The sequence below is a fragment of the Pristiophorus japonicus genome, chromosome 9 (genome assembly GCF_044704955.1).
Source record: "Pristiophorus japonicus isolate sPriJap1 chromosome 9, sPriJap1.hap1, whole genome shotgun sequence".
Taxonomy (NCBI): domain Eukaryota; kingdom Metazoa; phylum Chordata; class Chondrichthyes; family Pristiophoridae; genus Pristiophorus; species Pristiophorus japonicus.
In genome coordinates this window covers 8595451-8739629 of record NC_091985.1, presented here as the reverse complement: position 1 = coordinate 8739629, position 144179 = coordinate 8595451, and the positions used below count along the sequence as shown (strand labels likewise).

Here is a 144179-nt window from a genome sequence, read left to right as displayed (position 1 = left end):
ACTCCAGGGACTTGAGCACATAAACCTAGGCTGACACTCCCAGTGCAGTGCTGAGGGAGTGCTGATCTGTCAGAGGTGCCGTCTTGCGGATGAAACGTTAAACCGAGGTGCCGTACGCCCTCTCAGGTGGATGCAAAATATCCCACGGCCAGGGCCTCTATTTCAAAGAAGGGCAGGGGAGTTCTCCCTTGTGTCCTGGCCAATATTTATCCTTCAAACAACATCACCGTAACAGGTTATCCGGTCATTATCACGTTGCTGTTTGTGGGAGCTTGCTGTGCGCAAATTGGCTGCCGCGTTTCCCACATTACAACAGTGCCCGCACTCCAAAAAGCACTTCATTGGCTGCAAAGCACTTTGAGACTGTTATGTAATGATGTGTGTATCGTCCCAGTACCTTAAATGTAATGTAAGTACTACGCCACACCACAGAGGGCGCTGCGGTGGGAAACCCTGGTAGCACCTGTAACAAGGACTATATAAGGCTGACCGCCACACCTGGAAGGCACTCTGGAGCTGAACAATAAAGGACGAAAGTCACAGCAGTTAGACTTACACCAGACCGTGTGGAGTCAGTGATTTGTGTGCTACATACACCACATTGGCGACGAGGAAGCGGACGAACTCCACGTAACCATGGCTACGCTGGGCTCGCTAAAGGATTTTACCGTGGGCAATGATTGGGAGGCCTTTACGGAAAGGCTCGAGTACTACTTCACAGCAAACGACCTGACGGAGGACACATACGCAATGAGAGAGACGCGTAAGGCGATATTGCTCTCCAGTTGTGGTGATGAGGTTTACTGTCTCGTCAGGGATTTGCTGGCACCTGGGAGCGCCAGGGACAAGTCATACGAGGAGCTGACTGAACTCATTCGTGACCAGTTGAAACCAAAGGAGAGCATCCTCACGGCCAGATACAAATTTTACCATCACTGCAGACCCGAGGGCCAGGATGTCACCAAATATGCTGCGGACCTCAGGCGTCGTGTGATTTTGGGGCACACCTTGACGAGGCTTTGCGGGACGTTTTCATCATGGGGATTGGCCACGAGGGCCTCCTTCACAAGCTGCTGGCCACGGAACCCACAGTCACTCTGACAAAGGCCATCACCATCAGCCGGGCATATATGACCTCGACTTGCAGCACCAAGCAAATAATACACACAGTCTCGAACCCGGCAGGCACTGTCCACAGGATAGCGCCCACCACGGACAAAACTGCAGAACGTGGCTCTGCCCGGGGCAGAGAGCACGGACCTCGGGATCCTGGAGCTCAGAGTCCGCTGAGGGGGGTCAATCAAGTAGCACCATGCTGGCGTTGTGGAGGAAGCCATGGGGCTCACCGGTGCAGGTTTGCGGAGTACACGTGCAATACCTGCCACCTGAAAGGCCACCTTCAGCGTATGTGTAAAAGAAATCGGACTCACCATGTGGCTGAGGAGATGGGAGATGTTCAGCGAGGAGCAGGTAGAAGAAGATGAGGTGCTTGGACTGTATACGTGCACCGACGATTCACCCCCAGTGATAAGGGAAGTAAAGATCAATGGAGTCCCAGTGAGTATGGAGGTGGACACGGGCTCGGGTCCGTCGTTGATGAGTCAGAGAACTTTTGATAAACTGTGGATTAACCCAGCTGCACGACCCAAGCTGGTCCCGGTCACGGCGAAGCTGCGTACCTACACCAGGGAACTGATACCTGTTCTCGGCAGAGCGATGGTGCAGGTATCCCACGGGGACGAGACGCACAGTTTACCTCTGTGGGTCGTTACAGGCGATGGGCCGACACTCCTCGGCCGGAGGTGGATGGGGAAGGTCCGTGGGAGCTGGGAAGACTTCACCACTCCACAGGCTGCTGCTCCCCGGGGTGCTGCCGTGCCCCGGGTCCCCAGAGAGCAGCGCCGACCGAGCTGGAGCTGCAGCCTCAATCCACCCACAGACAAGTCCCAGGCCCGGACCTCACACAGAGATCCTGCAGGCCCAACCCCCACAGGCAAGTCCCAGGCCCGGATCTCACACAGAGACCCTGCAGCCTCAATCCACCCACAGACAAGTCCCGGGCCCGGACCTCACACACAGATCCTGCAGCCTCAATCCACCCACAGGCAAGTCCCAGGCCCGGATCTCACACAGAGACCCTGCAGGCCTTAATCCCCACAGGCAAGTCCCAGGCCCGGATCTCACACAGAGACCCTGCAGCCTCAATCCCCCCACAGGCAAGTCCCAGGCCCGGATCTCACACACAGATCCTGCAGGCCCAGCCCCCACAGGCAAGTCCCAGGCCCGGATCTCACACAGAGACCCTGCAGCCTCAATCCCCCCACAGGCAAGTCCCAGGCCCGGACCTCACGCAGAGACCCTGCAGCCCCAGCCCCAACAGGCAAGTCCCAGGCCCGGGCCTCACACAGAGGCCCTGCAGCCCCAGCCCCCACAGGCAAGTCCCAGGCCCGGATCTCACACAGAGACCCTGCAGCCTTAATCCCCACAGGCAAGTCCCAGGCCTGGGCCTCACACAGAGACCCTGCAGCCTTAATCCCCACAGGCAAGTCCCAGGCCCGGATCTCACACAGAGACCCTGCAGCCTTAATCCCCACAGGCAAGTCCTAGGCCCGGATCTCACACAGAGACCCTGCAGCCTCAATCCACCCACAGGCAAGCCCCAGGCCCGGATCTCACACAGAGACCCTGCAGCCTCAATCCACCCACAGGCAAGTCCCAGGCCCGGATCTCACACAGAGACCCTGCAGCCTTAATTCCCACAGGCAAGTCCCAGGCCCGGATCTCACACAGAGACCCTGCAGCCTCAGCCCTCACAGGATGTCCCAGGCCCGGGCCTCACACACAGACCCTGCAGGCCCAGCCCCCACAGGCAAGTCCCAGGCCCGGATCTCACACAGAGATCCTGCAGCCCCAGCCCCCACAGGCAAGTCCCAGGCCCGGACCTCACACAGAGACCCTGCAGCCTCAGCCCTCACAGGCAAGTCCCAGGCCCGGATCTCACACAGAGACCCTGCAGGCCCAGCCCCCACAGGCAAGCCCCAGGCCTGGATCTCACACAGAGACCCTGCAGGCCCAGCCCCCACAGGCAAGTCCCAGGCCCGGATCTCACACAGAGACCCTGCAGCCCCAGCCCCCACAGGCAAGTCCCAGGCCTGGGCCTCACACAGAGACCCTGCAGCCTCAGCCCCCACAGGCAAGTCCCAGGCCTGGGCCTCACACACAGACCCTGCAGGCCCAGCCCCCACAGGCAAGCCCCAGGCCTGGATCTCACACAGAGACCCTGCAGGCCCAGCCCCCACAGGCAAGTCCCAGGCCCGGATCTCACACAGAGACCCTGCAGCCCCAGCCCCCACAGACAAGCCCCAGGCCCGGACCTCACACAGAGACCCTGCAGCCCCAGCCCCCACAGGCAAGCCCCAGGCCCGGATCTCACACAGAGACCCTGCAGCCCCAGCCCCCACAGACAAGCCCCAGGCCCGGATCTCACACAGAGACCCTGCAGGCCCAGCCCCCACAGGCAAGCCCCAGGCCCGGATCTCACACAGAGACCCTGCAGGCCCAGCCCCCACAGGCAAGTCCCAGGCCTGGGCCTCACACACAAACCCTGCAGGCCCAGCCCCCACAGGCAAGTCCCAGGCCCGGATCTCACACAGAGACCCTGCAGGCCCAGCCCCCACAGGCAAGTCCCAGGCCTGGGCCTCACACACAGACCCTGCAGCCCCAGCCCCCACAGACAAGCAGCCCTGCACAGAGGGGCCTAGTGGGGGGGGGGGGGGGGGTGAGCCGGCGGGGCGTTGCTGGCGGGGTGCTGAGGGATCCAGGGGCCGGCGGTTCGGAAGGGCCCCGCAGAGGAAGAGGCCGTTGGGCGGGCCCCGCCGAGGAGCTGGTAGCGTCGGGCGGCCATGGCAGCCGCGGTGAAGGCCGCTACGGAGGCCGCGGGGGACGCGGCAAGTGTGGTCGCTGGAGAGGCCACGACGGCCGCTGGAGAGGCGGCAAGTCAGGTGGCAGCGGAGGGGAGCGGAGGCTGCGACGGCGGAGGGCATCCGGAGCGGCGGAGAAGAAGATGGCGGCGGCATCGTGTCGGAGCTGCAGAGCATCAAAGATGGCGGCGCCCAAGGAGAAGCCTCGTGGAATCCTCCTGCATCAAAGATGGCGCCTTAAAGAGGAAATGCACCCGGGAGTCTTAAAAGGGCCTTACAAAGTGGTGGTCCCCACAAAGGACTTCTGTTTGGTAGAGTGAGTCTAAAATGAGCTATGTTAATGTGAGATAGTGAATTTATAATAAGAATTACCTTTTTTATGCTGAATGGCCACTGTATTTGTGTAAAATAATGGATGAAGTACAATTAATGATCACGGCTAACAAGGAAATCAAGGTTCCGCTACCAGTCAATAACCAGTTAATGTACCAGATAATATGTACCATACTAACGCACTGTCTATGCCCACCTGCCTTCTGTTGGACAAGTGTGATGTTATGTAATGATGTGTGTATCGTTGTCCTGCGTCCAGGTGGGGGGTGGGGGGGGGGAAGGTGATGTTATGTAATGATGTGTGTATCGTCCCAGTACCTTAAATGTAATGTAAGTACGATGCCACACCACAGAGGGAGCTGCGGTGGGAAACCCTGGTAGCACCTGTAACAAGGACTATATAAGGCTGACCACCACACCTGGGAGGCGCTACATACACCACAGAGATGACCTGAGGTTGTGAAGTAAGGCGGGTTATAATTGCAAGTCTTTCTTTCTTCCATCCCATTGGTCTTGCCTGGAGTTGGCTCCGGGTCCCAGAGGTGAAAACGCAGGGTCGAGATTACCCTGCGCCCTGACTGGGATTGGGCACCATGCAGAGGCCCGGTACCCCCTGGGTCCGGTGCAGGCGTCCCGCACCCACCGCTGAATTGGGCATACCGCCCCTCGAAGGAAGTGGAGCGTAATCTCCTTTCGGATCGGGACTCGCGGCGCTAATGGGACACCGATCGCTCCGCTGACATGTTTCAACGCCCCCTCCCCTTCGCTTAAAGGGGAGGGCCTCTGCGCACTCCTCGCGGCCTCTGATGGCTTCCGCTGGACCGCTAGGGCAGCGTGGTACCGGGCCAGCACGATGGCCGCCCAGCCCACGCTCGGGAGCCACACCGGAACCGACCAGAGTGTCTGCGCTAGTGAGACAATGGCGGCACAGGGAGCTGGGCGGCCTCCCCCTTTAACTTCCACCTTGCCAGCGGATGTCTGTTGGCCCGCCTCACTGGGCAGGGGCTGCAATTTCCTCGGCGAGGCGGTAAAGTGAGGGGTCGCCGCGCGCTCCGATGCGGTCACCGCCAGTTATGCGGCAACCCGGAGCGTTACCCCGGGGGGGAGGGGGGGCGGTGCTGCCACGGCAGCCCCTCCGCAAACTTCCGGGCAATTTCCCAGGAGCTGTCACCCCCCCACAACCCCACCCCCCCCTCCCCACCCCGTGTGAAATTCGTCTTGCACCCCGTTAGCGCCCCCCAGTGGTGCTAATGGGCCTCTGTAAAAGGGGCGACTTGGCCAGCCAGCGTGTCACCCAGTGTGCCTTCCAGGTCCCAAAAGGATTTATTCCATTTCATGTTTTGTTACCCTTTTTCTGACCTTTTTCTGATCAAGGCTCGATTCCCGCTGGCCTCCCAATCCAGGGACAACATCCACTACCCTGGCCTGCGCCCAGCACCCACTGGTTCAGGCACCCACTGGGTGCCACACCCACACCCCCCAGCGCCCATTCTTCTCCGCACCCAGGGCCAATATCCCTCGGCCTCTGCCAAAGGTTTCCGCAGGCAAGTAAATCGCGCGGCTCGACTGCACTGTCAACAGAACTAAAACTGAACTCTGACCCTTTCCTGTTTGTTGAGGAATGTTTTTTCTCTGCAGTGGAGCAGGAAGAAAGCTGCAGCTGGGAGCTTGCAAAGCAACGCCAGCCCTTCGGAGCATCACTTTGGCTCCACCTACAGGTACCTGCTGGCACTCGCAGTATACAACAACAACTTGCATTTATAGCGCACCTTTAACAGAGTACAACGTCCCCAGGGGCTTCAGAGGAGCATTACAATACAAACTTTGACACCGAGCCAGATAAGGAGATATTAGGACAGGTGACCAAAAGCTTGGTCATAGAGGTGGGTCTTAAAGGAGGACAGAGAGGTGGAGAGGTTTGGGGGTGGGGGGGGGGGGGGAATTGCAGAGCCAAGGGCCCAGGCAGCTAAAGGCACGGCCGCCGATGGTGGAGCGAGGATGTTCACTGCCAACAGTCAGAATGTGGTACCTGACCCAGACAGGTTGAACTCCCGCAGTATAGCTTCAGGAAAAATAGAGAGATGCACAGAAATGCTCAACCTTTGTAGATCACTGGTTCGGCCCTAGCTGGAGTATTGTGACCAATTCTGGGCACCGCACTTTAGGAAGGATGTCAAGGCCTTGGAGAGGGTGCAGGGGAGCCTCACCCTTGCCTATCTCCTCCAGCCAGACAATAATCCCCCTTCACTATCCTTTTAACTCCCTGCTTTGTCCGCCATTAGCAGACATGCCTTCAACTGACTCGATCCTAACTCTCTGAAGTCAAGGAATCAGAGGGTCATACAATGGTTACAGCACAGAAGGAGGCCATTTGGCCCGTCGAGCCCGTGCCGGCTCTCTGCAGGAGCACCTCAGCCAGTCCCGCTCCTAAAGCTCCGCACCACGCTCTCCTCCTTAAAGCCCAATCAAAGCTCGTCACCCTTCCTAACTACCCTCCTTTGGCTCGCAATCTTGTGTTTTTTTTAAAGCGATACATAAAAGCACGTTTCTGTTGTCATCTGTGGGCCAATGTGGCAGATCAGGAGGGACAAGATGTACCTTCCTTTACAATCTAACAAAATAGTGCAACAATGCCTGTCCCCAAGTGCTCGTTCATAAAGGAAGAGTTTAGACGCAGTAGACTGAAATCTGTCCCTCACCCCCAGCGAAATGTTTCAATTACAGAGGGAACGTTTAGAAACAGTAGGTACATATTGTTCTTCAGATACAAACTCTCTGACCGTATCTTTTCCAAGAGGCATTACATGACGGAGGATTACATTGAATGTACAGCACAGAAACAGGCCAGTTGGTCCCATATAGGTCAACGCCAGTGTTTATGCTCCACACGGGCCTCCTCCCAGCCTACTCCATCGCACCCGATCACCATATCCCTCTATTCCTTTCTCCCTCATGTGTTTATCTAACTCCCCCTTCAATGCATCCATACTATTCGCCTCAACCATCCCTGTGGTAGCAAGCTCCGCATTCTCACCACTCTCTGGGTAAAAACATTTCTCCTGAATTCCCTGTTGATTTATTAGTGACTATCTTGTACTGATGGTCTCTAGTTTTGGTCTCCTCCACAAATGGAAACATCCTCTCTGCGTCTACCCTTTATAATTCCCCACGAGGCAAAACATCTCAGTTCTGGTATCATTCTGGTAAATCTTTTTTTTGCACCTTCTCCAATGCATCCCGAGTCGCCGCCTGCCCTCTCTGGTAAAGATCCCGTGGCACTATTGGGAAAGTAGTGTTTGTGGGACAATGGAGCGGGTCAGTCGGAACCAGATATACCTTCCTTTGCAATCGAGCGCAACAAAGTCATTTTCAAAGTCTGTCCCTGAGTTATTCCCGGTGTCCTGGGGCCAATATTTATCCCGCAACCAACACCATTAAAAACAGATTACCTCAGGATGTCCCAAATAGTTTACAGCCAATGAAGTACTTTTTGAAGTGTAGTCACTGTTGTAATGTGGGAAACGCGGAAACCAATTTGCGCACAGCAAGCTCCCACAAACAGCAACGTGATAATGACCAGATAATCTGTTTTAGTGATGATGATTGAGGGATAAATATTGGCCAGGACTCCGGGATTAGGTCTCCTGCTCTTCTTCAAAACAGTGCCACGGGATCTTTTACGTCCACCTGAGAGAGCAGACAGGGCCTCGGTTTAACGTCTCATCTGAAAGACGGCACCTCTGACAGTGCAGCACTCTCTCAGCACGGCACTGGAATGTCAGCCTGGGCTATGAGCTTCAGGAACCCACAATCCTTGGGTTGAGGGTGCTACCCACTGAGCCACTGACGCCTTTTAAAGCACTTTTCAGGAGGTGAAGGTTACAGCTGAGCCCTTCAGCATCTCCCAGGCTCTTTTCAAAAGCTGCAGCATCGCTGGTTCCCGCGAGTAGAGCGGCGATTATAATAGAAGCGTTTAAAAGTTATGAAAGGGTGGGACAGGTTTGATGGAAGCAGACTGTTTCCAGTAGTTGAGGGAGGCAGATCGAGGGCCCATCGACATGAGATTAAAGGTAAGTGATTTAGGACAGAGGGCAGGAGCAGCCGTTTCACAGAGTATTGTGAGGTGGTGGGATTCACTTGTAGGGTTAGAGCTTGAGGCAGAAACAATGTCAACCTTCAGGATCAGAGATGGGAGTGGGGGATGAAGCAAAAGGGGTTGGAGGGATGTGGGAACAGGGCGGGTAAATGTGATGAGGATTATTTGCTCCCGTGGACGGTAAATGCTGACACGGACTGGGTGAGCCGGATGGCCTGTTTTCATGATGTAATTCCGATGAATTCCTATGTACAGACGGAGAGTGACACCTATTGAGGTGTTTAAGATGATTAAAGGAGTTGATGGGGTAGATAGAGAGAAACTGTTTCCTCTGGTGGGGGGAGCCCAGAATAAGGGGCATCACCTTAAAATTAGAGCCAGGCCATTCAGGGGTGATGTCAGGAAGTACTGCTTCACACAAAGGGCAGTGGGAATCTGGAACTCTCTCTCTCCTATCACAGTAGCATAGAGGTTATGTTACTGGTACTAATAATCCAGATGTCATGTATGTAACCACAATGTAACACCACTGTATTAGAAACATAGATAGAAACATAGAAAATAGGTGCAGGAGTAGGCCATTCAGCCCCCTTGAGCCTGTACCGCCATTCAATGAGTTCATGGCTGAACATGCAACTTCAGTACCCCATTCCTGCTTTCTCACCATACCCCTTGATCCCCCTAGTAGTAAGGACTTCATCGAACTCCTTTTTGAATATATTTAGTGAATTGGCCTCAACAACTTTCTGTGGTAGAGAATTCCACAGGTTCACCACTCTCTGGGTGAAGAAATTCCTCCTCATCTCGGTCCTAAATGGCTTACCCCTTATCCTTAGACTGTGACCCCTGGTTCTGGACTTCCCCAACATTGGGAACATTCAGAGAGTGACACCTATTGAGGTGTTTAAGATGATTAAAGGAGTTGATGGAGTAGATAGAGAGAAACTGTTTCCTCTGGTGGGGGGAGCCCAGAACAAGGGGCCTCACCTTAAAATTAGAGCCAGGCCATTCAGGGGTGATGTCAGGAAGTACTGCTTCACACAAAGGGCAGTGGGAATCTGGAACTCTCTCCCCCAAAAGCCTGTTGAGGCTAGGGGGGGGCGGGGTCAACAAACCGAGGTTAGTTTTAACTTCATTGGCCCCTCCAATCGAACACATTTTGCTCGGAGTGAAGAGGGAAGGTTACTGCCTTCTTCCAAGGCAATAATGCAGGCCAGGAGCAAAGAGGCAAAGCCCAGGGTCACTGGGTTCCCGTTTTCATGGGGAAAGCAGGCTTCATTCCGGAATACAGTCAGCCGTGGCTCAGTGGGCAGCACTCTAGCTTCTGAATCAGACGGTTGTGGGTTCAAGTCCCACTCCAGAGATTGGAGCACATAATCCAGGCTGACATTCTCAGAGCAGTGCTGAGGGAGTGCTGCAGTGTCGGTGTTTTCGATGCGGCATTAAACCGAGGCACCGTCTGCTCTCTAAAAGATTCCTTGGCACTATTTTGAAGAAAAGCACGGGAGTTCTCCCTGGTGTCCTGGGCCATTGTTTATTTCTCAATTAAACATCGCTAAAACAGAATATCTGTTGATTTATCTCATTGCTGTTTGTGGGAGCTTGCTGTGCGCAAATTTCCTACATTACAACACTGACTACACTCCAAAAGTACATCATTGGCTGGAAAGCACTTTGTGATATCCTGAGGTTATGAAACGCACAATAGAAATGTAGAATAAGCGGCCACCCATTTAAAACTGAGATGAGGAGGAATTTCTTCTCTCAGAGGGTTGTAAATTTGTGGAATTCGCTGCCTCAGAGAGCTGTGGAAGCTGGGACATTGAATAAATTTATGACAGAGATAGACAGTTTCTTAGCCTATAAGGGAATAAGGGGTTATGGGGAGCGGGCGGGGAAGTGGACTTAAGTCCATGATCGGATCAGCCATGATCGTATTAAATGGCGGAGCATGCTCGAGAGGCCGCATCGCCTTCTCCTGCTCCTATTTCTTATGTTCTTATGTCAGTTTTTTCTTAGCTTAGAAAGTAGAATAAGTTCGACACCTGTCACATCATCTCAAAGCCCGCAATGTATAATTGCAGAGTAATCTTGCTGACAGGTTATAATTTAGCCTGCCGTTCACAGTGATGTCAGCAGCTGTAACATTCACTTACACACTACACCCGTCACATGTTAATTCCTTGACTGAAACTACAAAATCACCATTCATAATTCAACATTTTCAGGAAGATATTTAGAACACTTCGGGGGGAGAAATTGGGCGACTTTGCGCCTCCCGTTAGTGTCCCTGGGGGGCGGGGGGGAGGGCGCTATCGGGGCACAGGTGTGTTTGCGGCCGGGCGCGGCGCTGTTAGCGACTCCCGCCATATTGGGCGGCTGTTCGGTGGCCACGCTGCAGCGCTGCGCCTCGATCTTCCTGCTCCCCGTAGGTCGTGGCGTCATGGCCGTGCGCATCACCCCGTTAGCGTCCCGGACCCGAAGTTGGGTTTCACTCCCTGCAGCAGCGCCGGGCGCTGACAGCGACAGCTGCGGGGGGGGGGGGGCGCTTATCGGGCGGCCGGCCGCAACCGGGGCGAAAATTAAAGGGGAGGTGGCCGAGTGCTAAACAAAACCTCACCTTTTCCGTTGAGGCTCCGGATGTGGTTTCTTCGCGGGGTTGGGGGGCCACGATCGCTGAGCCCGGCGCCCGGTTTGAGTGTCGGGCTAATCGCGCGGCACCCCCAACGCCCCCCCCCCCCTCCCCCCCACCCCGCTGGCTCAGGTAGGTGGCTTCTTCTCTGCCAGAGTGTGCAGCTTGTGCCCTTCCCTTTAATCGATGGAAGGGCCCCTCGGACGCGGCCAAATGCGTCGCACTGCTGTGGGGTGCGCCCTGTTATGGCGCCCCACTTCCCCCCGGGGCGGTAACCCGAATTTATCGAGCGGGACGGGACGTCCACGCCTGCCGCGATGTTTCGCTCCTCCCGGATGTTACCGCCCCCAAACAAGGCGCTAACGAATTTCTAGGCCTTCGGATTTCTATATCCCACCCAAAAAAAAAAACCAGAACTAAACCTTGTTGGGCATAGCTGGTTAAAGTAACAGATGATTCCTTCCTAAATGTGACTATGTCTCAATTCGAAGGACATTATACCAGCACCCCAGATGATGTAGTGGGAATGGGCATGGAGCCTCATGGAGCAGAGGTTCCCGGGGTCAATCCATGATCTAATAAAATAAGAACATAAGAATTAGGAGCAGGAGTTGGCCATACGGCCCCCCCCCCGAGCCTGATCCACCATTCAATGCGATCATGGCTGATCATCGGCCTCAAATCCACTTTCCCGCCCGATCCCCATATTCCTTGATTCCCCTAGAGTCCAAAAATCTATCGCCCTCAGCCTTGAATATACTCAACGACTCAGCATCCACAGCCTTCTGGGGCAGAGAACTCCAAAGATTTACAACTCGCCGATGCTTCCTACATTACAACAGTGACTGCACTTCACAAAGTACTTCATTGGCCGTTAAGCGCTTTGGGACGTCCGTTGGTCATGAAAGCTTCGATATAAATGCTTTCTTTCTGAAGATTAATCTTTAATCTCTGGAGCCTCCGGGAGTATCTGGCAAGGTTTGCGTCTCTTAACTGTGAAGCCTTCCACAGTCAAACTGTGAACTGTGAAGCCTTATGATGATAGATTGAGTGGACTGGGTCTTTACTCGTTGGAGTTCAGAAGGATGAGGGGTGATCTTATAGAAACATTTAAAATCATGAAAGGGATAGACAAGATAGAGGCAGAGAGGTTGTTTCCACTGGTCGGGGAGACTAGAACTAGGGGGCACAGCCTCAAAATACGGGGGAGCCAATTTAAAACCGAGTTGAGAAGGAATTTCTTCTCCCAGAAGGTTGTGAATCTGTGGAATTCTCTGCCCAAGGAAGCAGTTGAGGCTAGCTCATTGAATGTATTCAAGTCACAGATAGATAGATTTTTAACCAATAAGGAAATTAAGGGTTACGGGGAGAGGGCGGGTAAGTGGAGCTGAGTCCACGGCCAGATCAGCCATGATCTTATTGAATGGCGGAGCAGGCTCGAGGGGCTAGATGGCCTACTCCTGTTCCTAATTCTTATGTTCTTATGTTCAAACAGCCGGCTGATGTAACCAGTTAAGGTACGTGGCCCGTGCCACTCAGTAGCTTATTCTCCACAGCCCACTGACTCCCACTTTTCATGAAACTGTGCAAAGAGGACAACGGTATAGAAAGAAAGAAAGCCTTGCATTTATATAGCGCCTTTCGGGACCTCAGAATGTCCCAAAGCGCTTTACGGCCAATGGCGTTTTTTTGAACTCTAGTCACTCTCATAACACCGGGAAAGGCGGCAGATAATTTGCGCACTGCAAGGTCCCACAAACAGCAATGAGACAAATGACCAGCTCATCTGTTCTTTTAATGATATTGGTTGAAGGATAAACAATTGGCCAGGACATCGGGGCAAACTCCCCCCGAGCTCTTTTTCAAAACAGTGCTGTGGGATATTTCACTCCCACGTGCGAGGGCAGACGGGGCCTTGGTTTAATGTCGCAGCCGAAATGTGAGCTGTGACGCACAGTAGCTGCAGTAGATGTGGTGTCTTTAAACACAAGGCCTTCAAACACTTGAGCAAAACAGAGAGCGGTTGCCATGTAGATCTGCATTCTAGGCTTTGTTAATCGATCGCCTCGAACATCAAAAGCCACTGAGAGCTAAGCAGCATCTTACGAAACAGCGTCTCAGGCAAAGAAATAAGGAACTCTTGTGTAGAGAGAGACACACATGCGCACACAAGTGATGCTGCATTTCTACAGGATGTTTTGCCCATATCGGGGCAGATTGTCCCGAGACGAGCGAGCTCAGCAGCAGCCAGTTCACATGGCAACCAAAATCACTGTGTTTCGATGGGGACAAATTGGTAGGAAGTGGGGTGGTGGGGGGAGCGGTGTGAGAAGGTGACGTGAAGCATAGTGAGAGAGAGGGAGGGAGAGGGCCTCTGCTGGACTCCTGTGGCCACGGGTCACCAAGGGCCAGGGGTTCCAATAGCGAGGGACACAAGTTGTGCGCATGTTAGGGAAAGCAAGCGGGTAATAGATGCTTAGAATAGGTTACCAATGGGAGCCCTCCCCACTCAAGTCTCTGGAGTGGGACTTGAACCCATAACCTTCTGCCCTTGGAGTCAGAGGGGTCGTGGGTTCAAGTCCCACTCCAGAAGTTTGAGTATATATTCCAGGCTGACACGCCAGCGCAGTGCTGAGAGAAAGAAAGAAAGACTTGCATTTCTATAGCGCCTTTCACGACCACCGGACGTCTCAAAGCGCTTTACAGCCAATGAAGTACTTCTGGAGTGTAGTCACTGTTGTAATGTGGCGGGAGTGCTGCACTGTCGGAGGTGCCGTCTTTCGGATGAGACGTTAAATCGAGGCCCTGTCTGTCCTTGGCACTATTGTAAGAAGAGCAGGGGAGTTCTCCCTGGTGTCTTGGCTACTATTTATCCCTCGACCAACATCACGCAAATAGATTATCCAGTAATTATTACATTGCTGTTTGTGGGAGCTTGCTGTGTGCAAATTGACGACCGGGTTTCCTGCATTACAACAGTGCCTGTACTTCCAAAGTACTTCATTGGCTGCAAAGTTCTTTTGGTCGTCCTGAGGTTGTAAAAGTTGCTGAAGCCAACAGCATTAAGATGTCAAAAACAAATGGAAGTTTATGCCCCACACCAACCTCTTCCCACCCTACCTCATCTCACCCGACCTACATATCCTTCTATTCCTTTCTCCCTCAAGAGCTGAACGAGCTTCCCCCTGGAGAGAAGGGATTAGGAGATATTGTGATAAGACAGTCGGATGGGGTTGATCGTGAGGTCATAAAAGACACAATATAAATGCAAGCTCTTTCTTAAAAGGGACTGGGTTAGGGCAGAAGCCTTTCCATGTTCCAACAAATGCTTGTGCCTCTTTCTCGGCTGTCTGACTTCCTGCTCAGCCCCTTCACTCCATGCTGCATTCTGATTCCTGCCTCGTGTTTATAACATTTCCTGTGGTGAGGAACTCCCGGAATTTCACATTTACACGCTGTGTATTCCTGCTGACTGTGTGCGTTTGGAAGAACAGTTTAATCGGGGTCACCGTGGGCCCCAATCTGCCTCGGTACCGAACCGTGGCGAATGGCACCTGGAGTTATTGCTCAATATCACGGCGAGGGATGGACTCACGTTGGTGAGGCCACACCTGGAGTGCTGCGTACAGTTTTGGTCTCCTTATTTAAGGAGGGATATACTTCCATTGGAGGCAGTTCAGAGAAGGTTCACTGGGTTGATTCTGGAGATGAGGGAGTGGACTTATGAGGAAAGGTTGAGTAGGTTGGGCCTTTACTCATTGGAGTTCAGAAGAATGAGAGGTGATCTTCTTGAAATGGATAAGATTCTGAGGGGGCTCGACAAGGTGGATGCAGAGAGGATGTTTCCCCTCATGAGGGAATCTAGAATTAAAGGCATAGTTCCAGAATAAGATGTTTCCCATTTAAAACAGAAATGAGGAGTAATTTTTTCTCTCAGAGGGTCGTAAATCTATGAAATTCTCTATCCCAGAGAGCAGTGGAGGCTGGGTCATTGAATATATTTAAGGTGGAGATAGACAGATTTTTGAGTGATAAGGGAATCAAGGGTGATGGGGAGCGGGCAGGGAAGTGGAGCTGAGTCCATGATCAGATCAGCCATGATCTTATTAAATGGCGGAGCAGGCTCGAGGGGCCGTATGGCCTACTCCTGCTCCGATGTCTTATGTTGTTATGTTCTTATCCCTTGGCCCCGAGCCAGTGGGAAGGCACCGAGTGCAGGCAGTTGTATCCCACCAATGGGAGCGCAGCACATGCAGGCGGTTGTATCCCACCAATGGGAGCGCAGCACATGCAGGCGGCTGTATCCCACCAATGGGAGCGCAGCACATGCAGGCGGCTGTATCCCACCAATAGGAGCGCAGCACATGCAGGCGGCTGTATCCCACCAATGGGAGCGCAGCACATGCAGGCGGTTGTATCCCACCAATGGGAGCGCAGCACATGCAGGCGGCTGTATCCCACCAATGGGAGCGCAGCACATGCAGGCGGCTGTATCCCACCAATAGGAGCGCAGCACATGCAGACGGCTGTATCCCACCAATGGGAGCGCAGCACATGCAGGCGGTTGTATCCCACCAATGGGAGCGCAGCACATGCAGGCGGCTGTATCCCACCAATAGGAGCGCAGCGCATGCAGGCGGCTGTATCCCACCAATGGGAGCGCAGCACATGCAGGCGGCTGTATCCCACCAATAGGAACGCAGCGCATGCAGGCGGCTGTATCCCACCAATGGGAACGCAGCACATGCAGGCGGCTGTGTCCCACCAATGGGAGCGCAGCACATGCAGGCGGCTGTATCCCACCAATGGGAGAGCAGCACATGCAGGTGGCTGTATCCCACCAATGGGAGCGCAGCACATGCAGGCGGTTGTATCCCACCAATGGGAGCGCAGCACATGCAGGCGGTTGTATTCCACCAATGGGAGCGCAGCACATGCAGGCGGCTGTATCCCACCAATGGGAGCGCAGCACATGCAGGCGGCTGTGTCCCACCAATGGGAGCGCAGCACATGCAGGCGGTTGTATCCCACCAATGGGAGCGCAGCACATGCAGGCGGCTGTATCCCACCAATGGGAGCGCAGCACATGCAGGCGGCTGTATCCCACCAATGGGAGCGCAGCACATGCAGGCGGCTGTATCCCACCAATGGGAGCGCAGCACATGCAGGCGATTGTATCCCACCAGTGGGAGCACAGCACATGCAGGCGGCTGTATCCCACCAATGGGAGCGCAGCACATGCAGACGGCTGTATCCCACCAATGGGAGCGCAGCACATGCAGGCGGCTGTGTCCCACCAATGGGAGCGCAGCACATGCAGGCGGCTGTATCCCACCAATGGGAGCGCAGCACATGCAGGCGGCTGTGTCCCACCAATGGGAGCGCAGCACATGCAGGCGGTTGTATCCCACCAATGGGAGCGCAGCACATGCAGGCGGCTGTATCCCACCAATGGGAGCGCAGCACATGCAGGCGGCTGTATCCCACCAATGGGAGCGCAGCACATGCAGGCGGCTGTATCCCACCAATGGGAGCGCAGCGATCGGGAGCCTGGGCAGCCCGGTGCCACCGTCAGAGGCCTGGTTTACAGGAAGCGCAGGCAGGATCCTGGGTTTAATGCTTCGGGCCTCAGAGAAGAGTGAATAAAAACATGAAAATACAAGTTACCGCAATTTTAACCACACGAAAATAGGGTGGCGGGGGTTAAAGCGACTTTCACTTCTCTAAGTGCAAAAAAGCAAGTTTGTTGACCCTTCCTCTGGAGCCGTTAACGTACTTATTTTCTGTACTGACCGAGGATATTCCGCTGAGTACACTTTCATTTCAGGAGTTTGGATGTCCCGGCCAGTCACAGAAACAGTATGGAGATTGTCCTGTGAAAAAACATTCATCGTGGGGCTGGACAAGGGTTAACAGGTGATTAAATAAGGTGTCAAATAGAAGAAATAAATCGGCCACCCCAGCATTATAAGGTGTACGGTATGTACAGTGCTCTGGTACACTCTGTTTATAACCTACTGGTGTACAGTGTGTATAATGAGGGCAATCTGCAGTATTTTTCTCTGTATTCTACTCTAATTAATATAAAGCTGGTGAGTGTTGTAAGATAACCTGCGGTTGTTAGATTCCGCACCACTGACTCAGTCTGTAATTATGTTAATTGAGCTCTTTCACGCTCTCTGACTCAGCAACACCTTCGAGTCTTGTCTCATCTCTACTGATGTTAGTTAACCCAGCTCCCTTAGACTGGGGCACATTAACCCTTCCCCAGCCAGCGTTGTGTTACTGACTGTAACCCAACAACAACTTCCATGTCAACTGGAGTATCAGCCGCGGCTCAGTGGGTAGCACCCGCCTCGGAGTCAGAAGGTTGTGGGTTCAAGTCCCACTCTAGGGACTTGAGCACAAAAATCCAGGCTGACACTCCCGTGCATTGCTGAGGGAGCGCTGCACTGTCAGAGGTGCGGTCTTTTGGATGAGACGTTAAACCGAGGCCCTGTCTGCTCTCTCAAGTGGATGTAAAAGATCCCATGGCACTATTTCGAAGAAGAGCAGGGGAGTTATCCCCAACGTCCTGGCCAATAGTTATCCCTCAATCAATATAACAAAAAAACAGATTATCTGGTCATTATCACATTGCTGTTTGTGGGAGCTTGCTGTGCGTAAATTGGCTGCCGCACTTCCCACATTACAACAGTGACTACACTCCAAAAGTACTTCATTAGCTGTAAAGAGCTTTCAGATGTCGTGAAAGGCGCTACATAAATGCAAGTCTTTCTTTCTTTCTGTATTTATATAGCGCCTTTAAGGAAGAATGCCCCAAGGTGCTTCACAGCAGCATTATAAAACAACATTTGACATCGAGCCACATGAGATATTAGGACAGGTGACCAAAAGTTTGGTCAAAGAGGTAGGTTTTAAGGAGTGTCTTAAAGGAAGAGAGAGAGGTAGAGAGCCGGAGAGGTTTAGGGAGGGAATTCTTGAGTTTAGAGCCTTGGCAGCTGAAGGTATGGCCACCGATGGTGGAGGGCTTAAAATCAGGGGAGCACGAGAGGCCAGAGTTGGGGGGGGCGCAGATATCTCGGAGTGGGTGTGGGTTGTAGGGCTGGAGGAGGTGAGAGAGATTGGGAGGGGAGAGGCCATGTGGGGGGGGGGGTCTGAAAACAAGGATGAGAATTTTAAAATTCGAGATGTTGTTGGACCGGGAGTCAATGTTGGTCAGCGAGCACAGGGATGATGGATGAACAGGACTTGGTGCGAGTTCGGACATGGGCAGCAGAGTTTTGGATGAGCTGAAGGTTGTAGAGGGTGGAAGATGGGAGGCCGGCCAGGGGTGCGTTGGAATAGTCAAGTCAAGAGGTAACAAAGGCCGGGATGAGGGTTTCAGCAGAAGATGAGCTGAGGCAGGGGTGGAGTCCAGGGATATTATGGAGATGGAAGCAGGAGGTCTTGATGATGGGGCAGATGCGTGATTGGAAGCTCATCTTGGGGTCACATACGGCACCAAGCTTGCGAATGGTCTGGCTCAGCCTGACAGTGGTCAGGGAGAGGGATGGACTCAGGGGCTCAGAGCGGGCAGGGAGCTTGAGGTGGAGATCAAAGACACTGGCTTCGGTCTTCCCAACATTTAGTTGGAGGAAAGTTTTGCTCATCCAGTAGTGGACGTCGGACAAGCAGAGTAGCAGATCATAGATAGTGGAGGGGCGGGTGAGGTAGAGCTGGGTGTCATCGGCTAGCCGGGTCAGCCGTGGCTCAGTGAGCAGCACTCTCGGCTCCGCGGCAGAAAGTTGTGGGTTCACATCCCACTCCAGCGACTTGAGCACAAAAATCTAGTCGGACATGCCAGTGCCGTGCTGAGGGAATGTCGGAGGTGTTTTGGATGAGGTGTTAAACTGAGAACCCTGCCTCCCCTCTCAGGTGGACATAAAAGATCCCATGGCACTATTTCGAAGAAGAGCAGGGGAGTCACCCCTGGTGTCCTGGCAAATATTTATCCCTCAATTGACATTTTACACAGCGAGTGGTAATGACCTGGAACTCACTGCCGACGAGAGCGGTGGAAGTGGAGACAATCAATGATTTCAAATGGAAATTGGATAGGCTCTTGAGGGAGATAAATTTACAGGGCGACGGGGATAGAGTGGGAACAATGGACTGAATGGATTGCTGTACAGAGAGGCAGCGTGCATTCAATGGGCCTAATGGTCTCCTTCTGTGCTGTAATGACTCCATGACTCTACGTAATCATTAAAAAACAGATGATCTGGACATTATCACAGTGCTGTTTGTGGGACATTGCTGTGCTCAAATTCCATCTTCACACTGAGCACACCCTCCATCGTGCTGTGTGACACTACCACTGTGTTAAATGGGATCGATTCAGAACAGATCCAGCAGCTCAAAAATGGGCATCCATGAGGCGCTGTGGGCCATCAGCAGCAGCAGAATTGTATTCCACCACAATCCGTAACCTCCTGGCCCGGCATATCCCTCACTCTACCATTACCATCAAGCCAGGGGACCAATCCTGGTTCAATGAGGTGTGTAGAAGAGCATGCCAGGAGCAGCACCAGGTGTACCTAAACATGAGGTGCCAACCTGGGGAAGCTGCAACACAGGACTACCTGCATGCTAAACAGTAAAGCAGCATGCTCTAGACAAGGCTACGCGATCCCATAACCAAGGGATCAGATCAAAGCTCTGCAGTCCTGCCAAATCCAGGCATAAATGGTGGTGGACAATTACACAACTAACGGGAGGAGGAGACTCCAAGAATATCCCCATCCTCAATGATGGTGGAACCCAGCATGCAAGTGAGAAAGACAACATATTTGCAACTATGACGATCCAGATCGGCCTCCTCCTATCACAGTCCCCACTATCACAGAAGCCAGTCTTCAGCAATTCAGTTCACTCCACGTGATACCAAGAATATCAAGAAGTGGCTGAGCGCACTGGATACGCAAAGGCTAGCTCAGATGAATATGTGGCTTGAGGAGTGGTGCAAAAGGGAGCGATTCAAATTCCTGGGGCATTGGAACCAGTTCTGGGGGAAGTGGGGCCAGTACAAACCGGACGGTCTACACCTTGGCAGGACCGGAACCAATGTCCTACGGGGAGTGTTTGCTAGTGCTGTTGGGGAGGAGTTAAACTAAAATGGCAGGGGGATGGGAACCTATGCAAGGAGGCAGAGGGAAACAAAAGGGAGACAGAGGCAAAAGTTAGAAAGGAGAATAGTAAAAGTGGAGGGCAGAGAAACCCAAGGCAAAAAACAAAAAGGGCCACTTTACAGCAAAATTCTAAAGAGGCAAGGTGTGTTAAAAAGAGAAGCCTGAAGGCTCTGTGCCTCAATGCGAAGAGTATTCGGAATAAGGTGGACGAATTAACTGCGCAGATAGCAGTTAATGGATATGATGCAATTGGCATCACAGAGACATGGCTCCAGGGTGACCAAGGCTGGGAACTCAACATCCAGGGGTATTCAGCATTTAGGAAGGATAGACAGAGAGGAAAAGGAGGCGGGGTGGCGTTGCTGGTTAAAGAGGAAATTAATGCACTAGTAATGAAGGACATTAGCTTGGATGATGTGGAATCGGTATGGGTGGAGCTGCGGAAAACCAAAGGGCAGAAAACGCTGGTGAGAGTTGTGTACAGGCCACCAAACAGTAGTAGTGAGGTTGGGGACAGCATCAAACAAGAAATAAGGGATGTGTGCAATAAAGGTACAGCAGTTATCATGGGCGACTTTAATTTACATATAGATTGGGCTAACCTAACTGGTAGCAATGCGGTGGAGGAGGATTTCCTGGAGTGTATTAGGGATGGTTTTCTTGACCAAGATGTGGAGGAACCGACTAGAGAGCTGGCCATCCTAGACTGGGTGATGTGTAATGAGAAAGGACTAATTAGGAATCTTGTTGTGCGAGACCCCTTGGGGAAGAGTGACCATAATATATTAGAATTCTTCATTAAGATTGAGAGTGACACAGTTAATTCAGAAATTAGGGTCCTAAACTTAAGGAAAGGTAACTTCGATGGCATGAGGCATGAATTGGCTAGAATAGACTGGCAAATGATACTTAAAGGGTTGACGGTGGATAGGCAATGGCAAACATTTATAGATCACATGGATGAACTTCAACAGTTGTACATCCCTGTCTGGAGTAAAAATAAAACAGGGAAGGTGGCTCAACCGTAGTTAACAAGGGAAATTAAGGATAGTGTTAGATCCAAGGAAGAGGCATATAAATTGGCCAGAAAAAGTAGCAAACCTGAGGACTGGGAGAAATATAGAATTCAACAGAGGAGGACAAAGGGTTTAATTAGGAGGGGGAAAATAGAGTGTGAGAGGAAACTTGCCAGGAACATAGACTGACTGCAAAAGCTTCTATAGATATGTGAAGAGAAAAAATTGGTGAAAACGAATGTAGGCCCCTTGCAGTCAGACTCAGGTGAATTAATAATGGGGAACAAAGAAATGGCAGACCAATTGAACAAATACTTTGGTTCTGTCTTCACGAAGGAAGACACAAATGTACTAGGGGACCGAGGGTCTAGTGAGAAGGAGGATCTGAAGGATATCCTTATTAGGCGAGAAATTGCGTTGGGGAAATTGATGGGATTGAAGGCCGATGAATCCCCAGAGCTTGATTGTCTGCATCCCAGAGTACTTAAGGAGGTGGCCCTACAAATAGTGGATGCATTGGTAATCATTTTCCAACAGTCTATCAACTCTGGATCAGTTCCTATGGATCGGAGGGTAGCTAATGTAACACCACTTTTTAAAAAAGGAGAGAAGAGAGAAAACAGGTGATTATAGACCGGTTAGCCTGACATCAGTAGTGAGGAAAATGTTGGAATCTATTATTAAGGATGAAATAGCAGCACATTTGGAAAGCAGTGACAGGATCGGTCCAAGTCAGCATGGATTTATGAAAGGGAAATCATGCTTGACCAATCTTCTGGAATTTTTTGAGTATGTAACTAGTAGACTGGACAAGGGAGAACCAGTGGATGTGATGTATTTGGACTTTCAAAAGGCCTTTGACAAGGTACCACATAAGAGATTGGTGTACAAGATCAAGGCACATGGTATTGGGGGTAATGTACTGGTGTGGATAGAGAATTGGTTGGCAGGCAGGAAGCAGAGAGTCGGGATAAATGGGTCCTTTTCGGAATGGGAGGCAGTAACTCGTGGAGTACCTCAGGGCTCAGTGCTGGGACCCCAGCTCTTCACAATATACATTAATGATTTGGATGAAGGAATTGAGGGTAATATCGCCAAGTTTGCAGATGACACTAAACTGGGTGGCGGTGTGAGCTGTGAGGAGGATGCTAAGCGGCTGCAGGGTGACTTGGACAGGTTAGTTGAGTGGGCAAATGCATGGCAGATCCAGTATAATGTGGATCAATGTGAGGGTAGCCACTTTGGTGGCAAAAACACGAAGGCAGAGTATTATCTGAATGGCGGCAGATTAGGAAAAGGGGAGGTGCAACGAGACCTGGGTGTCATGGTTCATCAGTCATTGAAAGTTGGCATGCAGGTACAGCAGGCGGTGAAGAAGGCAAATGGTATGTTGGCCTTCATAGCTAGGAGATTTGAGTATAGGAGTAGGGAGGTCTTACTGCAGTTGTACAGGGCCTTGGTGAGGCCTCACCTGTAATATTGTGTTCAGTTTTGGTCTCCTAATCTGAGGAAAGACGTTCTTGCTATTGAGGGAGTGCAGCGAAGGTTCACCAGGCTGATTCCAGGGATGGCTGGACTGACATATGAAGAGAGACTGGATCAACTGGGCCTTTATACACTGGAGTTGAGAAGGATGAGAGGGGATCTCATAGAAATGTATAAGATTCTGACGGAACGGGACAAGTTAGATGCGGGAAGAATGTTCCCGATGTTGGGGAAGTCAGAACCAGGGGACACAGTCTTAGGATAAGGGGTAGGCCATTTAGGACTGAGATGAGGAGGAACTTCTTCACTCAGAGAGTTGTTAACCTGTGGAATTCCCTGCTGCAGAGAGTTGTTGATGCCAGTTCATTGGATATATTCAAGAGGGAGTTAGATATGGCCCTTACGGCTAAAGGGATCAAGGGGTATGGAGAGAAAGCGGGAAAGGGGTACTGAGGGAATGATCAGCCATGATCTTATTGAATGGTGGTGCAGGCTCGAAGGGATGAATGGCCTACTCCTGCACCTATTTTCTATGTTTCTATGTTTCTATAGCTACAACACTGGCATCTATCCTACAATGTGGAAAACTGCCCAGGTATGTCCTGTCCTAAAAAAGCATGACAAATCCGATCCGGCCAATTCCCACCCCGTCAGATTACTCTTAATCATCAGCAAAGTGATGGAAGGTGTTGTTGACAGTGCTATCAAGCGGCACTTGCTCACCAATAACCTGCTCACCGATGCCCAGTTTGGGTTCTGGCCCCAGCTCCCGATCTCATTACAGCCTTGGTCCAAACACGGACAAAACAGGCTGAATTCCAGAGGTGAGCTGAGAGTGACTGCCCTTGACATCAAGGCAGCATTTGACTGAGTGCGGCATCAAGGAGCCCCAGCAAAACAGAAGTCAATGAGAATCAGAGGGAAAACTCTCGACTGGCTGGAGTCATACCGAGCACAAAGGAAGATGGGTGTGGTTGTTGGAGGTCAATTATCTCAGCCCTAGGACATCGCTGCAGGAGTTCCCCAGGGCAGTGTCCTCGGCCCAACCATCATCAGCTGCTTCATCAATGTCCTTCCCTCCATCATAAGGTCAGAAGTGGGGATGTTCGCTGATGACTGCATAGTGCCCATCTACAAGACAGGAGTGTGATGGAATACTCTCCACTTGCCTGGATGAGTGCAGCTCCAACAACACTCAAGAAGCTCGACACCATCCAGGACAAAGCAGCCCGCTTGATTGGCTCCCCATCCATCACGTTCAACATTCATTCCCTCCACAACCAGCACACCTTGGCTGCAGTGTGTACCATCTACAAGATGCACTGCTGCAACTTGCCAAGGCTTCTTCGGCATTATCTCCCAAACCCGCGACCTCTACCATCCAGAAGGACAAGGGCAGCAGGCGCATGGGAACACCATCACCTGCAAGTACCCCTCCAAGTCACACACCATCCTGACTTGGAAATATACCGCCGTTCCTTCATCATCACTGGGTCAAAATCCTGGAACTCCCTCCCTAACAGCCCTGTGGGAGTACCTTCACCACACGGACTGTAGCGGTTCAAGAAGGCGGCTCACCACCACCTTCTCACGGGCAATTAGGAATGGGCAATAAATGCTGGCCTTGCCAGCGACGCCCACATCCTGGGGCCAAGGATAGATCTGTTATGTATTTAACCCTTTATAACCTGCATGACACCTGACCACTAGAGGGCCCACCTGTTGGAGTCCCAAGGGATCCCAGCATCCCTTGGGAGCACAGTATATAAGCAGGCCACCCACAAGGTACCTACACTCTGGAGTTTTATTAAAGGAGTTAAGGTCACAATTGCTCATTGTACACAGCAATCGGTTTCCATCTTTATTGTGAGTGTACCAAGATCCTTGGGGGATACCCGATGTAACGATGCGGGGGCGGGAAGAGAAGCCTTTGCAGGTGATTCTCTGGCTATGACTGGGTAGATAAGGATGGAACCAGGCGAGTGCAGTCCCACCCAGCTGGACATTGGTGGAGAGGCTTTGGAGGAGGATACAGTGGTCAAAGGCTGCAGATAGGACAAAGGGATGGTCACAGTTAACATTGATGTTAATCCAGCTCCCTCATACTGTGGGGCTCAGTAAATTGCTTCCTACAAGACAACATGAATGACACCAGTAAATAGAATAATTGAATCGAAAAATCTTTTGTATGCCTTTTAAATATATCAGCACCTTGTGCTGTACACAGTCATAACACGTGAGATCCAGAAAAACATTTAACCGGTTACGTCACACAAATCCTGCTCCATGTATGGTTGGAGGCTGCTCCTTCCCCTACAACATCCGATCCGAGCAGATTATATATATTATCGCTCTTGAATCGACCAATAGCACCTGTAATGAAGCAATTCCAGGAAACCCCTCACAGTGAAATTACTGTCTCAAATTGCAAACGTGAACAAGCTCTGCTGTTTGATTAAATTGCCGTTGCTCAGCAGGTCACCCTGTTCCTACTTCACAACAGATTAATAAGGCTTGGGATTGCCTTCCGTGTGGGGGTGGATGGTTTCTGTGGGTGATTGTTAACTGCATTATTATCGTTCTTCTTGTCCGCGTCGGTGAACCGGTATGGCCAGGAGATGCAAAGATTCGAGAAATAGCCAGCTTCTGGAAGCCACAAGAACTTGGAGCTGATCCCCAAGGAGGAGATACTGGATCAACTGGGTCTTTATACACTGGAGGTTAGGATGAGAGGGGATCTCATAGAAACATACAAGATTCTGACGGGACGGGACAGGTTAGATGCGGGTAGATTGTTCCCGATGTTGGGGAAGTCCAGAACCAGGGGACACAGTCTTAGGATAAGGGGCAGGCCATTTAGGACTGAGATGAGGAGAAACTTCTTCACTCAGAGAGTTGTTGACCTGTGGAATTCCCTGCCGCAGAGAGTTGTTGATGCCAGTTCATTGGATATATTCAAGAGGGAGTTAGATATGGCCCTTACGGTTAAGGGGTACAAGGGGTATGGAGAGAAAGCAGGAAAGGAGTACAGAGGGAATGATCAGCCATGATCTTATCGAATGGTGGTGCAGGCTCGAAGGGCCGAATGGCCTACTCCTGCACCTATTTTCTATGTTTCTATGTTTCTATGAATCTTGCACATATCCACCAACCCAGGGCAGTTTTGACCGAAATCTCTGCCCTCCTCCAATTCTGGCCTCATGCGCATCCCTCGCTCCCTTCGCCCCACCGTTGGCGGGCGTGTCTTCCGTTGTTGAGACATTATGCTCTGGAATTGCCTTCCTAAACTTCTTGCTATCGCCTTCAAAAGGTTCCTGAAAACTTACCTCTTTGACCAAGCTTTTGGTCAGAATGTGTCCTTCTTTGGCTCAGTGTCAATTTTCTTTGTCTGATTACACTCCTGTGAAGTGCTTTGGGACATTTTACTACATTAAAGATGCTATGCAAATGCAAGTTGTTGTTGTCCAACAACAGGCATAGATACAAGATTTAATCCAAGAGATGTAGAACACAGGGCAGGAGCAATCTCTTCACACAGTGGGTTGTGAGGCTGTAGGAGTCACTCCTGGGGTTTGTGGTTGAGGCCCAAACAATGTCAACATTCAAGATTAGATCGGATAGATGGATGAAAAGAAAGACTTGCATTTATATAGCACCTTTCACGACCACCGGACATCCCAAAGCGCTTTGCAGCCAATGAAGTACTTTTTAAAATGTAGTCACTGTTGTAATGTGGGAAACGCAGCAGCCAATTTGCGCACAGCAAGCTCCCACAAACAGCAATGTGATAATGACCAGATAATCTGAATTGGTTGCGGGATAAATGTTGGAGAACTCCCCTGCTCTTATTCGAAAAATAGTGCCATGGGATCTTTTACATCCACCTGAGAGAGCAGACGGGGCCTCGGTTCAATGTCTCATCTGAAAGACGGCACCTCCGACAGTGCAGCACTCCCTCAGCACTGCACTGGAGGGTCAGCCTAGATTTCCTGTGCTCAGGTCTCTGGCGTGGGAACTGAACCCACAACCTTCTGACTCAGAAGCGAGAGTGCTACCCACTGAGCCACGGCTGACACTGATAAACATCTGAAAAGAAGGAATCCGCAGTTATATTGGGGAAGAGCAGGGAGAGTGGGGCTAATTGGTTCGCTCTTTCAAAGAACCGGTACAGGCACGATGGGCCGAATGGCCTCCTTCCATGCTTTAAGATTCTACGACATGTACGTTCAGAAACTTTGAGAGGCCAGTGGATATTTATGTATACAATGGCGTTTTATAAAAGTATACATTCCAACAATATATTTTCTGAAGTCGTTACACATTTCGGTTGGAGAAGCAGTTGGTTTAAATGAGCTGCGGTTTGTTACGAATAATTTTTTATTCTTGTTTCAGAAACAATGAGAAGGACAATCTCGCGCCTTCCTCCGCTTGGATTAAGGGTGTGTGTTTCTGTATGTGGGTGCGGGAGGGGGGAATGGGGAAACTAAACCAGCGTATGTTCCCCATCCTCTCCCACCTCCCAATGGGAACATAGCAACAGCGAGAGGCCATTCCACCATTCAATTAGATCATGGCTGACCTATACCAGGTACGGTAGCATCGTGGGTTTTGTTACTGGACTGGCAATCCAAAGGCCTGGATTAAAGATCAGTAGGTATGATCCACTGTTAATCCTCAGTTTAGTGTCTGATCCGAAAGGCGGCACCTCCGACAGTGCAGCACCCCCCTTCAGCACTGCACTGGAGTGTCAGCCTAGATTTATGTTATGTCCGCAATGCAGTTATGAATGACTCCACGAGGCAATGTGTTGTATTCAAACTGTAGTGACCTTGGTCCTTTATTCTAAACTTCAGAGTGAGGCACAAGCATGGTGGGCAGCCTTTTATACTGGACCCTGCCACCAGGGCAGAAAACCCCCGCTCTCCACCAGTTGCACCCTCTAGTGGTGCCAGCATGTATGTACACAGTGTAAACTTTATTGTCGTACAAGTCTCCATCTTATGCAACTACACAGTGATTACACAGCGAGTACATCCATAGTCAGCATATACAACAATTTATGTGCTCAAGTCCCTGGAGTGGGATTTGAACCCACAATCTTCGGACTCAGAGGCGAGAGTGCTGCCCACTGAGCCACGGCTGACACGCCTAGTTTATGGTCTCAAGTCTCTGGAGCGGGATTCAGTACTTCTATCCAATGTTTCCTTGAAGCTGCATGGCTGCACGGTGCTCTGCAGGTTCCACGGAACCAGCTCACCAGCTTTTGAATAGAAAAACCCTGCACGCGTGGAAACTTGAACGGGCCGCGCAGCCCGATAAAAGGCGCTCAAATATGAATTAAAAAGGGGGCACTGCTCTCCATCCTGAGTCACTCAGCAACAATCTTTCTCGGAATCAGAGGGGTTTGGGAGCACGATGTCTCATCAATTCTAGCCAACAAGGACCAGAGATACCAACATACAAAGCATGCTTTGCTATTAATCTGCCAATGCAGAGCTAAACAACTCTTGAGTGTTCTGGTGTCATCGCCTTAAACTTAATTGCGATGTAACAGGATTTATGATTTGAAAGTGAAAGAGGGCACAGAATGCAGGATGAAATTGTCCGTTTATGGTCACCTTGTGTATCCAGCTGTCTGCCAAGCAGTGGAAAATATCCAGACAAGATTTTGACAGAAAACATCTAACACTTTCTACTGGCTTTGCTGCATAAAAGGAGCATTTATCAAACAAAATGTGACACTCGGTCACATAAGCAGAAATTAGCGCAGGTGACCAAAAGCTTGGTCAAAGAGGTAGGTTTGAAGGAGCGTCTTGAAGGAGGAACGAAAGGTAGAGAGGCGGAGAGTTCCAGAGCTTGGGGCCCAGGCAACAGAAGGCACGGCCACCAATGGTGGAGCGATTATAATCAGGGATGCTCAGGAGGGCAGAATTAGAGGAGCGCAGACATCTCGGGGGGGTTGTGGGGCTGGAGGAGATTACAGAGATAGGGAGGGGCGAGGCCATGGGGGGATTTGTAAACAAAGAGGAGAATTTTAAAATTGAGGCATTACTTAACCGGGAGCCAGTGTCGGTCAGCGAGCACAGGAGTGATGGGTGGATGGGACTTGGTGCGAGATAGGAATTTAATTGCGCTGTAACAGGATTTATGATTTGAAAGTGGAAGAGCGCACAGAATGCAGAATGAAATTGTCCATTTATGGTCACCTTCCAAACCTTGTGTATCCAGCTGTCTGCCAAGCAGTGGAAAATATCCAGACAAGATTTTGATAGGAAACATCCTGGCTTTGTTGCATAAAAATCTTAATGAAATCAGGCCTCTTGACAATAGTCACCTGACCTACAAGTAGCAACAGTTTTGTTGCAGGGACCAATCAACACCAAGGCTACACCACGGCAGGGCGAGTTGGTATATGATGCACTGCCCTTCAATCAGGGGGACACATGCTTGTGTCTGATTATGGCCATCCCGTGAAGGGCCAGGGGAGAGAGATACAACAAGCAGATGCCAGGTACTGTTCCATGGTGCAGAAGGACAGCCACCTTCCCACCGGTCACATATTAAGTACTAAAAGCAATTCCGGGATCCCCGATGACTGAGCTGGCCAAGCCAGCAAGTGGCTGAGCCATACAGACTAGAGTAGTCCCAGGCTCAAATCCCGGCCTGTACTGAGTGAGCCGATATCAGCCGCAGTGCCACATCCGGTCTCCGTGCACCTAGGCTATGGAAAAGAAAGACTTGCATTTATATAGCACCTTTCACGACCACCGGACATTTCAAAGCGCTTGACAGCCAATGAAGTGGTTCAAGAAGGCAGCTCACCACCATCTCCTCAAGGGCAATTAGGGACGGGCAATAAATGCCGGCTTTGCCAGCGACGTCCAGATCCCAGGAACAAATTTTTAAAAGCGTATTTTTGAAGTGTAATCACTTTTGTGATGTGGAAAAGGCGGCAGCCAATTTGTGCACAGCAAGCTCCCACAAACAGCAATGTGATAATGACCCAGATAATCTGGTTTTTGATGTTGATTGAGGGATAAATATTGGCCCAGGACACCGGGGATAACTGTCTTGCTCTTCTTTGGAATAATGCCATGGGATCTTTTACATCCACCTAAGAGGGCCGAGAGTAGGGAGGGAATGAATAGTCAGGGTTCCTGTTCTTACCGCTGATCCGGGTGAGGACAAGGGTGGGCTCAGGGGCTATGTCCCTCTCACTCGAATCGCCTGCCAACACTGAGCTCGCTAATGGTCACTTCGGCAAGGTCACATAACTGGACAAAGAAAGACCAGGGTCCGTCCAGTTTGCCTTCTACCCATCATCACCATAGGCAGTCCCTCGGAATCGAGGAAGACTTGCTTCCACTCTAAAAGTGAGTTTTCAGGTGACTGAACAGTCCAATACGGGGATTACAGTCTCTGTCACAGGTGGGACAGACAGTGGTTGGAGGAAAGGGTGGGTGGGACTGGTTTGCCGCACACTCCTTCCGCTGCCTGCGCTTGCTTTCTGCATGCTCTCGGCGACGAGACTCGAGGTGCTCAGCACCCTCCCGGATGCTCTTCCTCCACTCGGGGCGGTCTTTGGCCAGGGACTCCCAGGTGTCGGTGGGGATGTTGGACTTTATCAGGGAGGCTTTGAGGGTGTCCTTGAAATGTTTCCTCTGCCTACCTGGGACTCGCTTGCCGTGTAGGAGTTCCGAGTAGAGCGCTTGCTTTGGGAGTCTCGTGTCAGGCATGCAGACAGTGTGGCCCGCCCAACGCAGCTGGTCAAGTGTGGTCAGAGTGTGCTCCCGGCAGGCACGTGACACAACAATGGAGTAGTTGACCAATCCCAGCGACCAATCTCGATCAATGAGTCTACAACAGACCCAGACATGAGGTGAGAAAAACCCCCAGTGGGGGAGAGCTTTAGGAACCACAGGTCCACAGTCACCTGTTCCTCCCGAGCTCGCTCCCCTCACCACACATCATGTCTCCAATTACTGGTGCAATGTATCCTAGAATATTACATTCTGAAAGAAATTGGTCTACTGTGACAGAGGGCCTTCTACATAAATACACTTATAATAAAAAAGGAAGAGAATTTGTATTTATATCGCACCATTCACAATCTCAGGACGTTACAAAGCACTTTACAGCTGATGAAATACTTTTAAAGTGTAGCCACTGTTGTAATACAGCAAATGTAGCAGCCAATTTATGCACAGCAAGCTCCCACAAACAGCAATGCGATAATTTGTTATCGATGTTGGTTGAGGGATGAATATTGGCCAGGACATCTGGGAAAATTCCCCTGCTCGTCAAAAGCTTGGTTAAAGAGGTAGATTTTAAGGAGTGGCTTGAAGCAGGAAAGAGAGGTGGGGAGGTGGAGAGGTTTAGGCAGGGAGTTCCAGAGCTTGGGGCCCAGGCAACAGAAGGCACAGCCACCAATGGTTGAGTGATTATAATCAGGGCTGCTCAAGAGGGCAGAATTAGAGGAGCACAGACATCTCGGGGGGGTTGTGGGGCCGGAGGAGATTACAGCGATCGGGAGGGGTGAGGCCATGGAGAGATTTGAAAACAAGAATGAGAATTTTTAAATCAAGGCGTTGCTTAACCGGGAGCCAATAGAGGTCAGCGAGCACAGGGGTGATAGGTGGATGGGACTTGGTGCGAGTTAGGACATAGGCAGCCAAGTTTTGCATGATATCAAGTTTACGTAGGGTAGAACGTGGGAGGCCAGCCAGGAGTGCAATGGAGTAGATAAGTCCAGAGGTAAAAAAATGCATTGATCATAGAATCATAGAAATTTACAGCAGGGAAGGAGCCCATTTCGGCCCATGGTGTCCGCACCGACCAACAAGAGGCTATCCAGCCTAATCCCACTTTCCAGCTCTCGGTCCGTAACCCTGCATGTCACGGCACTTCAAGTGCACATCCAAGTACTTTTTAAATATGGTCAGAGTTTCTGCGTCTACCAGCCTTTCAGGCAGTGAGTTCCAGACCCTCACAACCTTCTGGGTGAAGAAAGTTCCCCTCAAATCCCCTCTAAATCTTCTACCAATTACTTTAAATTTATTACCCCTGGTTGTTGACCCCTCTGCTAAGGGAAATAGGCCCTTTCAATCCACTATATCTAGGCCCCTCATAATTTTATGGGGCTGGATGAGGGTTTCAGCAGCAGATGAACTGAGACAAGGGCGGAGATGGCCGATGTTATGGAAGTGGAAATAGGTGGTCTTAGTTATGGTATGGATATGTGGTCGAAAGCTCATTTCAGGGTGAAATATGACGCCTAGGTTGAGAACAGTCTGGTTCAGCCTCAGACAGAAGCTAGGGAGAGTGGCGGAGTCAGTGGCAAGGGAACGGAGTCCACGGCAGGGACCCAAGACAATGGCTTCGGTCTTCCCAATATTTCTGCTCATCCAGAACTGGATGTCGAACAAGCAGTCTGACAATTCAGTGACCGTGGAGGGGTGGCGAGGTAGAGTTGGGTGTTGTTGGCGTACATGTGGAAACTGACGCTGTGTCTTTTGGATTATGTCGCCAAGGGGCAATGTATAGATGAGAAATAGGAGGATAGATCCTTGGGGGACACCAGAGGTAACGATGTGGGGGTCGGAAGGAAAGCCTTTGCAGTGATTCCCTGGCTATGATTAAATAGATAAGATAGATAGATGCATTAGGAAAATGGCGTAAAACATATAATCAGATTTAAAACCCATGGAGAAATAGCCGGTGAGAATTCACAGGCGATGAAAACAGAAATTTTCCAAACTCATGTTCCTTCTCCCAAAATAAGGAGCGGACACAAATACACTGCACGATTTGGCTGGAGGGCACTTGTAAACTTGGTTTGCTGCTGACAAGACTGGAGCAGCCCAGGATAATCCCTATGGATTGTTTGAAAAGCAGCGCCCCTCCCAGTTCTGTCACACAGCATGGGAATGGTTATCAGCTCACTGCACCAACACAACCTTTACCCTTTAGCAACTGCTTCAGTGATTACAGGGAAACTCCGCGAACTTGGTGAGCGTAAAGGGCCTAACTTTCAGGTAACCTCCCACCCCCCTCCCCATCAATCTGCCCCAAAGAAGGAAATGTCCCAAACCTGCAGAGTCAGCCGAGTGATCCATTGCCTGTTCTTGCGGCAGGACATGGAAACGTACTTTGGCCCACATAACGAAAGACTCATAAAGAGCAATTGGTGCCGGGATCGAGATTAATACGGTGGGGTGAATGCGAAAGGAAAACTAACCGGTGGTACGCTCGTACCCAAATCGTGGGAGATTCCAGCCGCTCACAATATATCATGAAACTGTAAACTCAGCTCCCGACACGGGCACAGGCCACTCGGGGGATGTTGAAGAGACCAGAATTACAGGAACGCAGGGATCTCGGGGGTGGTTGTGGGGCTGGAGCAAGTTACAGAGTTAGCGAGGGGTGAGGCCGAGCAGCTGGTATCAGTACTCGCCCGCCTCGCAGCAATCGGCAAACACCGTTTACAATTTTAACAACAACTTTGATTTATATAGCGCCTTTAACATCGTAAAACGTTCCAAGGTGCTTCACAGCAATGCTATACGACGAAACGAAAATTTGACACCGAGCCACATGAGAAGAAATTACGGCAGGTGACCACAAGCTTAGTTAAAGAGGTCGGTTTTAAGGAGCGTCTTAAAGGAGGAAAGAGAGGTAGAGAGGCGGAGAGGTTTAGGGAGGGAGTTCCAGAGCTTGGGGCCCAGGCAGCTGAAGGCACGGCCACCAATGGTGGAGCGATTATAATCAGGGATGCTCAAGAGGGCAGAAATAAAGCAGCACAAGTCTCGCCAATAATGTTGGTAAAGGCCGAAGAAAATTGGAATTTACTGGGTCGTCAGTCTCGTATTCAGGCATGGTAACATGAGGGAACACTGTAGTTTAATTTAAAATTCTCATCCCTGTGTTCAAATCCCTCCATGGCCTTGCCCCTTGCTAACTCTGTAACTTGCTCCAGCCCCACAACCCTGCCCCCCCTCCGAGATCTCTGCGCTCCTCTAATTCTGGCCTCTTGAGCATTCCCGATTTCCTTCGGCCCAACATTGGTGGCCATGCCTTCTGTTGTCTAGGCCCCAAGCTCTAGAATTCTCTCCCTAAACCTCTCCACCTCTCTCTTCGCCTTAAAACCTACCTCTTTGACTAAGCTTTTGGTCGCCTGTCCGAACACCTCCTTATGTGGCTCGGTGTCAAATTTGTTTGATAATGCTCCTGTGAAGCACGATGTTAAAGGCACTATTTAAATACAAGTTGTCGTTGTTACATGTCGTAAATTTCCACCTGGGCTTCATTTTTGACGATCTGACCATGACCTCCGTGTTGTGAAAATTAAACCACCCTTCAGCATTTTGTGTCACAATTGCAAAGTTCAAAAAGGCATCTAGGTGTGACGTTAAAACCGTGGAATTTGTCTGTTCAAAGATGTAACCCAATGAAGATCACCCAGTTTACAGAATGAACTGCGCCAGGAACTGAACCCAACCAAGAGCACCTCAGATAGTCCCACTCCCTCATTCTTTCTTTGGAGCCCTTCATTTCTTTCTTTCGTGTACTTATCCAATTCTCTTTCGAAAGCCACAATTGAGTCTGCCTCCACCACCCTGGACCGACACAGCTGGACTGACACAGGTGGATGGACACAGGTGGATGGACACAGCTGGATGGACACAGGTGGATGGACACAGCTGGATGGACACAGGTGGATGGACACGGGTGGATGGACACAGCTGGATGGACACGGGTGGATGGACACAGCTGGATGGACACAGCTGGATGGACACGGGTGGATGGACACAGCTGGATGGACACGGGTGGGTGGACACAGCTGGATGGACACAGCTGGACTGACACAGGTGGATGGACGCAGCTGGATGGACACGGGTGGGTGGACACAGCTGGACCCACACAGCTGGATGGACACGGGTGGATGGACACAGCTGAACCAACACAGCTGGATGGACACAGCTGGACCCACACAGCTGGATGGACACAGGTGGATGGACACAGGTGGATGGACACAGCTGGATGGACACAGGTGGATGGACACAGCTGGATGGACACAGGTGGATGGACACAGCTGGATGGACACAGGTGAATGGACACAGCTGGATGGACACAGCTGGACCCACACAGCTGGATGGACACAGCTGGACCCACACAGCTGGATGGACACAGGTGGATGGACACAGGTGGATGGACATAGGTGGATGGACACAGCTGGATGGACACAGGTGGATGGACACAGCTGGATGGACACAGGTGGATGGACACAGCTGGACCCACACAGCTGGATGGACACAGCTGGATGGACACAGGTGGATGGACACAGGTGGATGGACACAGCTGGATGGACACGGGTGGATGGACACAGCTGGATGGACACAGCTGAACCAACACAGCTGGATGGACACAGCTGGATGGACACGGGTGGATGGACACAGCTGGATGGACACAGCTGAACCAACACAGCTGGATGGACACAGCTGGATGGACACAGGTGGATGGACACAGCTGGATGGACACAGCTGAACCAACACAGCTGGATGGACACAGCTGGACCCACACAGCTGGATGGACACAGGTGGATGGACACAGCTGGGCTGCCACAGCTGGACTGACACAGCTGGACTGACACAGCTGGATGGATACAGCTGAACCAACACAGCTGCACCGACCTGAAAGCTTAACTCTGTTTCTCTCCACAGTTGCTGCCTGACCCGCTGAGATTTGCAGCATTCCCTGTTTTTATTTGCATGTAGAGCAGTGTAGGGGACCTGGTACTGGAACTAGCATCCCAGAGGTTGGCTGTTCAATTCCCATCATTGGGAAAAGGATCAGTTGGATTGCCGTAAAAACCCAATTGCTTGACGCCTATCCTTCAGTGAAGGGAGCCTGCCTGGTCTGGTCTACACGTGACTCCAGTGCACATGTGCGATTGAGGCATAGTGCTCCCAGGGCAACTGGGGATGGGCAATAAATGCAGATTTGTTCATGTTACCAACACCCTCAGGAACAAGCATAAAACGTTTCCCGTCTTTTCTGTCTTTATTTTAAATCCCTCCATGGCCTCACCCTTGCTCTACAGGTGTAACCTCCTCCAGCCCAAAACCCTCCAAGAATTCTACGCTCCTCCAACTCTGGACTCCTGAGCATCCCCCGCTTCATTCGCCCCGCCATCGGCGGCCATGCCTTCTGCCCCCGAGGCCCCAAGCTCTGGAATTCCCTCCCGTATCCTCTCTCCCTCTCTCCCCTCCTTCAAGGCCACGCTTCTTCTTCTTCTTCTTTCGTAAGGTAGCAGCAAAGCAAATCAAATGTCAGTATCTGAGTCAGAGATCCAGGCCAAAGCTTCTGCTGTAACAGTGCAGATATCCTGTAGGCTGCCTGTGAATTCCCTCAATGATGTGCTTCAGGGTCTGATTAGGAGCTCCACACTCACATGATGGGGATACTTTAATCGTCCATCTCATCATCGTCATCATCATCACAGGGCAGTCCCTCGGAGTCGAGGAAGACTTGCTTCCACTCTTAGAATGAGTCCTTAGGTGGCTGAACTGTCCAATGCGAGAGCCACAGTCCCTGCCACAGGTGGGACAGACAGTGGTTGAGGGTCAGGGAGAGTGGGACAGGTTTGCCGCACGTTCCTTCCGCAGCCTGCGCTTGTCTTCCGCATGCACCCGCCGACGAGTCTCGAGGCACTTAGCACCCGCCCGGATCCACCTCCTCCACCCAGGGCGGTCTTCGGCCAGGGACTCCCAGGTGTCAGTGGGGATGTTGCACCTCACCGGGGAGACTTTGAGGGTGTCCTTGTAACGTTTCCTCTGTCCACCTTTGGCTCGTTTGCCATGAAGGAGTTCCGAGTACAGCGCTTGTCTCAGGAGTCTCGTGTCTGGCATGCAGATGACGTGGCCCGCCCAGCGGAGCTGATCAAGTGTGGTCAGTGCTTCAATGCTGGGGATGTTGGCCTGGGTGAGGACGCTAACGTTGGTGCGTCTGTCCTCCCAGGGGATTTGTAGGATCTTGCAGAGGCACCGTTGGTGGTATTTCTCCAGCGACTTGACGTGTCGACTGTACATGGTCCATGTCGTCGATCTACAGTACGTGGATGACGCCTGCGTCTGCGCACACTCAGAGGCTGAACTCCAGGGCAATGTCGACGTATTTACCGAGGCATACGAAAGCATGGGTCTTACGCTAAACGTCCGTAAGACAAAGGTCCTCCACCAGCCTGTCCTCGCCGCACAGCACTGCCCCCCCCAGTCATCGAGATCCACGGCGCGGCCCTGGACAACGTGGACCATTTCCCACACCTCGGGAGCCCCTTATCAACAAAAGCAGACATTGATGAGGAGATTCAACACCGCCTCCAGTGCACCGTTCGGCCGCCTGAGGAGATTTACCACCAAGCTCATGGTCTACAGGGGGCTGTAGTAATCGTCCATCTCTGGAGAAGGTGGCAGCATCTACCGTGACCAGTTCTGATGGTTGTCCACTGTTTGTGAGGAAGGTTTGATCCTTCAGCTTGTACTGTGGGGTCCTCCAGAAGGAATCCATTTCGATTGTCGCAGTTCTTCCAAGCATTTCGGCATCGGTCATCCGGACTGAGGGCAGATCGCTGAAGGGCTTCGGCGATGGTCCAAAATTACTTTCTAGATTTGAGACAGGTTGGTGGTAGGTTGTTGAAGTTGGCCTGGATCAGCATGTCTTTGCTGGTGTAGCGGTTGTCCGAAGACTGCATATAAGTAGAGCTTACTTATATGCAGCCCAGGGGGAGAAATTCGGTCATGCCTCTGCTGCGGCGTTAATCCAGGCGGAGCGGTACTTTTAGCGCCTTGAAAAAGTTTGCCCAGAAATTCGTCAGAATGGGCCAAAGGGCTGACAGGGGCAATAAATCAACCGTTGCACACCAGAGCTGGGGGCGGGGACGCTAACAAAAATGGCGGCACTAAATTTAACCGAGTCATCGCGCATGCGGCGAACTGCGAGTCAGATCCCGGGAAAAGCTGAATCTGAAAGGCGCGGCACAGTAATGCACCCGTTAAAGTTTTAGAAATGACTTTTTCGCAAGCTGTACTGCGATGTGTGTCTGCCGCTGCACCGCGCTGTGTGTAAACATCGCACTGACTGTGACCTCCGGGGGAAACACGTCCTCGTCCCTTTAAGTAGCCGCCAGCCAATGACTCTGCAAGCCTCTTTTCCCAGACGTTGATACTGGCGGGCGCTCAGTAAGACGCACGCTCCGAATTTCCCGACCGGGGCTCAAGCGCGGGCGTTGCACCAGGAATACGTCAGGATCGGAGCGATCGTCAGCAGCCGGGAGTAATGGTTCGCGCCCCCCCCCCGGTGAGCCTCGAATGAATTTTCGGTCGGGGAGCTAAACGCTGCGCTCCTGCTCAGTAACCTCTTACGCTCCCATTAACGCCCCCTCTGGCCGCTAACTGAGGCGGTAGACAACCAAATCCAGCCCCAGCTCTGTGAGCAAGTTGTCAGTCGCCCCTCCGAATAGCTCCTTCTTTGACTCCACGTCCACTTTTAGCTGATCAAGCCTCTGTGAAGCACCTTGGGACATTTTTGAACTTTACAAAGGTGCTATATTAACCTGAGGAAGGACATTCTTGCTATTGAGGGAGGGCAGCGAAGGTTCACCAGACTGATTCCCGGGATGGCGGGACTGACCTATCAAGAAAGACTGGATCAACTGGGCTTGTATTCACTGGAGTTCAGAAGAATGAGAGGGGACCTCATAGAAACGTTTAAAATTCTGACGGGTTTAGACAGGTTAGATGCAGGAAGAATGTTCCCAATGTTGGGCCAGTCCAGAACCAGGGGTCACAGTCTAAGGATAAGGGGTAAGCCATTTAGGACCGAGATGAGGAGGAATTTCTTCACCCAGAGAGTGGTGAACCTGTGGAATTCTCTACCACAGAAAGTTGTTGAGGCCAATTCACTAAATATATTCAAAAAGGAGTTAGATGAAGTCCTTACTACTAGGGGAATCAAGGGGTATGGCGAGAAAGCAGGAATGGGGTACTGAAGTTGAATGTTCAGCCATGAGCTCATTGAATGGCGGTGCAGGCTAGAAGGGCCGAATGGCCTACTCCTGCACCTATTTTCTATGTTTCTATATTTCTAATGCAAATTGTTGTTTATTGCAGAATCCAGCAGGGGCAGAATCTTAATAAATATCCATTTAAATAGATAATTAAAAGTAAGAAATGAAAACGTAGCAAATGCTGGAAATGTGGCTTTGTGAAAAATGCAAGCCACTCACCTCAAGATACGCATTTGTATAGCACCTTATCGGGTCTCAGAAACCGTCTCGAAAGGCGCTCACAGACAGTGGACGACTTTGAAAAACAGCAAGTGTTCAAAAAACCTGCAGAACTGAGAAAGGGAAGAGACCAGGAGCACCTGAACAATTGGATTAAAATAAAATCCCAACAGGCAGGAAACCAGAACCCCTGCAGGGGAGAGGGGAGCACAACCAACCCACTCCCAGGGGGCGGAGCGTAAATTTAAATATTGTAATGAGACTGGAAGCTTCTCCTTCCCCATTCGTTTTGAATGCAGAATAACAGAATCATAGAATGGTTCCAATTGTGTTCCTAACACAGATGAGACTGCACACAGGGAGGTTAAAGTAACAGTGACCTCAGTCTTTATTAAGACACTTCAGAGTGAGGAACAGGCCTTCGGGGCCGGCTTATATTCAGTGCTCCCAAGGGATCCTTGGGACTTCAGGGGATGCGCTCCCTGGTGGCGGAACATGGGAGTGCATGCTTTACAGAAACACAACATCACTTCCCCCCCGCAAAGTCAAAATGAAAACTATTTACAAGGTGAGGCGGTCGGGAGCCTTTCTTTCCCTGGTGGACCGCCTCGGTACAAATGTCTGTTCTGGTGTGTTGGCTGTGCCCTCGCTGGGCTGGCGTGTTGTTGGCCCTGCAGGGCTGCTGGGTGAGCCTGGCCTTGCTGGGCTGTTGGGCGTGATGGGTTCGATTTCCTAGTCCAGGGTGGTGTCGTTGGTCCTTTGGGTGTGTGCTGTGGTCTCAAAAAAGGTGGTGTCTGCTGTGGGTTGTTCAGGGCAGTCTGTGAACCGCAGCCTCGTTTGGTCCAGGTGCTTTCTGCAAATTTGTCCATTGTCTAGTTTGAAGACAAACATCCTACTCCCTTCTTTAGCTATCACCGTGCCCGCGATCCACTTGGGGCCATGTCCATAGTTTAGCACATACACAGGGTCATTCAGATCAATTTCCCGTGACACAGTGGCGCGATCATCGTTTACATTTTGTTGCTGCCGCCTGCTCTCGACCTGATCATGCAGGTTGGGGTGAACCAGCGAGAGTCTGGTTTTAAGTGTCGTTTTCATGAGTAGCTCAGCCGGGGGCACCCCTGTGAGCGAGTGGGGTCTCGTGCGGTAGCTGAGCAGTACTCGGGACAGGCGGGTTTGGAGTGAGCCTTCTGTGACTCGTTTAAGGCTCTGTTTGATGGTTTGTACTGCCCGCTCTGCCTGCCCATTGGAGGCTGGTTTAAACGGGGCCGAGGTGACATGTTTGATCCCATTGTGGGTCATGAATACTTTAAATTCGGCACTGGTGAAACATGGCCCGTTGCCATTGACCAGTATATCAGGCAGGTCGTGGGTGGCAAATATGGCCCTCAGGCTTTCAAGGGTGGTGGTGACGGTGCTTCCCGACAATATTTCACATTCAATCCATTTTGAAAAAGCATCCACCACCACCAGGAACATTTTACCGAGAAAAGGGCCCGCATAGTCAACATGGATCCTTGACCATGGTCTGGAGGGCCAGGACCACAAACTTAGTGGTGCCTCTCTGGGCGCGTTGCTCAACTGAGCACATACGCTGCATTGCTGTATACAGGACTCTAAGTCAGAGTCGATACCGGGCCACCACACGTGGGATCTGGCTATCGCTTTCATCATTACTATACCCGGGTGTGTGCTGTGGAGATCCGAGATGAAAGTCTCCCTGCCCTTTTTGGGTAGCACTACGCGGTTACCCCACAACAGGCAGTCTGCCTGAATGGACAGCTCGTCCTTTCGCCGCTGGTACGGCTTGATTAGCTCTTGCATTTCAACGGGGATGCTGGCCCAGCTCCCATGCAGTACACAGTTTTTTACTAGGAACAGCAGAGGATATTAGCTGGTCCAAGTCCTAATCTGGCGGGCCGTGACAGGCGATTTATCATTTTCAAACGCTTCCATGACCACCAACAAGTGTGCGGGCTGCGCCACCATCAACAAGTTTGCAGGCTGCGCTATTTCCACCCCCGTGGTGGGCAATGGTAGCCGACTGAAAGCATCCGCACAGTTCTCGGTACCTGGCCTGTGGCGGATGGTATAGTTATACGCTGATAGCGCGAGTGCCCACCTTTGTATGCGGGCTGAGGCATTAGTATTTATCCCCTTGTTTTCAGCGAACAGGGATGTGAGGGGCTTGTGATCGGTTTCCAGCTCAAATTTGAGGCCAAACAGGGACTGATGCATTTTCTTTACCCCGAACAAATGCCTCTTTCTCAATCATGCTGTAGGCCCTCTCAGCCTTAGGCAAGCTCCTGGAAGCATAGGCAACAGGTTGCAACTTCCCTGCAACGTTAGCTTGTTGTAATATACACCCGACTTCGTACGACGATGCGTCACATGCTAGCACAAGTCTTTTACATGGGTTATACAATACAAGCAGCTTGTTGGAGCATAAAATGTTCCTGGCTTTCTCAAAAGCAATTACTTAGTTTTTTCCCCATACCCAGTTCTCACCTTTGCGCAATAACACATGTAGGAAGTTACCAAAATAGTTGAGCAGTCCCAGGAACGACCGCAGCTCCGTGACGTTCTGTGACCTGGGCGCGTTCCTGAGAGCCTCTGTCTTGGCATCTGTGGGCCGAATGCCATCCGCCGCGATCTTTCTCCTCAAAAACTCCACTTCTGTTGCCATGAAGATGCATTTCGACCTCTTCAGCCGCAGCCCTACACGATCCAGTCGCTGGAGGACCTCCTCCAGGTTTTCTCGGTGGTGTCCCGACCCGTGAACAATATGTCGTCCTGAAAGACCACAGTGTGTGGTACCGACTTAAGTAGCTCTCCATGTTTCTCTGGAAGATCGCTGCAGCCGACCGAATTCCAAACGGGCATCTGTTGTAGATGAACAGTCCCTTGTGCGTGTTGATGCAGGTGAGGCCCTTCGAAGACTCCTCCAGCTCCTGCGTCATGTAGGCCGAAGTCAGGTCGAGCTTGGTGAACGTCTTGCCTCCTGCCAGTGTTGCAAATAGGTCGTCTGCCTTAAGTAGCGGGTATTGGTCCTGTAGCGAGAAACGATTAATAGTTACTTTATAATCGCCGCAATGCCATCACTTTTGAGTACTGTAACAATCGAGCTGGCCCACTCAGGAATTCCACTGGGGAGATGATGCCCTTGCGTTGCAGCCTGTCCAGCTCGATTTCCACTCTCTCCCTCATCATGTGAGGTACTGCTTGCGCCTTGTGGTGAATGGGTCGTGCCTCTGGGACCAAGTGGATCCGCACCTTCGCCTCGAAAAAGTTTCCAATGCCTGGCTTAAAAAGGGAAGGAAATTTGTTAAGAACCTGGGTACATGAGGCCTCATTGACATGTGATAGCGCTCGGATATCATCCCAGTTCCAGTGGATTTTGCCCAGCCAGCTCCTTCCAAGCAGTGTGAGGCCATCGCCCGGGACAATCCAAAGTGGCAGTTCGTGCACCGTACCCTCGTAGGTGACCTTGACCATGGCACTGCTCAGGACAGTGATAAGTCCTTTGGTGTACGTTCTCAGTTTTGTGTGGATGGGGCTCAGGGCTGGTCTGAGTGCCTTGTTGTACCACAGTCTCTCAAACATCTTTTTACTCATGATGGATTGGCTAGCGCCAGTGTCCAGTTCCATGGCTACGGGTAAGCCATTCAATTTTATGTTTAGCATTATAGGTGGACATTTCGTCGAAAATATGTGCACCCCGTGTATTTCAGCATCTGCCTCCTCTCTCTGAGGCTCAAAATTGCTTTGATCCACCATGGACCGATCTTCCTCTGCCACGTGGTGGTTAGCAGGTTTTGCAGAGCTTGCAGTTCGTCTGCAAGCTCATTGGAGGTGCCTCATTGTTCCACAGCTCTTGCAAACATACCCTTTGAAGCGGCATGAATAGGCTGAATGGAAGCCTCCACAATGCCAACAAGGTGTGAATTGCCTTGCATTCATCTTTTGTTGGGGATTCTGAGTCAACTCAGTTACCTGAGGCCTGCTGGCAGTTGCAGACTCGTGGGTTCTGCCCTGTACATTTCTGCTCGCAAACACAGATCCAGTTAAGTTATGAACATTGCTAGCACTTGAGTGCTGAGAGACTTGTTTGGTGTTATCACTGGTGGACATATTCGCCTGTGGCCTTACTGAGGGTCAGTTTCTCTACAGTCAAAAGCTTTCGTAGGATGGTCTTATGGCCAATGCCCAGTACAAAAAAGTCTTTGAGCATTTGCTCCAGGTAGCCATCAAACTCACATTGTCCTGCAAGTCGCCTTAGCTCAGCAACGTAGCTCGCCACTTCCTGACCTTCAGATCGCTGGCACGTGTAGAACCGATACCTTCCCATCAGCATGCTCTCCCTCGGGTTAAGATGCTCCCGAACCAGTGTACAAAGCTACTTATAGGACTTATCTGTTGGTTTCACCGGAGCCAGAAGATTCTTCATGAGGCTGTAGGTCGGTGCCCCGCAGACTGTGAGGAGGAACGCTCTCCTTTTTGCAGCGCTTCCTTCTCCATCCAGCTCGTTGGCTACAAAGTACTGGTCTAGCCGTTCGACATAGGCTTCCCAGTCCTCACCCTCTGAGAACTTGTCCAGGATGCCCACAGTTTGCTGCATCTTTGCGTTGGATTCGTATTCTCGTCGCCAGTTGTTGTGTTCCAAACACAGATGAGACAGCACACAGGGAGGTTAAACTAACAGTGACCTCAGTCTTTAATAAGACATTCCAGAGTGAGGAACGGGCCTTAGGGGCCGGCTTATATACAGTGCTCCCAAGGGACGCTGGGATCCCTTGGGACTTCAGGGGATGAGCTCCCTGGTGGTGGAACATGGAACATGCTTTACAGATACACAACAGTTACAGCACAGAAGGAGGCCATTCGGCCCGTCGAGCCCGTGCTGGCACTTGGCAAGTCCCACTCCCCCGCCCTTTCCCCATAGCCCTGCAAATTTTTCCTTCAGGTACTTATCCAGCTCCCTTTTGAAAGCAGTGATTGAATCTGCCTCCACCACCCTCTCAGGCAGTACATTCCAGATCCTAACCACTCGCTGCGTAAAACGTTTTTCCTCACGTTGCCTTTAATTATTCTGCCAATCACCTTAAATCTGTGTCCTCTGGTTCTCGACCCTTCCACCAATGATAAGAGTTTCTCTCTATCCAGTCTGTCCAGACCCCTCATGATTTTGAACATCTCGATCAAATCTCCTCTCAACCTTCTCTGCTCAAAGAAGAACAACCCCAGCTTCTCCAATCTGCCAATGTAACTGAAGTCCCTTATCCCTGGAATCATTCTTCTAAAGCTTTTCCGCACCCTCTCGAAGGCCTTCACATCCTTCCTAAAGTGTGGTGCCCAGAATTGGACACAATACTCCAGTTGAGGCTGAACCAGTGTTTTATACAGGTTCATCATAACTTCCCTGCTTTTGTACTCGATGCCTCTATTTATGAAGCCCAGGATCCCGTAAGCTTTTTTAACCGCTCTCTCACCCTGCCCTGCCACCTTCAATGATTTGTGAACATATACCCGAGGTCTCTCTGTTCATGCACCCCCTTTAGAATTGCACCCTTTAGTTTATATTGTTTCTCCTCATTCTTCCGATCAAAATATATCACCGCACATTTCTGTATTCATTTTATCTGCCATGTGTCTGCCCATTCCACCATCCTGTCTATGTCCTCTTGAAGTTTATCACTCTCCTCACTGTTCACTATACTTCCAAGTTTTGTTTCATCTGCAAATTTTGAAATTGTGCCCTGTACACCCAAGCCCAAGTCATTAATATATATCAAGAAAAGCAGTGGTCCCAGTACTGACCCCTGGGGAACACCACTGTATACCTTCCTCCAGTCCGAAAAACAACCGTTCACCACTACTCTCTGTTTCCTGTCACTTAGCTAATTTCTTATCCATACTGCCCCTGTCCCTTTTATTCCATGGGCTCCAACTTTGTTGGCAAGCCTATTATGTCTTCTTCTTAGGCAGTCCCTTGGAGTCGGGGATGACTTACTTCCACACTAATACGACTTCTCAGGTGACTGATGAGTCCAAGGCAGGACCTACAGTCTCTGTCACAGGTGGGGCAAATGGTGGTTGGAGGGATGGGTGGGTGGGGTGCTTGGGTTGCCGTGCGCTCCTTCCGCTGTTCGCGATTGGCCTCCGTTTCCTCCCGACAAAGAGACTCGAGGTGTTCGACGCCTTCCCAGTTGCTTCTCTTCCATGTTGTGCAGTCTTGGGCCAGGGATTCCCAGGTATCGGTGGGGAAGTTGCACTTTTTCAAGGAGGCTTTGAGGGCGTCCTTGAAATGCTTCCTCTGCCCACCTGGGGCTTGCTTGCCGTGTCGGAGCTCTGTTTTGGGAGTCTCGTTTCGGGCATAGAAACATAGAAACATAGAAAATAGGTGCAGGAGTAGGCTATTCCTGCTTTCTCGCCATACCCCTTGATCCCCTGAGTAGTAAGGACTACATCTAACTCCTTTTTGAATATATTTAGTGAATTGCCCTCAACAACTTTCTGTGGTAGAGAATTCCACAGGTTCACCACTCTCTGGGTGAAGAAGTTTCTCCTCATCTCAGTCGTAAATGGCTTACCCCTTATCCTTAGACTGTGACCCCTGGTTCTGGACTTCCCCAACATTGGGAACATTCTTCCTGCATCTAACTTGTCTAAACCCGTCAGAATTTTAAATGTTTCTATGAGATCCCCTCTCATTCTTCTGAACTCCAGTGAATACAAGCCCAGTTGATCCAGTCTTTCTTGATATATCAGTCACGCCATCCTGGGTATCAGTCTGGTGAACCTTCGCTGCACTCCCTCAATAGCAAGAATGTCCTTCCTCAGGTTAGGAGATTAAAACTGTACACAATACTCCAGGTGTGGCCTCACCAAGGCCCTGTACAACTGTAGTAACAACTCCCTGCTACTGTACTCAAATCCCCTTGCTATGAAGGCCAACATGCCATTTGCTTTCTTAACCGCCTGCTGTACCTGCATGCCAACCTTCAATGACTGATGTACCATGACACCCAGGTCTCGTTGCACCTCCCCTTTTCCTAATCGTCACCATTCAGATAATAGTCTGTCTCTCTGTTTTTACCACCAAAGTGGATAACCTCACATTTATCCAAATTATACTTCATCTGCCATGCATTTGCCCACTCACCTAACCTATCCAAATCACTCTGCAGCCTCATAGCATCCTCCTCGCAGCTTACACTGCCACCCAACTTAGTGTCATCCGCAAATTTGGAGATACTACATTTAATCCCCTCGTCTAAATCATTAATGTACAATGTAATCAGCTGGGCCCAGCACAGAACCTTGCGGTACCCCACTAGTCACTGCCTGCCATTCTGAAAAGTACCCATTTACTCCTACTCTTTGCTTCCTGTCTGACAACCAGTTCTCAATCCACGTCAGCACACTGCCCCCAATCCCATGTGCTTTAACTTTGCACATTAATCTCTTGTGTGGAACCTTGTCGAAAGCCTTCTGAAAGTCCAAATACACCACATCAACTGGTACCCCCTTGTCCACGCTACTGGAAACATTCTCAAAAAATTCCAGAAGATTTGTCAAGCATGATTTCCCTTTCACAAATCCATGCTGATTTGGACCTATCATGTCACCTCTTTCCAAATGCACTGCTATGACATCCTAAATAATTGATTCCATCATTTTACCCACTACCGATGTCAGGCTGACCATGTTCTAAGCATTCCATCAGGAGGAGCGTACCACTGGAGTTGGTTTTCCCTTCCCCCTCTCTACTGATTACACCTCCCCAGAGATCTGTGTCCTTTGCAACTCTGGCGTTAAATTCGCCAAGGAGGATCAGCTTGTCGCCCGTTGGGGCTCAGGGCAGAAATTGTTCGAGGCTGAATTAGAATTCCTCTTTGGTCTCGTCTGTAGCTGCCAGTGTTGGGGTGCACTGATGACTGTAGCACACTGATTCAGGGCTAGGATGAGCCGAAGGGTCATGAGGCGTTCGTTTATCCCGCAAGGGGAGTTTCTGAGATGCCCAACTAGCTAGTTTTTTTATGGCAAAGCCTACCCCATGGAGACGGCGTTCTTCTGGTTTATCTTTCTAAAAAGAAGTTGTAACCACCACCTGGTTCCTTGAGCTGACCTTCACCTGCCTGCCGGGGGCGGCGATGTCTATGTTGAAATGTCTGAGTTCCCGGACAATGATAGCAGTACAGCGTTCCGGTCTGCTGCTGTTGGGGTTGTTCATGATGTAAAGTCCTTACTCTACAGTATGAAACCACACGAGGCACATTTTGGGGACAAGGTCGCTCTGTGACCTGAACTCTTTATTCACAGGACTCCAAAGACGATGACCCTGCATGGGACCTCCCTTTTTATACCTGTGTGATCAGGTAAGGAGTGTCTCCCACAAGTTCACCCCTTGTGGTCAAGGTGTGTATCTAGGTTGAGTGTATACAATAATACAGTGGTGTTACATTGTGGTTACATACATGACATCACCTCCCCCCCCCCCCCAAAGTCTTATTGGGATCATAGGTTTACTCTTTCAGGTGGTCTACGCTCCCTTGTGAAATGCCGCAGTTGGGGCTCTGGTTGTTGGACTCTGACGTGAGTGTCTGTCACCTGTGGTGATTCCGGCCTGTCCGGGCTGACCGCAGGGTCTGTGCATTCTTCTGATTGCTCTTGTTGCTCGTTCACTGGCGATGTTGTGAGCTCCATCTCATGGTCTTCTTCAGGTTCCTCCGTGTCCATGCTGAACATTTTTTTTACTTGGTCCAGATGCTTGCGGCATATCTGACCATTGTTGAGTTTTACCACAATGACCCTATTCCCCTCTTTGTCAATTACAGTGCCCTCAAGCCATTTGGGCCCCATGGCGTGATTGAGGATGAATACAGGATCATTTATTTCTATACATCTTCCCCTCGAATTACGGTCATGGTATTCATTTTGTGACTTGCACTTGCCCTCAACTATGTTGGTCAGGACTGGGTGAATGAGGGACAACCGAGTTTTGAGTGTCCGTTGCATTAGTAGCTCTGCCGGCAGGACCTCCGTGAGCGAGTGCGGTCGGGATCTATAGGCCAGCAGGAGACGCGATAGGCGGCATTGTAGGGAGCATCCTTGAATCCTGAGCATAACTTGCTTAATCATTCCGCCTGGCCATTGGAGGCCGGCTTGAACGGCGCATTCCTGACGTGGTTGATGCTATTGCCCGACATAAACTCTCGGAATTCGTAGCTTGTGAAACATGGGCCATTATCACTAACCAGGATGTCCAGCAAGCCATGGGTTGCAAAGATCGCACATAGGCTTTCCACGGTGGTGGATGAGGTGCATGAATTTAGAATGATGCACTCGATCCATTTCGAGTACGCATCTTCCACAATAAGGAACATCGTTCCTATCAATGGGCCCGCGTAGTCAACATGAATGCATGACCATGGCCTGGTGGGCCAGGGCCACGGGCTGAGCGGGCTTCCTTGGGGGCATTACCCAGCTGGGCACATGTCGTGCACCTGCGAACACAGTGTTCCAGGTCTGAATCAATTCCAGGCCACCAAACGTGTGACCGGGCAATGGCCTTCATCAGCACAATGCCTGGGTGCTCGCTGTGGAGTTCCCTGACGAATGCCTCCCTGCCCTCTGGGGCATAACTCCCCGGCTGCCCCATACTAGGCAGTCGGCTTGGATGGAGAGCTCATCCATCCGTCTGTGGAATGGTCTGACCTCCTCAGGGCATGCTCCGTGTGCGGGCACCCAATCCCCAGTCAGGACACATTTTTTAATCAGGGATAGAAGGAGATCTCTGTTTGTCCAGATTTTGATCTGGCGGGCTGTGATGGGGGAGCCTGCGCTGTCAAAGGCATCGACAGCCATGACCATCTCGGCGCTTGGCTCCACTGCCCCCTCAGTGGTGGCCAGTGGAAGCCTGCTGAGCGCGTCAGCGCAATTTTCAGTGCCGGGCCGGTGCCGGATGGAGTGGTTATAAGCAGCCAGCGTGAGAGCCCATCGCTGTATGCGGGCTGATGCGCTGGCATTGATAGCCTTGCTGTCTGACAACAGGGATGTTAATTGCTTGTGGTCCGTCTCTAACTCAAACTTCCTACCAGAGGTACTGATGCATTTTTTTTACACCATAGACACATGCAAGCGCTTCCTTCTCGATCATCCCATATCCCCATTCTGCTTGAGAGAGCGACCTGGAGGCATAAGCCACAGGTTGTAGTTGACCCTCAGCATTGCACTGCTGCAACACGCACCCAACCCCATAGGACGATGCATCACATGTCTGAACAAATTTTTTTACAGGGTCATACAGGGCCAACAATTTGTTTGAACAAAGTAGGTTTCTCGCCCGATCAAAAGCTCGTTCCTGACAGTGTCCCCAAAACCAATCATAATCCTTACACAGGAGCACATGTAGCGGTTCCAACAACGTGCTCAAGTTCAGCAGAAAGTTCCCGAAATAGTTCAACAGTCCCAGGAATGAACGCAACTCCGATGTGTTGCAGGGCCTGGGTGCTCGTCAAATCACCTCTGTTTTGGATTCGGTGGGCCGAATCCCATCTGCAGCAACCCTCCTGCCCAGAAACTCAACCTCAGGAGCTAAGAACACACATTTAGACATCTTGAGTCGCAGGTCTACCCGGTCCAGTCGGCGTAGCACCTCCTCCAGATTGTGGAGGTGTTCCTCGGTGTCTCAACCCGTGATGAGGATGTCGTCCTGGAATACGATTGTTCCAGGAATGGATTTAAGCAGGCTTTCCATGTTTCATTGAAAAATCGCGGCCGCTGATCGAATGCCAAACGGGCACCTGTTATAAACGAACAGTCCCTTGTGTGTGATGATGGTGGTCAGTAGTTCAGATTCGTCGGACAGTTCCTGGGTCATATAGGCTGAAGTGAGGTCCAACTTGGTGAACAGCTTGCCGCCTGCCAACATGGCGAAGAGGTCCTCCGCTCTCGGGAGCGGGTATTGATCTTGTAGGGACACCTGATTGATGGTGGCTTTGTAGTCGCCACAGATCCTGACAGAGACATCCGCTTTTAGGACGGGAACGATGGGGCTCGCCCAGTCGCTGAATTCAACTGGCGAGATGATGCCCTCTCTCAACAGCCAGTCCAATTCGCTCTCGATCTTTTCCCGCATCACATATGGCACCGCTCTGGCTTTGTGGTGCACTGGCCTGGCGTCCGGGGTGATATGCATCACTACTTTAGTGCCTTTGAAAGTCCTGACGCCAGGTTGGAATAGTGAATCGAATTGTTGTAAGACTTGTGAGCACGAAATTCGCTCCATAGATGACATTGCGTGAACATCCCATTTCCAGTTCATCTCGGCTAACCAGCTCCTCCCCAACAGAGCGGGACCATTGCCCGGGACAATCCAGAGTGGCAGCCGATTCACTCACCCATTCTGTGTGACAACCAACATTGCACTGTCTAGCACCGGAATGATTTCTTTAGTGTGTCTCAGTACGTGCTAATTTGGGACTACTGGCTTTAAGTGGCCATAGCTTCTCAAATTGCTGAACGCCCATGAGTGATTGGCTGGCCCCAGTGTCCAGCTCCATGTGTACTGGTATACCGTTAAATAAAACCCTCATCATCATTGGTAGCGTTTTGGTGTATGAATTGTGAATATTCGCCACATGGACCCGCTGAACCTCGGCATCCATCGATTTGCCCCAAAAGTCATCCTGCCTCAAACAACCTCTTCTGGTCTATCCACCCCATATATTAGTCTGGTTGCAGACTTCCTGCACATTCGAGCTAAGTGGCCACTGAGATTGCAGTTCCTGCAGACAAACTGTTGAAATCTGCAAGATCTAGCTGAGTGTTTTCCCCCACACCTCCAGCATGGGTTAAAGATTCCATTGTTGGGAACAAAGGGACTATGGTCAGTCCTTCCGTGCTGACTGTCCCTTTGACTGCTCCAAGTGCCCTATTAGTGGGTGTCAATGGCCCCATCCCGGGCCGCATTGTCCACTGTGATGGCGTGAATGTCCGTTCAGTCTGCTGTTGTCTCTGTTGAAGTCCAACTCTGGGGTTGATTGCTGCCTGGGGAGTGTCGGACTGCCCCTGCCTGCCTGCGGGGCTCTGAGTCGCATTGATGATGTTGACTCCCTGATCCATCGCCGTGTTCGAACCAGAATTGCGCACGTATATTAATTTTGTCTCTTCCTCCCCCGCCATGAAAGTTTGAGCTATCAACGCCGCCATTTCCAAGGTCAAATCCTCGGTCTCAATTAATTTGCGGAAAATTCCCGCATGACCGATGCCCTCGATAAAAAAGTCCCTTAGCATCTCCCCCCTGCAGGCGTCTGTGAACTTACAGAGGCTGGCCAAACGCCGGAGGTCCGCTACGAAGTCCGGTATGCTCTGTCCTTCACGATGTCGGTGGGTGTAGAATCTGTGTCGGGCCATGTGTATACTGCTCGCCGGTTTGAGGTGCTCCCCAATCAATTTGCTCAGTTCTTCAAAGGTTTTGTCCACCGGCTTTTCGGGTGTTAGTAAGTCCTTCATGAGCGTGTAAGTCTTTGGTCCACAGCTGGTCAGGAGATGAGCCCTTCGCTTGTCGGCCGCTGCATCCCCCAGACATTCTTTCGTAACGAAGCTTTGCTGAAGCCTCTCGACAAAATCGTCCCAGTCTTCCCCAACACAGTACCGTCCCTCTGTGCTACTGGTGGCCATTCTCGTGGGTCGTGAATTCCCGTTTCTCGTCGCCAATGTAAAGTCCTTACCCTACAGCATGAAACCCCACGAGGCACATTCTGGGGACAAGGTCACTCTGTGACCTTAACTCTTTATTCACAGGACTCCAAAGACGATGACCCTGCGTGGGACCTCCCTTTTTATACCTGTGTGATCAGGTAAGGAGTGTCTCCCACAAGTTCACCCCCTGTGGTCAGGTTGAGTGTATACAGTAATACAGTGGTGTTACATTGTGGTTACATACATGACACATGAGGGGCCTGATGTTTCAGGTCTTGACAGAAGGAGGTCTTGGTCCTGGGAACCTGACCTCACTCCTGGGCCCGACCTCACTCCTGGGAACCTGACCTCGCTCCTGGGCCCCGACCTCGCTCCTGGGAACCTGACCTCGCTCCTGGGAACCTGACTCACTCCTGGGAACCCGACCTCGATCCCAGGCCCTGACCTTGCTCCTGGGCCCCGACCTCGCTCCTGGGAACCTGACCTCACTCCTGGGAACCTGACTCACTCCTGGGAACCCGACCTCGCTCCTGGGAACCTGACTCACTCCTGGGAACCCGACCTCGCTCCTGGGAACCTGACTCACTCCTGGGAACCCGACCTCGATCCCAGGCCCTGACCTCGCTCCTGGGAACCTGACCTCGCTCCTGGGAACCTGACCTCGCTCCTGGGCCCCGACCTCGCTCCTGGGAACCTGACCTCACTCCTGGGAACCTGACTCACTCCTGGGAACCCGACCTCGCTCCTGGGAACCTGACCTCGCTCCTGGGAACCTGACCTTGCTCCTGGGAACCCGACCTCGCTCCTGGGAACCCGACCTCACTCCTGTGCTCTGACCTCGCTCCTGGGAACCTGACCTCGCTCCTGTGCTCTGACCTCGCTCCTGGGAACCTGACCTCGCTCCTGGGAACCCGACCTCTCTCCTGGGAACCCGACCTCGCTCCTGGGAACCTGACCTCGCTCCTGGGAACCCGACCTCTCTCCTGGGAACCCGACCTCTCTCCTGGGAACCTGACCTCGCTCCTGGGAACCTGACTCACTCCTGGGAACCTGACCTTGCTCCTGGGAACCCGACCTCGCTCCTGGGAACCCGACCTTGCTCCTGGGAACCCGGCCTCGCTCCTGGGAACCTGACCTTGCTCCTGGGAACCTGACCTCGCTCCTGGGAACCTGACCTCACTCCTGGGAACCTGACCTTGCTCCTGGGAACCCGACCTCGCTCCTGTGCTCTGACCTCGCTCCTGGGAACCTGACCTCGCTCCTGGGAACCCGACCTCTCTCCTGGGAACCCGACCTCGCTCCTGGGAACCTGCCTCGCTCCTGGGAACCCGACCTCTCTCCTGAGAACCCGACCTCGCTCCTGTGCTCTGACCTCGCTCCTGGGAACCTGACCTCGATCCCAGGCCCTGACCTTGCTCCTGGGCCCCGACCTCGCTCCTGGGAACCTGACCTCACTCCTGGGAACCTGACTCACTCCTGGGAACCCGACCTCGCTCCTGGGAACCTGACTCACTCCTGGGAACCCGACCTCGCTCCTGGGAACCTGACTCACTCCTGGGAACCCGACCTCGCTCCTGGGAACCTGACTCACTCCTGGGCCCCGACCTCGCTCCTGGGAACCCGACCTCGCTCCTGGGAACCTGACTCACTCCTGGGAACCCGACCTCGCTCCTGGGAACCTGACTCACTCCTGGGAACCCGACCTCGATCCCAGGCCCTGACCTCGCTCCTGGGAACCTGACCTCGCTCCTGGGAACCTGACCTCGCTCCTGGGCCCCGACCTCGCTCCTGGGAACCTGACCTCACTCCTGGGAACCTGACTCACTCCTGGGAACCCGACCTCGCTCCTGGGAACCTGACCTCGCTCCTGGGAACCCGACCTCACTCCTGTGCTCTGACCTCGCTCCTGGGAACCTGACCTCGCTCCTGTGCTCTGACCTCGCTCCTGGGAACCTGACCTCGCTCCTGGGAACCCGACCTCTCTCCTGGGAACCCGACCTCGCTCCTGGGAACCTGACCTCGCTCCTGGGAACCTGACTCACTCCTGGGAACCCGACCTCGCTCCTGGGAACCTGACACACTCCTGGGAACCCGACCTCGATCCCAGGCCCTGACCTCGCTCCTGGGAACCTGACCTCGCTCCTGGGAACCTGACTCACTCCTGGGAACCCGACCTCGCTCCTGGGAACCTGACCTCGCTCCTGGGAACCTGACCTTGCTCCTGGGAACCCGACCTCGCTCCTGGGAACCCGACCTCACTCCTGTGCTCTGACCTCGCTCCTGGGAACCTGACCTCGCTCCTGTGCTCTGACCTCGCTCCTGGGAACCTGACCTCGCTCCTGGGAACCCGACCTCTCTCCTGGGAACCCGACCTTGCTCCTGGGAACCTGACCTCGCTCCTGGGAACCCGACCTCTCTCCTGGGAACCCGACCTCGCTCCTGGGAACCCGACCTCTCTCCTGGGAACCCGACTTCTCTCCTGGGAACCTGACCTCGCTCCTGGGAACCTGACTCACTCCTGGGAACCTGACCTTGCTCCTGGGAACCCGACCTCGCTCCTGGGAACCCGACCTCGCTCCTGTGCTCTGACCTCGCTCCTGGGAACCTGACCTCGCTCCTGGGAACCCGACCTCTCTCCTGGGAACCCGACCTCGCTCCTGGGAACCTGCCTCGCTCCTGGGAACCCGACCTCTCTCCTGAGAACCCGACCTCGCTCCTGTGCTCTGACCTCGCTCCTGGGAACCTGACCTCGCTCCTGGGAACCCGACCTCGCTCCTGGGAACCCGACCTTGCTCCGGGGTCCTGACCTTGTTCCAGGGTCCTGACCTCGCTCTGAGATACGCAGCCCATCAGTTGCCTGGATTGCGATGACAACACACCAATTTTGCCACCCTCTCAGGATGGTTCGTGCTGCTCCCTGCGGTGGCTAGCTGCTTTTATCCCCGGTGTTGCTGCTGGTGTCTCCAAACAGGTTGGGTCGGCGCCCTATTATGTATCACTTTATCAAACTCCTTTTGGATATCCTTGTACATCACGTCCACCGCATTGCCCTCATCAACCCTCTCTGTTACCTCATCAAAAAACTCAATCAAGTTATTTAAACATAATTTGCCTTTAACAAATCTGTGCTGGCTTCCTTAATCAATCCACACTTGTCCAAGTGACTGTTAACCTTGTCCGATTGTCATTTCTAAAAGCTTCCCCATGACCAAGGTTAAACTGACTGACCTGTAGTTGCTGGGCTTATCCTTGCACCTTTTTTTGAACAAGGGAGTAACATTTGCAATTCTCCAGTCCTCTGGCACCACACCCATATCCAAGGAGGATTGGAAGATTATGGCCAGTATCTCTGCAATATGCACCTTTACTTTCCTTAGCATCATAGGACGCATCCCATCCCGTCCTGGTGACTTATCTACTTTAAGTACAGACAGCCTTTCTAGTGCCTCCTCTTCATCAATTCTTATCCCATCCAGTATCTCCACTACCTCCTCCCTTACTATGACTGCCTTGGTGAAGACAGAAGTAAAGTACACCTTTAGTACCTCAGCCATACTCTGTCTCCATGTGTCGGTCTCCTTTTTGGTCCCTAATCGGCCCCACCTCGCCTCTTACTGCCCGTTTACTATTTATATGCCCACAGAAGACTTTTGAATTGCCTTTTATGTTAGTTGAAAATCTATTCTCTTCGCCCCTCTTATTATCTTTTTCACTTCCCCTCTGAACTTTCTATATTCAGCATGGTTCTTCCTTGTAATCTCACTCTGACATCTGTTATATGCCCTCTTTCCCTGTTTCATCTCACTCTCTCTCCCTTTCATCATCCAGGGAGCTCTGGCCTTCCTTGCCCTATGTTTCCCCCACGTGGGAATGTACCTCGACTGTACCCCAACCATCTCCTCTTTAAAGGCAGCTCATTGTTCAATTACACTTTAGGCCGCCAACCTTTGATTCCAGTTTACCCGGGCCACATCCGTACTTAACCCACTGAAATTAGCCTTCCTCCAATTATATAGTTTTACTCTAGGTTGCTCCCTGTCCTTTTCCATAGCCAATCTAAACTTTATGATACTATGATCATTGTTTGTGAGAGCGAGGCGAAGACTGCCTGTGGACTTATACCTAGCTCCTGGATCCATTGCCCCTACCTAACCCACCCCCGCCATCAAAGAGCTCCTCATGAGGTTTCCGATTGCATTTCCAGGCCCCCCCATCCCCCTGCGCTCCCCTCCCCCGCACCGATGATGATGAGGCCGCCTCAAACCTACGCTTCCCTCCCATTATCCTCGGCCAATCCCACCCCCGCCGCCCCACTCCATGATCCACCTGCAATCCTCACTTGTCTGCCGATCCCCGAGATCCCCGATCCCTCCCCTCGATCCCTGATCCCGCCCCCCCCATGATCCCCGCTTGCCTGCCGATCCCCGACTTCCCCAATCCCCAATTTCCCCCACGATCCCCGCTTGCCTGCCGATCTCCAACCACCCCGCTCGCTTGCCAATCCTACAACCTCCCCCCTACCTCCCACCCCCACCCCAGACCGACCTCTTGTGACTGAGGCTTACCCACCCCCAGCCAGCCACCCTCTCAACCTCACCCCCTGCGGGCGGGAAACCAAGGCCTCACATTCAAATTAGGCCCTGCCGGGAAAGTGGGTGGGGCCTGTGGGAAACCCAGTCTCCTGGCTTTCCCATCCCCCTCGGATCCTTCCCACCTGGCCCGCCCTTGCCCCCAATCCACCTCCCTGAAAAGAATTCCAGCCAGTGTCTCCCTCTCTCTGCCTCACACACACCTGAGCCCAGGTGGTCCACTTGTTTGTCCTGGCAGGAGGATGAGCGCTCACTCGGGTAGCAGGCCCGAGTGGGGAAATGACTCCGAGTGACCCCGAGTGGGGAACTGACCGCGAGTGGGGAAATGACCCCGAGTGACCCCTAGTGGAGAAATGACCCCGAGTGGGGAAATGACCCCGAGTGACCCCGAGTGGGGCAGTGAGCCCGAGTGGGGAAATGACCCCAAGTGGGGAAATGACCCCGAGTGACCCCGAGTGGGGAAATTACCCCAAGTGACCCCTAGTGGGGAAATGGCCCCGAGTGGGGAAATGACCCCAAGTGACCCCGAGTGGGGAAATTACCCCGAGTGACCCCGAGTGGGGAAATGACTGCGAGTGGGGAAATGACCCCGTGACCCCGAGTGGGGAAATGACCCCAAGTGGGGAAATGACCCTGAGTGACCCCAAGTGACCCCGAATGGGGCAGTGACCCCGAGTGGACATGTGCAGACCCCTGAGAGGCGAGAGTCACCCTGGCCAACTTGCTCACTGCGTGCAGGAAATCCCTCACCAGAGCTACAGTCAGATCAGCCCCACTCCACACATCCTTCACTCACTGCAGAATACCCAGCCTCTGACCCGCTCTTGTAGCCACAGTATTTCTGTGAATGGTCCGGTTAAGTTTCTGGTTAATGGTGACCCCCAGGATGTTGATGGCGGGGGATTCGGTGAAGATAATGCCAAAAAGCTGTGGATGCTGGAGGTGAATTGAAAATGTCAGAAATGAGACTGATAGATTTTTGTTATGCAAGGGTATTAAGGGATATGGAGCAAAGGTGGATATAAATGGAGTTAAGGTACAGACCAGCCTTGTTCTAAATCAATGGAGGAGCTGAATGGCCTCCACCTGTTCTTATGCTGCTATAGTAATAATTGTTCAATTTCATCAAGATTGGTGTGACCTTGTGATTCTTGTATCCAAAACAACAACAACTTGTATTAATATAGCACCTTTAATGTAGTAAAACGTTGCAAGGCGCTTCACAGAATCATTATAAGACAAAAAATTTGATACCGAGCCACTTAATGAGAAATTAGGGCAGGTGACCAAAAGCTTGGTCAAAGAGGTAGGTTTTAAGGAACGTCTTAAAGGAAGAAAGAGAGGTAGAGAGACAGAGAGGTTTAGGGAGGGAGTTCCAGAGCTTGGGGCCTAGGCAGCTGAAGGCACGGCCACCAATGGTGGAGTGATTAAAATCGGGGATGCTCAAGAGGGCAGAATTGGAGAAGCACAGACATCTCGGAGGGGTTGTGGGGCTGGAGGAGATTACAGAGATAGGGAGGGGCGAGACCATGGAGGGATTTGTAAAGAAGGATGGGAATTTTGCAATTGAGACGTTGCTTAACCATCAGTGAATAGCTGCAACAGAAATGACAGACTGCTGTTGCTAAACTTCAGTATTGGTAAAAAAAAGTTCGGTGTACTGTTGTTTAAACTTTTTTTCTCCCATTCATACTCAGTGTTGAGAGTAACAAGGTGGACTATAGGACCCAGCGGCGACGTACTGGGAAGCACAGGCCTCCCCTTCCTCCTCCTTCCCTTTCCCTTCCAGTTCCTGGAGCGAATGTTTGCCGTTGCTGCAAGCCCTTTGTTATCTCTGCGATGCCGCCCGCCATGAGCTGCTCGTGCCTGGCCCTGATCTGGGCCCTGCTGTCAATCATCCCCGGCTGTCAATCAACGGCAGCTCCCAGCTGGGACTCCATCGACTCGCGACCCTTGCCCCCCTGGTACGACCGAGCCAAGTTTGGCATCTTCATTCACTGGGGCGTCTTCTCCGTGCCCAGCTTCGGCAGTGAGTGGTTCTGGTGAGTTACCGGCACCTCGAAAGGAAGAGCAGGCACGTATTCAAATTGATTCAGGGAACCCTCTCAAATACATTTGGTGGGTTTGCAGAGGCGGAACCAAACCTGCTCGGGTTTTATCCCTGCAAAGAGCACGATAAACTTGCTCCAACTTCCATGTATTTGTGTGTGATGGCCTGTAATTTGCAGTCGGGAGGAATGGCTAGCTGGCAGCCTCCGCTGTCATTTCGCCTTTGAAACTGACCTCGGTGTCATATTTGAGCTTTCGACCACATATCTGCAGCATAACTAAGACCGCCAATTTCCACCTCTGTAACATCGCCCGTCTCTGCCCCTGCCTCAGTTCATCCGCCACTGAAACCCTCATCCAGGCCTTTGCTACCCCTCGACTTGACTATTCAACACACTCCTGGCTGGCCTCCCACATTCCACCCTACGTAAACTAGAGGCGATCCAAAACTCAGCTGCTCCTGTCCTAACTCGCACCAAGTCCCGCTCACCCAGCACCCCTTGTGCTCGCTGACCTACATTGGCTGCCGGTTAAGCAACACCTCGTTTTCAAAATTCCCATCCTTGTTTTCAAATTCTTCCAGGGCCTCGCCCTCTCCCTATCTCTGTAATCTCCTCCAGCCCCACAATCCCCCCCCCCCCCCCCCGAGATATCTGTGCTCCTCTAATTCTGCCCTCTTGCCCATCCCTGATTATAATGGCCGTGCCTTCTGTTGCCTGGGCCCCAAGCTCTGGAACTCCCTGCCTAAACCTCTCCGCCTCTCTACCTCTCTTTCCTCCTTCAAGCCACTCCTTAAAACCTATCTCTTTGACCAAGCTTCTTGTCACCAGTGCTAATTTCTACTTAAGTGGCTCGGTGTCAAATTTTTTATCTTATAACACTCCTGTGAAGCACCTTTCACTACGTAAAAGGTGCTATATAAATTAAAGTTGTTGTTGTTGTTGTTGATTGCAACTTTCAGATTTGGCACAAGTGCAGTCTAACAAGGAATTCCCAAAGTTGCGGTCTGTCATTGACTGCTCTGAAACAGGCTGCGCTGTGCCCCCATCGCCCCCACCCCCCCTTTCTGCCCACCCACCGTCCCCCCGACCCCCCCATCCCCCCCCGTCCACCCCTCCCCTCCCAATTCACCACCCCACCCCTCCTCCCCCGCCCACCACTGCCCACCCCCACAGAGCCAGCAATCGGTGTAATCACTCAAATCAGGGAAACGGACGCAAACTGGCTACAACAGTAACGACACTCCAAAAGTACTTCATTGGCTGTAAAGCATTGTGAGATGTCCTGTGGTCGTGAAAGGCGCGATATAAATCCAAATCTTTCCGTGGTAATTACGCTGTCAAATTTCCCTACTAAAAGTTAGAGCAAAAGGGATTAGGTGTAACTGAGGTTTTGACAGCGTTATTAATGCTAAACAAATGCGAAGGGCCTGGAAAACTAGTTTTCATTTTGTGCAGTGTCAAATTGGTCCATTTCAATAAAAATTAAAAATTATTCAGAAACTTTTGAAAAAACGTGATTTATTTTTTTAAGTTTGTCCATCTCTATTTCAGATTTGACTTTTCTCCATGTGAGAGCCCCAATCTTTGTCTTGCTCTCTGACTATTTTGAAAAGCTTGAATTTTGAAGCCTTGCACAACCCACTTCCTGGTTCGCTGTCTGTGAGAATTCTGCCTTTTGATTGGCTGCTAAGACAGCTTGTTGATGTCACACACTTCAATTCTACTGCTAACCGCAAATTCCGGGCCAATGCATTTGCCTGCTGTTTCCCCATCCCTCCCTCCCCAAAATCTTCCTCCGTTACCGCAGTTATTTACATTATTATCAATAGGGCTGGATTTTTGGTTTTGCTGATTTCGGGCGGTAATGGCGGTGGGGCGGTTAAGTTTGCGCCCGGGGACAGTTTGCGCCTCAATTAGCAAAATTGGACAGCTGGACCCTGAGTGTGGGGAGGAGTGCTAAGAGAGGCGTTGCACCTCCCCCGTCCTGGGGCATTAGGCCAGCTGAGCATGCAAAAATCCCGAGCTAAAATGCTGGACTGAGAGAAGCCTGAACCAGAAACATTCCCACACCACTACAACATAAATCACAAACACATTTAAAGACAAAGCAACCACACTTCCCTGAGATGAATATTACTTACCTCACTGCGGCCAGTATAGGTCGGGGCCGCCCGATTTCCCAGGCGGTCCCAGCAGGGGGCGCTACACGACGCCACGGGTTGGGCGGGACTCAAAAATCGAGTCGGTGTTACAACCAGGGGCGTGGCAAACCGTCTTGCCTCTTCCGGGTGGTACTGCTCCATGTCCCGCCGAAAGCGGCCCCGGAAACCCCGCGGGGAGCTGCAAGCTGACCGCCCGCCCAGTAGAGCTCACCGCCGCCATTGCCGCCCCTCTGGCTGAAAACAAAAGCACACGTTACCAGAAAACCCCCTACCCGTTTGTTATTATTCACGGGTAGATTTATATTTCATGTTGCTGCTTTCCCAGGGCTTTGCTACTGTCAAGTCTCCAATAACCAACACCCTCGACCAACGGATCATTTTACTGTGGTTCTGGCCTGACTACAGCTGGGTGGTGCTCGTTGCCCATTGTCCAGTCTTGGCTGGTGGTCACTTGCTGTGGTCTGGGTCTGGCTGGTGGTCATTCGCTGTGGTCTGGGTCTGGCTGATGGTCATTCGGTGTGGTCTGGGACTGGCTGATGGTCATTCGGTGTGGTCTGTGACTGGCTGATGGTCATTCGGTGTGGTCTAGGACTGGCTGATGGTCATTCGGTGTGGTCTGGGACTGGCTGGTGGTCATTCGGTGTGGTCTGTGACTCGCTGGTGATCACTTGCTGTGGTCTGGGACTGGCTGGTGGTCACTTGCTGTAGTCTAGGACTGGTTGGTGATCACTTGCTGTGGTCTGGGACTGGCTGATGATCACTTGCTGTGGTCTGGGACTGGCTGGTGATCACTTGCTGTGGTCCGGGACTGGCTGATGGTCATTCGGTGTGGTCTGGGACTGGCTGGTGGTCACTTGCTGTGGTCTGGGACTGGCTGGTGGTCACTTGCTGTGGTCTGGGACTGGTTGGTGGTCACTTGCTGTAGTCTTGGACTGGCTGGTGGTCACTTGCTGTGGTCTGGGACTGGCTGGTGATCACTTGCTGTGGTCTGGGACTGGCTGGTGGTCACTTGCTGTGGTCTGGGACTGGTTGGTGGTCACTTGCTGTGGTCTAGGACTGGTTGGTGGTCACTTGCTGTGGTCTGGGACTGGCTGGTGGTCACTTGCTGTGGTCTAGGACTGGTTGGTGGTCACTTGCTGTGGTCTGGGACTGGTTGGTGGTCACTTGCTGTGGTCTGGGTCTGGCTGGTGGTCACTTGCTGTGGTCTGGGACTGGCTGGTGATCACTTGCTGTGGTCTGGGACTGGCTGATGGTCATTCGGTGGGGTCTGGGACTGGTTGGTGGTCACTTGCTGTGGTCTGGGACTGGCTGGTGGTCACTTGCTGTGGTCTGGGACTGGCTGCTGGTCACTTGCTGTAGTCTTGGACTGGCTGGTGGTCACTTGCTGTGGTCTGGGACTGGCTGGTGATCACTTGCTGTGGTCTGGGACTGGCTGGTGGTTACTTGCTGTGGTCTGGGACTGGTTGGTGGTCACTTGCTGTGGTCTAGGACTGGTTGGTGGTCACTTGCTGTGGTCTGGGACTGGCTGGTGGTCACTTGCTGTGGTCTAGGACTGGTTGGTGGTCACTTGCTGTGGTCTGGGACTGGTTGGTGGTCACTTGCTGTGGTCTGGGTCTGGCTGGTGGTCACTTGCTGTGGTCTGGGACTGGCTGGTGATCACTTGCTGTGGTCTGGGACTGGCTGGTGATCACTTGCTGTGGTCTGGGACTGGCTGATGGTCATTCGGTGTGGTCTGGGACTGGTTGGTGGTCACTTGCTGTAGTCTGGGACTGGCTGGTGGTCACTTGCTGTGGTCTGGGACTGTCTGGTGATCACTTGCTGTGGTCTGGGACTGGCTGGTGATCACTTGCTGTGGTCTGGGACTGGCTGATGGTCACTTGCTGTGGTCTGGGACTGGCTGGTGGTCACTTGCTGTGGTCTGGGACTGGCTGGTGGTCACTTGCTGTTGTCTGGGACTGGTTGGTGGTCACTTGCTGTGGTCTGCGACTGGCTGGTGGTCACTTGCTGTGGTCTGGGACTGGCTGATGGTCATTCGGTGTGGTCTGGGTCTGGATGGTGGTCACTTGCTGTGGTCTGGGACTGGCTGGTGGTCACTTGCTGTGGTCTGGGACTGGCTGGTGGTCACTTGCTGTGGTCTGGGACTGGCTGGTGATCACTTGCTGTGGTCTGGGACTGGTTGGTGGTCACTTGCTGTGGTCTGGGACTGGCTGGTGATCACTTGCTGTGGTCTGGGACTGGCTGGTGGTCACTTGCTGTGGTCTGGGACTGGTTGGTGGTCACTTGCTGTGGTCTGGGACTGGTTGGTGGTCACTTGCTGTGGTCTGGGACTGGCTGGTGGTCACTTGCTGTGGTCTGGGACTGGCTGGTGGTCACTTGCTGTAGTCTGGGACTGGTTGGTGGTCACTTGCTGTGGTCCGGGACTGGTTGGTGGTCACTTGCTGTGGTCTGGGACTGGTTGGTGGTCACTTGCTGTGGTCTGGGACTGGCTGGTGGTCACTTGCTGTGGTCTGGGATTGGCTGGTGGTTACTTGCTGTGGTCTGGGACTGGCTGGTGGTCACTTGCTGTGGTCTGGGACTGGCTGGTGGTCACTTGCTGTGGTCTGGGATTGGCTGGTGGTTACTTGCTGTGGTCTGGCACTGGCTGGTGGTCACTTGCTGTGGTCTGGGACTGGCTGGTGGTCACTTGCTGTGTTTGGGACTGGCTGGTGATCACTTGCTGTGGTCTGGGACTGGTTGGTGGTCACTTGCTGTGGTCTGGGACTGGCTGGTGATCACTTGCTGTGGTCTGGGACTGGCTGGTGGTTACTTGCTGTGGTCTGGGACTGGCTGGTGGTCACTTGCTGTGTTTGGGACTGGCTGGTGATCACTTGCTGTGGTCTGGAACTGGTTGGTGGTCACTTGCTGTGGTCTGGGACTGGCTGGTGATCACTTGCTGTGGTCTGGGACTGGCTGGTGGTCACTTGCTGTGGTCTGGGACTGGTTGGTGGTCACTTGCTGTGGTCCTGGACTGGTTGGTGGTCACTTGCTGTGGTCTGGGACTGGCTGGTGGTCACTTGCTGTGGTCTGGGACTGGCTGGTGGTCACTTGCTGTAGTCTGGGACTGGTTGGTGGTCACTTGTTATGGTCCGGGACTGGTTGGTGGTCACTTGCTGTGGTCTGGGACTGGTTAGTGGTCACTTGCTGTGGTCTGGGACTGGTTGGTGGTCACTTGCTGTGGTCTGTGACTGGCTGGTGGTCACTTGCTGTGGTCTGGGACTGGCTGGTGGTTACTTGCTGTGGTCTGGGACTGGCGGGTGGTCACTTGCTATGGTCTGGGACTGGCTGGTGGTCACTTGCTGTGGTCTGGGACTGGCTGGTGGTCACTTACTGTGGTCTGGGACTGGCTGCTGGTCACTTGCTGTGGTCTGGGACTGGCTGCTGGTCATTCGGTGTGGTCTGAGTCTGGCTGGTGGTCACTTGCTGTGGTCTGGGACTGGTTGGTGTTCATTCGGTGTGGTCTGGGACTGGTTGGTGGTCACTTGCTGTGGTCCGGGACTGGTTGGTGGTCACTTGCTGTGGTCTGGGATGGTTGGTGGTCACTTGCTGTGGTCTGGGACTGGTTGGTGGTCACTTGCTGTGGTCTGGGACTGGCTGGTGGTCACTTGCTGTGGTCTGGGACTGGCTGGTGGTTACTTGCTGTGGTCTGGGACTGGCTGGTGGTCACTTGCTGTGGTCTGGGTCTGGCTGGTGGTCACTTGCTGTGGTCTGGGACTGGCTGGTGGTCACTTGCTGTGGTCTGGGACTGGCTGCTGGTCACTTGCTGTGGTCTGGGACTGGCTGCTGGTCATTCGGTGTGGTCTGGGTCTGGCTGGTGGTCACTTGCTGTGGTCTGGGACTGGTTGGTGTTCATTCGGTGTGGTCTGGGTCTGGCTGGTGGTCACTTGCTGTGGTCTGGGACTGGCTGGTGATCACTTGCTGTGGTCTGGGACTGGCTGGTGGTCACTTGCTGTGGTCTGGGACTGGTTGGTGGTCACTTGCTGTGGTCTGGGACTGGTTGGTGGTCACTTGCTGTGGTCTGGGACTGGTTGGTGGTCACTTGCTGTGGTCTGGGACTGGCTGGTGGTCACTTGCTGTGGTCTGGGTCTGGTTGGTGGTCACTTGTTGTGGTCTGGGACTGGCTGATGGTCATTCGGTGTGGTCTGGGACGGGTTGGTGGTCATTCGGTGTGGTCTGGGTCTGGTTGGTGGTCACTTGCTGTGGTCTGGGACTGGCTGATGGTCATTCGGTGTGGTCTGGGACTGGTTGGTGGTCACTTGCTGTGGTCTGGGACTGGCTGATGGTCACTTGCTGTGGATGGGACTGGCTGGTGGTCACTTGCTGTGGTCTGGGACTGGCTGGTGGTCACTTGCTATTGTCTGGGACTGGTTGGTGGTCACTTGCTGTGGTCGGCGACTGGCTGGTGGTCACTTGCTGTGGTCTGGGACTGGCTGGTGGTTACTTGCTGTGGTCTGGGACTGGCTGGTGGTCACTTGCTGTGGTCTGGGACTGGCTGGTAGTCACTTGCTGTGGTCTGGGACTGGCTGGTGGTCACTTGCTGTGGTCTGGGACTGGCTGCTGGTCACTTGTTGTGGTCTGGGACTGGCTGCTGGTCATTCGGTGTGGTCTGGGTCTGGCTGGTTGTCACTTGCTGTGGTCTGGGACTGGTTGGTGTTCATTCGGTGTGGTCTGGGACTGGTTGGTGGTCACTTGCTGTGCTCCGGGACTGGTTTGTGGTCACTTGCTGTGGTCTGGGACTGGTTGGTGGTCACTTGCTGTGGTCTGGGACTGGTTGGTGGTCACTTGCTGTGGTCTGGGACTGGCTGGTGGTCACTTGCTGTGGTCTGGGACTGGCTGGTGGTTACTTGCTGTGGTCTGGGACTGGCTGGTGGTCACTTGCTGTGGTCTGGGACTGGCTGGTGGTCACTTGCTGTGGTCTGGGACTGGCTGGTGGTCACTTGCTGTGGTCTGGGACTGGCTGGTGGTCACTTGCTGTGGTCTGGGACTGGCTGCTGGTCATTCGGTGTGGTCTGGGTCTGGCTGGTGGTCACTTGCTGTGGTCTGGGACTGGTTGGTGTTCATTCGGTGTGGTCTGGGTCTGGCTGGTGGTCACTTGCTGTGGTCTGGGACTGGCTGGTGATCACTTGCAGTGGTCTGGGACTGGCTGGTGGTCACTTGCTGTGGTCTGGGACTGGTTGGTGGTCACTTGCTGTGGTCTGGGACTGGTTGGTGGTCACTTGCTGTGGTCTGGGACTGGTTGGTGGTCACTTGCTGTGGTCTGGGACTGGCTGGTGGTCACTTGCTGTGGTCTGGGTCTGGTTGGTGGTCACTTGTTGTGGTCTGGGACTGGCTGATGGTCATTCGGTGTGGTCTGGGACGGGTTGGTGGTCATTCGGTGTGGTCTGGGTCTGGTTGGTGGTCACTTGCTGTGGTCTGGGACTGGCTGATGGTCATTCGGTGTGGTCTGGGACTGGTTGGTGGTCAATTGCTGTGGTCTGGGACTGGCTGATGGTCACTTGCTGTGGTCTGGGACTGGCTGGTGGTCACTTGCTGTGGTCTGGGACTGGCTGGTGGTCACTTGCTATTGTCTGGGACTGGTTGGTGGTCACTTGCTGTGGTCGGCGACTGGCTGGTGGTCACTTGCTGTGGTCTGGGACTGGCTGGTGGTTACTTGCTGTGGTCTGGGACTGGCTGGTGGTCACTTGCTGTGGTCTGGGACTGGCTGGTGGTCACTTGCTGTGGTCTGGGACTGGCTGGTGGTCACTTGCTGTGGTCTGGGACTGGCTGCTGGTCACTTGTTGTGGTCTGGGACTGGCTGCTGGTCATTCGGTGTGGTCTGGGTCTGGCTGGTGGTCACTTGCTTTGGTCTGGGACTGGTTGGTGTTCATTCGGTGTGGTCTGGGACTGGTTGGTGGTCACTTGCTGTGCTCCGGGACTGGTTTGTGGTCACTTGCTGTGGTCTGGGACTGGTTGGTGGTCACTTGCTGTGGTCTGGGACTGGTTGGTGGTCACTTGCTGTGGTCTGGGACTGGCTGGTGGTCACTTGCTGTGGTCTGGGACTGGCTGGTGGTTACTTGCTGTGGTCTGGGACTGGCTGGTGGTCACTTGCTGTGGTCTGGGACTGGCTGGTGGTCACTTGCTGTGGTCTGGGACTGGCTGGTGGTCACTTGCTGTGGTCTGGGACTGGCTGCTGGTCACTTGCTGTGGTCTGGGACTGGCTGCTGGTCATTCGGTGTGGTCTGGGTCTGGCTGGTGGTCACTTGCTGTGGTCTGGGACTGGTTGGTGTTCATTCGGTGTGGTCTGGGTCTGGCTGGTGGTCACTTGCTGTGGTCTGGGACTGGCTGGTGATCACTTGCTGTGGTCTGGGACTGGCTGGTGGTCACTTGCTGTGGTCCAGGACTGGTTGGTGGTCACTTGCTGTGGTCTGGGACTGGTTGGTGGTCACTTGCTGTGGTCTGGGACTGGTTGGTGGTCACTTGCTGTGGTCTGGGACTGGCTGGTGGTCACTTGCTGTGGTCTGGGTCTGGTTGGTGGTCACTTGTTGTGGTCTGGGACTGGCTGATGGTCATTCGGTGTGGTCTGGGACTGGTTGGTGGTCACTTGCTGTGGTCTGGCACTGGTTGGTGGTCACTTGCTGTGGTCTGGGACTGGCTGGTGGTCACTTGCTGTGGTCTGGGACTGGCTGATGGTCATTCGGTGTGGTCTGGGACTGGTTGGTGGTCACTTGCTGTGGTCTGGCACTGGTTGGTGGTCACTTGCTGTGGTGTGGGACTGGCTGGTGATCGCTTGCTGTGGTCTGGGACTGGTTGGTGGTCACTTGCTGTGATCTGGGACTGGTTGGTGGTCATTCGGTGTGGTCTGGGTCTGGTTGGTGGTCACTTGCTGTGGTCTGGGACTGGCTGATGGTCATTCGGTGTGGTCTGGGACTGGCTGGTGGTCACTTGCTGTGGTCTGGGACTGGCTGATGGTCATTCGTTGTGGTCTGGGACTGGCTGGTGGTCACTTGCTGTGGTCTGGGACTGGCTGGTGATCACTTGCTCTGGTCTGGGTCTGGTTGGTGGTCACTTGCTGTGGTCTGGGACTGGCTGGTGGTCACTTGCTGTGGTCTGGGACTGGCTGGTGGTCACTTGCTGTGGTCTGGGACTGGCTGGTGGTCACTTGCTTGTGGTCTGGGACTGTTTGGTGGTCACTTGCTGTGGTCTTGGACTGGCTGGTGGTCACTTGCTGTGGTCTGGGACTGGCTGGTGGTCACTTGCTGTGGTCTGGGACTGGTTGGTGGTCATTCGGTGTGGTCTGGGTCTGGCTGGTGGTCACTTGCTGTGGTCTGGGACTGGCTGGTGATCACTTGCTGTGGTCTGGGACTGGCTGGTGGTCACTTGCTGTGGTCTGGGACTGGTTGGTGGTCACTTGCTGTGGTCTGGGACTGGCTGGTGATCACTTGCTGTGGTCTGGGTCTGGTTGGTGGTCACTTGCTGTGGTCTGGGACTGGCTGGTGGTCACTTGCTGTGGTCTGGGACTGGCTGGTGGTCACTTGCTGTGTTTGGGACTGGTTGGTGGTCACTTGCTGTGGTCTGGGACTGGCTGGTGGTCACTTGCTGTGGTCTGGGACTGGCTGGTGATCACTTGCTGTTGTCCGGGACTGGCTGGTGGTCATTTGCTGTGGTCTGGGACTGGCTGGTGGTCACTTGCTGTGGTCTGGGACTGGCTGGTGGTTACTTGCTGTGGTCTGGGACTGGTTGGTGGTCACTTGCTGTGGTCTGGGACTGGCTGGTGATCACTTGCTGTGGTCTGGGACTGGCTGGTGGTCACTTGCTGTGGTCTGGGACTGGCTGGTGATCACTTGCTGTGGTCTGGGACTGGTTGGTGGTCACTTGCTGTGGTCTGGGACTGGCTGGTGGTCACTTGCTGTGGTCTGGGACTGGCTGGTGATCACTTGCTGTGGTCTGGGACTGGCTGGTGGTCACTTGCTGTGGTCTGGGACTGGTTGGTGGCCACTTGCTGTGGTCTGGGACTGGCTTGTGATCACTTGCTGTGGTCTGTGACTGGCTGGTGGTCACTTGCTGTGGTCTGGGACTGGTTGGTGGTCACTTGCTGTGGTCTGGGACTGGCTGGTGATCACTTGCTGTGGTCTGGGACTGGTTGGTGGTCACTTGCTGTGGTCTGGGACTGGCTGGTGGTCACTTGCTGTGGTCTGGGACTGGCTGGTGGTCACTTGCTGTGGTCTGGGACTGGCTGCTGGTCACTTGCTGTGGTCTGGGACTGGCTGCTGGTCATTCGGTGTGGTCTGGGTCTGGCTGGTGGTCACTTGCTGTGGTCTGGGACTGGTTGGTGTTCATTCGGTGTGGTCTGGGTCTGGCTGGTGGTCACTTGCTGTGGTCTGGGACTGGCTGGTGATCACTTGCTGTGGTCTGGGACTGGCTGGTGGTCACTTGCTGTGGTCCAGGACTGGTTGGTGGTCACTTGCTGTGGTCTGGGACTGGTTGGTGGTCACTTGCTGTGGTCTGGGACTGGTTGGTGGTCACTTGCTGTGGTCTGGGACTGGCTGGTGGTCACTTGCTGTGGTCTGGGTCTGGTTGGTGGTCACTTGTTGTGGTCTGGGACTGGCTGATGGTCATTCGGTGTGGTGTGGGACTGGTTGGTGGTCATTCGGTGTGGTTTGGGTCTGGTTGGTGGTCACTTGCTGTGGTCTGGGACTGGCTGATGGTCATTCGGTGTGGTCTGGGACTGGTTGGTGGTCACTTGCTGTGGTCTGGCACTGGTTGGTGGTCACTTGCTGTGGTGTGGGACTGGCTGGTGATCGCTTGCTGTGGTCTGGGACTGGTTGGTGGTCACTTGCTGTGATCTGGGACTGGTTGGTGGTCATTCGGTGTGGTCTGGGACTGGCTGGTGGTCACTTGCTGTGGTCTGGGACTGGCTGATGGTCATTCGTTGTGGTCTGGGTCTGGTTGGTGGTCACTTGCTGTGGTCTGGGACTGGCTGATGGTCATTCGGTGTGGTCTGGGACTGGCTGGTGGTCACTTGCTGTGGTCTGGGACTGGCTGATGGTCATTCGTTGTGGTCTGGGACTGGCTGGTGGTCACTTGCTGTGGTCTGGGACTGGCTGATGATCACTTGCTCTGGTCTGGGTCTGGTTGGTGGTCACTTGCTGTGGTCTGGGACTGGCTGGTGGTCACTTGCTGTGGTCTGGGACTGGCTGGTGGTCACTTGCTGTGGTCTGGGACTGGCTGGTGGTCACTTGCTTGTGGTCTGGGACTGTTTAGTGGTCACTTGCTGTGGTCTTGGACTGGCTGGTGGTCACTTGCTGTGGTCTGGGACTGGCTGGTGGTCACTTGCTGTGATCTGGGACTGGTTGGTGGTCATTCGGTGTGGTCTGGGTCTGGCTGGTGGTCACTTGCTGTGGTCTAGGACTGGTTGGTGGTCATTCCGTGTGGTGTGGGTCTGGCTGGTGGTCACTTGCTGTGGTCTGGGACTGGTTGGTGGTCATTCCGTGTGGTCTGGGTCTGGCTGGTGATCACTTGCTGTGGTCTGGGACTGGCTGGTGGTCACTTGCTGTGGTCTGGGACTGGCTGGTGGTCACTTGCTGTGGTCTGGGACTGGTTGGTGGTCACTTGCTGTGGTCTGGGACTGGCTGGTGATCACTTGCTGTGGTCTGGGTCTGGTTGGTGGTCACTTGCTGTGGTCTGGGACTGGCTGGTGGTCACTTGCTGTGGTCTGGGACTGGCTGGTGGTCACTTGCTGTGTTTGGGACTGGTTGGTGGTCACTTGCTGTGGTCTGGGAATGGCTGGTGGTCACTTGCTGTGGTCTGGGACTGGCTGGTGATCACTTGCTGTTGTCCGGGACTGGCTGGTGGTCATTTGCTGTGGTCTGGGACTGGCTGGTGGTCACTTGCTGTGGTCTGGGACTGGCTGGTGGTTACTTGCTGTGGTCTGGGACTGGTTGGTGGTCACTTGCTGTGGTCTGGGACTGGCTGGTGATCACTTGCTGTGGTCTGGGACTGGCTGGTGGTCACTTGCTGTGGTCTGGGACTGGCTGGTGATCACTTGCTGTGGTCTGGGACTGGTTGGTGGTCACTTGCTGTGGTCTGGGACTGGCTGGTGGTCACTTGCTGTGGTCTGGGACTGGCTGGTGATCACTTGCTGTGGTCTGGGACTGGCTGGTGGTCACTTGCTGTGGTCTGGGACTGGTTGGTGGCCACTTGCTGTGGTCTGGGACTGGCTGGTGATCACTTGCTGTGGTCTGTGACTGGCTGGTGGTCACTTGCTGTGGTCTGGGACTGGTTGGTGGTCACTTGCTGTGGTCTGGGACTGGCTGGTGATCACTTGCTGTAGTCTGGGACTGGCTGGTGGTCACTTGCTGTGGTCTGGGACTGGCTGGTGGCCACTCGCAGTGGTCTGCGACTGGCTGGTGGGGACTGGCTGTGGTCTGGGACTGGCTGGTGGTCACTTGCTGTGGTCTGGGACTGGCTGGTGGTCACTTGCTGTGGTCTGGGACTGGCTGGTGGTCACTTGCTGTGGTCTGGGACTGGCTGGTGGTCACTTGCTGTGGTCTGGGACTTGCTTATGGTCATTCGGTGTGGTCTGGGTCTGGCTGGTGATCACTTGCTGTGGTCTGGGACTGGCTGGTAGTCACTTGCTGTGGTCTGGGACTGGCTGGTGATCACTTGCTGTGGTCTGGAACTGGCTGATGGTCACTTGCTGTGGTCTGGGACTGGTTGGTGGTCATTCGGTGTGGTCTGGGACTGGCTGGTGTTCACTTGCTGTGGTCTGGGACTGGCTGGTGGTCACTTGCTGTGGTCTGGGACTGGTTGGTGGTCACTTGCTGTAGTCTGGGACTGGCTGGTGGTCACTTGCTGTGGTCTGGGACTGGCTGGTGATCACTTGCTGTGATCTGGGACTGACTGGTGGTCACTTGCTGTGGTCTGGGACTGGCTGATGGTCACTTGCTGTGGTCTGGGACTGGCTGGTGATCACTTGCTGTGGTCTGGGACTGGCTGATGGTCACTTGCTGTGGTCTGGGACTGGCTGGTGATCACTTGCTCTGGTCTGGGACTGGCTGGTGATCACTTGCTGTTGTCTGGGACTGGCTGCTGGTCACTTGCTGTGGTCTGGGACTGGCTGGTGATCACTTGCTGTGGTCTGGGACTGTTTGTTGGTCACTTGCTGTGGTCTGGGACTGTTTGTTGGTCACTTGCTGTGGTGTGGGAATGGCTGGTGATCACTTGCTGTGTCTGGGACTGGTTGGTGGTCACTTGCTGTGGTCTGGGACTGTTTGTTGGTCACTTGCTGTGGTCTGGGACTGGCTGGTGATCACTTGCTATGGTCTGGGACTGGTTGGTGGTCACTTACTGTGGTCTGGGACTGGTTGGTGATCACTTGCTGTGGTCTGGGACTGGCTGGTGATCACTTGCTGTGGTCTGGGACTGGCTGGTGGTCACTTGCTGTGGTCTGGGACTGGCTGGTGATCACTTGCTGTGGTCTGGGACTGGCTGGTGATCACTTGCTGTGGTCTGGGACTGGCTGGTGGTCATTCGGTGTGGTCTGGGACTGGCTGGTGGTCACTTGCTGTGGTCTGGGACTGGCTGGTGGTCACTTGCTGTGGTCCGGGACTGGCTGGTGGTCACTTGCTGTGGTCTGGGACTGGCTGGTGGTCATTCGGTGTGGTCTGGGTCTGGCTGATGGTCACTTGCTGTGGTCTGGGACTGGCTGGTGGTCACTTGCTGTGGTCTGGGACTGGCTGGTGGTCATTCGGTGTGGTCTGTGTCTGGCTGGTGGTCACTTGCTGTGATCTGGGACTGGCTGGTGGTCACTTGCTGTAGTCTGCGTCTGGCTGGTGGTCACTTGCCATAGTCTGAAACTTGCTCTTTGACTGACTGCGCTATCCTAGGTCAGGATTAGGAAAATAACTTGGCATGATTGAGAGAGACTGCAAGCAGAAATCAGCACACGGATTGCAGTCGTGGGCGCGATGACATTTTGCTCTGATTTATTTGTGGTTCCCACAGGTACTACTGGCAGAAACAGAGACAGAAACCGTATGTGGAGTTTATGGAAAGAAACTATGCCCCAGGCTTTACTTACGCGGACTTTGCCCCGATGTTCTCTGCTACCTTCTTCGACGCAGCACAGTGGGCTGACCTTCTGAGCGCCTCGGGAGCCAAGTATGTCGTTCTGACCGCCAAGCACCATGAAGGTAACAGGCCCCTCAAAGCACTGGTGTTACCTCCATCAGCGGCATGCAAAGCACCAGAAGAGAGAAACTGATTGGTTAGAGAGTGGCAGGGAGGGTGTGAGTACGAGGTGGCCTTCCGATCAGGAGGTATAATTTAAACCCGAGTGTCTTTGTGAACTCTCTGTCTAGCACCTTCAGGAAAGGGCACAAGCTGCTTTCTGTCGGTGGGACCGTCCTGGTAAATTAAATGCTACAACATTAAAGGGGGAAGCAGGAATTGAGAGCCCTCTGACCGTCCTCCGCTTCCCATCGGTTTCGGACAGGCGACTAACTGACCAGGGCGGAGCAAATGAGATTCGGGGGCGTCAATATCGGCCGGATCTCTGGCCTCCCCGGGTCAGGAGGGGGCAGGGGGGCGAGGGGAGGTTGGGACTTCAACTTGTCTCCTGCCCATCCCATTCCCTCTCCCAGAGAAATCACGGCCTGAAAGACGTTAAGGTCGCACATGACCGGGAGAAGCCAGACTGGAGCTATACTGCAACAGGAAAAAATGTAACTTTAATTCAAGGGACATTGCATTCTCTCTAATTTTAGGCACTTTTATATTCTGCAATTCATCGATTTTTAATCTGAAAATAAAAATTTAATACCATTTTGATTTTCAACAGACCATCATTTCCCCAAAAGTTACCTCAACAGAATCTTTCCTCCCTCCCTCCCCCGGCGATATCACCTCCCTCCCTCCCCCGGCGATATCACCTCCCTCCCTCCCTCCCCCGGCGATATCACCTCCCTCCCTCCCTCCCCCGGCGATATCACCTCCCTCTCTCCCTCCCCCGGCGATATCACCTCCCTCCCTCCCTCCCCCGGCGATATCACCTCCCTCCCTCCCTCCCCCGGCGATATCACCTCCCTCTCTCCCTCCCCCGGCGATATCACCTCCCTCCCTCCCTCCCCCGACGATATCACCTCTCTCCCTTTCTCCCTCCCTCCCCCGATGATATCACCTCGCTCCCTCCCTCCCTCCCTCCCCCGATGATATCACCTCGCTCCCTCCCTCCCTCCCTCCCTCCCCCGGCGATATCACCTCTCTCCCTTTCTCCCTCCCTCCCCAGATGATATCACCTCGCTCCCTCCCTCCCTCCCTCCCCTGATGATATCACCTCGCTCCCTCCCTCCCTCCCTCCCCCGGCGATATCACCTCTCTCCCTTTCTCCCTCCCTCCCCCGATGATATCACCTCTCTCCCTTTCTCCCTCCCTCCCCCGATGATATCACCTCGCTCCCTCCCTCCCTCCCTCTCCCGACGATATCACCTCCCTCCCTCCCTCCCCCGACGATATCACTGAGCTCTCTCCCTCCCCCGGCGATATCACCTCTCTCCCTCCCTCCCCTAGCGATATCACCTCTCTCCCTCCCTCCCCTAGCGATATCACCTCTCTCCCTCCCTCCCCCGGCGATATCACCTCCCTCCCTCCCCTAGCGATATCACCTCCCTCCCTCCCCTGGCGATATCACCTCCCTCCCTCCCTCCCCCGGCGATATCACCTCCCTCCCTCCCTCCTCCGGCGATATCACCTCTCTCCCTTTCTCCCTCCCTCCCCCGATGATATCACCTCGCTCCCTCCCTCCCTCCCTCCCCCGACGATATCACTGAGCTCTCTCCCTCCCCCGACGATATCACCTCTCTCCCTTTCTCCCTCCCTCCCCCGATGATATCACCTCGCTCCCTCCCTCCCTCCCTCCCCCGACGATATCACTGAGCTCTCTCCCTCCCCCGGCGATATCACCTCCGTCCCTCCCTCTCCCGACGATATCACCTCCCTCCCTCCCTCCCCCGACGATATCACTGAGCTCTCTCCCTCCCCCGGCGATATCACCTCCGTCCCTCCCTCTCCCGACGATATCACCTCCCTCCCTCCCTCCCCCGACGATATCACTGATCTCTCTCCCCCCCCCCCGGCGATATCATCTCCCTCCCTCCCTCCCTCCCCCGGCGATATCACCTCTCTCCCTCCCTCCCCTAGCGATATCACCTCCCTCCCTCCCCTAGCGATATCACCTCCCTCCCTCCCCCGGCGATATCACCTCTCTCCCTCCCTCCCCTAGCGATATCACCTCCCTCCCTCCCCCGGCGATATCACCTCCCTCCCTCCCTCCCCCGGCGATATCACCGACCTTTCCTCCCTCTCCCCCTTCAGTTTCACTCTATCATCATTCCCTCACTTCAACCTAACACTCTTCCCCTCCTCCCCTCCCCCCAGCCCTGGTACGCTCTCTCCTCCCCCACCCCAGTGTCAGTTCCAGTTACTGCCCCAGTCCCTTCCTCTTTATTATCATCCATTTCCTCTTTTGTTAACATGAGGTCATCCAAAACATCAGCTGCCCAAGTCCCGCTCACCCATCACCCCTGTGCTCGCTGCCCGTGTCCTAACTCGCACCAAGTCCCGCTCACCCACCCATCACCCCTGTGCTCGCTGCCCGTGTCCTAACTCGCACCAAGTCCCGCTCACCCACCCATCACCCCTGTGCTCACTGCCCGTGTCCTAACTCGCACCAAGTCCCGCTCACCCACCCATCACCCCTGTGCTCGCTGCCCGTGTCCTAACTCGCACCAAGTCCCGCTCACCCACCCATCACCCCTGTGCTCGCTGCCCGTGTCCTAACTCGCACCAAGTCCTGCTCACCCACCCATCACCCCTGTGCTCGCTGCCCGTGTCCTAACCCGCACCAAGTCCCGCTCACCCATCATCATCATCATCATAGGCAGTCCCTCGAAGCGAGGATGACTTGCTTCCACGCCAAAAAGGGATGAGTTCACAGGTGTTTCAATGAAGGACCTAATATTCCAGATCCCGAACTACATCCTGAAGGGTGGAAGATGCCTGTGCGTGGATTTTTTTAACGTGGGGTGACCGTTGCACACCAGCCACCACACGGGCTTGACAGAGCTAGGTCTTGGTCCAGTGGCAAGGATTAACCAAGACGATGGAGACCAGCCCTGCTACACGGACCTAGTGCGCACACATATCACAGTGTGGGCTGGCCCGTGCTGCCCCTGGGCCCTCGCCTCTCCTGGGCCCCGGTCACTTCCTTCTATAAACCCTTGCCACTCCTTCGCCCCTCCTGCTGTGCCTGCCCGCACTGCAATCAGCGAACTGTGCTCAATCTGCAATCACCCATCACCCCCTGTGCTCGCTGACCTACATTGGCTCCCGGTTAAGCAACGCCTCGATTTCAAACTTCTCATCCTTGTTTCCAAATCCCTCCATGGCCCTCGCCCCTCCCTATCTCTGTAATCTCCTCCAGCCCCACAACCCCCCCCGAGATGTCTGTGCTCCTCTAATTCTGCTCTCCTTAGCATCCCTGATTATAATCGCTCCACCATTGGTGGCCGTATCTTCTGTTGCCTGGGCCCCAAGCTCTGGAACTCCCTGCCTAAACCTCTCCACCTCTCTCCCTCTCTCTCTCTTCCTTTAAGACAGTCCTTAAAACCGATCTCTTTGACCAAGCTTTTGGTCACCTATCCAAATATCTCCTTATGTGGCTCGGGGTCAAATTTTGATTGATAATCACTCATGTGAAGCACCTTGGGAAGTTTTACTATGTTAAAGACGTTATATAAATGCAAGTTGTTATTATTGCCATCAATTTAATTGTCAGTGATTTCCCTCTCCATTAGTCCCCAATCCATTTCCCCTTTCATTGCCGTCCAATGCCCACTGCCCACTCAATCGTGCCCCTACCTGAGTCTGGCGACTGCTAAGAGCAGGAATTGCAAGAACTCCTGTTCCCACAGGAGTTTCCATCCACATTACACAGCGACTGCAGTCCCTGCCATTGTTATTGGGAGTAGCAGTGAGCGGGGGGAGGAATTCTGATGGTCAGGGTGAAATACTGAGCGTTGCTGCTTACCTAACACTTGATGGTTAAAAGCAGAAGAGTGTTTCTTGCCTCAGCGCTGATAGCTCCCACCTTGCTGATCTCATCGCAAAAAGAAATATAAGGACTCAGTTTCCCCGAGCATCTGTATGAACCGATCCCTGAAGCAGTTTGTGAGGTGCTTCTATTTACCAAGGCCCGGGTTTGCGGCCAGTGGTGAAATGACGATGCTCACTGGTGACCCCGGAGCGAGCTGCCCACAAAGCTCTCGCGATCTCGTGGAGTGGATTTCCCCTCTCCCGACAGTAATTTCATCCTGGCGCCCAAGTCGAGGGGATCGCCAACAGCCAGCGACAGTGATGTCATCAAGCTGGCTGAGCAGCCAATCACATTGGAGAACTCTCACAGGCAGCAAACCAGGAAGTAAAATGCACGGATTTTTCCTTCACGTAATTAATCATATCACACAGAGCGAAATAAAGATTGGGACGTAGACATGGGATGAAGGTAGAAGCTGAAATAACATAAACAAACTTTAAAAAGAGATTGCCATATTAAAAATCAAGGAGTTTTTATCACAATGGAAAAATTTGCCATTCCACAAGTATAAGATTATTTTTCAGGGCCAAGATAGCTGTTTAGCAGTCTATAGATTATTAAAACCCCACGTACACCTCTTTCAACACGGCTCAACTTTTTTAGGGGGCTTTACCAGCGATATTCCAGCATAAGAGAGGAGGTTTTCATCCTTCAGTGTGACTTGAATTGATTCCTGGCTCCGGGGATTCCCACAGGGCAACCTGCGGTGGAGCAGGGAATGACTGAAGGCAACTTCGGGATTTCCGCGCTTGTCTGCGTATGTGCGGACGCTGTCAGTTTCAGAGGCGCATTGACGGCGGGTGCTGATTACTACCGCAAAATCCAGGCCAGAGAAACACACAGAAGTCAAAACACGGCAACAGACCATTCGGCCCATCCAGTCCGTGTCAATGCTAACCCTCTGTGAGCAAATAGTAATAATCATTTTTAATAACGTAAGAAATGAGAGCAGGAGTTGACCATTCGGCCCCTCGAGACTGCTCCGCCATTCAACAAGGTCATGGCTGATCTTTAACCTCAACTCCACTATCCCCCATATCCCTTGATTCCCTTAATATCCAAACATCTATCGATCTCTGTCTTGAATATACTCAACGACTGAGCCTCCACAGCCCTCTGGGGTAGAGAATTCCAAAGATTCACCACCCTCTGAGTGAAGAAACCTCTCCTCATCTTAGTATCTTATTCTGAGACTGTGACCCCTGGTTCTAGACTCCCCAGCCAGGTGGAAACATCCTCCCTGTATCTACCCTGTCAAGTCCTGCAAGAATTTTGTATGTTTCAATGAGATCATCTCTCATTCTTCTAAACTCCAGAGAATATAGGAATAGTCTACTCAATCTCTCCTCATAGGACAATCTCCCCCGTCCCAGATTCCTGGTGAATCTGGGAACCTTCGTTGCACTCCCTCTATGGCAAGTATATCCTTCCTTAGGAAAGGAGACCGAAACTGACACAACACTGCAGGTGTGGTCTCACTAGGGCCCTATATAATTGCAGTAAGATGTCTTGGGGCGGAAATTGTCCCTTTCCTTAAGGCCTCTTAACGCCGGAAATCGGAGGCCGCGCTGTGGAGATAATGGCCGCTAACCTTTCGCGTAATGGCCGCCATTGTCAAAATTCCGCTCCTGCGGTATTCCCAGCGTTGAGCCGATCCGTGCTGAGTGCATCACCACAGCGCACACCGCTGACCTACACCCACCTCCCGGTGGCAAAATTCCACCGGGAAAACCTTTGGCCTGCTGAGCGGTGCCAAAACAAGCTTTGTCACGGTGGTCCGGTGAGACTGAGACCTTCTGCAACGGACGTGCGGCTTCCCTTAAAGGGGCGGGCCGACTGCTGCTGCCGCCATGTCTTTTTTTTCGTCGGCCGACTGCCAGGTCGGGCCGACAATTTTGCCCCCGGGTTCGGCCGGGGGCTGCCAACAGGCAGTCTGGGGGTAACAGCCCCCTCTTGGGTGCCAGACTGCTGACCCGGCCGGAACCCTCCCAGGTGGCCCAGCGGGCCGCAGTTTAAAGATCGCGCAGGCTCCCCCCCCCCCACTTTAAGTGAAGGGGAGAACCGTGTTGACGCGGCGCAGTGATGATGTCATCGCGGCGGTCACTCCTCACCCCTCCCCAATTTCCGCCCCCCCGCTAGTGGTGTCACCATCCCGTATCTGCCCCCATTAGGAGCGACTTCCGGATCCAAATAAAAAAAACAACAACAAAGAGCGGAATTTTGCTCAGGAGGCGGCCTCAACCACCGCGGCGGTAGAAACCATAGAAACGGGGTGGGTGCGCCCTGTTTCGGGCAGCGGGCAATTTCAGCCCCCTTTACACAAATCTTCTTGTGATAAAGGCCAATTGACGATTTGCCCGTCCTATTCCCAAATCCCTTCATTTCCCCTTTTCCTCCAACCACGTCTCTAACCTAATCTTGAACGTTGGCACAGTTGGTGCCTCAGCCACTAACCTGGAGAGAGTCCCACAGCCTCACAGCTCAGTGTGTGAACAGGGTCCTCCTGCCCCACTGCTCTAAATCTCTTGGCTCCTCAACATCTTGTTCAGATGCTTTGGTCAATCCCGATGACGATGGCTGCGATTCTTTGTGTGATTGTTTCGCCAGGCTTCACACTCTGGGGGTCAAAGTACTCGTGGAATTGGAATGCGATTGACACGGGCCCGCACCGTGACCTTGTCGGAGAGCTGGCTGACGCGGTTCGGAACAGGACAGGCCTGAGATTCGGCCTCTACCATTCTCTCTTCGAGTGGTTCAACCCTGCCTTCCTCGAAGATGCTGCCAATGTGTTTACAACCAACAAGTTCCCCGCGGAGAAGAGCTTGCCCGAGCTGTATGAAATTGTCAACAAATACCGTCCGGAAATACTGTGGTCCGATGGAGACGGGAACGCGCCTGACACCTACTGGAACAGCACCGGATTCCTGGATTGGCTGTACAACCACAGGTACCAGAAGTAGCGTACCGTACGGTCTGATGTAGGTGAATGTCTGACCCCGATTCTAAATCTCCTCGCCTGGCGGAAACTGGGCAGGCTATTATACTGAACGCACCCACTGACTCCCCCCCCGCCCCGCAATCCGACTCCCTTACCCCCTCAATCCCACAACCTTATCCCACAATCACACTCCCTTACCCCCAATCCCACTCCCATACTCCCCATTCCCACTCCCTTACCCCCAAACCAACTCACTTACCCCCAAACCAACTCACTTACCCCCAATCACACTCCCTTACCCCCAATCCCACTCTCTTACCCCCAATCCCACTCCCTTACCCTCAATCCCTCACCCTTAACCCCAATCCCACTCGCTTACCTCCCAATCCCATTCCCTTACTCCCCAATCCCACTGCCTTTACCTTCAATCCCACTGCCTTTCTCCCAATCCCGCTCCCTTACCCCCAATCCCTCACCCTTAACCCCAATCCCACTCGCTTACCTCCCAATCCCAATCCCACTGCCTTTACACCCAATCCCACTCCCTTGCCCCAATCCCACTCCCTTACCCCCCAATCCCACTCCCTTACTCCCCAATCCCACTCCCATACCCTCTAACCGTATTCCATTACCCCCAATCCCATTCCCTTATCCCCCAATCCCACTTCCTTACCCCTCAATCCAACTCCCTTACCCCCCCCCAATCCCACTCCCATACCTCCAAACCAACTCCCTTATCCCCCAAACCCTCTCCCTTACCCCCCAATCCCATTCCCTTACCCCCCAATCCCATTCCCTTATCCACCAATCCCACTCCCTTATCCCCCAATCCCACTGACCCCACAATCCCACTCCCTTACCCCACCAATCCCTCTCCCTTACCCTAATCCCACTCCCTTAACCCACAATCCCAATCCCTTACCCCCAATCCCACTCCCTTATCCCCCAATCACAATCCCTTACCCACCATTCCTATTCCCTGAGCCCCAATCCCACACCCTTGCCCCCAATCCCACTGGTTTACCTCCCAATCCCACTGTTTTACCCTCTAATCCCACTCCCATAACCCCCAATCCCACTTCCTTACCCCCAATTCCATTCCGTTAACCTCCAATCACACCCTGTAATGCCCAATCCCACTCCCTTACCCCCAATCCCACTGCCTTTCCCCAAAACCCACTCGCTTACCCCCAATCCCTCACCCTTAACCCCAATCCCACTCGCTTACCTCCCAATCCCATTCCCTTACTCCCCATTCCCACTGCCTTTACCCCCAATCCCACTCCCTTGCCCCAATCCCACACCTTTCCCCCCAATCCAAATGCCTTTACCACCAATCCCACTGCCTTGTCTTCAATCCCGCTCCCTTACCCCTCATTCCCACTCCCTTACCCCCCCAATCCCATCCCTTATTCCCAATCCCACTCCCCACCCACAATCCCACTCCCTTACCCCAAATCCCACTCCCTTGCGCGCAATCCCGCTCCCTTAGCCTCAATCCCGCTCCCTTAGCCTCAATCCCGCTCCCTTACCCCTCAATCCCACTCCCTTACCCCCCAATCCCACTCCCTTACTCCCCAATCCCACTCCCCACTCACAGTCCCACTCCCTTACCCCAAATCCCACTCCCTTGCCTGCAATCCGGCTCCCTTACCCCCAATCCAATTCTCCTACACCCTAATCCCACTCCCTTACCCCCCAATCCTACTGCCCCGGCAATCCCACTCCCTTACCCCCCAAATCCACTCCCTTACCCCCCAATGCCACTCCCTTACCACCCAATCCCACCAGCCCCCTCAATCCCAGTCCCTTACACCTCATTCCCACTTCCTGAGCCCCAATCCCACTCCCTTACCACCCAATCCCACTCCCTTACCCCTAATCCCACTCCCTTAAACCCCATAACACTGCCCCCCCCCCAAACCCACTCCTTTATCCCTCAATCCAACTGCTTTTACCCCCAATCCCACTCCCTTGCCGCCAATCCCGCACGTTTACCCATCAATCCCACTCCGTTACCCCATCCCATTCCCTTAGCCCCCAATCCCTCTCCCTTACCCCCAAACCAATTCCCTTACCCCCCCAATCCCACAATCTTATCTCCCAATCGCACTCCCTTACCCCCAATCCCACTCCCATACTCCCAATTCCCACTCCCTTACCCCCAAACCAATTCACTTACCCCCAATCACATTCCCTTACCCCCAATCCCACTCGCTTACCTCCCAATCCCATTCCCTTACCTCCCAATCCCATTCCCTTACCTCCCCAATCCCACTGCCTTTACCTCCAATCCCACTGCCTTTCCCCCAATCCCACTCCCTTACCCCCAATCCCTCACCCTTAACCCGAATCCCACTCGCTTACCTCCCAATCCCAATCCCACTGCCTTTACCTCCAATCCCACTGCCTTTCCCCCAATTCCACTCCCTTACCCCCAATCCCTCACACTTAACCCCAATCCCACTCCCATACTCCCAATTCCCACTCCCTTACCCCCAATCACACTTCCTTACCCCCCAATCCCTCTCCCTTACCCCAATCCCTCTCCCTTACCCCCCCAATCCCATTCCCTTACCCCCCAATCCCAATCCCTTACCCCAAATCCCACTCCCTTATCCCCCAATCACAATCCCTTATCCCCCAATCACAATCCCTTACGCACCATTCCTATTCCCTGAGCCCCAAACCCATACCCTTGCTCCCAATCCCACTGGTTTACCTCCCAATCCCACTGTTTTACCCTCTAATCCCACTCCCTTAACCCCCAATCCGACTTCCTTACCCCCAATTCCATTCCGTTAACCCCCAATCACACCCTGTAATGCCCAATCCCACTCCCTTACCCCCCAATCCCACTGCATTTCCCCTAAACCCACTCTCTTACCCTCAATCCCTCACCCTTAACCCCAATCCCACTCGCTTACCTCCCAATCCCATTCCCTTACTCCCCATTCCCACTGCCTTTACCCCCAATCCCACTCCCTTGCCCCAATCCCACACCTTTCCCCCAATCCAAATGCCTTTACCACCAATCCCGCTCCCTTACCCCTCAATCCCGCTCCCTTACCCCTCAATCTCACTCCCTTACCCCCCCAATCCCACTCCCTTACTCCCCAATCCCACTTCCCACCCACAGTCCCAATCCCTTACCCCAAATCCCACTCCCTTGCCCGCAATCCCGCTCCCTTTCCCTCAATCCCGCTCTCTTACCCCTCAATCCCAATCCCTTACTCCCCAATCCCACTCCCTTACTCCCCAATCCCATTTCCCACCCACAGTCCCACTCCCTTACCCCAAATCCCACTCCCCTGCCTGCAATCCCGCTCTCTTACCCCCAATCCAATTCTCCTACCCCCCAATCCCACTCACTTACCCCCATCCCACTCCCTTACCCCCCAATCCTACTGCCCCGGCAATCCCACTCCCTTACCCCCCAATTCCACTCCCTTACCCCCCAATGCCACTCCCTTACCTCCCCAATCCCACCAGCCCTCTCAATCCCAGTCCCTTACACCCCATTCCCACTTCCTGAGCCCCAATCTCGCTCCCTTACCACCCAATCCCACTCCCTTACCCCTAATCCCACTCCCTTAAACCCAATCCCACTGCCCCCCCAAACCCACTCCTTTACCCCTCAATCCAACTGCCTTTACCCCCAATCCCACTCCCTTGCCGCCAATTATGCACATTTACCCATCAATCCCACTCTGTTACCCCCATCCCATTCCCTTAGCCCCCAATCCAACTCCCTTACCCCCAAACCAATTCCCTTACCCCCCCAATCCCACAACCTTATCCCCCAATCGCACTCCCTTACCCCCAATCCCACTCCCATACTCCCAATTCCCACTCCCTTACCCCCACACCAATTCACTTACTCCCAATCACATTCCCTTACTCCCAGTCCCACTCGCTTACCTCCCAATCCCATTCCCTTACTCCCCAATCCCACTGCCTTTACCTCCAATCCCACTGCCTTTCCCCCAATCCCACTCCCTTAACCCCAATCTCTCACCCTTAACCCGAATCCTACTCGCTTACCTCCCAATCCCAATCCCACTGCCTTTACCTCCAATCCTACTGCCTTTCCCACAATCCCACTCCCTTACCCCCAGTCTCTCACCCTTAACCCGAATCCCACTCGCTTACCTCCCAATCCCAATCCCACTGCCTTTACCTCCAATCCCACTGCCTTTCCCCCAATTCCACTCCCTTACCCCCAATCCCTCACACTTAACCCCAATCCCACTCGCTTACCTCCCAATCCCAATCCAACTGCCTTTACTCCCAATCCCACACATTTACCCATCAATCCCACTCCCTTAGCCCCCAATCTTACTCCCTTACCCCCAAATCAATTCCCTTACCCCCCCAATCGCACAACCTTAGCCCCCAATCGCACTCCCTTACCCCCAATCCCACTCCCATACTCCCCATTCCCACTCCCTTACCCCCAAACCAACTCACTAACCCCGAAACACACTCCCTTATCCACAATCCCACTCGCTTACCTCCCAATCCCAATCCCACTGCCTTTACCTCCAATCCCACTCCCTTGTCGCAATCCCACTTCCTTACCCCCCAATCCCACTCCCTTACTCCCAATCCCACTCCCATACCTCCAAACCAACTCCCTTATCCCCCAATCCCACTCCCTTACCCCGCAATCCCACTCCCATACCCTCCAATCGCATTCAATTACCCCAATCCCATTCCCCGATCCCCCAATCCCACTTCCTTACCCCTCAATCCCACTCCCTTACCCCCACAATCCCACTCCCATACCTCCAAACCAACTCCCTTATCCCCCAATCCCACTCCCTTACCCCCCAATCCCACTCCCATACTCCCAATTCCCATTCCCTTACCCCGAATCACAATCCCTTACCCACCATTCCTATTCCCTGAGCCCCAATCCCACACCCTTGCCCCCAATCACACTCTTATACCTCCCAATCCCACTGCTTTTACCTCCAATCCCACTGCCTTTCCCCAATTCCACTCCCTTACCCCCAATCCCTCACATTAACCCCAATCCCACTCCCATACTCCCAATTCCCACTCCCTTACCCCCAATCACACTCCCTTACCCCCAATCCCTCACCCTTAACGCTAATCCCACTCGCTTACCTCCCAATCCCATTACCTTACTCCCCATTCCCACTGCCTTTACCCCCAATCCCACTCCCTTGCCCCAATCCCACACCTTTCCCCCCAATCCAAATGCCTTTACCACCAATCCCACTCCCTTGCCCTCAATCCCGCTCCCTTACCCCTCAATCCCACTCCCTTACCCCCCAATCCCACAATCTTATCTCCCAATCGCACTCCCTTACCCCCAATCCCACTCCCATACTCCCAATTCCCACTCCCTTACCCCCAAATCAATTCACTTACCCCCAATCACATTCCCTTACCCCCAATCCCACTCGCTTACCTCCCAGTCCCACTCGCTTACCTCCAAATCCCATTCCCTTACTCCCCAATCCCACTGCCTTTACCTCCAATCCCACTGCCTTTCCCCCAATCCCACTCCCTTACCCCCAATCTCTCACCCTTAACCCGAATCCCACTCGCTTACCTCCCAATCCCAATCCCACTGCCTTTACCTTCAATCCCACTGCCTTTCCCACAATCCCACTCGCTTACCTCCCAATCCCAATCCAACTGCCTTTACCCCCAATCCCACTCATTTGCCACCAATCCCGCACATTTACCCATCAATCCCACTCCCTTAGCCCCCAATCCTACTCTCTTACCCCCAAACCAATTCCCTTACCCCCCCAATCGCACAACCTTAGCCCCCAATCGCACTCCCTTACCCCCAATCCCACTCCCATACTCCCCATTCCCACTCCCTTACCCCCAAACCAACTCACTAACCCCCAATCAAACTCCCTTATCCACAATCCCATTCGCTTACCTCCCAATCCTAATCCCACTGCCTTTACCTCCAATCCAACTCCCTTGCCGCAATCCCACTTCCTTACCCCCCAATCCCACTCCCTTACTCCCAATCCCACTCCCATACCTCCAAACAAACTCCCTTATCCCCCAATCCCACTCCCTTATCCCCCAATCCAACTCCCTTATCCCCCAATCCTACTCCCTTACCCCGCAATCCCACTCCCATACCCTCCAATCGCATTCCATTACCCCAATCCCATTCCCCGATCCCCCAATCCCACTTCCTTACCCCTCAATCCCACTCCCTTACCCACACAATCCCACTCCCATACCTCCAAACCAACTCCCTTATCCCCCAATCCCACTCCCTTACCCCCCATCCCACTCCCATACTCCCAATTTCCATTCCCTTACCCCCAATCACAATCCCTTAGCCACCATTCCTATTCCCTGAGCCCCAATCCCACACCCTTGCCCCCAATTCCATTCCGTTAACCCCCAATCACACCCTATAATGCCCAATCCCACTCCCTTATCCCCCAATCCAACTCCTTTATCCCCCAATCCCACTCCCTTACCCCCCAATCCCACTTCCTTACCCCCAATCCCATTCCATTAACCCCCAATCACACCCTATAATGCCCAATCCCACTCCCTTATCCCCCAATCCAAATCCCGTACCCCCCAATCCCACTCCCTTACCCCCCAATCCCACTTCCTTACCCCCAATCCCATTCCGTTAACCCCCAATCACACCCTGTAATGCCAAATCCCACTCCCTTACCCCCCAATCCAACTCTCTTATCCCCCAATCCCACTCCCTTACCCCCCCAATCCCTTACCCCCACAATCCAACTCCCTTATCCCCCAATCCCACTCCCTTATCCCCCAATCCCACTCCCTTATCCCCCAATCCCACTCCCTTACCCCCAATCCCACTGCCTTTCCCCTAAACCCACACCCTTACCCGCAATCCCTCACCCTTAACCCCAATCCCACTCGCTTACCTCCCAATCCCATTCACTTACTCCCCATTCCCACTGCCGTTACCCCCAATCCCACTCCCCGGCCTCAATCCCACACCTTTCTCCCCAATCCAAATGCCTTCACCACCAATCCCACTCCCTTGCACCCAATCCCGCTCCCTTACCCCTCAATCCTACTCCCTTACCCCTCAATCCCACTCCCTTACTCCCCAATCCCACTCCCTACCCACAGTCCCACTCCCTTACCACCAATCCCACTCCCTTGCCCGCAATCCCGCTCCCTTACCCCCAATCCCACTCCCTTACCCCCAATCCCACTCCATTACCCCCAATCCAACTCTCTTACCCCCAATCCCACTCCCTTAGCCCCAATCACACACCCATATCCCCCAAACCCACTCCCTTACCCACAATCCCACCGCCTCCCCCAATCCCACTCCCTTACTCCACCAATCCCTCTCCCTTACCCCCCAATCCCACTCCCTTACCCCCCAATCCCACTCACTTCCCCCCAATCCCACTTCCTTACCCCCAATCCCACTCCCTATCCCCCAATCCAAATCCCTTACTCCCGAATCCCACTCTCTTACCCCCCAATCCCACTCCCTTATCCCCCAATCACAATCCCTTACCCGCAATCCCACTCCCTTACCCACCATTCCTATTCCCTGAGCCCACAATCCCACTCCCTTACCCCACAATCCCACTCCCTTTCCCCCTAATCCCACTCTCTTACCTCACAATCCCACTCCCTTTCCCCCAAATCCCACTGCCCTCCCAATCCCACTCACTTACACCCATCCCACTCCCTTACCCCCCCAAGCCCACTGCCCCCCTCAATCTCACTCCCTTACCTCCCAATTCCACTCCCTTGCCCACAATTGTAATCCCTAACCCCCCAATCCCACTCCCTTACCCCCCCAAGCCCACTGCCCCCCACAATCTCACTCCCTTACCTCCCAATTCCACTCCCTTACCCACAATCGTAATCCCTAACCCCCCAATCCCACTCCCTTACCCCCCAATCCGACTCCCTTACCCCCAATCCCACTCCCTTACCCCATTCCCATTCCCATACCCTCCAATCCCATTCCCTTAGCCCCAATCCAGCTCCCTTACCCCACAATCCCACGCCCTTACCCCACAATCCCACTCCCATACTCCCCAATCCCACTTCCTTAACTCCCAAACCAACTCCCTTAACCCCCAATCCAACTCCCTTACCCCACAATCCCACTGCCCCCCCACAATCCCACTCCATTACCTGCCAGTCCCACTCCCTTACCCCAATCCCACTCCCTTACCCACCAATCCCACTCCCTTACCCCCCGATCCCACTCCTTTACCCCCAATACCACTCTCTTACCCCCCCAATCCCACCCCCTTACCCCACCAATCCCACTCTCTTAACCCCCATTCCCACTCCCTGAGCCCCAATCACACTCCATTACCACCCAATCCCACTCCCTTACCCCCAATCTCACTCCCATAACGCCAATCCCACTGCCCCCGCCAATCCCACTCCCTTACCCCCAATCCAATGGCCTGTACCCCCTATCCCGCTCCCTTGCCCCCAATCCTGCACCTTTACCCCTCAATCCCACTCCCTTACCCCCAATCCCACTCCCTTACCCCCCAATCCCACGCCCTTACCCCCAATCCCACTCCCTTACCCCCAATCCAACTCGCTTACCCCCAATCCCACTCCCTTAGCCCCAATCACACACCCATATCCCTCAAACCCACTCCCTTACCCACAATCCCACCGCCTCCCCCAATCCCACTCCCTTACTCCACCAATCCCTCTCCCTTACCCCCCAATCCCACTCCCTTACTCCACCAATCCCACTCCCTTACCCCCCAATCCCACTCCCTTACCCCCCAATCCCACTCACTTCCCCCCAATCCCACTTCCTATCCCCCAATCCAAATCCCTTACTCCCGAATCCCACTCTCTTACCCCCCAATCCCACTCCCTTATCCCCCAATCACAATCCCTTACCCGCAATCCCACTCCCTTACCCACCATTCCTATTCCCTGAGCCCACAATCCCACTCCCTTACCCCACAATCCCACTCCCTTTCCCCCTAATCCCACTCTCTTACCTCACAATCCCACTCCCTTTCCCCCAAATCCCACTGCCCTCCCAATCCCACTCACTTACACCCATCCCACTCCCTTACCCCCCAAGCCCACTGCCCCCCTCAATCTCACTCCCTTACCTCCCAATTCCACTCCCTTGCCCACAATTGTAATCCCTAACCCCCCAATCCCACTCCCTTACCCCCCCAAGCCCACTGCCCCCCACAATCTCACTCCCTTACCTCCCAATTCCACTCCCTTACCCACAATCGTAATCCCTAACCCCCCAATCCCACTCCCTTACCCCCCAATCCCACTCCCTTACCCCCAATCCCACTCCCTTACCCCATTCCCATTCCCATACCCTCCAATCCCATTCCCTTAGCCCCAATCCAGCTCCCTTACCCCACAATCCCACGCCCTTACCCCACAATCCCACTCCCATACTCCCCAATCCCACTTCCTTAACTCCCAAACCAACTCCCTTAACCCCCAATCCAACTCCCTTACCCCACAATCCCACTGCCCCCCCACAATCCCACTCCATTACCTGCCAGTCCCACTCCCTTACCCCCAATCCCACTCCTTTACCCCCAATCCCACTCCCTTACCCCCCGATCCCACTCCTTTACCCCCAATACCACTCTCTTACCCCCCCAATCCCACCCCCTTACCCCACCAATCCCACTCTCTTAACCCCCATTCCCACTCCCTGAGCCCCAATCACACTCCATTACCACTCAATCCCACTCCCTTACCCCCAATCTCACTCCCTTAACGCCAATCCCACTGCCCACGCCAATCCCACTCCCTTACCCCCAATCCAATGGCCTGTACCCCCTATCCCGCTCCCTTGCCCCCAATCCTGCACCTTTACCCCTCAATCCCACTCCCTTACCCCCAATCCCTCTCCCTTAGTCCCCAATCCCACTCCCTTACACCCCCAATCCCACTGCCTTTCCCCCTAATCCCACTCCCTTACCCCCCAATCCTACTTCGTTACACCCCAATCCCATTCCGTTAACCCCCAGTCACACTCCGTAATGCCCAATCCCACTCCCTTACCCCATAATCCCACTGCCCCTTCAATCCCACTCCCTTACCTCCCAATTCCACTCCCTTACCCACAATCGCAATCCCTAACCCCCCAATCCCACTCCTTTACCCCCCAATCCCACTCCCTTACCCCCATTTCCATTCCCATACCCTCCAATCACATTCCCTTAGCCCCAATCCAGCTCCCTTACCCCACAATCCCACACTCTTACCCCCCAATCCCACTCTCATACGCCCCAATCCCACTCCCTTACCCCTCAATCCAACTCCCTTACCCCCAAAATCCAACTCTCTTACCCCCCCCAATCCAACTCTCTTACCCCCCAATCCCATTCACTTAACCCCATCCCACTCCATTACCACCCAATCCCACCGGCCCCCTCAATCACACTCCCTAACCCCACATTCCCACTCCGAGCCCCAATCCCACTCCCTGACCACCAATCCCACTCTCTTACCACCCAATCCCACTTCCTTACCCCCAATTCCACTCCCTTAACCCCAGTCCCACTGCTCCTCCAATCCCACTCCCTTACCCCCCATCCCACTGCCTTTACCCCCAATACCACTCCCTTACCACCCAATCCAACTACCTTTACCCCCAATCCCACTCCCTTACCCCCAATCCCACTCCCTTAGTCCCCATTCCCACTCCCTTACCCCCCAATCCCACTTCCTTACCCCCAATCACATTCCATTAACCCCTAATCACACTCCGTAATGCCCAATCCCACTCCCTTACACCCATCCCACTCACTTACGCACAATTGCAATCCCTAATCCCCCAATCCCACTCCCTTCCCCCCAACCCTTACCCCTATTCCCACTCTCATATCCTCTAATCCTATTCCCTTAGCCCCAATCCAGCTCCCTTACCCCACAATTCCACACCCTTACCCCCCAATCCCTCTCCCTTAGTCCCCAATCCCACTCCCTTACACCCCCAATCCCACTGCCTTTCCCCCTAATCCCACTCCTTTACCCCCCAATCCCATTCCGTTAACCCCCAATCACACTCCGTAATGCCCAATCCCACTCCCTTACCCCATAATCCCACTGCCCCCCTCAATCCCATTCCCTTACCTCCCAATTCCACTCCCTTAACCCCAATCCCACTGCTCCTCCAATCCCACTCCCTTACCCCCCCATCCCATTGCCTTTACCCCCAATACCACTCCCTTACCACCCAATCCAACTGCCTTTACCCCCAATCCCACTCCCTTACCCCATAATCCCACTGCCCCCCTCAATCCCATTCCCTTACCTCCCAATTCCACTCCCTTAACCCCAATCCCACTGCTCCTCCAATCCCACTCCCTTACCCCCCCATCCCATTGCCTTTACCCCCCATCCCACTCCATTACCACCCAATCCCACCGGCCCCCTCAATCACACTCCCTAACCCCACATTCCCGCTCCCTGAGCCCCAATCCCACTCCCTTACCACCAATCCCACTCCCTTACCACCCAATCCCACTCCATTACCCCCGAATCGCACTCCCTGAGCCCCAATTCCACTCCCTTATCCCCAATCCCACTGCCCTCCCATCCAACTCCCTTACTCCCCAATCCCACCCCTTAGTCCCAATCCAACTTCCTTACCCCCAGTCCCACTGCCTTACCCCAAATTCCACTGCCCCACCAATCCCACTCTGTTACCCCCCAATTGCACTCCCTTACCTCTCAGACCCACTGCCCCCTCAATCCCATTCCCTTACCCCTCAATCCCACTCCCTTACCACTCAATCCCACTCCCTTACCACCAATCCAAATCTCTTACCCTCCAATCCCACCCTCTTACCCCCAATCTCACTGCCCCCCCAATCCAACTCTCTTACCCCCCAATCCCACTCACTTACCCCATCCCACTCCATTACCTCCCAATCCCACTGCCCCGCAAATCCCACTCCCTTACCCCCCAATCCCACTCCCTCACCCCGCAATCCCACTCCCTGAGCCCCAATCCCACTCCCTTACCACCCAATCCCACTCCCTTACCCCCAATCCCACTCCCTTACGCCCCAATCCCACTGCCTTTCTCCCCAATCCCACTGCCTTTCTCCCCAATCCCACTACCTTAACCCCAATCCCACTGCCCCCCCAATCCCACTCCCTTACCCCCATCACACTGCCTTTGCCCCCAATAGCACTCCCTTACCCCCCAATCCAACTGCCTTTACCCAAAATCCCACTCCCTTGCCCCCAATCCCGCACCTTTACCCCTCATCCCAATCCCTTACCCCCCAATCCCACTTCCTTAGTCCCCAATACCACTTTCTTACCCCTCAATCCCACTGCCCTCCCAATCCCACTCCCTTACACCCATCCCACTCCCTTAACCCCCAATCCCGCTCCCTTGCCCCTATTCCCACTCTCATACCCTCTAATCCCATTGCCTTAGCCCCAATCCAGCACCCTTACCCCACAATCCCAATCCCATTCCCCCCAATCCTACTTCCTTACCCCCCAAACCAACTCCCTTAATCCCCAATCCCACTCCCTTACCCCACAATCCCACTGCCCCCCACAATCCCACTCCCTTACCTCCCAGTCCCACTCCCTTACCTCCCAATGTCACACCCTTACCCCCAATCCCACTCCCTCATCCCAATCCCACTCCCTTACCCCCAATCCCACTCCCTTAGTCCCCAATACCAATTACTTACCTCTCAATCCCATTTCGTTAACCCCAATCACACTCCGTAACACCCAATCCCACTTCCTTACCCCACAATCCCACTTGCTTACCCCAATCCCACTGCCCTCCCAATCCCACTCCCTTACACCCATCCCACTCCCTTACCCCCCAATCCCGATCTCTTACCCCCCAATCCCACTCCCTTACCCCCATTCCCACTCTCATACCCTCTAATCCCATTGCCTTAGCCCTAATCCAGCTCCCTTACCCCACAATCCCACTCCCTTACCCCGCAATCCCACTCCCTTACCCCCATTCCCACTCTCATACCCTCCAATCCCATTCCATTAGCCCCAATCCAGCTCCCTTACCCCCCAGTCCCACTCCCATACACCCCAATCCAACTTCCTTACCCCCCAAACCAACTCCCTTAACCCCCAATCCCACTCCCTTACCCCACAATCCCACTGCCCCCCACAGTTCCACTCCCTTACCTCCCAGTCCCACTCCCTTACCTCCCAATGTCACACCCTTACCCTCAATCCCATTCCCTTATCCCCAATCCCACTCCCTTATGACCCAATCCCACGCCTTTACCCCCCAATCCCAATGCCTCCCAATCCCACTCCCTTCCCACCCAATCCCACTCCCTTACCCCACAATCCCACTCCCTTACCCCCCATTCCCACTACCAGAGCCCCAATCCCTCTACTTTACCCACCAATCCCACTGACCCCCAATCCCACTGCCACCCCCAATCCCACAGCCCCCCAATCCCACTCCCTTAACCCCCAATCCCACTCCCTTGCCGCCAATCCCGCACATTTACCCATCAATCCCACTCCCTTACACCCCAATCCCACTCCCTTAGTCCCCAATCCCAATCCCTTACCCCCAAATCCCACTCCCTTACCCCCATTCCCACTCCCAAATCCTCCAATCCCATTCCCTTAGCCCCAATCCAGCTCCCTTACCCCACAATCACACACCCTTACCCCAATCCCACTCCCATACATCCTAATCCCACTTCCTTACCCCCCAAACCAAATCCCTTAACCCTCAATCCTACTCCCTTACCCCGCAATCCCACTGCCCCCCACAATGCCACTCCCTTACCTCCCAGTCCCACCCCCTTACACCCCAATCCCTCACCCTTACCCACAATCGCACTCCCTTACCCCCCAATCCCACTCCCTTACCCCTCAATCCCACTCCCTTACCCCATCCCACTCCCTGAGCCCCAATACCACTCCTTTACCCCCAATCCTACTGACCCCCTATCCCACTGCCACTCCCAATCCCACTGCCCCCTATCCCACTCCCTTACCACCCAATCCCACTCCCTTACCACCCAATCCAACTGCCTTTACCCCCAATCCCACTCCCTTGCCCCCAAACACGCACCTTTACCCCTCAATCCCACTCCCTTTGTCCCCAATCCCACTCCCTTTGTCCCCAATCCCATTCCATTAACCCCCAATCACACTCTGTAACGCCCAATCCCACCTCCTTACCCAACGATCCGACTCGCTTCCCCCCAATCCCACTGCCCTCCAAATCCCACTCGCTTACACCCATCCCACTCACTTACCCACAATTGCAATCCCTAACCCCCCAATCCCACTCCCTTCCCCGCAACCCTTACCCCCATTCCCACTCTCATACCCTCCAATCCCATTCCCTTAGCCCCAATCCTATTCCCTTACCACCCAATCCCACTCCCATACCCCCCAACCCCACTTCCTTATCCCCCAAACCAACTTCCTTAACCCCCAATCCCACTCCCTTACCCCACAATCCCACTGCCACCACCAATCCCACTGCCCCCCAATCCCACTCCCTGACCACCCAATCCCGCTCCCTTACCACCCAATCCCACTCCCTTACCCCCAATCCCACTCCATTACCCCCAATCCCACTCCCTGAGCCTCAATTCCACTTTCCTTATCTCCAATCCCACTGCCCCCCCATCCAACTCCCTTACCCACCAATCCCACCCCTTAGTCCCAATCCAACTTCCTTACCCCCAGTCCTACTGCCTTACCCCAAATTCCACTGCCCCCCCAATCCCACTCCCTTACCCCCCAATCCCACTCCCTTACCACCCAATCCCACTCCCTTACCCCCCAATCCCACTCCCTTACCACCCAATCCCACTCCCTTACCACCCAATCCAACTGCCTTTACCCCCAATCCCACTCCCTTAGTCCCCAATCCCACTCCCTTTGTCCCCAATCCCACTCCCTTTGTCCCCAATCCCACTCCCTTAACCCCCAATCCCACTTCCTTACCCCCCAATCCCACTCCCTTACCACCCAATCCCACTCCCTTACCACCCAATCCAACTGCCTTTACCCCCAATCCCACTCCCTTAGTCCCCAATCCCACTCCCTTTGTCCCCAATCCCACTCCCTTTGTCCCCAATCCCATTCCATTAACCCCCAATCACACTCTGTAACGCCCAATCCCACCTCCTTACCCAACGATCCGACTCGCTTCCCCCCAATCCCACTGCCCTCCAAATCCCACTACCTTACACCCATCCCACTCACTTACCCACAATTGCAATCCCTAACCCCCCAATCCCACTCCCTTCCCCGCAACCCTTACCCCCATTCCCACTCTCATACCCTCCAATCCCATTCCCTTAGCCCCAATCCTACTCCCTTACCACCCAATCCCACTCCCATACCCCCCAACCCCATTTCCTTATCCCCCAAACCAACTCCCTTAACCCCCAATCCCACTCCCTTACCCCACAATCCCACTGCCACCACCAATCCCACTGCCCCCCAATCCCACTCCCTGACCACCCAATCCCGCTCCCTTACCACCCAATCCCACTCCCTTACCCCCAATCCCACTCCATTACCCCCAATCCCACTCCCTGAGCCTCAATTCCACTTTCCTTATCTCCAATCCCACTGCCCCCCCATCCAACTCCCTTACCCCCCAATCCCATCCCTTAGTCCCAATCCAACTTCCTTACCCCCAGTCCTACTGCCTTACCCCAAATTCCACTGCCCCCCCAATCCCACTCCGTTACCCCCCAATCCCACTCCCTTACCCCAATCCCACTCTCTTACACCCCCATCCCATTCTCTTACCCCCCAATTGCACTCCCTTACCCCTCAGACCCACTGCCCCCTCAATCCCACTCCCTTACCCCCAATCCCATTCCCTTACCCCCCAATCACACTCCCTTACCCCTCAATCCCACTCCCTTACCCCCAATCCAAATCCCTTACCCTCCAATCCCACCCTCTTACCCCCAATCTCACTGCCCCCCCAATCCAAATCTCTTACCCCCCAATCCCACTGCCCCGCAAATCCCACTCCTTTACCCCGCAATCCCACTCCCTTACCCCCCAATCCCACCGGCACCCTCAATCCCACTCCCTTACCCCACATTCCCACTCCCTGAGCCACAATCCCACTCCCTTACCACCAATCCCACTCCCTTACCACCCAATCCCACTCCCATAACACCCAATCCCACTGCCTTTCTCCCCAATCCCACCGCCTCCCTTAACCCCAATCCCACTGCCCCCCATCCCACTCCCTTACCCCCCAATCCAACTGCCTTTACCCGCAATACCACTCCCTTACCCCAATCCCGCACCATTACCCCTCAATCCCACTCCCTTACCCCCCAATCCCACTTCCTTACCCCAATCCCACTGCCCTCCCAATCCGACTCCCTGACACCCATCCCACTCCCTTACCCCCCAATCCCACTGCCCCCCTCAATCTCACTCCCTTACCTGCCAATCCCACTCCTCTACCCACAATCGCAATCCCTAACGCCCCAATCCCGCTCCCTTACCCCCCAATCCCACTCCCTTACCCCCATTCCCACTCTCATACCCTCTAATCCCATTCCTTTAGCCCCAATCCAGCTCCCTTACCCCACAATCCCACTCCCTTACCCCACAATCCCACTCCCTTACCCCCATTCCCACTCTCATACCCTCCAATCCCATTCCCTTACCCCCCAAACCAACTCCCTTACCTCCCAATCTCACACCCTTACCCCCAATCCAACTCCCTTATCCCCAATCCCACTCCCTTACGACCCAATCCCACTCCCTGAGCCCCAATACCACGCCTTTACCCCCAATCCCACTGCCCCCCAATCCCACTCCCTTCCCACCCAATCCCACTGCCTTACCCCCCATTCCCACTCCCTGAGCCCCAATCCCACTCCTTTACCCACCAATCCCACTGCCCCCTATCCCAATCCCTTACCCCACAATCACTCTCCCTCACCCCAATCCCACTGCCATTCCCCCCAATACAACTCCCTTATCCCCAATCCCTCTCCCTTACCCCCAATCCCACTCCTTTACCCCCAATCCCTCTCCCTTCACACAATCTCACTACCTTACACCCAATCCCTCTCCCTTACCTCCAACCCCACTCCCTTACCCCCAATCCCACTCCCTCACCCCCCAAACCCACTCCCGTACCCCGCAAACCCACTCCCTTACCCCCCAAACCAACTGCCTTAACCACCAATCCCACCACCTTACCCCACAATCCCAATGGCCCCCACAATCCCACTCGCTTACCTCCCAGTCCCACTCCCTTACCTCCCAATCTCACACCCTTAGCCCCAATCCCACTCCCTTATCCCCAATCCCACTCCCTTACCACCCAATCCCACTCCCTGAGCCCCAATCCCACGCCTTTACCCTCCAATCCCGCTCCCTTACCCCTCAATCCCACTCCCTTACCCCCCAATCCCACTTCCTTACCCCCAATCCCATTCCGTTAACCCCCAATCACATCCTGTGATGCCGAATCCCACTCCCTTACCCCCCAATCCAACTCCCTTATCCCCCAATCCCACTCCCTTACCCCCAATCCCTTACCCCCCCAATCCCACTCGCTTACCTCCCAATCCCATTCACTTACTCCCCATTCCCACTGCCGTTACCCCCAATCCCACTCCCCGGCCTCAATCCCACACCTTTCTCCCCAATCCAAATGCCTTCACCACCAATCCCACTCCCTTGCACCCAATCCCGCTCCCTTACCCCTCAATCCTACTCCCTTACCCCCCAATCCCACTCCCTTACTCCCCAATCCTACTCCCTACCCACAGTCCCACTCCCTTACCACCAATCCCACTCCCTTGTCTGCAATCCCGCTTCCTTACCCCCAGTCCCACGCCCTTACCCCCAATCCCACTCCCTTACCCCAATCCAACTCGCTTACCCCCAATCCAACTCGCTTACCCCCAATCCCACTCCCTTAGCCCCAATCAGACACCCATATCCCCCAAACCCACTCCCTTACCCACAATCCCACCGCCTCCCCCAATCCCACTCCCTTACTCCACCAATCCCTCTCCCTTACCCCCCAATCCCACTCCATTACTCCACCAATCCCACTCCCTTACCCCCCAATCCCACTCCCTTACCCCCCAATCCCACTCACTTCCCCCCAATCCCACTTCCTTACCCCCAATCCCACTCCCTATCCCCAATCCAAATCCCTTACTCCCAAATCCCACTCTCTTACCCCCCAATCCCACTCCCTTATCCCCCAATCACAATCCCTTACCCGCAATCCCACTCCCTTACCCACCATTCCTATTCCCTGAGCCCACAATCCCACTCCCTTACTCCCCAATCCCACTGCCTTTCCCCCTAATCCCACTCTCTTACCTCACAATCCCAATCCCACTCACTTACACCCATCCCACTCCCTTACCCCCCCAAGCCCACTGCCCCCCTCAATCTCACTCCCTTACCCCCCAATCCCACTCCCTTACCCCCATTCCCATTCCCATACCCTCCAATCCCATTCCCTTAGCCCCAATCCAGCTCCCTTACCCCACAATCCCACGCCCTTACCCCACAATCCCACTCCCATACTCCCCAATCCCACTTCCTTAACTCCCAAACCAACTCCCTTAACCCCCAATCCAACTCCCTTACCCCACAATTCCACTGCCCCCCCACAATCCCACTCCATTACCTGCCAGTCCCACTCCCTTACCCCCAATCCCACTCCCTTACCCTCCAATCCCATTCCCTTAGCCCCAATCCAGCTCCCTTACCCCACAATCCCACGCCCTTACCCCACAATCCCACTCCCATACTCCCCAATCCCACTTCCTTAACTCCCAAACCAACTCCCTTAACCCCCAATCCAACTCCCTTACCCCACAATTCCACTGCCCCCCCACAATCCCACTCCATTACCTGCCAGTCCCACTCCCTTACCTACCAATCCCACTCCCTTACCCCCCAATCCCACTCCCTTACCCCCATTCCCACTCTCATACCCTCCAATCCCATTCCCTTAGCTCCAATCCAGCTCCCTTACCCCACAATCCCACGCCCTTAACCCTCAATCCGACTCCCATACCCCCCAATCCCACTTCCTTACCCCCCAAACCAACTCCCTTAACCCCCAATCCCACTCCCTTACTCCACAATCCCACTGCCCCCCACAATCCCACTCCCTTACCTCCCAGTCCCACTCCCTTACCTCGCAATCCGACACCCTTACCCCCAATCCCACTCCCTTACCCCCAATCCCACTCCCTTATCCCCAATCCCACTCCCTTACCATCCAATCCCACTCCCTGAGCCCCAATCGCATTCCTTTACTCCCCCAATCCCACTGCCCCCCTATCCCAATCACTTACACGACAATCAGTCTCCCTCAACCCCAATACCACTGCCCTTGCCCCGAATCCTGCTCCCTTACCCCTCAATCACACTCCCTTACTCCTCAATCCCACTCCCTTATCCACAATCCCACTCCCTTACCCCCAATCCCACACCGTTACCCCCCGATCCCACTCCTTTACCCCCAATACCACTCTCTTACCCCCCAATCACTCTCCCTTAGTCCCCAATCCCACTGCTCCTCCAATCCCACTCCCTTATCCCCCATCCCACTGCCTTTATCCCTAATACCACTCCCTTACCACCCAATCCAACTGCCTTTACCCCCAATCCCACTCCCTTACCCCCAATCCCACTCCCTTAGTCCCCATTCCCACTCCTTTACCCCCCAATTCCACTTCCTTACCCCCAATCACATTCCATTAACCCCTAATCACACTCCGTAACGCCCAATCCCACTTCCTTACCCCACAATCCGATTCGCTTCCCCCCAATCCCACTGCCCTCCCAATCCCACTCCCTTACACCCATCCCACTCACTTACCCACAATTGCAATCCCTAATCCCCCAATCCCACTCCCTTCCCCGCAACCCTTACCCCTATTCCCACTCTCATATCCTCTAATCCCATTCCCTTAGCCCCAATCCAGCTCCCTTATCCCACAATCCCACACCCTTACCCCCCAATCCCTCTCCCTTAGTCCCCAATCCCACTCCCTTACACCCCCAATCCCACTGCCTTTCCCCCTAATCCCACTCCCTTACCCCCCAATCCTACTTTGTTACACCCCAATCCCATTCCGTTAACCCCCAATCACACTCCGTAATGCCCAATCCCACTCCCTTACCCCATAATCCCACTGCCCCCCTCAATCCCATTCCCTTACCTCTGAATTCCACTCCCTTAACCCCAATCCCACTGCTCCTCCAATCTCACTCCCTTACCCCCCCATCCCATTGCCTTTACCCCCAATACCACTCCCTTACCACCCAATCCAACTGCCTTTACCCCCAATCCCACTCCCTTACCCCAAATCCCACTCCCTTAGTCCCCATTCCCACTCCCTTACCCCACAATCCGATTCGCTTCCCCCCAATCCCACTGCCCTCCCAATCCTACTCCCTTACACCCATCCCACTCACTTACCCACAATTGAAATCCCTAACCCCCCAATCCCACTCCCTTCCCCGCAACCCTTACCCCCATTCCCACTCTCATATCCACCAATCCCATTCCCTTAGCCACAATCCAGCTCCCTTACCCCACAATCCCATGCCCTTACCCCCCAATCCCACACCCATACCCCCCAATCCCACATCCTTACCCCCCAAATCAACTCCCTGAACTCCCAATCCCACTCCCTTACCCCACAATCCCACTGCCACCCCCAATCCCACTGCCCCCCAATCCCACTCCCTTACCACCCAATCCCACTCCATTACCTCCCAATCGCACTCCCTGAGCCCCAATTTCACTCCCTTATCCCCAATCCCACTGCCCTCCCATCCAACTCCCTTACTCCCCAATCCCACCCCTTAGTCCCAATCCAACTTCCTTACCCCCAGTCCCACTGCCTTACTCCAAATTCCACTGCTCCCCAATCCCACTCCCTTACCCCCCAATCCCACTCTCTTACACCACCATCCCATTCTCTTACCCCCCAATTGCACTCCCTTACCTCTCAGACCCACTGCCCCCTCAATCCCATTCCCTTACCCCCAAATCCCACTCCCTTACCCCTCAATCCCACTCCCTTACTCCCAATCCAAATCTCTTACCCTCCAATCCCACCCTCTTACCCCCAATCTCACTGCCCCCCGCAATCCAACTCTCTTACCACCCAATCCCACTCACTTACCCCATCCCACTCCATTACCCCCAATCCCACTGCCCCGCAAATCCCACTCCCTTACCCCCCAATCCCACTCCCTCACCCCGCAATCCCACCGGCCACCTCAATCCCACTCCCTTACCCCACATTCCCACTCCCTTACACCCATCCCACTCCCTTAACCCCCAATCCCGCTCCCTTACGCCTATTCCCACTCTCATACCCTCTAATCCCATTGCCTTAGCCCCAATCCAGCACCCTTACCCCACAATCCCACTTCCATACCTCCCAATCCTACTTCCTTACCCCCCAAACCAACTCCCTTAATCCCCAATCCCACTCCCTTACCCCACAATCCCACTCCCTTACCCCCAATCCCACTCCCTTAGTCCCCAATACCAATTCCTTACCCCTCAATCCCATTCCGTTAACCCCAATCACACTCCCTTACCCCCAATCCCACTCCCTTAGTCCCCAATACCAATTCCTTACCCCTCAATCCCATTCCGTTAACCCCAATCACAGTCCGTAACGCCCAATCCCACTTCCTTACCCCACAATCCCACTTGCTTACCCCAATCCAACTGCCCTCCCAATCCCACTCCCTTACACCCATCCCAATCCCTTACCCCCCTATCCCGCTCCCTTACCCCCAATCCCACTCCCTTACCCCCATTCCCACTCTCATACCCTCTAATCCCATTGCCTTAGCCCTAATCCAGCTCCCTTACCCCACAATCCCACTCCCTTACCCCGCAATCCCACTCCCTTACGCCCATTCTCACTCTCATACCCTCCAATCCCATTCCATTAGCCCCAATCCAGCTCCCTTACCCCCCAATCCCACTCCCATACCCCCAAATCCTACTTCCTTATCCCCCAAACCAACTCTCTTGACCCCCAATCCCACTCCCTTACCCCACAATCCCACTGTCCCCCACAATTCCACTTCCTTACCTCCCAGTCCCACTCCCTTACCTCCCAATGTCACACCCTTACCCCCAATCCCACTCCCTTATCCCCAATCCCACTCCCTTATGACCCAATCCCATGCCTTTACCCCCCACTCCCACTGCCCCCCAATCCCACTCCCTTCCCACCCAATCCCACTCCCTTACCCCCCAATCCCACTCCCTTACCCTCCATTCCCACTACCTGAGCCCCAATCCCTCTCCTTTACCCACCAATCCCACTGACCCCCAATCCCATTGCCACCCCCAATCTCACTGCCCCCCAAATCCCACTCCCTTAACCCCCAATCCCACTCCCTTGCCGCCAATCCCGCACATTTACCCATCAATCCCACTCCCTTACCCCCCAATCCCACTCCCTTAGTCCCCAATCCCAATCCCTTACCCCCAAATCCCACTCCCAAATCCTCCAATCCCATTCCCTTAGCCCCAATCCAGCTCTCTTACCCCACAATCCCACGCCCTTACCCCACAATCCCACTCCCATACTCCCCAATCCCACTTCCTTAACTCCCAAACCAACTCCCTTAACCCCCAATCCAACTCCCTTACCCCACAATTCCACTGCCCCCCCACAATCCCACTCCATTACCTGCCAGTCCCACTCCCTTACCTACCAATCCCACTCCCTTACCCCCCAATCCCACTCCCTTACCCCCATTCCCACTCTCATACCCTCCAATCCCATTCCCTTAGCTCCAATCCAGCTCCCTTACCCCACAATCCCACGCCCTTAACCCTCAATCCGACTCCCATACCCCCCAATCCCACTTCCTTACCCCCCAAACCAACTCCCTTAACCCCCAATCCCACTCCCTTACTCCACAATCCCACTGCCCCCCACAATCCCACTCCCTTACCTCCCAGTCCCACTCCCTTACCTCGCAATCCGACACCCTTACCCCCAATCCCACTCCCTTACCCCCAATCCCACTCCCTTATCCCCAATCCCACTCCCTTACCATCCAATCCCACTCCCTGAGCCCCAATCGCATTCCTTTACTCCCCCAATCCCACTGCCCCCCTATCCCAATCACTTACACGACAATCAGTCTCCCTCAACCCCAATACCACTGCCCTTGCCCCGAATCCTGCTCCCTTACCCCTCAATCACACTCCCTTACTCCTCAATCCCACTCCCTTATCCACAATCCCACTCCCTTACCCCCAATCCCACACCGTTACCCCCCGATCCCACTCCTTTACCCCCAATACCACTCTCTTACCCCCCCCAATCCCACTCCCTTACCCCACCAATCCCACTCCCTTAACCCCCATTCCCACTCCCTGAGCCCCAATCCCACTCCATTACCACCCAATCCCACTCCCTTACCCCCAATCTCACTCCCTTAACCCCAATCCCACCGCCCTCGCCAATCCCACTCTCTTACCCCCAATCCAATGGCCTTTACCCCCTAATCCGCTCCCTTGCCCCCAATCCTGCACCTTTACCCCTCAATCCCACTCCCTTACCCCCCAATCACTCTCCCTTAGTCCCCAATCCCACTCCCTTACACCCCCAATCCCACTGCCTTTCCCCCTAATCCCACTCCCTTACCCCCCAATCCTACTTCGTTACACCCCAATCCCATTCCGTTAACCCCCAGTCACACTCCGTAATGCCCAATCCCACTCCCTTACCCCATAATCCCACTGCCCCTTCAATCCCACTCCCTTACCTCCCAATTCCACTCCCTTACCCACAATCGCAATCCCTAACCCCCCAATCCCACTCCTTTACCCCCCAATCCCACTCCCTTACCCCCATTCCCACTCCCATACCCTCCAATCACATTCCCTTAGCCCCAATCCAGCTCCCTTACCCCACAATCCCACACTCTTACCCCCCAATCCCACTCTCATACGCCCCAATCCCACTCCCTTACCCCTCAATCCAACTCCCTTACCCCTAAAATCCAACTCTCTTACCCCCCCCAATCCAACTCACTTAACCCCATCCCACTCCATTACCACCCAATCCCACCGGCCCCCTCAATCACACTCCCTAACCCCACATTCCCACTCCCTGAGCCCCAATCCCACTCCCTTACCACCAATCCCACTCTCTTACCACCCAATCCCACTTCCTTACCCCCAATCCACTCCCTTAACCCCAATCCCACTGCTCCTCCAATCCCACTCCCTTATCCCCCATCCCACTGCCTTTATCCCTAATACCACTCCCTTACCACCCAATCCAACTGCCTTTACCCCCAATCCCACTCCCTTACCCCCAATCCCACTCCCTTAGTCCCCATTCCCACTCCTTTACCCCCCAATTCCACTTCCTTACCCCCAATCACATTCCATTAACCCCTAATCACACTCCGTAACGCCCAATCCCACTTCCTTACCCCACAATCCGATTCGCTTCCCCCCAATCCCACTGCCCTCCCAATCCCACTCCCTTACACCCATCCCAATCCCTTACCCCCCTATCCCGCTCCCTTACCCCCAATCCCACTCCCTTACCCCCATTCCCACTCTCATACCCTCTAATCCCATTGCCTTAGCCCTAATCCAGCTCCCTTACCCCACAATCCCACTCCCTTACCCCGCAATCCCACTCCCTTACGCCCATTCTCACTCTCATACCCTCCAATCCCATTCCATTAGCCCCAATCCAGCTCCCTTACCCCCCAATCCCACTCCCATACCCCCAAATCCTACTTCCTTATCCCCCAAACCAACTCTCTTGACCCCCAATCCCACTCCCTTACCCCACAATCCCACTGTCCCCCACAATTCCACTTCCTTACCTCCCAGTCCCACTCCCTTACCTCCCAATGTCACACCCTTACCCCCAATCCCACTCCCTTATCCCCAATCCCACTCCCTTATGACCCAATCCCATGCCTTTACCCCCCACTCCCACTGCCCCCCAATCCCACTCCCTTCCCACCCAATCCCACTCCCTTACCCCCCAATCCCACTCCCTTACCCTCCATTCCCACTACCTGAGCCCCAATCCCTCTCCTTTACCCACCAATCCCACTGACCCCCAATCCCATTGCCACCCCCAATCTCACTGCCCCCCAAATCCCACTCCCTTAACCCCCAATCCCACTCCCTTGCCGCCAATCCCGCACATTTACCCATCAATCCCACTCCCTTACCCCCCAATCCCACTCCCTTAGTCCCCAATCCCAATCCCTTACCCCCAAATCCCACTCCCAAATCCTCCAATCCCATTCCCTTAGCCCCAATCCAGCTCTCTTACCCCACAATCCCACACCCTTACCCCAATCCCACTCCCATACACCCTAATCCCACTTCCTTACCCCCCAAACCAAATCCCTTAACCCTCAATCCTACTCCCTTACCCCGCAATCCCACTGCCCCCCACAATGCCACTCCCTTACCTCCCAGTCCCACCCCCTTACACTCCAATCCCTCACCCTTACCCACAATCGCACTCCCTTACCCCCCCAATCCCACTCCCTTACCCCCCAATCCCACTCCCTTACCCCCATCCCACTCCCTGAGCCCCAATACCACTCCTTTACCCCCAATCCGACTGACCCCCTATCCCACTGCCACCCCCAATCCCACTGCCCCCTATCCCACTCCCTTACCACCCAATCCCAACCCCTTACCACCCAATCCAACTACCTTTACCCCCAATCCCACTCCCTTAGTCCCCAATCCCACTCCCTTTGTCCCCAATCCCACTCCCTTTGTCCCCAATCCCACTCCCTTACCCCCCAATCCCACTTTTTACCCCCCAATCCCATTCCATTAACCCCCAATCACACTCTGTAACGCCCAATCCCACCTCCTTACCCAACGATCCGACTCGCTTCCCCCCAATCCCACTGCCCTCCAAATCCCACTCCCTTACACCCATCCCACTCACTTACCCACAATTGCAATCCCTAACCCCCCAATCCCACTCCCTTCCCCGCAACCCTTAACCCCATTCCCACTCTCATACCCTCCAATCCCATTCCCTTAGCCCCAATCCTACTCCCTTACCACCCAATCCCACTCCCATACCCCCCAACCCCATTTCCTTATCCCCCTATTCAACTCCCTTAACCCCCAATCCCACTCCCTTACCCCACAATCCCACTGCCACCACAAATCCCACTGCCCCCCAATCCCACTCCCTGACCACCCAATCCCGCTCCCTTACCACCCAATCCCACTCCCTTACCCCCAATCTCACTCCATTACCCCCAATCCCAATCCCTGAGCCTCAATTCCACTTTCCTTATCTCCAATCCCACTGCCCCCCCATCCAACTCCCTTACCCCCCAATCCCACCCCTTAGTCCCAATCCAACTTCCTTACCCCCAGTCCTACTGCCTTACCCCAATCCCACTCTCTTACACCCCCATCCCATTCTCTTACCCCCCAATTGCACTCCCTTACCCCTCAGACCCACTGCCCCCTCAATCCCACTCCCTTACCCCCAATCCCATTCCCTTACCCCCCAATCACACTCCCTTACCCCTCAATCCCACTCCATTACCCCCAATCCAAATCCCTTACCCTCCAATCCCACCCTCTTACCCCCAATCTCACTGCCCCTCCAATCCAACTCTCTTACCCCCCAATCCCACTCACTTACCCCATCCCACTCCATTACCCCCCAATCCCACTGCCCCGCAAATCCCACTCCCTTACCCCCCAATCTCACTCCCTTACCCCCCAATCCTACCGGCACCCTCAATCCCACTCCCTTACCCCACATTCCCACTCCCTGAGCCCCAATCCCACTCCCTTACCACCAATCCCACTCCCTTACCACCCAATCCCATTCCCTTACCCCCAATCCCACTCCCTTAACACCCAATCCCACTGCCTTTCTCCCCAATCCCACTCCCTTAACCCCAATCCCACTGCCTCCCCATCCCACTCCCTTACCCCCCAATCCAACTGCCTTTACCCGCAATACCACTCCCTTACCCCCAATCCCGCCCCATTACCCCTCAATCCCACTCCCTTACCCCCCAATCCCACTTGCTTACCCCAATCCCACTGCCCTCCCAATCCGACTCCCTGACACCCATCCCACTCCCTTACCCCCCAATCCCACTGTCCCCCTCAATCCCACTCCCTTACCTGCCAATCCCACTCCTCTACCCACAATCGCAATCCCTAACGCCCCAATCCCGCTCCCTTACCCCCCATTCCCACTCCCTTACCCCCATTCCCACTCTCATACCCTCTAATCCCAATCCTTTAGCCCCAATCCAGCTCCCTTACCCCACAATCCCACTCCCTTACCCCACAATCCCACTCCCTTACCCCCATTCCCACTCTCATACCCTCCAATCCCATTCCCTTACCCCCCAAACCAACTCCCTTAACCCCCAATCCCACTCCCTTACCCCACAATCCCACTGCCCCCCACAATCCCACTCCTTTACCTCCCAGTCCCACTCCCTTACCTCCCAATCTCACACCCTTACCCCCAATCCAACTCCCTTATCCCCAATCCCACTCCCTTACGACCCAAGCCCACTCCCTGAGCCCCAATCCCACGCCTTTACCCCCAATCCCACTGCCCCCCAATCCCACTCCCTTCCCACCCAATCCCACTCCCTTACCCCCCATTCCCACTCCCTGAGCCCCAATCCCACTCCTTTACCCACCAATCCCACTGCCCCCTATCCTAATCCTTTACCCCACAATCACTCTCCCTCACCCCCAATCCCACTGCCATTCCCCCCAATACAACTCCCTTACCCCCAATCCCTCTCCCTTACCCCCATTCCCACTCCTTTACCCCCAATCCCTCTCCCTTCACACAATCTCACTACCTTACACCCAATCCCTCTCCCTTACCTCCAACCCCACTCCCTCACCCCCCAAACCCACTCCCGTACCCCGCAAACCCACTCCCTTACCCCCCAAACCAACTCCCTTAACCACCAATCCCACTACCTTACCCCACAATCCCACTGGCCCCCACAATCCCACTCGCTTACCTTCCAATCCAAACTCCCTTACCTCCCAATCTCACACCCTTAGCCCCAATCCCACTCCCTTACCCCCAATCCCACTCCCTTATCCCCAATCCCACTCCCTTACCACCCAATCCCACTCCCTGAGCCCCAATCCCACTCCCTTACCCCCCAATCCCACTCCCTTACCCTCCAATCCAACTCACTTACCCCCATCCCACTCCCTTACCCCGCAATCACACTCCCTTACCCACCAATGCCACTCCCTTATCCTTCAATCCCACCGGCGACCTCAATCCCACTCACTTACACTCCATACCCACTCCCTGAGCCCCAATCACATTCCCTTACCCCCAATCCCACTCCCTTGCCACCAATCCCGCACATTTACCCATCAATCCCACTTCCTTACCCCCCAATCCCACACTTAGTCCCCAAACCCACTCCCTTACCCCTCAGTCCCACTGCCTTTACCCCCCAATCACACTCCGTAATGCCCAATCCTACTCCCTTACCCCACAATCCCACTCCCTTTCCCCCCAATCCCACTGCCCTCCCAATCCCACTCACTAACACCCATCCCATTCCCTTATCCCCCAATCCCACTGCCCCCCTCAATCCCACTCCCTTACCTCCCAATTCCACTCCCTTACCCACAATCACAATCCCTAACTCCCCAATCCCACTCCCTTACCCCAATCCCAATCCCTTACCCCCAATCCCACTCCCTTACCCCCAATCCCACTCCCTTACCCCATTCCCACTCCCAAACCCTCCAATCCCATTCCCTTAGCCCCAATCCAGCTCCCTTACCCCACAATCCCACACCCTTACCCCAATCCCACTCCCATACACCCCATACCCACTCCCTTACCCCCCAAACCAAATCCCTGAACCCCCAATCCCACTCCCTTACCCCACAATCCCACTGCCACCCACAATGCCACTCCCTTACCTCCCAGTCCCACTCCCTTACACCCCAATCCCACACCCTTACCCACAATCACACTCCCTTACTCCCCAATCCCACTTCCTTACCCCCAATCCCACTCCCTGAGCCCCAATACCACTCCTTTTTTCCCCCAATCCTACTGACCCCCAATCCCACTGCCACCCCAATCCCACTGCCCTCTATCCCACTCCCTTACCACCCAATCCCACTCCCTTACCACCCAATCCCACTCCCTTACCCCCCAATCCCACACCATTACCTCCAATCCCACTCCCTGAGCCCCAATTCCACTCCCTGATCCCATATCCCACTGCTCCCCCCATCCAACTCCCTTACCCCCCAATCCCACCCCTTAGTCCCAATCCAACTTCCTTACCCCTAGTCCCAATGCCTTACCCCAATTACACTGCCCCCCAATCCCATTCAGTTACCCCCCAATCCCACTCCCTTACCCCCATCCCACTCCCTTACACCCCCATCCCATTCTCTTACACCCCAATCACACTCCCTTACTCCTCAAACCCACTGCTCCCTCAATCCCACTCCCTTACCCCCAATCACATTCCATTACCCCCCAATCCCACCCTCTTACCCCCAATCCTACTGCCCCCCCAATCCAACTCTCTTACCCCCCAATCCCACTCACTTACCCCCATCCCACTCCATTACCCCCCAATTCCACTGCCCCGCAAATCCCACTCCCTTACCCCCCAATCCCACTCCCTTACCCCCCAATCCCACCGGCCCCCTCAATCCCATTTCCTTACCCCACATTCCCACTCCCTGAGCCCCAATCCCACTACCTTACCACCAATCCCACTCCCTTACCAACCAATCCCACTCCCTTACCCCCAATCCCACTACCTTACCCCCCAATCCCACTGCCTTTCTCCCCAATCCCACTCCCTTAACCCCAATCCCACTGCCCCCCAATCCCACTCCCTTACCCCCCCATCCCACTGCATTTACCCCCAATACCACTCCCTTACCCCCCAAACCAACTGCCTTTACCCCCAATCCACTCCCTTGCCCCCAAACCCGCATTTTACCCCGCAATCCAACTTCCTTACTCCACAATCCCAATCCCTTAGTCCCCAATACCACTTCCTTACCCCCCAATCCCATTCCATTAACCCCAATCTCACTTCGTAATGCCCAATCCCACTTCCTTAGCCCACAATCCCATTTGCTTACCCAATCCCACTGCACCCCTCAATCCCACTCCCTTACCTCCCAATCCCACTCCCTTACCCACAATCGCAATCCCTAACCCCCCAATCCCACTCCCTTACCCCCCCAATCCCACTCCCTTACCCCCATTCTCACTCTCATACCCTCTAATCCCATTCCCTTAGCCCCAATCCAGCTCCCTTACCCCACAATCTCACTCCCTGACCCCGCAATCCCACTCGCTTACCCCCATTCCCACTCTCATACCCTCCAATCCCACTCCCTTGCCCCCAATCCCACTCCCTTGCCCCCAATCCCACTCCCTTGCCCCCAATCCAACTCCCTTACCCCCAATTCCACTCCCTTACCCCCAATCCCACTCCCTTACCCCCAATCCCTCTCCCTTACCCCCAATCCCTCTCCCTTACCCCCAATCTCACTCCCTTACTTCCAATCCCTCTCCCTTACCCCCAATCCCACTCCCTCACCCCCCAAACCCACTCCCTTACCCCCCAATTCCACTCCCTTATCCACAATCCCACTCCCATACACTCCAATCCCACTCCCTGAGCCCCAATCCCACTCCCTTGCCCACAATCCCGCTCCCTTACCCCACAATCCCACTCCCTTACCCCCAATCCAACTTCACTACCCCCCAATCCCACTCCCTGATCCACAATCCCACTCCCATACCCCCAAACCCACTCCCTTATCCCAAATCCCACAGATCCCCCAATCCCACTACCTTACCCCCAATCCCTCTCCCTTACCACCAATCCCACTCCCTTACCCCCAATCCCTCTCCCTTAGCCCCAATCCCACTCCCTTACCCCCAATCCCTCTCCCTTATCCCCAATTCCTATCCCTTACCCCCAATCCCACTCCCTTACCGCACAATCCCACTGCCCCCCACAATCCCACTCGCTTACCTCCCAGTCCCACTCCCTTACCTCCCAATCTCACACCCTTAGCCCCAATCCCACTCCCTTACCCCCAATCTCACACCCTTAGCCCCAATCCCATTCCCTTACCTCCAATCCCACTGCCACCCCCAATCCCACTGCCCCCCAATCCCACTCTCTTAACCCACAATCACTCTCCCTCACCCCCAATCCCACTGCCATTACACCCAATCCCACTCCCTTAATCCCAATCTCTCTCCCATATCCCAAATCCCACTCCCTTATCCACAATCCCACTCACATACCTCCAATCCCACTCCCATACCCCCCAGTCCCACTCCCTAAGCCCCAATCCCACTCCCTTGCCCCCAATCCCGCTCCCTTACCCCTCAATCCCATTCCCTTATGCCCCAATCCCACCCCCTTACCCCCCAATCCCACTCCCTTACACCCCAATCTCACTCGCGTACCCCCATCCCACTCCCTTACCCCCTAATCCCACTCCCTTGCCAGCCAATCCGACTTCCTTACCCCCCAATCCCATTCCGTTAACCCCCAATCACACTTTGTAATGCCCAATCCCACTCTCTTATCCCACAATCCCACTCCCTTTCCCCCCAATCTCACTGCCCTCCCAATCCCATTCCCTTACACCCATCCCACTCCCTTACCCCCCAATCCCACTGCACCCCTCAATCCCACTCCCTTACCTCCCAATCCCACTCCCTTACCCACAATCGCAATCCCTAACCCCCCAATCCCACTCCCTTACCCCCATTCCCACTCCCAAACCCTCCAATCCCATTCCCTTAGCCCCAATCCAGCTCCCTTACCCCCAAACCAAATCCCTTAACCCCCAATCCCACTCCCTTACCCCACAATCCCACTGCCCCCCACAATGCCACTCCCTTACCTCCCAGTCCCACTCCCTTACACCCCAATCCCACACCCTTACCCACAATCGCACTGCCTTACCCCCCAATACCACACCTTTACCCCCCATTCCCACTGCCCCCCTATCCCAATCCTTACCCCACAATCACTCTCCCTCACCCCCAATCCCACTGCCATTCACACCAAGCCCACTCTATTATCCCCAATCCCTCTCCCTTACCGCCAATCCCACTCCCTTACCCCCAATTCCACCCCCTTACCCCCAATCCCACTGCCTTTCCCCCCAATTCCACTCCCTTAACCACAATCCCACTGTCCCCCCCAATGTCGCTCTCTTACCCCCCAATCCAACTGCCTTTAGACCCAATCCTGCTCCCTTACCCCCCAATCCAACTGCCTTAACCCCCAATCCCACTCCCTTGCCCCCAATCCTGCTCCCTTACCCCTCAATCCCACTCCCTTACCCCCCAATCTCACTCCCTTACACCCCAATCCCACTCCCTTACCCCCAATCCCACTCCCTTACTCCCCAATCCCACTCCCTTACTCCCCAATCCCACTCCCTTACCCCCAATCCCACTGCTCCCCCCAATCCAACTCCCTTACCCCCCAATCCAACCCCCTTACCCTCAATCCAACTCCTTTGCCCCCAGTCCCACTGCCTTATCCCCAATTCCACTGCCCCCCCCACTCCCACTCCGTTACCCCTCAATCCCACTACCTTACCCCCAATCCCACTCCCTTACCCCCCAATCCCACTGCCCCCCCAACCCCACTCCCTTACCCCCTCAATCCCACTGCCTTTACCCCCAATTACACTCCCTTACCCCCCAATCCAACTGCCTTTACTCCTAATCGCACTCTCTTGCCCCCAATCCAGCAACTTTACCCCTTAATCACACTCCCTTATCCACAATCCCACTCACTTACCCCCTAATCCCACTCCTTTACCCCCAATCCCACTCCCTAACCCCCAATCCCATTCTCTAACCAACAATCCCACTCCTTTACCCCCCATTCCCACTCTGTGAGCCCCAATCCCACTCTGTTACCCCAAAATCCCACATCCTTACCCCATCCCACTCCCTTACACTCCCAATCCCACTGCCCCGCCAATCCCACTCCCACTCACTTACCCCCCCAATCCCATTGTCCCCCTTAATTCCACTCCTTTGCCGCCAATACCACTCCCTTACCCCCAATCACACTGCCCCCCCCAATCCAACTCCCTTACCCCAATCCCACTGTCCCTTCAATTCCACTCCCTTACACACCAGTACCACCCCCTGACCCCCCATTCCCACTCCCTTACCCCTAATCACACTCTTTTACCCACAATTCCACTCCTATAGCCCCAATCTCACTCCCTTACACCCCCAAGCCCACTTCCTTACCCCCAATCCCACTCCCTTACTCCACAATCCCACTCCCTTACTCCCAATCCCTCTCCCTTACCCCCAATCCCACTCCCTTACCCCCCAATCCCACTGGTTTCCCCCCCCAATCCCACTCGCTTAACCCCAATCCCACTGTCCCCCCAATCCCACTCCCTCACCCCCCAAACCCACTCCCTTACCCCCCAATCTCACTCCCTTACCCCCCAATCTCACTCCCTTATCCACAATTCCACTCCCATACCCTCCAATCCGACTCCCTGAGCCCCAATCCCACTCCCTTGCCCCCAATACCGCTCCCTTACCCCGCAATCCCACTCCCTTACCCCCAATCCAACTTCACTTCCCCCCAATCCCACTCCCTGATCCACAATCCCACTCCCATAACCCCAAACCCACTCCCTTATCCCAAATCCCACAGATCCCCCAATCCCATTACCTTACCCCCAATCCCTCTCCCTTAGCCCCAATCCCTCTCCCTTAGCCCCAATCCCTCTCCCTTAGCCCCAATCCCACTCCCTTAGCCCCAATCCCACTCCCTTACCCCCAATCCTACTCCCTGAGCCCCAATCCCATGCCTTTACCCCCCCAATCCCACTGCCATTCCACCCAATCCCACTCCCTTAACCCCAATCTCTCTTCCCATACCCCAAATCCCACTCCCTTATCCACAATCCCACTCCCATAACCCCCAGTCCCACTCCCTAAGCCCCAATCCCACTCCCTTGCCCCCAATCCCGCTCCCTTACCCCCCAATCCCACTCCCTTACCCCCCAATGCCACTCCCTTACCCCCCAATCCCACCGGCCCCCTCAATCCCACTGCCTTTACCCCCTAATCCCACTCCCTTGCCACCCAATCCTACTTCCTTACCCCCAATCCCATTCCGTTAACCCCCAATCACACTTCGTAATGCCCAATCCCACTCCCATACCCCCCAGTCCCACTCCCTTACCCCCAATCCCACTGCACCCCCCAATCCCACTCCCTTACCCCCCAATCCCACTCCCTTACCCCCCAATCTCACTTCCTTACCCCCCAAATCCCACTCCCTTACCCCCATCCCACTCCCTTACCCCCATTCCCACTCCATGAGCCCCAATACCACTCCTTTACTCCCAATCCCACTGACCCCCAATCCCACTGCCACCCCATTCCCACTGCCCCCCTATCCCAATCCTTACCCCACAATCACTCTCCCTCACCCCCAATCCCACTGCCATTCCCACCAATCCCACTCTCTTATCCCCAATCCCTCTCCCTTACCGCCAATCCCACTCCCTTACCCCCAATTCCACCCCCTTATCCCCAATCCCACTGCCTTTCCCCCCAATCCCACTTCCTTACCCCTCAATCCCACTCACTTACCCCCATACCACTCCATTAACCCCAATCCCACTGCCCCCCCAACCCCACTCTATTACCCCCCCAAACCCACTGCCTTTACCCCCAAATCCCACTCCCTTACCCCCCAATCCAACTGCCTTTACCCCTAATCACACTCCCTTGCCCCCAATCCAGCACCTTTACCCCTTAATCACACTCCCTTATCCACAATCCCACTCACTTACCCCCCAATCCCACTCCTTTACCCCCAATCCCACTCCCTAACCCCCCAATCCCATTCTCTAACCAACAATCCCACTCCTTTACCCCCCATTCCCACTCTGTGAGCCCCAATCCCACTCTGTTACCCCCCAATCTCACACCCTTACCCCATCCCACTCCCTTACACTCCCAATCCCACTGCCCCGCCAATCCCACTCCCTTACCCCCAATCCCATTGCCCCCTCTTAATTCCACTCCCTTGCCCCCAATCCCACTCCCTTACCCCCAATCACACTGCCCCCCCAATCCAACTCCCTTAACCCCCAATCCCACTCCCTTACTCCCCAATTTCACTCCCTTACCCGCAAACCCACTCCCTAACCCCATTCCCACTTCCTTACACCCCAATTCCACTCCCTTACTCCCCAATTTCACTCCCTTACCCGCAAACCCAATCCCATTCCCTAACCCCCAATCCCACTCCCTTAGCCCCCAATCCCATTCCGTAACCACCAATTCCACTCCTTTACCCCTCCATTCCCACTCCGTGAGCCCCAATCCCACTCCGTTAACCCCAATCCCACACCCTTACCGCATCCCACTCCCTTGCACCGCCAATCCCACTGCCCCGCCAATCCCACTCCCTTACGCCCCAATCCCACTCCGTTACCCCCAATCACACTGTCCCCCCAATCCTACTCCCTTACCCCCCCAATCCCACTCCCTTACCCCCCAAACCCACTGCCCCCAAATCCCACACCCTTACCCCCCAATCCCACTCGCTTACCCCAAATCCAACTCTCTTACCCCCTAATCCCACTCTCTTACCCCCCAATCCCACTGCCCCACCCAATCCCACTCCCGTACCCCCCAATCCCACTCCCTTACCCCCAAACCCACTGGCCCCCCATCCCACTCCCTTACCCCCAATCCCACTGCCCCCCCAATCGAGCTCCCTTACCCCCCAATCCCACTTCCTTACACCCCAATTCCACTCCCTTACCCCCAATCCCACTCCCTTACTCCCCAATCCCACTCCCTTACCTCCAACCCCACTCCCTTACCCCCCAATCCCTCTCCCTTACCCCCAATCCCACTCCCTTACCCCCCAATCCCACTCCCTTAGTCCCCCAATCCCACTCTCTTAACCCCAATCCCTCTCCCTTACCCCCCAATCCCACTGCCTTACCCCCCAATCCCACTGCCTTACCCCCCAATCCTACTCCCTTAGTCCTCCAATCCCACTGCCTTACCCCCCCAATCCCACTCCCTTTCCCCCCCAATCCCACTCCCTTGCCCCCCAATTCCACTGCCCCCTAAATCCCACTCCCTTACCCCCAAACCCACTCCCTTTCCCCCATTTCCACTCCCTTACATCCCAATCCCACTCCCTTACCCCCCAATTCCACTCCCTTACACCCAATCCCACTCCGTACACCCAATCCCACTCTCTTACCCACCAATCCCACTCCCTTACCCCCCCAATCCCACTCTCTTACCCCCAATCTCACTCTCTTACCCACCAATCCCACTCCCTTACCCCCCAATCCCACACTCTTACCCTCAATCCCACTCCCTTACCCCCCATTCCCACTCTCTTACCCCAAATCCCACTCCCTTACCCCCAATCCCACTCCCTTACCCCGCAATCCCACTCCCTTACCCCCAATCCCACTCCCTTAGCCCCCAATCCCACTCCCTTACCCCCAATCCCACTGCCTTACACCTCCCCCCCCACCCCCCGATTCCATAGGAAGATAAGAACCAGGAGCAGGAATAGGCCATACAGCCCTTTGAGCCTGCTCTCCCATGGGTCAAATTTTTATTGATGTATATTTTATTCTGTCGTGATTCCGTTATTGGCAAGGATTAAGTCCACATTTTTATTCGTTTCTCTTGGAGTCCTGTTGAATTCACAAATCTGACTCATCCATATCTAAGAACATAAGAAATAGCAGCAGGAGTAGGCCATTCGGCCCCTTGAGCTTGCTCCGCCATTCAGTGAGATCATGGCTGATCTTCTACCTCAACTCCACTTTCCGAAACTATTCCCTTATCCCTTGATTCCACTCATGTCCAAAAATCTACCGATCTCATCCTTGAGTATACTCACTGATTCAGCATCCACAGCCCTCTGGGGCAGAGAATTCCAAAGATTCACCACCCTCTGAGTGAAGAAATTCCTCCTCATCTCTGTCTTAAATGGCCGACCCCTTATCCTGAGACTCTGACCCCTGGTTCTAGACTGTCCAGAAAGGGGGAAACAACCTCTCAGCATCTACCCTGTCAATCACCCTCAGAATCTTGTATGTTTCAACAAGATCATCTAAATTCCAGAGAGTATAGACCCATTCTATACTGAGATGAGGAGGAATTTCTTCTCTCAGAGGGTTGTAAATCTGTGAAATTCGCTGCCTCAGAGAGCTGTGGAAGTCAGGTCATTGAATATATTTCAGACAGAGATAGACAGTTTGTTAACTGATAAGGGAATAAGAGGTTATGGAGAGCTGGCAGGTAAGTGGAGCTGAATCCATGATCGGATCAGCCATGATCGTATTAAATGGCGGAGCAGGCTTGAGGGGCTGTATGGCCTACTCCTGCTTCTATTTCTTATGTTCTTATTCTACTCAATCTCTCCTCGAAGGACAACCCTCTCATCCTAGGAATCAATCTAGTGAACCTCCAAAGCAGGTATATCCTTGCTTAGATAAGGAGACCCAAACTGTGCACCGTACTCCAGGTGTGACCTCACCAAGGCCCTGTGCAATTGTAGCAAGACTTCCTTACTCTTGTACTTAAACCTGGCTGCCTTATCCCCCTGATCCCGCTGCCCTTGCCCTCTTTCTCCGGATACCAACCTGCTCTTCTGAGCGGGCGAGCGAGTGGGACACCCAGAGGTCGACAGTGGGGTCCTGCTATAAATATTTAGTTGGCGGCCTGAGCGGGGGAACAATGATGTTTCCCTTCAGCCTCCCTTTCCCCGGGCTCCGCCCCTCCCACAATCGCATCCACACCCCACCACCGCTCCCCCCCGCCCCCCCTCCCCTCACATCACCTGACGGTCGGTGAGCATTTCCAGGGAGGGGAGGAGTCTCTGGCTGTGGCCTCCTGCCGCTTTCCTGCCCCTGCTCCCGGCCCCCCCCTCTCGCCTGGTAAAGGGAGTCGGAGACTGGTGCCATAAACGTCCTCCACAACCCGCACTCCCTGGGCACGTGCCCAACCCAACCCCCACCTCTCTCCCCCCCCTGGCCCCTTTAAAACCGAGGCCGCTGTCTCTGTAGGTTGGAGGTAACAAGGTGTTGCCGGAGTTAACCTTAACAGGAACACACATCGCACGATAATTCTAGTCACAGGTCGCTAGGAATGTGTTAACGTTCACCCCGCGGGGGAATCTGAAAACCATTGTTACAAGAGAATGGTCCTAAAGTGGGAGATTTACTCTTGGTTTAAAATACCATGGGCTGGAAGTTGCGGTCTCTCCGGGTGTGTATGATGTGCGCATGTGCCCGAGACTCCCCGCAAGTTCCGGGTTTGTGCTGCAAAATGTCTTTTGGCATATCGCACGCTATTTGCCCAACTCCTGCCCAGCGAATGTCCTTCAAACTCTTCCGCCTGGTAAAAGCAGGCCAAGCAGCGAAAGAGTTTTAAAACACAGAAAAATAGCATTTTATCAATAATTTTTATATTAAATCCCTGTCCATTCAGGTAAGTTTATTTTTACCCCTATTAAAACACATTGGCCCAGAAATCCCGACCTCCCCGGGTCCGTATGGAGTGTGCACGGATCCGGGAAGGCATCGCAAAAGCCGGTTTGCAGCGCGTAATGGGCATGTGCCGAAAACCGGCTTTTCCGATCTGTCCAGCTCCAGTTTGACAGATCCTCCGTATCTCCGGAGCCAGGACATTTGCTTGGGCAAGATTGCAGGCTTTGCCCACATCTTGCCCGGCAAATGTCCTCAAAACTCTTGTGTCTGATAAAAGCATAGCCTACTGTTACAGGTGTAAGAATTTTAAAACACACAAAAACATAATAACATTAAATTTAAAAAACACATTTTATTGTTAAAATCCCTGTCCACCTAAGGTATGTTTATTTTAAACCATAATTTTAAAAACTTTTTTAACAATCGGAAAAATATATCTTTTTTACAAGACATTAATAACTTTAATTTAAATTAATCTTAAATATGTGGTATATTTCTTCTATTGTTTATTAGTGTTTTGGTTTTGGGGGCTGTTTCTCAACCATAATAATGGGAACTCCAACTTACGGAATCCCCATTGTTATGAATGAGAACATACTTTACCTTGATTGGCTGCCCAGAGCCATGTGACTGCAGCTCCAGCTCTGCGCACGTCCTGATGTGCATGTGATGCGATGCGCAGTCAGTGGAGGCCTCAGGACCGGGATTGCTGGTGGGCGCAGCAGGAACAGGTAGGTGCGTATCTTTTTTTTACCATTTTTACCCGATTGCCTGCGGGAAGCAGCCGGCCGGGATTTCTGGGCCATTAAATAAAAATGTAAAAAAATAAATTTTTGTCTAAAACATTCAATTTCAATTAATTTTAAATACGTGAAGTGTTTTTCTTATTTATTTTAAATGTTTGTGTTTTTGGGGGTATCCCCATTCATAGAGACGGTGATCTCCGTCCAAACAGAACTCACCATTACTGTGAATGGGGAGACGCCATTTTCATTGGTTGATCCGGCCCGCGTGATCCCGGGATGCACATTCGCTCCTGGAATACGTGGGCCCCTACGCTGGGCTGCGCATGGAGGCCTCTGAGCGCACGTGTCCATTCCTCCGGGACCACCAGGTACATTCCTAAATATATCTGTGGTCGGAGGTATCCGCCCGCGGGAAGCCTTCAACCGCAATTTCAGGGCCAGTATTTCTCCTGAATACTGTCACCTTTGCCGTTGGGTTTTGGGATGTCCAGTTGCTGATATTTACCGCAGTCTTGCCCCGAGGTTGGAACTGAACTCTTGGTCCCGGCCACAAACGCCCGGAGCAGCCTCCGTCCTTCTCCTCTCTGGTTCCGTGGGCCCAGCGCTCCCCCCTGCTGCCATTACTATCGCTCCCATGTGCACGGCAGTGTCGTGCTGATGTTACTGGGCGAGCAACCCAGAGCCCTGGACTCATGATCCAGAGAGCGGGAGCTCGCTTTAAATAAAACATCGAGAGTTTAAAAAGCTGGTGTCAGTAAAAGTGACCATGAAGCTGTCGGGTTGTTATAAAAACCCAACCGCTTCACTACTGTCCTTTCGTTGCGGGAGGAAAGATTTTTTTTTTATTATTCATGGGATGGGGCGTCGCTGACAAGGCCGGCATTTATTGCCCGTCCCTAACTGCCCTTGAGAAGGTGGTGGTGAGCCGCCTTCTTGAACCGCTGCAGTCCGTGTGGTGAAGGTGCTCCCACAGTGCTGTTAGGGAGGGAGTGCCAGGATTGTGACCCAGCGACGATGAAGGAACGGCCGATATATTTCCAAGTCAGGATGGTGTGTGACTTGGAGGGGAACTTGGAGGTGGTGGTGTTCCCATGCACCTGATGCCCTTGTCCTTCGAGGTGGCAGAGGCCATGGGTTTGGGAGATACTGTCAAATAAATGGCATGCGCCCCCAATTACACACGGCTAAACCACTCTTATTGCTATTCTAGCCCTGTGGGAAAGACGGTTGTCACCAATGACCGCTGGGGTTACGGCACAATCTGCAAACATGGCGGCTACTACACCTGTGCCGACCGGTATAACCCCGGTCACCTCCTGCCCCACAAGTGGGAGAATTGTATGACGATCGACACCAAGTCCTGGGGATACAGGAGAGAGGCAACCCTCAGCGATTACCTTTCAATAGAACAACTGGTAAAGGTAAAACATGTCTGTCTGTCCGTCACTCTCTCTTTCGCTCTCTCACCCTATATCTATCCCTCTATCTCTAGCTCTATCTATCCCTCTTAGCTCTCTCTCTCTCTATATATCTATATCTCTATCTATCCCTTTATCAATCTAACTCTCTCTCTATTCCTCTAACAATCTATCTCACTCTCTTTATCTATCCCTCTTTCTCTCTCTCGAACCCACTACCTATCCCTCTATCTACTGTGAAAGACAACCATCTTTGGTCATAAGTGCCGAGTGGATGATCCATGTTGGCCTCCTCCTGAGGTCCCCACCATCACAGAAGCCAGTCGTCAGCCAATTAGATTCACTCCACGTGATATCAACAAATGACCCGGCTGTTGTGCTGAAGACTTATGCTCCAGAACTAGACGCTCCTCGAGCCAAGCTGTTCCAGTACAGCTACAACACTGGCATATACCCGAAAATGGGAAAACTGCTTGTATGTCCTGTCCACAAAAAGCAGGAAAAATCCAATCCGGCCAATTACCGCCCCATCAGTCTACTCTCAATTATCAGCAAAGTGATGGATGATGTTGTTGACAGTGCTATCAAGCGGCACTTACTCACCAATAACCTGCTCACCGATGCCCAGTTTGGGTTCCGCTAGGACCACTCGGCTCCAGACCTCATTACAGCCTTGGTCCAAACATGGACAAACAGGCCGAGTTCCAGAGGTGAGGTGAGAGTGACTGCCCTTGACATCAAGGCAGCAGTTGATCGAGTGTGGCATCAAGGAGCCCCAGTAAAACTGAAGTCAATGGGAATCAGGGAGAAAACTCTCCACTGGCTGGAGTCATACCGAGCACAAAGGAAGATGGTTGTGGTGGTTGGAGGTCAATCATCTCAGCCCCAGGACATCGCTGCAGGAGTTCCTCAGGGCAGTGTCCTTGGCCCAACCATCTTCAGCTGCTTCATCAATGACCTTCCCACCATCATAAGGTCAGAGGTGGGGATGTTCGCTGATGATTGCACAGTGTTCAGTTCCATTCTCAACTCCTCAGATAATGGAGTCCACGCCCGCAAGCAGCAAGACCTGGACAACATTCAGGCTTGGGCTGATAAGTGGCAAGTAACATTCACACCACACAAGTGCCAGGCAATGACTATCTCCAACAAGTGAGAGTCTAACCACCTGCCTGACATTCAACGGCATTCCCATCACCGAATCCCCCACCATCAATATCCTGGGGATCACCATTGACCAGAAACTTAACTGGACCAGCCAAATAAATACTGTGACTACAAGAGTAGGTCAGAGGTTGGGTATTCTGCAGCGAGTGTCTCACCTCCTGACTCCCCAAAGCCTTTCCACCATCTACAAGGCACAAGTCAGGAGTGTGATGGAATACTTGCCTGGATGAGTGCAGCTCCAACAACACTCAACAACTGGGTGGAGGCGGGGGTGGGGGGGCAGGGCAGGTTAGGCCGGGTGGGGGAGGGGCGGGTTGGGCCGGGTGGGGGGAGGGGCAGGTTGGGCCGGGTGGGGGGAGGGGCGGGTTGGGCCGGGTGGGGGGGGGGGCGGGTTGGGCCGGGTGGGGGGAGGGGCGGGTTGGGGGTGGGGTGGGGGGAGAGGCGGGTTGGTCCGGGTGGGGGGAGGGGCGGGGTGGGGGGAGGGGCGGGTTGGGCCGGGTGGGGGGAGGGGTGGGTTGGGCCGGGTGGGGGGTGGGGCGGGTTTGGCGGGTTGGGGGAGGAGCGGTTTGGGCCGGGTGGGGGGGTGGGGTGGGGGGAGGGCCGGGTTGGGCCGGGTGGGGGGGTGTGGTGGGGGGAGGGGCGGGTTGTGCCAGGTGGGGGGAGGTGCGGGTTGGGCCGGGTGGGGAGGGCCGGGTTGGGCCGGGTGGGGGGTGTGGTGGGGGGAGGGGTGGGTTGGGCCGGGCGGGGGTTGGGTGGGGGGAGGGGAGGGGCGGGGCTGGTCGGATGGGGGGAGGGGCGGTTTGGGCCGGGTGGGGAGGGCCGGGTTGGGTGGGAAGGACCGGGTTGGGTGGGGGGAGGGGCGGGTTGGGCCGGGTGGGGGGAGGGGTGGGTTGGGCCGGGCGGGGGTTGGGTGGGGGGAGGGGAGGGGCGGGGCTGGTCGGATGGGGGGAGGGGCGGGTTGGGCCGGGTGGGGAGGGCCGGGTTGGGTGGGGGGAGGGGCGGGGTGGTGTGGGGGGAGGGGCGGGTTGGGCTGGGTGGGGGGAGGGGTGGGTTGGGCCGGGTTGGGTGGGGGGAGGGGCGGGGTGGTGTGGGGGGAGGGGCGGGTTGGGCTGGGTGGGGGGAGGGGCGGGTTGGGCCGGGTGGGGAGGGCCGGGTTGGGTGGGGGGAGGGGCGGGGTGGTGTGGGGGGAGGGGCGGGTTGGGCCGGGTGGGGAGGGCCGGGTTGGGTGGGGGGAGGGGCGGGGTGGTGTGGGGGGAGGGGCGGGTTGGGTGGGGAGGGCCGGGTTGGGTGGGGGGAGGGGCGGGTTGGGCTGGGTGGGGGGAGGGGTGGGTTGAGGAACATTTGCCCGCCCGCGATACTGCACGTTGCGGACAAGGTGGTGAGTTCCATCGAGATGAACGCCGCTTCCCCACATGGCAACCGACAGGAAATGATTTGCTGAACACTCTTCCGTGAGGGGCGCCACCACTTCAGGTGTTCTTTCTTTCAGACGCTGGTGGAAACCGTTTCCTGTGGAGGCAATCTGTTAATGAACATTGGGCCCACTCACGACGGGCGGATACTGCCCATCTTTGAGGAGAGGCTGAGGCAGATGGGGCAGTGGCTGCGGGTGAACGGAGAGGCGATATACAATAGCCAGCCCTGGCGGGAGCAGAACGATACCATCACGCCCGGGGTGTGGTAAGTGTAGAACCAAAGCAGCGCGGGCAGGGATTTAGACACAAAGGGCTGGATTCTAATGGGGAAGGCGGGTTGTGGGGGGGGGGTGGGGGGGGAGTGGGTGTGTTGGGGAAGCTCTGAGGCAGGTCGGGAAACCCGGGGATAAGGTTTCCCGCAGGCAATGCCGACTTTAACAGGACGCCTGATTCCCACTCGCAGCCAGCCAGCTTGAGAGGCTGGTGTGTCGGCCTGTGGTGATAGGCCGCAGAGAGGAGGGAGGGAGGGATCACGTGGGGGCTGGGGGAAGGGGATCAGGAGGTGGGGGGGTTGTCAGGGAGAGGATCGGGGCTGCACTCCTGAGAATCAGGGGTGTGGGGTGGTGATGGAGGGAGAGACGGACAGGGGTGTGGGCAGGGGGCGGGGGCAGAGAACCAACGATCGGGACTGGAGCATCGACGGGGTGGGGGGGGGAGCATCGGGGCCAGCCTGAGGATCAGCAGTGGCGGTGGGTGAGAGGGTGGTGGGAGGGTGAGGGGCGGGCGGGAGTACAGGAAGGTGATTGGTGGCCACGTGAGGGGGTCTCTGATCGCGGGGGGTGGGTTCGGCAGGGACACTGGATCCAGCAGGTCGGTGTGGAATCAGCAGTCCCTGCCTCGCTGTAACTGCCGTGTTTTACAGGCCTGAGAAACCCGACCCACTGCAGTTAAACACTAAATGCAGAGTAAAGCCTCATTGTAATATTTAAATCGATGCCCCGCCTCCTGGCAGCTGATTGGCTGCCCATTCCCGCCCCGCCTCCGTTAAACCTGGAAGTGTGCGGGTTAGAGGTGGCTTCTGACAGGGATTCCAATTTTAACACTTGAACTTCCCATACGACCCCAACACACCCGTTTGTATAGGTTAAAATTCCCCCCCCCCCCCCCACAAAATGTCACTGTCGGAGAACGCAACACGTCAGCCGTGGCTCAGTGGGCAGTACTCTCATCTGTGAGGCAGAAGGTCATGGGTTCAAGTCCCACTCCAGAGAATTAAGCCCATAATCCAGGCTGACACTCCAGTGCAGTGCTGAGGGAGCGCTGCACTGTCGGAGGTGCTGTCTTTCGGATGAGACATTAAACCGAGGCCTCGTCTGCCCTCTCAGGTGGATGTAAAAGATCTATTTTGAAGAAGAGCGGGGGAGTTATCCCCAGCGTCCTGGCCAATATAATTATCCCTTAACCAGCATCACTAAAACAGATTATCTGATCATTATGTCATTGCTGGTTGTGGGAGCTTGCTGTGCGCAAATTGACTGCTGCCAATTTCCCACATTACAACCGTGACTACACGCCAAAACGACTTCATTGGCTGTAAAGAGCTTTGGGACGTAACGAGGTCGTGCAAGGCGCTATATAAATGTAAATTCTCCCGCGCCTAACCTGACCTGGAACTTTTCAAAAACTGTTATTTACAGACACTGTATTATCGGAGCAGGTCGGGGAGCGGAAGGAGCAGCGTGGTGGCCTGGCCCAGCAGGCTGAGCGAGCCCCCGGCCTATGAGCACCATCGGAGCAGGTCGGGGAGCGGACAGAGCAGCGTGGCGGTGTACCACTGCAGGGAGCAGCACGTGCTGGAGCAGGAGAGCAACGGCAGTGAACAGGGACGTCACCAAGATCCAGGTCGGCGATTGGAGCAGTGGGCAGATACAGCAGGAGCGGCGAGGTCGGGGCGATGGAGCGGCGAGAGATTGCAGAGAGACGTGATCGGGGCCCAGGAGAGGCGTGAGTTCGGGGCCCAGAAGAGGCGAGGGCCCAGGGGCAGCACGGGCCCAGCCCACACTGCGATATGTGTGCGCACTAGGTCCGTGCAGCAGAGCAGGTCTCCAGTCGTCTTGGATAATCCTTGCTACTGGGCCAAGACCGAGCTCTGTCAAGCCCGTGTGGTGGCTGGTGTGCAACGGCCACCCCACGTTAAAAAAATCCACGCACAGGCATCTTCCACCCTTCAGGATTTAGTTCGGGATCTGGAATATTAGGTCCTTCATTGAAACACCCGTGAACTTTTTGACGTGGAAGCAAGTCATCCTCGATTCGAGGGACGGCCTATGATGATGATCTACTGCAGCAACTACCTCGACTTTTGGATGAGACGTTAAACCTCGCAGGTGGGAGTAAAAGACCCCAAGACACTACTGCGAAGAAGAGCAGGGGAGTTTTCCCCGGTGTCCTGGGCCAATATTTATCCCTCAGCCCCTGGGAGAAGGGTTAAGCAGCATCGATGCCGCTCAATAACACTCTGACTCCTTCCCCTCTCTTGTCGATGGCGCTGTGGTCCGGTTTTCCGGGTAACACATTCCCTTGTTACTGTGTGCGGCTGGACACTCAATGTCGACAGCGTTTATAATCTGCTTTAGGTATTCTATTTTCTGATCACGGGTCTGTATTTTGACAGGTACACGTCTGCACCAGAGAAACGGCTACTTTATGCAATATTCCTCACCTGGCCCAAAATCGGATTGCTGAACCTTGGCGCTCCCTACGTCACCGCAGGGAAAACAAAGGTCAGAGTTCTTTCAATAAAAACGTAATCGCGTGATACCAGATTAAGGCGCTCAGCCTGGCGCAATCCAACTCTCACACCATCGAGTTTATCTGTGTTGTTTTATTTTTATTAACAAGGTAAACCTCGTGGGATACTCCCAGCCTCTGCAGTGGGAGACGTTTGGAGACCAGGGACTTGTTGTGGTGCTGCCCAGGTTCAACATCAGACAACTCCCCTGCCAGTGGGGCTGGACACTGAAACTGATTGATGCAGCTTGACGAGATCGAGCAGTTATTGAGTGACAATTTGATGATTGGCCAGTGTCGCAGAAATTGGACCAACTTAATCCCTTTTCACCCCACTTCTTTTGTTTAATCGATTATTTTATACCTGAGAAATTTCAGTTACTGAGAAAAATAATGGCACCCTTTTAGCAGATATGGAAAGTGATTATATTGGTGCGCTGAGCACGATGCACAATGAATCTTCGCCCCCCACCCCTTATTAACATAAGAACATAATAATTATTAGCAGATGCAGGCCATTCGGCCCCTTGAGCCATTCAGTGAAATCATGGCTGATCTTCTACCTCAACTCCACTTTCCTGCACTATCCCCATATCCCTCGATTCCCTTAGTATCCAAAAATCTATCGATCTGTGTCTTGATTATACTCAAAGACTGAGCCTCCACAGCCCTCTGGGGTAGAGAATTCCAAAGATTCACCACCCTCTGAGTTTCTCCTCATCTCAGTCCTAAATGGCCGACCCCTTATTCTGAGACTGTGACCCCTGGTTCTAGACTCCCCCAGCCAGAGGAAACATCCTCCCTGCATCTACCCTGTCAAGCCCTGTAAGAATTTTGTATGTTTCAATGAGATCACTTCTCATTCTTCTAAACTCTAGAGAACGTAGGCCGAGTTTACTCAATCCCTCCTGTCTACAAGTGTGTAAAATGTCACACTGGGCTGGGGAGTTGCGGCTGCAGTTTGCGCTCAGTGCTGTCCCGAGTCGGATAGGTCGACGGCCATCGCAGGGTGCTGTATGGCGGCTGCATTGCTCCTTGTCCCTCTGAGAGGCCTGCGGTCTTAGTCAGCATGGGGGCGGCCCCATTCACAGAGCCAGCAGGTGAAAGGCTAGTTGCTGTGACCCGATACCTAACCATGGAGCAGCACAGGGGCCAGAGGGAGCAGTACTTTGGGATGGCAAAGCGCATGGTAGCGCAGTGATCGCCCGTTATACGCCCGGCCCGATATCCGGCTCCATTGACGTCGGTGTCAAGTGGGGGTATAACGGGTGCCAATGCCATACCACCCTCTGCACAACCACCCGGGACTACTTCCTACCCCTTTGAGTGTCTACTGACTCAACTGCAGCAACTTGCATTTATATAGCGCCTTTAACGTAGTAAAACATCCCAAGGCCCTGCACAGGAGCAATATCAAACAAAATTTGTCACTGAGCCACATAAGGAGAAATTAGCGCTGATAACCAAAAGCTTTATCAAAGAGATATGTTTTAAGGAGTGTCTTAAAGGAGGAAAGAGAGGTAGAGAGGAGGAGAGGTTGAGGGAGGGAGTTCCAGAGCTTGGGGCCCAGGCAACAGAAGGCATGTCTACCGATGGTTGAGTGATTATAAAGAGGAATGCTCTTGAGGGCAGAATTTAAGGAGTGCAGACATCTCGGAGGGTTGTGAGGCTGGAGGAGATTACAGAGATAGGGAGGGGCGAGGCCACAGGGAGGAATTTGTAAACGATGAGAATTTTAAAATTGAGGTGTTGCTTAACCAGGAGCCAGTGTTGGTCAGCGAGCACAAGGGTGATGGATGAGTGGGACTTGGTGCGAGTTAGGACACGGACTACCGAGGTTTGGATGACCTCAAGTTTATGGAGGGTGGAAGATGGGAGGCCAGCCAGGAGTGCATTGGAATAGTCAAGTCTAGAGGTAACAAAGGCATGGATGAGGGCTTCAGCAGTAGATGAGCTGAGGCAAGGGCTGAGCTGGGCGATGTTACGGAGGTGAAATGTTACAAATTTTCATGTTCTCTTAATTTGAGTCATTTAAGTTACTGTAAATACAAAATAAATAAGAGTTTAATTGTTAGCATTTTTGGGAGCGTTTGGTAGCTATGTTAGAAGTTTCATTGTTACAAATTAGAAGTAATTGAAAACAATGTTATTTTAACTGAATACATTTTGAACAGATGATAACGTGAGTGCACACTGCTTAATAAGCGCAGGCTTTATAGACCTGTCTGTGCCTACCTCTGGGTGAATTAGCCTATAGCCCAGGCTGATGCTCTAGTGCAGTACTGAGGGAGTGCTGCACTGTTGGAGGTGCCGTCTTTCAGATGAGACATTAAACCGAGGCCCCGTCTGCTCTCTCAGGTGGATGTAAAAGATCCCATGGCACTATTTTGAAGAAGAGCAGGAGAGTTATCCCCGGTGTCCTGGCCAATATTTCATCATTATCATCATCCCTCAATCAACATCACTAAAACAGATTATCTGGTCATTGTCATATTGCTGTTTGTGGGAGCTTGCTGTGTGCAAATTGGCTGCCGCGTTTCCTACATTATGACACAGTGACACATTTCAAGAATTCTTCATTGGCTGTAAAGCACTTTGTGATGTCCTGAGGTTGTGAAAGGCGCTATATAAATGCAAGTCCTTTCTTAATAATTAAGAAGCAAATGTGCAATGAATCAAAGATGCAGGAAGTGGAGCGCTCAAAGCTCCTTACGATGGAATGCCTCCTCACACCACCACTTGTTGATCAACACTTTGGGGAACCAGTAATCTGGATTTCAAATCCACCATGGCAGTTTGAAAATATCAATTCCGTTTTCAAAAGCTGGTCAAAGTCACCATGAAGCTGTCGGATTGTCGTAAAAACCCAACTGGTTCTCGAATGTCCTTTCGGGAAGGAATCCTGCCATCCTTACCCGGTCTGGCCGATAGGTGACTCCAGTCTCACACTGCAATGTATTTGCTTCGTGGGTTCGCTGCTTAAGAATTCAGAGCAACACATTGCTATTAAGAACTAGTTGGTTTATTAACAAAGGTTTAACAATCACACTACACATTCCCAGTTCATCCACTAGGCTCACAACTACATACCTCATCGTGGCTTCCCTGAACCCAACTGGCTGGGGTTTTATTGAGTCTTGTGAACATTGCGTGACTGGCTAAGTCAATCACAATGCAACAGCTCTACAACTATTTAAAGTTGAAACTATAAATCAAGTGCCACCTTATTAAAAGGGCACTAAAACCGACAAATAAACAAATTAAGCTTTGGACATTAAATGGATCAAATTAAAGTTTGGTTGCCGGGGGTGATGATGCACTCCAGTCCCTCCGGCGCCCACCTCTCACGGAAGGCCGTGAGCGTACCGGTGGACACCGTGTGCTCCATCTCCCGGGACAGCCTGGCTCGGATATAACCGCGGAAGAGAGGCACCTGTGAGCATACTCACAGGCGCGTGCATTGCACACACCGGCAGGTATGACTCTTAGCTGCCCTGTGAAGTGACCCAGGGATGGCCAAGAAATGCCGAGCCTGTCAATGTCGCCCAGATCCTGAGATAATTTATTTGTGGAGGCAATGAAAGTGCCTGACGGGGGCAGGGTTTAAAACAGCGTGCTGGGGAGAGCAGGCGGCCAGAATCAAATCTTGGAGATGTCACCAACACGGCTCTCTGCCTTGACAACCTTTGGGGAATTAAAGCTTGTTCATGAGGGGATCACACAAGCAGCACAGAGACCGTCACTGAGGGTGCCCATGTGTTCGAACCCCAATCCGGGGACACGCACCGTACCAGCACAGTAAAGCAGCCAGGGTGGAAGATGGAGGCTGTTCAGTGAGGTAATATCATTTGTTGTTTGGATGCAAACTCAATCTGCAAAAAACAGTGCCGGAACTTTACGCCTGAACAACGCGGATGCTGTTCACAAAACCTGCCTGCCGCTATCACCGGCTCCCCCTGCCCTCCCCTCACAGCCCGCCCCTCCCCTGCACTGTCCGAGGCCCCGCCCCCTCACAGCCCCGCCCCCTCACAGCCAGCCCCTCCCCCACACTGTTCGAGGCCCCGCCCCCTCACAGCCCGCCCCTCCCCCACACTGTTCGAGTCCCCTCCCCCTCACAGCCCGCCCCTCCCCCGCACTGTCCGAGGCCCCGCCCCCACACTGTACGAGGCCCCACCCCCTCACAGACCGCCCCTCCCCCACACTGTCCAAGGCCCCGCCCCCTCACAGCCCACCCCTCCCCCACACTGTCCTAGGCTCCGCCCCCTCACAGCCCGCCTCTCCCCCACACTGTCCGAGGCTCCGCCCCCTCACAGCCCGCCCCTCCCCCACACTGTCCGAGGCTCCGCCCCCTCACAGCCCGCCCCTCCCCCACACTGCCCAAGGCCCCGCCCCTCACAGCCAGCCCCTCCCTCACACTGTTCGAGGTTCCGCACCCTCACAGCCCGCCCCTCCACCACACAGTCCGAGGCTCCGCCCCCTCACAGCCCGCCTCTCCCCCACACTGTCCGAGGCTCCGCCCTCTCACAGCCCGCCCCTCCCCCACACTGTCCGAGGCTCCGCCCCCACAGCCCGCCCCTCCCCCGCACTGTCCCAGGCCACCGAGCTCTCTGACCCAGCTCTCGGCTCCGGCCCCCACTACTCGGACATTTTGGCCCTGGGGCCGATTTCTCTTCAACAACAACAACTTATACAGCGCCTTTAACGTAATGAAACATCCCAAGGCTCTTCACAGGAGTATTATGAGATAAAAATTTGACACCGAGCCGCATAAGTAGAAATTAGCGCAGGTGACCAAAAGCTTGGTCAAAGAGGTTAGTTTTAAGGAGGAAAGGGAGGTAGAGAGGCGGAGAGGTTTAGGCAGGGAGTTCCAGAGTTTGGGGCCCAGGCAACAGAAGGCACGGCCACCGATGGTGGAGCGATTATAATCAGGGATGCTAAGGAGGGAAGAATTAGAGGAGCTCTGATATCTCGGGGGGTTGTGGGGCTGGAGGAGATTACAGAGATAGGGAGGGGGCGAGGGATTTGAAAACAAGGATGAGAATTTTGAAATTGAGGCGTTGCTCAACCGGGAGCCAATGTAGGTCAGCGAGCACAGGGGTGCGTTGGAATAGTCACAACCGAATATCTGGGAATTGGTGAGGGGGCGGGGAGCGTTGGAATTTTCAGGGGGGACGGGCCACGGGGGGACAGACCATGCGTACTGCAGCCACGGAGCGCGATCTCTGCATAAGTTCATAACCCTCGGTAAGATTGACATCTCTCTCTCGAATCAGTGCTCTCCCCTGCCGCACAGCCCCACCCACTTTATTGGCCGAGGGCTGGGCAGCTCAGGGTCACGTGGCTCCTGATTTGAATATGCGGGGAGCGTTTCCTGCAGGGACATTGTTTGACCCGGGACACGGTCCCTGATCCGGAGATTGTTCCCGGGAAACGTGGAGGTCTGCTCACCGACCGCAGCGAGCTCGATGGTCTGTGGAAGGAGTGGGCCATCGTGGGTCAAGTGGCCTTTTTCTTGATCGATAAATTATTCAGTCCGGATTCTGTTACTGGCACGGATTGTCCACATTTCTGTTTGTTTCTCTCAGAGTTCTGTTGACGTCATAAATATGACTCATCAGTATATAAGAACATTAGAATGGGGAGAGCGTGAGACAGTGGGATTTGTTTGGGATTGATACAGGGCTATGGGGAGAGAGCGGGGCAGTGGGATTAGTTTGGGATTGATACAGGGCTATGGGGAGAGCGTGAGACAGTGGGATTAGTTTGGGATTGATGCAGGGCTATGGGGAGAGAGCGGGGTAGTGGAATTAGTTTGGGATTGATACAGGGCTATGGGGAGAGAGCGGGGCAGTGGGATTAATTTGGGATTGATACAGGGCTATGGATAAAGAGTGGGGCAGTAGGATTAGTTTGGGATTGATACAGGGCTATGGATAAAGAGTGGGGCAGTAGGATTAGTTTGGGATTGATACAGGACTATGGGGAGAGAGCGGGGGGATTAGTTTGGGATTGATACATAACATAAAAATTAGGAACAGGAGTAGGCCATCTAGCCCCTCGAGCCTGCTCCGCCCAGGGCTATGGAGAGAGAGTGAGGCAGTGAGATTAGTTTGGGATTGATACAGGGCTATGAGGAGAGAGCGGGGAAGTGGGATTAGTTTGGGATTGATACAGGGCTATGGGGAGAGAGCGGGGCAGTGGGATTAGTTTGGGATTGATACAGGGCTATGGGGAGAGAGCGGGGCAGTGGGATTAGTTTGGGATTGATACAGGGCTATGGAGAGAGAGTGAGGCAGTGGGATTAGTTTGGGATTGATACAGGGCTATCGTGAGAGAGCGGGGCAGTGGGATTAGTTTGGGATTGATACAGGGCTATCGTGAGAGAGCGGGGCAGTGGGATTAGTTTGGGATTGATACAGGGCTATCGTGAGAGAGCGGGGCAGTGGGATTAATTTGGGATTGATACAGGGCTATGGTGAGAGAGTGAGGCAGTGGGATTAATTTGGGATTGATACAGGGCTATGGTGAGAGAGTGAGGCAATGGGATTAATTTGGGATTGATACAGGGCTATGGTGAGAGGGAGGAACAGTGGGAGTGGTTTGCAATTATTACAGGGCTATGGATAAAGAGTGGGGCAGTAGGATTTGTTTGAGATTGATACAGGGCTATGGGGGAAGAGAACGGGGCAGTGGGATTAGTTTGGGATTGATACAGGGCTATGGGGAGAAAGCAGATTATCTGGTCATTATCACGTTGCTGTTTGTGGGAGCTTGCTGTGTGCAAATTGGTTGCCGCGTTTCCCACATTACAACAGTGACTGCACATCAAATGTACTTTATTGACAGTAAAGCGCATTGGGACATCCGGTGGTTGTGAATGGCCTTTCTTTTTTCTTTTAACAATTTGTTCGAATGTTTAGCATTTTAAAAACATTTAGCCTGTTCCAGGCGTGCATCTCGAAATTACGACCCCAATTTCAAATCGTCTCGAGACTACCAATGCCTTTAAACCTGGTTCCACCTGCAGCAGTCCTCACTTCCTGCCATCCACCACCAGGCGGCGCTGCTGCAGCTTGCTCTTCCTACAATTCACCACCAGGTGGTGCTGCTACAACTCGCTCTTCTTGTACGTCACCACCGGGGGCGCTGCTGCAGCCTGCTCTTCCTACACTTAACCACCAGGAGACGCTGCAAGCACATCCTGTCCAAAAGGCTTTTACAAATAAGTTGGATTTCAGTTCCCCAGTTTTAATATATGTAATAGTCCAGTATGGGATCTGCAATCTCTGTCACAGGTGGGGCAAAGGGTAGTTGGAGGGACGGGTGGGTGGGGTACTTTTGTTGCCGTGCGCTCCTTCCGCTGTCTGTACCTCTTCAGCTTAATATAGAATTAAATAAACAGCAAGTTACTTGCAAAAGAACTTGCATTCATACAGCGTCCTTTATGCCCAACAGACGTCTCAAAGCGCTTTACAGGCAATGAACTACTTTTGGAGTGTAGTCACTGTTGTAAAGTAGAAAACAATCAGCCAATTTGTGCACGGGAATGTGACAGAAGAAGAGAAATAGGAACAGGAGTAGTCCACACGGCCCCTCGAGCCTGCTCCGCCATTCAATAGGATCATGGCTGATCTGATCTTGGCGTCAACTCCACTTCCCAGCCCGCTCCCCATAACCCTTCACTCCCTTATTGTTCAAAAATCTGTCTATCTCCACCTTAAATATATTCAATGACCCAGCCTCCACAGCTCTCTGGGGCAGAGAATTCTAAAGACTCACGACCCTCTGAGAGAAGAAATCCCTCCTCATCTCCGTTTTAAATGGGCGACCCCTTATTCTGAAACTATGCCCCCTAGTTCTAGATTCCCCCACGAGGGGAAACATCCTCTCTGCATCTACTTTGTCGAGCTCCCTCAGTATCTTATATGTTTCATTAAGATCACCTCTCATTCTTCTAAACTCCAACGAGTACAGGCCCAACCTGCTCCCAGCAGCGGCATATTCACTGGCGGGGCGGGACCGGGGTCAGCACCGGTCGGTAAGGGGTCGGCGCGTGCCCAACGGGGTGGGAAGACAGCCGGGTGAGGCGGTCTCGTACACCGCTCCAACAATAAAGGAGGGCCCTGCCTGCAGACCGAGTGGTGAGTGCTCTCCGCACTATTGCCGCCTCGGTAATGGCTCCTAAAGAAGAGGGCAATGTTGGCCCCAGAGCATATAAACATAAGAGTACACCATGATGTAGAGTCAGAGTAGGGAAAAATGGGTAAAAAAAACAACATTAAAATCTCTTTATCTGAATGCACGCAGCATTCGTAACAAGACAGATGAGTTGACGGCACAAATAGATATAAATGGGTACGATCTGATAACCAATACAGAGACGTGGTTGCAAGGTGACCAAGGCTGGGAACTGAATATTCAGGGGTATTTGACAATTCAGTAGGATAGGCAGAAAGGAAAAGGAGGTGGGGTAGCTCTGTTAATGAAGGATGAGATCAGTGCAGTAGTGAGATATTGGCTCAGAGGATCACGATGTAGAACCAATTTAGGTGGAGATAAGAAATAATAAGGGAAATCAGTCACTGATGGGCATAGTCTATAGGCCCTCTAACAGTAGCTACACTGTTGGACGGAGTATAAATCAAGAAATAATGGAGGCTTGCAAGAAAGGTATGGCAATAATCATGGGCGATTTTAACCTTCATATTGATTGGACAAATCAAATTGGCCAAGGTAGCCTTGAGGATCATGTGGGATAGTTTCTTGGAACAATATGTTGTGGAACAAACCAGGGAGCAGGCTATTTTAGGTCTAGTTCTGTGTAATGAGATAGGATTAATGCTCTTATAGTAAGGGATCCTCTTGGGAAGAGTGATCATAGCATGTTAGAATTTGAAATTCAGTATGAGGGTGAGAAACTTGGGTCTCAAACTAGTGTCCTAAACTTAAATAAAGGCAATTACAAAGGTATGAAGACAGAGTTGTCTAAAGTGGACTGGGAAAATAGATGAAAGGGTAAGGCGGTAGATAAGCAGTGGCAGATATTAAGGCGATATTTCATAACTCTCAGCAAAGATATATTTCAGCGAGAAAGAAAGACTCGAAGAGAAGAATGAACCATCCGTGGCTAACTAAGGAAGTTAAGGATGGTATCAAATTGAAAACAATGGCATACAATGTTATGAAGATTAGTGGTAGGCCAGAGGATTGGGAAATTTATAGAAACCAGCAAAGGATGACTAAAAAAAAATAAAGAGAAAGAGGCTAGATTATGAGAGTAAACTAGCAAGAAATATAAAAACATACAGTAAGAGCTTCTAAAGGTATGTAAAAAGGAAGAGAGTAGCTGAAGTAAACGTTGGTCCCTTAGAGGAATATAATTGGGGAATTAATAATGGGAAACAGGGAAATGGCAGAGACTTTGAACAAATATTTTGTATCGGTCTTCACGGTAGAAGACACTAAAAGCATCCCAAAAATAAAAGATAATCATGGGACTAGAGGAAGGGTTAACTTAAAACAATCACTATCACTAGAGAAAAAGTACTGAGCAAACTAATGGGACTAAAGGTGGACAAGTCCCGTAGACCTGATGGCCTGCATCCTAGGGTCTTAAAAGAAGTCACTGCAGAGATAGTGGATGCATTGGTTGTAATCTACCCAAATTCCCTGGATTCTGGAGAGGTCCCAGTGGATTGGAAAAAGCCCAAATGTAATGACCCTATTCAAGAAAGGAGGCAGACAGAAAGCAGGAAACTATCGACCAGTTAGCCTATGTAAGTGGTTTTTTCTTAGGTGTTTTCGAAGCACCTTCACTCTACAATAGTTCTAACGCTGGGAATTATTACTGTACAGGACAGATGGATGAGTCAGGGATGGGTATCTTAGTCCGAGTACCGGCAATGCTTTTATTAAAGTTAAAATTTGAACCTGCACCCAGTAAAGCCACCTGGTGTGTAAAACAAACAAATGCAGTACAATACACAGTGTGGCCTGTCTAACAGGCCCCTAACGCAAAGTATCCCAACGTCTAAAACCCCTGTAAACCCCTAAGAATTTGGTTGGGAGAACACACGATACCCCCTCACACCATGGCTGTGATCTTAAAAGACGTGTGTGCAGAGATAATGCTCACCGATTCGCTGCCTTACTCGCTGCTTCTTCCGATGAAAAGGTTTCTCTTCTGGTTTCTTCTCTCTGTCCCATACGGAGGGTTGGATTCTTGTAGAGGTGAAGCAGCGAGGCAAAAGAGAGAGAGTGGCCACACGGCCACATTTATATCCCAATACTGTCCATCCTTTCAGGCTGAATAAAGTTTGTTTCGAGGCGAGACTTCTGCTTTTAGCTCAATAAAGTTTTCTTCCTTTGTTTCGAGGTTTCCTGTTTTTCCAGTGATGGGTTTCACTTCCGAGCAGTCTGGGGCTTAATGGCTTTCTATTGTTCTGGTACTACTATTGTTTGGGGAACAAAGAAATGGCAGACCAATTGAACAAGTACTTTGGTTCGGTATTCACTAAGGAGGACACAAACAACCTTCCGGATATAAAAGGGGTCAGAGTGTCTAGTAAGGAGGAGGAACTGAGGGAAATCCTTATTAGTCGGGAAATTGTGTTGGGGAAATTGATGTGATTAAGGCCCATAAATCCCCAGGGCCTGATGGACTGCATCCCAGAGTACTTAAGGAGGTGGCCTTGGAAATAGCGGATGCATTGACAGTCATTTTCCAATATTCCATTGACTCTGGATCAGTTCCTATCGAGTGGAGGGTAACCAATATAACCCCACTTTTTAAAAAAGGAGGGAGAGAGAAAACAGGGAATTATAGACCGGTCAGCCTGACCTCAGTAGTGGGTAAAATGAAGGAATCAATTATTAAGGATGTCATAGCAGCGCATTTGGAAAGAGGTGACATGATAGGTCCAAGTCAGCATGGATTTGTGAAAGGGAAATCATGCTTGACAAATCTTCTGGAATTTTTTGAGGATGTTTCCAGTAGAGTGGACAAGGGAGAACCAGTTGATGTGGTATATTTGGACTTTCAGAAGGCTTTCGACAAGGTCCTACACAAGAGATTAATGTGCAAAGTTAAAGCACATGGGATTGGGGGTAGTGTGCTGACATGGATTGAGAACTGGTTGTCAGACAGGAAGCAAAGAGTAGGAGTAAATGGGGACTTTTTAGAATGGCAGGCAGTGACTAATGGGGTACCACAAGGTTCTGTGCTGGGGCCCCAGCTGTTTACACAGTACATTAATGATTTAGTCGAGGGAATTAAATGTAGTATCTCCAAATTTGCGGATGACACTAAGTTAGGTGGCAGTGTGAGCTGCGAGGAGGATGCTATGAGGCTGCAGAGTGGTTAGGTTAGGTGAGTGGGTAAAAGCATGGCAGATGAAGTCTAATGTGGATAAACTTTGGTGGTAAAAACAGAGAGACAGACTATTATCTGAATGGTGACAGATTAGGAAAAGGGGAGGTGCAACGAGACCTGGGTGTCATGGTACATCAATCATTGAAGGTTGGCATGCAGGTACAGCAGGCGGTTAAGAAAGCAAATGGCATGTTGGCCTTCATAGCAAGGGGATTTGAGTACAGGGGCAGGGAGGTGTTACTACAGTTGTACAGGGCCTTGGTGAGGCCACACCTGGAGTATTGTGTACAGTTTTGGTCTCCTAACTTGAGGAAGGACATTCTTGCTATTGAGGGAGTGCAGCGAAGGTTCACCAGACTGATTCCCGGGATGGCGGGACTGACCTATCAAGAAAGACTGGATCAACTGGGCTTGTATTCACTGGAGTTCAGAAGAATGAGAGGGGACCTCATAGAAACGTTTAAAATTCTGATGGGTTCAGACAGGTTGGATGCAGGAAGAATGTTCCCAATGTTGGGGAAGTCCAGAACCAGGGGTCACAGTCTAAGGATAAGGGGTAAGCCATTTAGGACCGAGATGAGGAGAAACTTCTTCACCCAGAGAGTGGTGAACCTGTGGAATTCTCTACCACAGAAAGTTGTTGAGGCCAATTCACTAAATATATTCAAAAAGGAGTTAGATGAAGTCCTTACTACTCGGGGGATCAAGGGGTATGGCGAGAAAGCAGGAATGGGGTACTGAAGTTGCATGTTCAGCCATGAACTCATTGAATGGCGGTGCAGGCTAGAAGGGCCGAATGGCCTACTCCTGCACCTATTTTCTATGTTTCTATGTTTCTATGGTATCTCACCCAGGTAATGGCTCGATCACTGGTCAGTTCACTTGACGAGTTCATATTGCTTAACAAAACACAGTCCATTTGTTCATCACCTGCGATGGATTGCCTTATCTTGGCCATCGTCTTCCCAGACCCCCTGCCCCTCATTCTAAGTCTAACATGGAGCGGCTCCTGGGCCCCTCCCACAACAGCTTCCAGCTTTTTCTGCGGTGAGAAAAATATTAAAAAGCAAATTCTTGGGGATTAAAACGCAATGTCCAGATCCTTGGGGATTCGATGCTTACACCTAACATCTGTCATTGAGAAAATGCTGGAGTCCATTATTAAGGAAGTAATGGCGAGACATTTAGAAAATCATATTACAATCAAGCAGAGTCAGCATGGTTTTATGAAAGGGAAATCATGATTGACAAATTTGCTGGAGTTCTTTAAGGATGTAACGAGCAGGGTGGATAAGGGGGAACCAGTAGATGTGGTGTATTTGGATTTCCAGAAGGCATTCAATGAGATGCCATATAAAAGGTTACTGCACAAGATAAGAGTTCACGGGGTTGTGGGTAATATATTAGCATGGATAGAGGATTGGGTAACTAACAAAAAACAGAGAGTCAGGATAAATGGGTCATTTTCCGGTTGGCAAACAGTGACTAGTGGAGTGCCACAGGGATCGGTGCTGGGTCCTCAACTATTTACAATCTATATTACTGACTTGGATGAAGGGGCCGAGTGTAATGTTTGCTGATGATACAAAGATCGATGAGAAAACAAGTTGTGAAGAGTACACAAAGAACGTGCAAAGAGATACAGACAGGCTAAGTGAGTGGGCAAACATTTGGCAGATAGAGTATAATGTGGGAAACTGTGAGGTTATCCACTTTGGTAGGAAGAATAAAAAAACAAATTATATTTTAAATGGAGAGATTACAACATCCTGCTGTACAGAGGGATCTGGGGGCGATAGTTAAAGTTGTAAAAATCTAAATCTCCATCCCAATCTGCCTCCAATGTGGGGCGGGCATCCAACCAGGCCTGAGGCCTGAGCTTTAACCTGCTGTGCAGGTGTAACTGCAGGCGGTGGGGGTCCTCGGCTCCCGGGATCCTGGGTCTGGGGGTTCTGGGTGGGGGGTCCTGCGGCTGGGGGTCCTGGGTCTTGGGGGTTATGGGGGGGTGGTCCTGGGTCTGGGGGTCCTGGGGGGGGGTCCTGGGTCTCGGTGGTTGTGGGGGGGGGGGGGGCTCCTGGGTCTGTCGGGTTCTGGGTCTGGGGATCTCGGGTCTGGGGGTCCTGGGTCTGTCGGATCCTGGGTCTGGGGATCTCGGGTCTAGGGGTCCTAGGGAAGGGAGCCCTTGGGGGGGAGGGTCCTGGGTCACGGGGGTTGTGGGGGGGGATCCTGGGTCCGTGGGTCCTGGGGGGGTGGGTTCCTGTGGGGGGTCCTGGGTCTGGGGGGTCCTGGGTGGGTGATCCTGGGGGGGACGGTCCTGGATCTGGAGAGTTGTTGGGGGTGGGGGTCCGGGTCCTGGGGGGGGGGTCCTGCAGCTGGGGTTCCTGGGTCTGGGGGTTCTGGGTCTGGGGGGTCCTGGGTGGGGTCCTGGCTCTAGGTGATTCTTGGAGGGGGGTCCTGCGTCTGGGGATCCTGGGTCTGGGAGGTCCTGGGTCTGGGGATCATGGGTCTGAGGGTCCTGGATCTGAGGGTCCTGGGTCTGGGGGTCCTAAATCTGAGGGTCCTGGGTCTGGGGGTCCTGGGGTGGTTCCTGCAGTTGGGGGTGTGTCTGGGGATCATGGGTCTGGGGGTCCTGGGTCTGGGGGTCCTGGGTGGGTGATCCTGGGGGGGACGGTCCTGGATCTGGAGAGTTGTTTGGGGTGGGGGTCCGGGTCCTGGGGGGGGGGGGGGTCCTGCAGCTGGGGGTCCTGGGTCTGGGGGTTCTGGGTCTGGGGGGTCCTGGGTGGGGTCCAGGCTCTAGGTGATTCTTGGGGGGGGGGTCCTGCATCTGGGGATCCTGGGTCTGGGAGGTCCTGGGTCTGGGGATCATGGGTCTGAGGGTCCTGGATCTGAGGGTCCTGGGTCTGGGGGTCCTGGGGTGGTTCCTGCAGTTGGGGGTGTGTCTGGGGATCATGGGTCTGGGGGTCCTGGGTCTGGGGGTCCTGGGTCTGGGGATCTCAGGTCTGGGGATCCTGGGTCTGGGGGTCCTGGGTCTGGGGGTCCTGGGTCTAGGGATCATGGGTCTGGGGGTCCTGGGTCTGGGGATCATGGGTCTGGGGGTCCTGGGTTTGAGGGTCCTGGGTCTGGGGGTCCTGGGTCTGGGGATCATGGGTCTGGGGGTCCTGGGTCTGAGGGTCCTGGGTGGGGGGGTCCTGCGGGGGTTCCTGGGTCTAGGGGGTTCTGGGGGTCCTGGGTCTGGGGATCCTGGGTCTGGGGCGGTCCTGGGTCTGAGGGTCCTGAGTCTGGGGGGTCCTGGGTCTGGGAGGTCCTGGATCTGGGGGTCCTGGGTCTGAGGGTCCTGGGTCTGGCGGTCCTGGGTCTGGGGATCCTGGGTCTGGGGCGGTCCTGGCTCTGGGGGTCCTGGGTCTGAGGGTCCTGGGTCTGGGGGGTCCTGGGTCTGGAGAGTCCTGGGTCTGGGTGGTCCTGGGTCTGGGGGGTCCTGGGTCTGGGAATCTCGGTTCTGGGGGTCCTGGGTCTGGAGATCTCGGGTCTGGGGGTCCTAAGTCTGGGGGGTCCTGGGTCTGGGGAGTCCTGGGTCTGAGGGTCCTGGGTCTGGGGGTCCTGGGTCTGGGAATCTCGGTTCTGGGGGTCCTGGGTCTGGAAATCTCGGGTCTGGGGGTCCTAGGTCTGGGGATCTCCGGTCTGGGTATCCTGGGTCTGAGGGTCCTGTGTCTGTGGGTCCTGGGGGGGGGGGGAGGGGGGAAATCCTGTGTCTGGGGGTCCTGGATCTGAGGGTCTTGAGTAGCTGCAGCGAGGCCAGTATAGCCTTGTGGGTCGGGAGGAGCAGGAGTGCTTCCAGCTGGCCCCCACAAGCTCTCCTACCATCAGCTCGCCCCCTCCCTCTCCTGAGATCTCCCCTCCTCCTCCTGGAGATCGGACCACCCCAGGGGTTGCCCCCCCGAGGCTCATCACCCCACCACCGGGGATCGGACCCTCTCCCCGCAGGCCTGGACCCCACCCCTCCCCGGAGATCGGACCACCCCAGGGGTTGCCCCCCCGAGGCTCATCACCCCACCACCGGGGATCGGACCCTCTCCCCGCAGGCCTGGACCCCACCCCTCCCCGGAGATCGGACCCACCCCAGGGGTTGCCCCCCCGAGGCTCATCACCCCACCACCGGGGATCGGACCCTCTCCCCGCAGGCCTGGACCCCACCCCTCCCTGGATATCGGACCACCCCAGGGGTTGCCCCCCCGAGGCTCATCACCCCACCACCGGGGATCGGACCCTCTCCCCGCAGGCCTGGACCCCACCCCTCCCTGGAGATCGGACCACCCCAGGGGTTGCCCCCCCGAGGCTCATCACCCCACCACCAGGGATCGGACCCTCTCCCCGCAGGCCTGGACCCCACCCCTCCCCGGAGATCGGACCCACCCCAGGGGTTGTGCCCCCTCCCCCCCCCCGAGGTTCACCCCCCCGGGATCGGACCCTCCCCCCACAGACCTGGAACCCCCCCCCGGCCCACCTTGAACCCCGCACCTACCTGTTCCTGCGGTGTCCTGTCCAGCCTGCGTTCCCCGCCCCATTGGAAGCCAGCCTGTCAATACAAGCTGGCTTGCGGCGGGGAAACCCGCCCATTACGTCACATGAATGCAACTCCTCAGCGTGTCAGGAATTCCCAGGGTCTACCGGGTCCCTCTGCTCCGCGTGTGTGAGAAACAGGAAAATCCGGGCCCTAGCCTGGCTCTGGGGTCACATTTCGCCCCAGACGGGGTAGGTGCGGCAAGTTTCCTTCCAGAATTAGTGAACCATATGGGTTTTATGACAATCTGACAGCTTCATGGTCACTTTTAATGGTGCTAGTTCTTAAATAAGCAGATTGATTGAATCCAATTTCACAACTTGCTGTGATGGTATTGTAACTGCTGAACCATTGGTGGCCGTGCCTTCAGCTGTGTGGACCCCAAACTCTGGAACTCCCTCCCCAAACCTCTCTACCTCTCTACCTCTCTTTCCTCCTTTGAGACGCTCATTAAAACCTATCTCTTTGACCAAGCCCTGCTCTAATTTCTACTTATGTAGCTCAGTGTCAATTTGTTTGTTTTGTCTTTAAAACACTCCCATGATGCAACTTGGGACATTTTACTACATTAAAGGCGCTATATAAAATACAAGTTGTTGTTGTTGATGACTCGTTCAGTGTCAAAACCACTCAGCCACCGTACCTGTACATTATTGGATGGCGGTGGGGACACAACACTGGGCCTCATGTTGCCAGGCAAGGGCAAAGGAACAACCAGCCTGGGCTCCTGCTCCACCAGCCCTCTCTCCCTCCAGTGGTGTAGGGTGTTTGTTTTACACTCTACTCTGAGTCTTCGACATCGGAACTTGTAGAGGGAAAGGACAACATTTAGGCTTAACCCAGTGTCAGTTTTATTACGCAACAAAAACCAACTAAAACTACAGGACTAGACTTAAGACATACAATCACCATTCCTGGCTGTAGCTATTGTAGGTTCGTGGTCATTGGTTCCGTGACCGGTTGGTTCTTCTTCTGTCCGTTCTCTGCCTTGCTGTTTCCGTTCCTGTCCTTCTGTTTACCTGTTTGTCTTTCTTTGTTCCTGTCCTTCTGCCTCCCTGTTTGTCTTTCTTCATTCCTTGTGTTTCTGTATTTGTATATTTATATCCACAGTATGAATAAGTTTCCTGCTGGGCCGGGGTCCGATTAATGCCTCTAGATCGATGCGGTGATCTGTTTAACTGGCTGTGGTGAGGAGTCTGAATGGCTACTAATTTGCACATGGAGTCGACAGTGCAAAAGATAACTCCTTATCCTTAATGCCCTGTTATCCAAATATCAGCATTTTGTAGGGTCCTTTGTAGTCCTGCTTTCTTGCAGACTTGTAGTGTCTGGGGTGAATTGTTTTACCCCCTGCGGCCAATCAACTCTGGGGCTCTTCGGAGAGATGGTATCAATCTCTTTGTCTGTATGCATAACTAAGTTTAGTCCTTGACCACAGAGACTGCTTTTAATGGGTGATGAGTCACCACTTGCCTCAGGCTGGTGCTTTTCCCCCTCCCAGGTAGTCTAAAAGGTTTTACTTTAAAAAAGTTTGTTTGTGGCCTCTTCCTGTGCCTTGTTCCAAGAAAAATAGGCGTACCCCTACAGTGGAAAGTTCAGAACTTCAACGCCTCTCACCGACCACACAACATTACTTCAGAGACGGGTAGCAGGAAGGACCTGGAGGTGAAAGGTCGGGCGCTGGCAGTGTGAGTGTCTTACACGCACCCTGTGAGTGTGGGGCCACCACAACTGTGTAACTGAGCCAGGAATTCTCTGTAGATGTGGTCCTCAGATGGAATTAACCTCTTTAACCATTTGTGTATAAAGAAGAAAGACTTGCATTTATATTGCGCCTTTCATGACCTCAGGATATCCCAAAGCGCTTTACAGTACTTTTCTAAAGTGTAGTCACTGTTGTCTTCTTCTTAGGCAGTCCCTTGGAGTCGAGGATAACTTGTTTCCACATTAACATGAGTTCTCAGTTGACTGATGAGTCCAATGGGGGACCTACAGTCTCTGTCACAGGTGGGGCAGACGGTGGTTGAAGGGATGGGTGGGTGGGGTGCTTGGGTTGTCGTGCGCTCCTTCCGCTGTTTGCGCTTGGCTTCTGCGTGCTCCGCGCCTTCCCGGATGCTTCTCCTCCACGTTGAGCGGTCTTGGACCAGGGATCCCCAAGACTAGGTGGGGATGTTACATTTTTTCAGCGAGGCTTTGAGGGTGTCCTTGAAGGGTTTTCTCTGCCCTCCTGGGGCTCGGTTGCCATGACGGAACTCGGAGTAGAGCGCGTGCTTTGGGAGTCTGATATCGGGCATGCGGATGATGTGGTCCGCCCAACGGAGCTGGTCGAGCGTGGTCAAGACTTCGATGCTGGGGATGTTGGCCTGAGGGAGAACACTGACATTGGTGTTACATCTATCCTGCCAATGGATTTGCAGGATCTTGCGGAGGCAGCGTTGGTGGTACTTCTCCAGTGCTTTGAGGTGCCTGCTGTACATAGTCCGCATCTCTGAAGCATATAGGAGGGCGGGTATCACTGCTGCTCTGTAGACCATGAGCTTGGTACCGGGTTTGAGATTCTGGTCTTCAAATACT

General features: G+C 53.7%; 1 protein-coding gene across 3 annotated transcripts; it reads left to right on the top strand.

Annotated features, from left to right (window-relative positions):
* The first annotated feature begins 57999 nt into the window (after positions 1-57999).
* On the top strand, positions 58000-127750 carry fuca2 (alpha-L-fucosidase 2). Of its 3 annotated transcripts, none has more exons than XM_070889054.1 (7): positions 58000-58270; positions 72460-72647; positions 79214-79553; positions 120097-120307; positions 122961-123151; positions 125561-125669; positions 125788-127750. In XM_070889054.1, exons 1-7 carry the CDS (start codon positions 58068-58070, stop codon positions 125926-125928), a joined length of 1383 nt encoding a protein of 460 aa, XP_070745155.1. In that variant the 5' UTR covers positions 58000-58067; the 3' UTR covers positions 125929-127750. The 3 variants fall into 3 exon arrangements, with proteins under 3 accessions (XP_070745155.1, XP_070745157.1, XP_070745156.1); XM_070889055.1 differs by having other exon boundaries at positions 58255-58302; XM_070889056.1 differs by lacking the exons at positions 125561-125669; positions 125788-127750 and adding an exon at positions 124584-124949.
* Positions 127751-144179: the final 16429 nt, after the last annotated feature.

Coding starts and splice junctions, on each gene's coding strand:
- fuca2 (XM_070889054.1), top strand. CDS start 58,068: ATGCCGCCCGCCATGAGCTGCTCGTGCCTGGCCCTGATCTGGGCCCTG. Junction 120,308..122,960: donor CAATAGAACAACTGGTAAAG/GTAAAACATGTC, acceptor TCTTTCTTTCAG/ACGCTGGTGGAAACCGTTTC. Junction 123,152..125,560: donor ACCATCACGCCCGGGGTGTG/GTAAGTGTAGAA, acceptor GTATTTTGACAG/GTACACGTCTGCACCAGAGA.